This window comes from Panthera tigris, chromosome B3 (genome assembly GCF_018350195.1).
Source record: "Panthera tigris isolate Pti1 chromosome B3, P.tigris_Pti1_mat1.1, whole genome shotgun sequence".
Taxonomy (NCBI): Eukaryota; Metazoa; Chordata; class Mammalia; order Carnivora; family Felidae; genus Panthera; species Panthera tigris.
Window position 1 is genome coordinate 142195274 of NC_056665.1, and position 140246 is coordinate 142335519.

At 40.6% G+C, this 140246-nt stretch overlaps 6 long non-coding RNA genes, 49 other non-coding genes and 5 pseudogenes across 55 annotated transcripts; all 60 read left to right on the forward strand.

The window, feature by feature from the left end:
* Positions 1-7139: 7139 nt before the first annotated feature.
* On the forward strand, positions 7140-7211 carry LOC122239949. Its single transcript, XR_006219337.1, has one exon. It is a non-coding gene; the product is annotated as a small nucleolar RNA SNORD113/SNORD114 family (small nucleolar RNA).
* A 1530-nt stretch (positions 7212-8741) lies between these two features.
* On the forward strand, positions 8742-17879 carry LOC122239707. Its single transcript, XR_006219090.1, has 3 exons — positions 8742-9035; positions 14484-14580; positions 17325-17879. It is a non-coding gene; the product is annotated as an uncharacterized LOC122239707 (long non-coding RNA).
* Positions 10340-10411, forward strand: LOC122239946. Its single transcript, XR_006219334.1, has one exon. It is a non-coding gene; the product is annotated as a small nucleolar RNA SNORD113/SNORD114 family (small nucleolar RNA).
* Positions 13051-13122, forward strand: LOC122239960. The gene has a single exon (XR_006219346.1). It is a non-coding gene; the product is annotated as a small nucleolar RNA SNORD113/SNORD114 family (small nucleolar RNA).
* Positions 17880-18079: 200 nt separating the features above from the next.
* Positions 18080-18151, forward strand: LOC122239957. The gene has a single exon (XR_006219344.1). It is a non-coding gene; the product is annotated as a small nucleolar RNA SNORD113/SNORD114 family (small nucleolar RNA).
* Positions 18152-19876: 1725 nt separating this feature from the next.
* On the forward strand, positions 19877-19948 carry LOC122239944. The gene has a single exon (XR_006219332.1). It is a non-coding gene; the product is annotated as a small nucleolar RNA SNORD113/SNORD114 family (small nucleolar RNA).
* An 8149-nt stretch (positions 19949-28097) lies between these two features.
* On the forward strand, positions 28098-28172 carry LOC122239945. Its single transcript, XR_006219333.1, has one exon. It is a non-coding gene; the product is annotated as a small nucleolar RNA SNORD113/SNORD114 family (small nucleolar RNA).
* Positions 28173-29669: 1497 nt separating this feature from the next.
* On the forward strand, positions 29670-42605 carry LOC107180868. The gene is made up of 4 exons (XR_001511616.2): positions 29670-29731; positions 40483-40522; positions 41608-41681; positions 42550-42605. It is a non-coding gene; the product is annotated as an uncharacterized LOC107180868 (long non-coding RNA).
* On the forward strand, positions 31575-31649 carry LOC122239941. Its single transcript, XR_006219329.1, has one exon. It is a non-coding gene; the product is annotated as a small nucleolar RNA SNORD113/SNORD114 family (small nucleolar RNA).
* LOC122239948 lies at positions 34577-34652 on the forward strand. Its single transcript, XR_006219336.1, has one exon. It is a non-coding gene; the product is annotated as a small nucleolar RNA SNORD113/SNORD114 family (small nucleolar RNA).
* On the forward strand, positions 36917-36990 carry LOC122239939. The gene has a single exon (XR_006219327.1). It is a non-coding gene; the product is annotated as a small nucleolar RNA SNORD113/SNORD114 family (small nucleolar RNA).
* LOC122239943 lies at positions 39107-39179 on the forward strand. The gene has a single exon (XR_006219331.1). It is a non-coding gene; the product is annotated as a small nucleolar RNA SNORD113/SNORD114 family (small nucleolar RNA).
* On the forward strand, positions 41053-41127 carry LOC122239922. Its single transcript, XR_006219311.1, has one exon. It is a non-coding gene; the product is annotated as a small nucleolar RNA SNORD113/SNORD114 family (small nucleolar RNA).
* LOC122239906 lies at positions 41979-42053 on the forward strand. The gene has a single exon (XR_006219292.1). It is a non-coding gene; the product is annotated as a small nucleolar RNA SNORD113/SNORD114 family (small nucleolar RNA).
* A 600-nt stretch (positions 42606-43205) lies between the features above and the next one.
* On the forward strand, positions 43206-43280 carry LOC122239931. Its single transcript, XR_006219320.1, has one exon. It is a non-coding gene; the product is annotated as a small nucleolar RNA SNORD113/SNORD114 family (small nucleolar RNA).
* Positions 43281-44423: 1143 nt separating this feature from the next.
* LOC122239905 lies at positions 44424-44498 on the forward strand. The gene has a single exon (XR_006219291.1). It is a non-coding gene; the product is annotated as a small nucleolar RNA SNORD113/SNORD114 family (small nucleolar RNA).
* Positions 44499-44879: 381 nt separating this feature from the next.
* Positions 44880-46725, forward strand: LOC122239316. The gene is made up of 3 exons (XR_006218284.1): positions 44880-44899; positions 45751-45806; positions 46642-46725. It is a non-coding gene; the product is annotated as an uncharacterized LOC122239316 (long non-coding RNA).
* Positions 45224-45295, forward strand: LOC122239923. Its single transcript, XR_006219312.1, has one exon. It is a non-coding gene; the product is annotated as a small nucleolar RNA SNORD113/SNORD114 family (small nucleolar RNA).
* On the forward strand, positions 46155-46229 carry LOC122239902. The gene has a single exon (XR_006219288.1). It is a non-coding gene; the product is annotated as a small nucleolar RNA SNORD113/SNORD114 family (small nucleolar RNA).
* A 345-nt stretch (positions 46726-47070) lies between the features above and the next one.
* Positions 47071-47145, forward strand: LOC122239904. The gene has a single exon (XR_006219290.1). It is a non-coding gene; the product is annotated as a small nucleolar RNA SNORD113/SNORD114 family (small nucleolar RNA).
* Positions 47146-48051: 906 nt separating this feature from the next.
* On the forward strand, positions 48052-48126 carry LOC122239916. Its single transcript, XR_006219304.1, has one exon. It is a non-coding gene; the product is annotated as a small nucleolar RNA SNORD113/SNORD114 family (small nucleolar RNA).
* A 2955-nt stretch (positions 48127-51081) lies between these two features.
* LOC107180867 lies at positions 51082-66111 on the forward strand. The gene is made up of 10 exons (XR_001511615.2): positions 51082-51117; positions 51626-51712; positions 52609-52693; positions 53625-53706; positions 55030-55112; positions 56912-56996; positions 63274-63414; positions 64056-64141; positions 65057-65144; positions 66038-66111. It is a non-coding gene; the product is annotated as an uncharacterized LOC107180867 (long non-coding RNA).
* LOC122239910 lies at positions 52054-52128 on the forward strand. Its single transcript, XR_006219297.1, has one exon. It is a non-coding gene; the product is annotated as a small nucleolar RNA SNORD113/SNORD114 family (small nucleolar RNA).
* LOC122239919 lies at positions 53042-53116 on the forward strand. The gene has a single exon (XR_006219308.1). It is a non-coding gene; the product is annotated as a small nucleolar RNA SNORD113/SNORD114 family (small nucleolar RNA).
* Positions 54258-54332, forward strand: LOC122239921. The gene has a single exon (XR_006219310.1). It is a non-coding gene; the product is annotated as a small nucleolar RNA SNORD113/SNORD114 family (small nucleolar RNA).
* On the forward strand, positions 55467-55538 carry LOC122239953. The gene has a single exon (XR_006219341.1). It is a non-coding gene; the product is annotated as a small nucleolar RNA SNORD113/SNORD114 family (small nucleolar RNA).
* On the forward strand, positions 56371-56438 carry LOC122239956 (annotated as a pseudogene).
* LOC122239915 lies at positions 57360-57431 on the forward strand. The gene has a single exon (XR_006219303.1). It is a non-coding gene; the product is annotated as a small nucleolar RNA SNORD113/SNORD114 family (small nucleolar RNA).
* On the forward strand, positions 64262-64339 carry LOC122239920. The gene has a single exon (XR_006219309.1). It is a non-coding gene; the product is annotated as a small nucleolar RNA SNORD113/SNORD114 family (small nucleolar RNA).
* On the forward strand, positions 65475-65552 carry LOC122239929. The gene has a single exon (XR_006219318.1). It is a non-coding gene; the product is annotated as a small nucleolar RNA SNORD113/SNORD114 family (small nucleolar RNA).
* Positions 66112-66880: 769 nt separating the features above from the next.
* Positions 66881-66955, forward strand: LOC122239952. The gene has a single exon (XR_006219340.1). It is a non-coding gene; the product is annotated as a small nucleolar RNA SNORD113/SNORD114 family (small nucleolar RNA).
* A 1681-nt stretch (positions 66956-68636) lies between these two features.
* On the forward strand, positions 68637-71620 carry LOC122239317. Its single transcript, XR_006218285.1, has 3 exons — positions 68637-68708; positions 69620-69705; positions 71549-71620. It is a non-coding gene; the product is annotated as an uncharacterized LOC122239317 (long non-coding RNA).
* Positions 69028-69099, forward strand: LOC122239907. The gene has a single exon (XR_006219293.1). It is a non-coding gene; the product is annotated as a small nucleolar RNA SNORD113/SNORD114 family (small nucleolar RNA).
* Positions 70053-70127, forward strand: LOC122239940. Its single transcript, XR_006219328.1, has one exon. It is a non-coding gene; the product is annotated as a small nucleolar RNA SNORD113/SNORD114 family (small nucleolar RNA).
* Positions 71009-71079, forward strand: LOC122239934 (annotated as a pseudogene).
* Positions 71621-71968: 348 nt separating the features above from the next.
* On the forward strand, positions 71969-72040 carry LOC122239911. Its single transcript, XR_006219298.1, has one exon. It is a non-coding gene; the product is annotated as a small nucleolar RNA SNORD113/SNORD114 family (small nucleolar RNA).
* A 907-nt stretch (positions 72041-72947) lies between these two features.
* LOC122239961 lies at positions 72948-73010 on the forward strand (annotated as a pseudogene).
* A 545-nt stretch (positions 73011-73555) lies between these two features.
* LOC122239959 lies at positions 73556-73619 on the forward strand (annotated as a pseudogene).
* A 901-nt stretch (positions 73620-74520) lies between these two features.
* LOC122239927 lies at positions 74521-74588 on the forward strand (annotated as a pseudogene).
* Positions 74589-75518: 930 nt separating this feature from the next.
* Positions 75519-75593, forward strand: LOC122239926. The gene has a single exon (XR_006219316.1). It is a non-coding gene; the product is annotated as a small nucleolar RNA SNORD113/SNORD114 family (small nucleolar RNA).
* A 1823-nt stretch (positions 75594-77416) lies between these two features.
* On the forward strand, positions 77417-77488 carry LOC122239908. Its single transcript, XR_006219294.1, has one exon. It is a non-coding gene; the product is annotated as a small nucleolar RNA SNORD113/SNORD114 family (small nucleolar RNA).
* An 892-nt stretch (positions 77489-78380) lies between these two features.
* On the forward strand, positions 78381-78452 carry LOC122239918. Its single transcript, XR_006219306.1, has one exon. It is a non-coding gene; the product is annotated as a small nucleolar RNA SNORD113/SNORD114 family (small nucleolar RNA).
* Positions 78453-79357: 905 nt separating this feature from the next.
* Positions 79358-79432, forward strand: LOC122239937. The gene has a single exon (XR_006219325.1). It is a non-coding gene; the product is annotated as a small nucleolar RNA SNORD113/SNORD114 family (small nucleolar RNA).
* Positions 79433-80735: 1303 nt separating this feature from the next.
* On the forward strand, positions 80736-80808 carry LOC122239933. Its single transcript, XR_006219322.1, has one exon. It is a non-coding gene; the product is annotated as a small nucleolar RNA SNORD113/SNORD114 family (small nucleolar RNA).
* A 1081-nt stretch (positions 80809-81889) lies between these two features.
* LOC122239955 lies at positions 81890-81964 on the forward strand. Its single transcript, XR_006219343.1, has one exon. It is a non-coding gene; the product is annotated as a small nucleolar RNA SNORD113/SNORD114 family (small nucleolar RNA).
* Positions 81965-82469: 505 nt separating this feature from the next.
* LOC107180838 lies at positions 82470-85958 on the forward strand. Its single transcript, XR_001511569.2, has 3 exons — positions 82470-82552; positions 84998-85060; positions 85879-85958. It is a non-coding gene; the product is annotated as an uncharacterized LOC107180838 (long non-coding RNA).
* Positions 83374-83450, forward strand: LOC122239935. The gene has a single exon (XR_006219323.1). It is a non-coding gene; the product is annotated as a small nucleolar RNA SNORD113/SNORD114 family (small nucleolar RNA).
* LOC122239930 lies at positions 85373-85447 on the forward strand. The gene has a single exon (XR_006219319.1). It is a non-coding gene; the product is annotated as a small nucleolar RNA SNORD113/SNORD114 family (small nucleolar RNA).
* A 634-nt stretch (positions 85959-86592) lies between the features above and the next one.
* On the forward strand, positions 86593-86665 carry LOC122239932. The gene has a single exon (XR_006219321.1). It is a non-coding gene; the product is annotated as a small nucleolar RNA SNORD113/SNORD114 family (small nucleolar RNA).
* A 1833-nt stretch (positions 86666-88498) lies between these two features.
* Positions 88499-88570, forward strand: LOC122239913. The gene has a single exon (XR_006219300.1). It is a non-coding gene; the product is annotated as a small nucleolar RNA SNORD113/SNORD114 family (small nucleolar RNA).
* A 917-nt stretch (positions 88571-89487) lies between these two features.
* On the forward strand, positions 89488-89562 carry LOC122239950. The gene has a single exon (XR_006219338.1). It is a non-coding gene; the product is annotated as a small nucleolar RNA SNORD113/SNORD114 family (small nucleolar RNA).
* Positions 89563-90043: 481 nt separating this feature from the next.
* LOC122239954 lies at positions 90044-90117 on the forward strand. The gene has a single exon (XR_006219342.1). It is a non-coding gene; the product is annotated as a small nucleolar RNA SNORD113/SNORD114 family (small nucleolar RNA).
* An 876-nt stretch (positions 90118-90993) lies between these two features.
* Positions 90994-91065, forward strand: LOC122239912. Its single transcript, XR_006219299.1, has one exon. It is a non-coding gene; the product is annotated as a small nucleolar RNA SNORD113/SNORD114 family (small nucleolar RNA).
* A 1352-nt stretch (positions 91066-92417) lies between these two features.
* On the forward strand, positions 92418-92492 carry LOC122239938. Its single transcript, XR_006219326.1, has one exon. It is a non-coding gene; the product is annotated as a small nucleolar RNA SNORD113/SNORD114 family (small nucleolar RNA).
* Positions 92493-93646: 1154 nt separating this feature from the next.
* LOC122239951 lies at positions 93647-93720 on the forward strand. The gene has a single exon (XR_006219339.1). It is a non-coding gene; the product is annotated as a small nucleolar RNA SNORD113/SNORD114 family (small nucleolar RNA).
* Positions 93721-94616: 896 nt separating this feature from the next.
* On the forward strand, positions 94617-94688 carry LOC122239917. Its single transcript, XR_006219305.1, has one exon. It is a non-coding gene; the product is annotated as a small nucleolar RNA SNORD113/SNORD114 family (small nucleolar RNA).
* Positions 94689-95403: 715 nt separating this feature from the next.
* LOC122239942 lies at positions 95404-95476 on the forward strand. The gene has a single exon (XR_006219330.1). It is a non-coding gene; the product is annotated as a small nucleolar RNA SNORD113/SNORD114 family (small nucleolar RNA).
* A 2023-nt stretch (positions 95477-97499) lies between these two features.
* On the forward strand, positions 97500-97572 carry LOC122239928. The gene has a single exon (XR_006219317.1). It is a non-coding gene; the product is annotated as a small nucleolar RNA SNORD113/SNORD114 family (small nucleolar RNA).
* A 959-nt stretch (positions 97573-98531) lies between these two features.
* On the forward strand, positions 98532-98605 carry LOC122239924. The gene has a single exon (XR_006219314.1). It is a non-coding gene; the product is annotated as a small nucleolar RNA SNORD113/SNORD114 family (small nucleolar RNA).
* Positions 98606-99501: 896 nt separating this feature from the next.
* On the forward strand, positions 99502-99577 carry LOC122239909. Its single transcript, XR_006219296.1, has one exon. It is a non-coding gene; the product is annotated as a small nucleolar RNA SNORD113/SNORD114 family (small nucleolar RNA).
* The last annotated feature ends 40669 nt before the right edge of the window (positions 99578-140246 follow it).

Consider the following 140246-nt stretch of genomic DNA (forward strand, 5'->3'; position numbering starts at 1 on the left):
GTTAACTCGTCTGATGTGGCCCAGCTTGTCCGGGGTTGAGGCTGGATTTGGAGGCAGGTAGCGTGATGTGGGCACGTATGCTCTCACCATTGGTAATGGGGCCTTATGACGGTGAGCACGTAGTCATGCGAATTAGAGATGGCACACAGCGTTCCAGGATCTGGGTTTGAGTCCTTTTACCATCCCCTGGCTGGTGTGCTCTTCAGGCAGTCGTATGGATTAATTGTCCCCCTTGACGGAGGCCTGCAGAGGCCCCGCCAGCCGCTGCCCCACGGAAAATATTTGTAAAGAATACATATATGTGATAAAATTTTATATACACGAAAGGGGGAGGGGAGGGCACTCAGGAGGCTTGGGAGTGACCATTGAAGGCAGAGGGCAGCAAGGGGCTAAGAGTGGGGGCATTGGAGGTGGGGGCCATGTGGTTGTTTATGGGTTTCAAGAATCAGTGAAATGAGAGGGGGACGAACCGCCCTGGGGCAATGGCCAGAAGCAACCCTGAACCAAGGATCGTGATTAATTCTCCACGACCGAGGGACGCAAAAAGAGATTGGAGTGGTTTGTGGTTATTAATTTTATTATTAAAATAATAAAAGAATAAATAACATAATGAAGACCTTGAATATGGCAATTGTGAGAATGTCAGACAAAAGATTATGATGAATCTAGGTCTGCTAACTTGACATTAACAAACAAGAAACGTCTAGGCTAGTTTCTTCCTTTGAATGGGGTTTTGTGTTCCATAGAATGGGCGCACTGGGATTTTTCACCAGAGAAGAAAGATCTTTGTGGGGAGGGAAACTGTGGATGGTTGTAGGTGGGGCTTAATGGGTTTTACTGAATAGTTAAAAATGAATGAACGCATAAATAAAATTAAAGAGGTCCAAGCATGGGCCAATGACGAGGATGTGTTTTTAAACAAGGGTTATGAGTAATCTGTTCTAGCCAATGGTAGTTATTAAAAAGCAAAACAAAACAAAACAAAACAGAGACAAAGCCCAGTAAATACAAAGGTGTTGGGATGGTGGTAGGAAGTGTATCAATCGTCCTATAGACCAGTCATTGGTCTTGAGCTAAATGGTGGATTCAAGTGTGTTTGTCGTATAGTTAAATATGAATTAGATGAGTAAATAAAAGAAATGACAGAATGAAAGAGGGCTGATAATGAACCACCAAAGATAATGTTTTATGAATTATGGATTCAGATGAATCCACTTAGGTATAATTGTGGACCACTTAAAACCATAAAACGAAAACAAAGTTCTTACCTCTGTGGATAAGAAGCATTGGTATATAAGTACTAACATAAGTACGGATCGCTGTTTTGGTTCTGCATTAGTGCTGACCTGATGTGTTTATTGTATTTTAAAAAATAACTAAAAACAGTAAAAGGGATAAGTAGGAAACAATGAAGCGATTATACCAGGAATCAAAGATTGTTATTACTTCAACTCTGCATATCTGAGTCCATTAGGAAGAAGATCTGGGCTGGTTTCCTTTGTGGGTAAGAGCATAGAGACAGATACTCGTAATGGGCGTCATTCTTTTTTTTTTTTTTTTTTTTTTTGATTAGGTCTTGCATGTGTCTTATAAAATTGTTAAATAAGAAGATGTGTACAATGAGAACTACGCTTAGGCCAATGGTGATCCTGTGTCATGAACCAAACTGTGATTTAGTCCTGTGCTGCTCACCTGACGACCATTAAAAAATACCTGGGTTGTTTCATCCTTTTTAATAACTGTCTTGTGTTCCACAGAACAGAGGCCCCAGAGTGGGTCTATTGACGCTCTGTTGATCGAGATCTTGGCTGTGACCTCTCTGGCAAGTGAACCATGGATCAACCGACATGAGTGATGGTTCGTGTTATTGTTGTAAGCTGGGTGGTTGGCTGATGGATGTGTCTGTATTATTAAACGTGAATAGGCACAAATAAAATCCAAGATGGCCAAGCATGGACCAACGGGGAGACTGTCATGAACCAACGTGATGGGTCTCATTTGGCGTAAATCATTGCCGTCTGTAAAAAGAAACAGTTATATTCGTGTACATTAATTGTAGAGATGTGTATATGTGTACGGAACATGTATATCTCTTTATATAAATATAATTGTTGCCTTTTCTTATTAATCTTGGGTCGAGGGGTGAGTTCGTGTGTGTTTATTGATTTATTAAAAATAAATGAATGCATGCCTAAATAAAATAGGAAAGGATTAAGAGTGGACTAATGAAGACAAGATTTGTGATATGATTACATAATCATACAGATTTGAAGGACATTGAAACAAAAAAATCTATGCTATTTTACCTAATTTAATAGCATTTTACTATTAATGCATACATTATGGTTTATATAGACACTTCCGCCTGGATACATTTGGGGTGTTTACTCGGTGAAAGCGATGCTCGTAGAGGCATAGATATTTGTAGTTTTCTATTTGTTGGGTAAGATTCATAAGTATTGTTTTGTGATTTTTTAAAGGCTTAAATTAAAAAGGGCCAAGTGTAGATGAATGAGGATAATGTTTCATAAACTAAGGCTGATTATTTTAATTCTATACAGGTGAAAGCCATTGAAAATGAGCCAGGGTGTTCATTTTTTAAACGGTTGCTTTCTCTTGCACGAAATGGGCATGCCATAGTTCATTTAATCATGCAATATTTATGAGAATTTTGAATCTTATTTGGATGGATAAGGTACAATAAGAAACGTAAGTAACAGTTGATGTTCTTAAATCTTTGGCTGGAAAGTTTTTGAGGGTGTTCATAAATAAGTAAATGAATGGATGAACAGATTAAGGAATAAAACCAGAGATGGAAAACATGGACCTATGACAATAATATCTCATTATCCCAGAATTAAGATTATTCAGATTCTGTGCAGTCGGTGCTTCAGTTCAAAGTCCAGACCATCATGATTCACTTCTGGTTTGGATGTGACTCTCCTCATGCGGAAACTTCTAGAGATGGGATCTCTGTCCTCATGGGGTAAACAGGTTGTGTTGGAAACACCTCCATACTTCCCTGTTGGAAAGGAAGAGAATAGGAGACAGAGAAGTGTGGAACCCTACCGGGGAAATGATGTGAGGTCTCCCTACCTGTGGCCGTCACTTTATAGGAAAAAAAGAATAAAGACAGATGTTGGTAATAGCCATCATTCTTTTTTTTTTTTTCCTTCTTTTTTTGTCCATCAAATTTGGAAGTAGTGGGGTTTTTTGTTTATTTATTTATTTTTGGTCATGGTCATCACTCTTATTTTAGGTGATCAATTCTATGGTATTCCCCAGAATAACAATTGAGAACCATTAATTGGTCAAGTCAATTAAAAATAGAGTGCTGTTTTTGGGTCAATAATGAGAAGGAGGGCCAAGCATGGACCAATACTGAGAATGTGGTACAAGCCATGGATTGTAGCTAATCTGGGATTTCACAATTAACATTAGTTTACGAAGTTTTAAATCTAATACCTTTCATTTTTTTTAATACTTGGTTTCTGTTCTACAGAAAGAATGCACTAGAGCTGATCCGTCATCTGGAATGATACACAGCTCGCCTCTGTGGGTAAGGAGCCTGGAGGCTGATGTAAGTGACAGTTCTTGCTCTTGGTTGGAATGGTTTGCTCATGGATGTTGACTGTATTACTTAAAAGAAACAGATAATTTCATATGTTGGTAATACGGGAGGCCATGCGTGAACCAATGATAAGTGTGCTATGAACCAAAGATCACGGGAAATCCAATTCAATACGACTTAATTCCGTTAAAAATATGCTAAAGCCTTTCCTTGTGTTATTGGTATTTTAATGTTTCGGGATTAAATATTGTACCACTGTTGATTTAAACATTCCCCTATTGATATAAAAACTCTATGCCATTAACTGGTTGAGAGGATGGCCCTGGAGAGATGGACAAATATTATCAGTTTTCTATTCTGAACGATGGTGGATTCATAATAGTTCATTGTGTTATCTTTGAAATACAAATGAATTAAAACAAAGAGGTATGAACAGGCCAGTAATGGGTATGTAGAAAGCATGTTGATAGACTCATCTGCTGTTGACCTTTATAGAGAGATATATAGCATATTATTTCTGTGGGAAATTAGCCTATGGACATGTGCCATCCAATAGAGTGGCCACTAGCTACAGGTGGCTCCCAAGCACCTAGAATGTGGATAGTCTGAATTGAGATGTTGATCTATTTTGAAAATACATACCAAATTTAGAAGATGCACTCCAAAAAACGTAAAACATGTCATTAAAATGTGTTTATATAGATTACACATTTTATTTTTAAATTTTTAAATCTTTTTTTGTTTTTGAGAGAGAGAACATGAACAGGGGAGGGGCAGAGAGAGAGAGGGAGACACAGAATCCGCAGCAGGCTCCAGGCTCTGAGCCGTCAGCACAGAGCCCGATGTGGGGCTCAAACTCACAAACTGTGAGATCATGACCTGAGTTGGAAGTCAGATACCCAACCAACTGAGCCACCCAGGCACCCATATAGATTACATGTTGAAATGATAGCATTTTAAGTTTAAATAAATTTGGGTTAAACATACAATTATAACTGATTTCATCTGTTTCTTTTTACTTTTAAAAATGTAAAAGATGTAGATTCTACTATTTTATTTTAATTTTTTTATTTGAGAGAGAGAGAGAGACAGAGAGACAGAGAGAGACAGAGAGAGATGGGGAAGGGCAGAGAGAGGGAGAGACGGAATCCCAAGTACGCTCTGTGCCTTTAGTGCACAGCCTGATGCGGTGCTCGAACTCATGAACTGTGAGATCGTGACCTGAGCCAAGATCAAGAGTTGGTCGCTTAACCAACTGAGCCACCCAGGCACCCCTAAAATATAGATTCTAGAAAACTGAAAGGTTTATGGGTGGCTTGCATTATGTTTTATTGGCCGGCACTACTATGCTCCAATGATAGCAATTGGAGTCAAGGATCTTTTCCTTTGTTTTTCTGATCCACAGATATTGATTTATTATTGGTCAGTTAATGGATCAGTGGAAAGTAAATTGACAAATGGGAAAAACAGGGAAAAGCACACACTTACTATTAATGTATTGAAGTGAACATTATTTTAAAATTTTTATGATGCACCGGAACTGTAAAAACAATGTGCAGGGGTTAATCCCTGTGGTTAATGAACATATGAATAGATGTGTGTACTAATCAGTGCTGTTGTATTGGGTTGTTGGTGTCCTGCTGTGTTTCGTTTTTGTTTTTAAGGAAAATGACCTGCAAGGAACAAGTAGCTGAGTAAATAACTAGATAGAAGAGACTGAAACATGGTAAGTGCTGAGTGAGCACAGCATTGTGAGCAAAGGTGTTGGTTAATGCAGATGGGCACCAATGGAATCCACTGCAATAAACGCCTGGTCTCAGTTTTGTGGGAAATGAGCCTGTCATCAGAGGTTAGAGAGATTGCAGGGTCTTAATCTTAGACTTTTGAGGCTTGCGGGTATTGATTATGTTATTATTGTGTAAGTGAGTCAATGAGTAAATCATTTAAATAAATGTATAAATGAATGAAAAGAGAGGCCAAGTATGGACCGATGATGAGTGTGTAACACGGACCAAGAATTATTATTAATATGTTTTTGAAATACTGAAGTCCATTAAGAAAAGAAAGCACTGATGTCTGTTTGTTAAAAAGGGATGTGAGAAATAAAGAAGAAATACAGAAGAGAAATACATAAGACAATTGAAGAAGACCGATGTTGAAATTATGTCACATGCTAAGAATTATGATTAATCCAGTTTATTTATTGAGTGCATTAAATGACAACAAAGGTCTGGTTGGTTGCCTCTGTAGGTAATGAACAAGTGGACAGATACTACTTTTATTGAGAGTTTTTGACCAGTTTCTTTAGATTCCAAGCTAGGGATTGTAAGGGAATGAATGAGTATGTTTATGACACGTTCGGTTAATTAAAAGGGGACAAATCATAGACCGGTGATGGACATAACTCATAAAGCGAGGGTTAGGATAAATACAGTCTTTGTTACCAGTGTCCATATAAAAAACAAAAAGTCTAGGCTCCAACCTATTTATTTCAGGTTGACAGATAGATTCATGTCATATTATTTCACTTTGGGCTGCAGGTAGATTTACTCTTGTTAATTATCTTCTCAAAGATAGATAAATCATGAGTTAATCCATAACTAATCAAATTAAATAATAAATAAGCAAATAGACAAATACGTAAAGAGGCTTAAGAATGAGCCCTTGTGAAATGTGCCATGAAACAAAATTTCATATTAATCTAACTTGGAACACACAAGGTCCTTTTTTGTTTGTTTGTTTATTATTTTTTAACTTAAATTTTCGTTTGTTAACATTGATGGGTATTAAGCAAGGTCCTTTTTAAAAAAAGGTGAAAGGAGGCACTTCATTCACTTTACATGTCTGTAATATTTCATTTTATATTCTGCCATTCCTGATTTACGCATTCCACCATTGATCAAGATTTGAGTTTCTTTTCTTTTTTTTTAAAGTTTATTTATTTTGAGAGAGAGAGAGAGCACACAGGCGTGTGTGTGTGAGCGGGGGAGGGACAGAGAGAGAAAGAGAGAGAGAGAAAGAGAGAGAGAGGAGAGAGAGAACCCCAAGCAGGCTCTGCACTGTCAGTGTAGAACCCGATGCTGGGCTCTATCTCACGACTGACTGTGAGATCATGACCTGAGCTGAACTCAAGAGTTGGACGCTCAGCCGAGTGAGCCACCCAGGTGCCCCAGAGATTTGGGTTTCTAACATGTTGAGAGAGATACACAAGTAAAGATGGAAAATTACTGGTAAAGTAAAATGAGATGGTCCTGGATTTTCTTTGTTATGTATTTTAAAATTTGAACAAATTAAAGAAAAGGAGGGCCACGCAGGGTTATGGTGAATGTGGGTTTGCAGAAAGAATGACTGATCTATATGTGTGACAGTAAGTCCACTGTAGAAAGAGATCTGGGGGATTAGCTCTGGGGGAAATTAGACAAAAGACAGACATTAGTAATATTCTTACATCTTATTCTTGCTTTGCTGTGATTTATGAATATGAACAAGTGATTTTTAGTCAATGAATGAATGAATGGATGGATGAATAAACAAATGTATAAATGAGTAAATGAAAAAGTCCCAAGCCTAGACCAATGATGAGTACCCTGGGGTGTCTGAACCAAGGATTTTGATTAAACCCTATAACTCTGAGGTCTATCATAAAAACAAACCTAATTTCTTTCCTTGGTGGGACATGAACCGGGGCAGAAATCAGGAACATAGGTGTCTTGCTTGTGGCTTTGTACACCTTGGGTAAGGGTCTTTTTATTAGTGACTCATTGTTTCAGTACGTAAAGAAATGTATCTATGAACAAAGACAACGAGGGCTAGGTCTTTACCAATTATGAGAGTATCTAATGAGAAATAAATTATTATTAAAAACATTTCTGAGGAGCTGAGTTCCAGTAGGTTAAGAGTCTAAGACTTTTTTTTTAACCACGTTTCATCAGGAATATGTAGGCAGGTATAAGTATTGCTTCTGGGTTGGTGGTTGTTAATTTTATTACAAATTTTATTAAGAAAAGGGGGGGGGAAGGGAAACATAATAAATGATTGATTACAGATGTACTTAAAGAAGATCGAGCATGGGCCAATGAGAGATAGGGTTAGATGAGTTATTCTCAATCAGTATCATTTTTTTTTAAATTTTTTTTAACGTTTTTATTTATTTTTGAGACAGAGAGAGACAGAGCATGAACAGGGGAGGGGCAGAGAGAGAGGGAGACACAGAATCGGAAGCAGGCTCCAGGCTCTGAGCCATCAGCCCAGAGCCCGACGCGGGGCTCGAACTCACGGACTGCGAGATCGTGACCTGAGCTGAAGTCGGACGCTTAACCGACTAAGCCACCCAGGCGCCCCTCAATCAGTATCATTTTTGAAAACGACCCATTTAATTGTTTTTCTGCGGGTATAGAGTTTATGGGAAGATGTTAGTATTATTTAGGTATGTCCAGGGATGTAGTTTCACAGAGTATCGAGGATACTGTTATGAGTGAGCCAAGGAAGAGATTATTTAAAAGAGGGCAAACATGTATCAGTGAGGATAATACGTTATTACAAGAAGATAATTATTACCTTTGTTCTACCCTTCAGTATCCATATAAGTAAAAGGGGTTTCTTTGAGGCTCTGCTCACTTTGGGTAAAGGGTGTAGAGCTGATTACTTTTCATATTTAGACCATTTTGCATTTTTTTGAAAAAAAAAAGAGAACAAATTTTTACATGAGTAAATAAATTAAAAAAAACAGAATAAATTTATAAAGTAAGGCCAGGCACGGATCATTGATGAAAATATGTCAAGAAATGAAGATATAAATTTATAAAATTCTTATCAAGGAAGAACCATAAAAAAAGACAGTTTAGACTAGGACCTATGCGATTGGGGTTTAACAGACAGAATATGGAACAGGTATAGTTCTGAATGTGGAACAGGTGTCGTTCTGAATTCTTCCACTAGGTTGTCGGTTTAGCAGTTGTCATTGTATTACATGCATTATAATTAAAGAGGTCAGTAAGGGGTGCCTGGGGGGCTCAGTCGGTTAAGCATCTGACTTAGGCTCAGGTCATGATCTCACAGTTCGTGGGTTCGAGCCCCGTGTTGGGCTCTGTGTTGACAGCTCAGAGCCTGGAGCTGCTTTGGATTCTGTCTCTCTCTCTCTCTCTCTCTTTGCTCCTCCCCTGTTCACACTTATGTGTGTGTCTCTCTCTCTCAAAAAATAAATAAACATTAAAAACTTAAAGAAGTCAGGAAGTAAGAGGGCCATTTGTGGGCTAATCGGAATATGGTAAAAAAGGGATTTATGATCCATCTACTACAGTAGGACTGAGAAGTCTTGAAAAAAATCTAAATCCATACTGCTTCTTCCATTTTCTAAAATCTGCTTGTTACTCTGCAGAGTCAGCATACCCAGTCTGATTTATCCACTATCCCGTGATGAAGATCTTGGCTGTCACTTTTATGGATAAGGAGCAAAGGGACTCATGTAAGTGACAGAGTTTGTGTTCTTGGTTTGGAGGGAATTCCTGTGGTCCATGGGATTGTTTCAGAGGAGCAATGGCCTGTGGACACATAAATGCAATCAAAGCACACCACACGTGGAACACGACTGGGAATGTGTATGAACCATGGATTAAGAGTAGCCTACTTCAGGGGCACCTGGGTGGCTCAGTCGGTTGAGCGTCCAACTTCGGCTCAGGTCATGATCTCACGGTTTGTGAGTTTGGGCCCCGCATCGGGCTCTGTGCTGACGGCTCAGAGCCTGGAGCCTGCTTTCGATTCTGTGTCTCCTCTCTCTCTGCCCCTCCCCCACACGTGCTCTCTCTCTCTCTCTCTCTGTCTCTCTCTCTGCCTCTCAAAATAAAGAAAACTAATGAAAGAAATGTAAAAAAAAAAAAAAAGATTAGCCCACTTCAGATGGAACTGGAGAGTGTTATGCTAAGTGAAATAAGTCATACAGAGAAAGACAGATACCATATGTTTTCACTCTTATGTGGATCCTGACAATCTTAAGACCATGGGGAAGGGAAGGAAAAAAAAAAAGGTTAGAGAGGGAGGGAGCCAAAACATAAGAGACTCTCAAAAACTGAGAATAAACTGAGGGTTGATGGGGGGTGGGAGGGAGGGGAGGGCGGGTGATGGGTATGGAGGAGGACACCTGTTGGGATGAGCACTGGGTGTTGCATGGAAAACAATATGACAATAAATTTCATGTTAAAGAAAAAAAAAAGATTAGCCCACTTCAGTATAATTGAGATCCACTGAAAACAAAGTTTGAGGGTTTTGCGTTGACTTTCACAGTGGCTTTAATATTCTGTTTTATTTTTGCACCCCGTTTTAAGAACATTCTCTATTGATAGCTATCTAGGTTGTTACGTCTTTGAGGAAGGAGCACCTGGGAAGCTAGAAAGTATGGTCCGCATTCTAGTTCTGGAGTCAAATGGTAGGCTCAGGGCACTAGTTTCAAAATACGAAGAGCGTAAGCGAAAGACGAGCAAGCAGAGAGTAGTGAAATGCGTGGGATGGATGGCAAGTTTATTGATTAATCCATATGTGCAGCACTGAGGTCCAATTAAAAAGGGATCTTGTTTAGTAGCTCTGTGGGAAATAAGCTTGTACACAGCTCTCTGCGATATTCAAAGATCTTGTCCCTGGGTTTCTGTGATTCATAGGAAGTAATTTTTTTTTTTTTAAATCAGTGAGGCCAGGAAGGAAATAATCAGTAAGTAATGCATACACAGTCAATACACAATATATACATAAATAAATGAAGAAAAAGAAGGTTAAGCTTGGATCAATGATGAGTAGTTCTGGGGTATATGAATCAAGAATTTTGATTAAACCCTAAACTCTGAGGTCCATAGAACACTGTGTATTAACTGTAGAGGAACTAGAATTTACAAAAGAAAGAAAGAAAGAAAGAAAGAAAGAAAGAAAGAAAGAGAAAGGAAGAAAAGAAAGAAAAAGAAAGAAAGAGAAAGAAAGAAAGAAAGAAAGAAAAGAAAGAAAAAGAAAGAAAGAAAGAAAGAAAGAAAGAAAGAAAGAAAGGGAAAGAAAAGAGACCTAGTCATTCTCTCTAAGGGAATAGAGTCCAGGGCAGAAGTTCAAGCCCATGGGGGATCCGGTTCTTGGGTCTTAGTGATTTTTGGGTATGGATTGTATTGGTGTAAGTGAATCAGTGAATGCACGAATAAATAAATGTGTCATTGAATGAAGACAAACATGATCACACGTGATTGTCATGAAACAAGTATTACTCGTGATATGTTTGTTTAACACCATGTTTCAATAGAATACATAGGTAAGACCTGTTGTCCTCTTCAGAACACGCGGGAGGTCCAGAGGCGTAAGAGTGCACACAACTATATGTACATGGGCATGTAAGTCTGGATTGCTGGGAGTTTGCTGGTGGTTGGTTTCATTAAGAGGAAGGAAGGGTCACCTGGGTGGCTCAGTTGGTTAAGCGTCCACCTCTTGGCTTCGGCTCAGGTCATGATCTCATAGTTTGTGAGTTCGAGCCCCGTGTCGGGCTCTGTGCTCACAACGTGGACCCTGCTTGGGATTCTCTCTCTCTCTCTCTCTCTCTCTCTCTGCCATGTAAAAGTTATAAGCCTTATTCTTTTTCTTTCTTTTTTTTTTATAAGAAAGATTTTCTTTTCTTCTTTTAATTTTTTGTTTTATTTTTTAAGTTTATTTATTTTGAGAGAGAGAGAGAGAGAGCGAGCAAGCAAGAGGGAGCGTGAGCGTGTGAACACAGTTGGGGAGGGGCAGACAGAGACGGAAAGAGAGAATCCCAAGCAGGCTCAGTGCTGTCAGTGCAGAGCCCCGAAGAAGGGCTGGAACTCATGAACTGTGAGATCATGACCTGAGCTGAGACCAAGAGTCAGATGCTTAACTGACTGAGCCACCCAGGTGCCTCAATTTCCTTTCCTTTCCTTTCCTTTCCTTTCCTTTCCTTTCCTTTCCTTTCCTTTCCTTTCCTTTCCTTTCCTTTCCTTTCACATTTATTTATTTTCAAGAGACAGAGTGCAAGTGGGGGAGGGGCAGAGAGAGAGGGAGATACAGAATTGGAAGCATGCTCCAGGCTCTGAGCTGTCAGCACAGAGCCTGACGTGGGGCTTGAACCCACCAACAGGGAGATCATGACCTGAGCTGAAGTTGGATGCCTAACCAACTGAGCCATCGAGGTGCCCCTCAACTTTCTTTTTTTAATATTTATTTATTTTATTGGGGAGAGTGGCAGAGGGAGGGAGGGAGGGAGAGAGAGAGAGAGAGAGAGAGAGAGAGAGAGAATCCCAAGCAGGCTCCATGTCTAGCCGTGATGTGGGGCTCGATCCCACGACTGTGAGATCATGACCTGAGCCAAAATCAAGAGTTGGGCGCTTAACTGACTGAGTCACCCAGGCTTTATTCTTGAGTTGAGTCTTAGATTCAATGATATTTACTACATTGCTAAAGAATGAAAATAAAATAAGCTGATAAAATAGAAGGGAGTTGAGTCTTTGCACCAGTAATGAGAATGTGATATGATCCAGCTTTGTTATTAATTTGGCAGTGTGAAACTCATGTCCACTTCAAAACATCTCATAGAGACTGTTTAGAATTGGCTTTTAATTTACAGCATGAACGCACCACAGCCAACTGAATAATTCTCTAATGGGGAAGATCTTAGTTGTTGCCTCTGTGGGTAAAGAGCATAGAGACCAACATAAATGTTACAGTCCTTGGTCTCTGGTGAGTTTGTTCATGAATTTTCCAAGGACTTATTTTACAAAATTTAAAATAGCATATTAATAATAGCATAATAACAAATATATTACATATATAAAATATACTTATATGTAATAAGTATATATAAATACATATGTAATGAAATATATAAACATAAAATTGGTTACAAAATATGTAAATGTGTATTATTTATATATATAATATGTAAAATATAAAACATTTATATATATATAAAATTAAAGAACACCAAGCATTGGCCAAGGATATGAATATGTTATGAACTGTTCATGATTAGTCATTTTCAGGGCCACATGATAATATATATCATTTTAGTTCGGCACCAAAGTACATTTAGAAGTATATCCCTTCCTTGCTAAAGCTCGAGGTTATTTACTTGTTGAGGGAGGGGGATGTAGGACGATGGAGAAAATTACATGTTCTAGTGGTGAGGGAAGACGATGGTTCATAGCTGTTTATTTCACCCTCTTTACAATGAGGATACGTAAAGAGACGAGCAGAAACTTCTTATCAATATGATGTTGATGTGAAACAGCTGTCAATCCCTATGTGCGACCCAGAAGTGCACTAAGAAAGAGACATCAAGCGTATTAGCTTTGTGGGACAAATGCAAATAGACTTACCTTGGTAAAAACCATTCATCTTATTCTTGGCATTTGTGATGCAAGGCTATTGACCGTGTTATAATTTATGCATGTAAAAATGATCCAGAAAGGAAGATATGAATGAAGAAGGCAAAAAAATGCCAAGCTTGGATCAATGATGAGTACCCTGGGGTGTCTGGATTAAAGATTTTGATTAAGCTCTGTAGCTCTAATGTCATTACGAGAAGGAATGTAGCCATTCCCTCTATGGTGATAGTGTTTACAAAGCAAGAAGGGAAGAGTAGGGATCCTGTTGTTAGGTTTTGTGTTCCTAGGATGCGGGATATTGTTAATTACACATGAAATGATGCCTGGTCAGGAAAGAAATGAAGGAGTGAATGAGGACAAGGAAAGCCACACATTGTTTAATGATGAGACTGTGTTTTGAAACATTTCTGAAGTAATGAGGTCTAGGAAAGTAAGTAGACTTTACTCTGTTCAGCAGGGAGCAGATAGGAAAGTATGCCCAAGATTGAATGTTGTCATTATGAATTGATGGTAGGTTGCTGATTTATTTTATTAAGGGAAACTGGTTGGCATCGGTAAATAATTGAAGATCTAATTGAAAAAAAAAAGAAGATTATGGACCAGTCATGAGAATGTGGTCCCATGACAAGATGGTTTGCTCTGAGTATATGATCTCCTGTTAGTATTTAAAGCATTGTCCAGTGACTTATAATAATGACATATTATATGTTATTATAACCGAATGAATGGATTCATATTTTATTTAAAAGGTGAAAATCATACACCAGTGAGGAAGGACCCTGATTATCCTGTTTTATACTACTGCATCTATATTTATAAAAAGCCAGGCTTTTCCCAGTTTGTATAATGTACAGACAGATGCTTCCCATTTTAATTCACTTTTCTTTTTCTTTTTTTTTTTTTAAGTCAAAGTGCAGTTAACACACAATGTTACATTAGTTTCAGGTGCACAACATAGTGATTTGACATCTGTAGATGTTATACCGTGCTCACCATAAGTGAAGGTACTGTCTGTGCCTTTATATAATGAACAACAGGTGAAATTATTCCATGAGTAATTGAATGAGTGAATGAATGAATGGATGAACAAGTTAAGTAGAGCCAACCATGGACCACTGTTAAAAATATGCCGTGAAACAAGGATTTAAATTTATCCAATCGGTTTAAGAAAGATCCATGGAGAAGGGTAATGTAGATTTTAGCTAGGTAAAGTACCTGGACATGTTTGTAAGAGTCATAGTTATTAGTTGTGATTGGAGCGATGGATTCAGTAGTGTTCATTTTATTGTTGAAAATTAAAATTAGGGGTGCCTGGCTGGCTCATTCGGCAGAACATGCGTCTCTTGATCTCAGGATTGTGAGTTCGAGCCCTAGGTGGGTAGAGAGATGACTTAAAAATAAAATCTTAAAAATCTTAAAATGAATGGAGTAGGTAAACAGTAGTGATATTCTTGAGCCAACGAAAAGAAGCAAGTTTTATGTTTAACCGAGAACTCTACGATTAGTGTCTTTCACACATACCTAAATGTGTGTTTTTTTCATTATTTCCAAAGCCTGATTTTTACCTCAGAATGAAGGCACCACGGTTGATTTAATCCTATCTAATGGTGAAGACTGTGGCTCTGTGGGTAAGGAGCATTAAATTCTGAGGTGAGTCACAGTCAAAGTCTATGTACTTGGTTAGGGGAACTTGTTCATGGCTGTCCACTGAAGTATTTCAAGTAATAAAAAGCTATGTAGGAGTGTAAAGTTAAAGAATGCTGTACATTACCAATGACAGGAATAGATTATGAACCAGGGATAATGAGGGGTAATTCAATTCTGCGCAACTGATGACTCCTTTAAAAAGGTGGCAGATGTTTCATACGTTTTCGGGGATACTTACACGACTGTGGATTTTAACATTCATCCCTTCACAAGAGTCAGTGAGAGGGAGCACATGGCCTACGCTGAAGGCCACTGCAAAAAGAGACGTAATGTATTAGCTCCATGGGAAATGAGCTTATCAATAGATCTTAGTGATATTTAAGGATCTTATTTTCGAGCTTTAGTGATTTCTGTGCATTGATTCTATTGTGGGAACAGTGAGCATATCAATAAACCTAAAGGATAAAGGACTGAAGGAAAAGAGTGCAAAGCTTAGGACAATGAGGAGTCCTGGGGTGGGGGTTGAGTCTGAGTCCAGAATTGTGTGGGATGTGGGGAGAGGGAGACCCTCCTGCACTGCTGGTGGGAATGCACACTGGTGCAGCCGCTCTGGAGAACAGCACGGAGGGTCCTCGGAAAGTTAAAAATAGAACTACCCTACGACCCAGCCATTGCACTACTAGGTACTTACCCAAAGGATACGAAAATACAGATTTGAAGGAGGACAGGCACTCTGATGTTTATAGCAGCTCTATCTATGATAGACAAATTATGGAAGCAGCCCAAGTGTCCATTGACTGATGAATAGATAAAGAAGATGTGATATAGATCTGCAATGGAATATTACTCAGCCATCAAAATGAATGAAATCTTGCCGTTTGCAAGGACAGGGGTGGAGGTAGAGTGTACTATGCTAAGCGAAATGGGTCAGAGAAAAACAAATGCCATAGGGTTTCACTCATGTGTGGAACTTAAGAAACAAAAATGAGCATAGGGGGAAAAAAAAGAGTGAGAGTGACAAAACAATAATTAACTATAGAGAGCAAACTGATGATTACCAGAGGGGAGGCAGGGACGGGTAGGGGAAATAGGTGATGAGGATTAAGGAGGGCACTTGTTGTGATGAGCGCTGGGTATTGTATGGCAGTGTTGAATTCACTATATTGTACACCTGAAACTAATATTACACTGTATGTTAACTATACAGGAATTTAAATAAAAACTTAAGAAATTAAAAAAAAAATAGAAAAAACAAGTAAATGGAATTGTGTTAATCCCCATCTAGAAATCTGTGGACTATTGCAGAAAAATAAAAATAAAATCAAAGAGAGAGAGAGAGAGAGGGATAAAATAAACTTGTAGGGAAGTGAATTCATGAATGAATAAGGAAATGTGTAAATGAATGAAGATAAGGAGGGCCATGTGTGGACGAGCTATGAAGTTATGTAATAAAGCAGAAATGATTATTAGTGTATATTTGTTTTTTTTTTATTATTTTTTTTATTTTATTATTATTATTTTTTTAATATATGAAATTTACTGTCAAATTGGTTTCCATACAACACCCAGTGCTCATCCCAAAAGGTGCCCTCCTCAATACCCATCACCCACCCTGCCCTCCCTCCCACCCCCCATCAACCCTCAGTTTGTTCTCAGTTTTTAACAGTATTAGTGTATATTTGAAACATCAGGTTCTATAGGTAAATCAAAGCTCTGAGCCCTTCCATAAGGACAGTATGGACAGATGTACCCAAGAGTTCGTGTTGCTGCCTTGATTCTTTGTTTGGTGGTTTTAATTAAGAAGGACAAAAAAAAATGTTTACATAAATAAACAATTGCTTAAATATTGTCTTATTGAGAGAGGGCCAAATGTGAACCCATACTGAGGATATGTCATGTGACCAGAGTTACAATTAATATAACTGTATTCGCTAGTTTAATTAAAAAAATTCAAAAGATGATTTAGTAATCATTTATGTCTATCGGCCATGAGCATGTAGACTGGATACTTAATATTCCTGTTCCGTGCCTTGGTTTTCATTGGTACTGACATCTTGTCATAAGGGAATGAAGGAGTGCATTTCCCTGCAGATTAATTATTCAAAAGAAGGCTGAGCAAGGGCCAACGAGGAATGTGTTTTATGAACCAAAGATAATGATTACTCCCGTTATCCGCAAAAGTTGTCCAGATAAAGAAATAGAACTCTAAATTCCTTCCATTTTGGACAAAGTACACACAGAAATGTTTTTTTAAATTCCAGTTAGTTAACATACAGTGTAATGTTAGTTTCAGGTGTACATAGAAATTTGCATGAAGAAATTCTTTAGAAAAATGGGAAGATAATTGATTTATTTTATGCCTAATTATATACACGAATAAGTAAATGAATCAGTAGACATAAATCAGAAAAATGTGTGCTTCATTGGTGAGGATATGCCATAAAACAAAGATTTACATTCATCCAATTTTGTACAAGTGAGGTCCATTAAAAGTAATCACTGAGTTGTTAAATTTATGGATAGGGAGTATGTAGACAGATATTTATGATAGATAATGGTTCCTATGTTGGTGTTCATTGTACTGCTTAAAAAGAAAAGTTAAATAAGTCAATAAATAAGAGTGCGATTCATCGGCAATGATGACATTCTTTCTGAAATGACCCGTGTTTATGATTGATCTAATACTGCAAGTCTAGCCTCCATTTAAAAAAAAAATCTAACTATGGACTCTTTCTTTCTCTTGAAAGTCTGCATTTTCACTAAGCGAACACACCACAGATGAAGTAATCATTCTCTAATGCTAAAGATCTTGGCTTTAGCAAACTGTGGGGGTAAGGACAGAAGAAATTGATGTAAGTAGCAGAGTTTATATTCTTGGGTTGGGAGGGTGGTTTGTGAGTGTTGCTTGGATTTTTCAAAGTAATCAATGAGCATATTAAAAAATAAAGCCAAATGAGCCCAGCACAGACCCGAATTGAGATTTATGATGAATCAGATGCAGGACTAGTAAAACCCAATTAAAAAGATGCTGGACGTTTCATTCAGTTTTAGGATTGCTTCGCATTGTGTTTTATTTTTGCGTTGCAATGCATTTAAGTACTTCTCCGTTGATAAAGATTTAAGCTATGAATTCCTTGAGGGAGAAACACACAAGAAGATGGACAAAATTGTTGTCTCTCTAGATGTGGAGAAAGATTAAAGTTCCCATGGTTACTCACTGCATCATCTTTAAATGGAAAAGGGCCAGGCGTGGACCATTGAAGCTGATACGGAGCGAGAATGTTGGTTAATTTATATATGCAAACAGCATACGTATATATTGCAAAGAATACCCTTGTTTATTAGCACTGTGGGAAATGGGTGTACAGCCGGTTCTTAGTGATATTCAAGGATGTCGTTTTTGGGCTTTTTGATTCATGAGAATAGATTATATTGTTATGAGTGAGTCCATGAATGAAGGAACAAGGAATGTGTAAATAAAGGAAGAACAAGATGTTCGGTGTAGATTAATGATGAGGATTCTGAGATGTATGAATCAAAGATTTTAATTAAACTCTGTACCTTTGAGGTCCACTGAGAAAAGAAATCTAGCTATTTCTTCCGTGAGAGAGGGGCTTACGGCACAAGTTAGGACGAGTTAAGATCCGGTTCCTGAGCTTTGAGTTCTTAATGTCTGTGAAATGTATCATTATATTATTTCCCCAGACATTGAATTTCGTAATCTAAATCGATCAAGTCTATCTTACATTTGTCCTTAAAGGATAGATATCCTATTCCATGAGAGTCCCTGTTGTTTCAGATTGGTGGTAGCTAGCTGGTTGTTGGTTCTATTTAGAAAAGGAGCAAATCCGGGGCACCTGGGTGGCTCAGTCGGCTAAGCGTCCGACCTCAGCTCAGGTCATGATCTGACAGTTCGTGAGTTCGAGTCCCGCGTCGGGCTCTGTGCTGACAGCTCGGAGCCTGGAGCTGCTTTAGATTTTGTGTCTCCCTCTTTCTCTGCCCCTCCCCTGTTCATGCTCTCTCTGTCTCAAAAATAAATAAATATTTAAAAAAATTAAAAAAAAAAAGAAAAGGAGCAAATCCTCGACATTACCAACAATTGCTTACATAAGTGCTTAATGGAAAGAAAGCCAAGCAAGGATTAATACTGAGAATATGATATTATTTAAAAAAATAAAGAAGACTCTAACAGGTTATATCTGTGGACAGTGACGTAGGGACAGATACTAGTATTAGTCAATGTTCTTATCCAGCGTCTTGGCTTGCATTCACTTTGAATGCATCGTTAAAAGTCGATGAACAAATGAGTTCTATATTGGTCAGTTATTTACTTATTTTTTATTTTTTTATGAAAAAAATTTTTTTTAATGTTTATTTATTTTTGAAAGAGACAGAGACAGAATGCGAGTGGGTTGGGACAGAGAGAAGAGGGAGACACAGAATCTGAAACAGGCTCCAGGCTCTGGGCTGTCTGCACAGAGCCCGACGCGGGGCTCGAACTCACGAGCTGCGAGATCATGACCTGAGCTGAAGTCGGACGCTCAACCGACTGAGCCACCCAGGCGCCCCAGTTTGGTCAGTTATTTAAAAGAAGGCAGAGGAGGAGGTGTCATGAAACAATATAATGACTAAACCATTTTAGATGAAGAGGAAGAAATCTAGACTTAATCCCACTTTGGACGAGTGGATATCAGCAATGGCATGACATGGTGTTTCAGTTCTGGAGTACTGGTGGGTTTTACTCTTTTTCTTTTAAAAAAATGAGTAGATGATCAAATTATGCTTTGAGTAATTAACTAAGAGTGGATCAGTGAATGTATAAAGTAGGGTAAATCTTAGACCAATGCTTCATGGGATATTCTTAGCCATGTGTGAATATGGAACCTTAAAAAAGAATAATGAGGCTGCGAATCATGTGGTTAGGGAGTATACAGGTGGACAGTAAATAAGTCAGTAAATAAAAAATAGTGTCCTTTTTGAGTCAATAATGAGAATGTGATAGCAACTAAAGTTTATGATTAATCGAGTACCTTATGACTCCAGCCCATTAAAAAAAGGTGTCTATGCTGGTTCGTTCTTTACGAAAAGTGTATTTTAATATCTACAGGACAAAATGCTATAGCTGATTGAATTATTCGACAGTAATGAGAATTTTAGTTTTTACCTTTGTGGGTAAGGAGCCTAGAGACTGTCGTAGGTTATAGTCAAAATTCACGTCCTTGCCTTTGTTATTATTAGTGACTTAATGAGGGAATCAATAAACAAAGGTATTAATGAATGGAGGAAATGTTGCCAAGTTTGGACCAATGATGAGTATCCTGGGGTGTCTGAATCAATGATTTTGATTAAACCCTGTAACTCTGAGGTCAGAGACCTAGTTAATGCCTATATGATAAATCAGCTTACAGTAGAGGTTAGTAATATTCGGGAGTTTGCTCTTAGGTTATGAAGGTTCATAGGTCTGGATTGTGTTGGTAGAAGTGAATTGATAAACGAATAAATAAATTTATAAATAAAGACAAGGAGAGCCACATGTGGCTTAATTATGAGAATGTATAATATTATTATTAATATTTTCTGAAGCACTCAGTTCCAACATAAATTGACTACATCTGATACCTATGTGGGTCAGGAACATAGAGAGATAAGTACCGGAAAGCAGCGTTGTGTTGTTCTGCGTTGTCTTCAAGGTGGTGTTTGCAAGAAAATAGGATCTGGCTGGTTATATCTGGGAGTAATGAGCATATGAACAGCTGTTAATTCCATACAAGTTTCTAATCCAGTTTGCATGTTCGTAGCTATTGATGATATTGTGAGTGAATGTATATTGCATTCATGTCTCAACCAGTTATTTTGAAGAGGGTGCAGCAGGATTTTCTCAGCCCTTCATGACTGACGTTTTGGGCTGGATAATTCATTGTTGGGAAGGCGGTCCCGTATGTAGTAGAATGTGGAGTAACCTCATGGGCTGTGTTAGACGTCAGTATTAACCCCTCCCTCCCAGTTGTGGCAATCAAAAATGTCTCCGGACACTGGCAAATGTCCTCTGGTAGCAGAGTTTTTGTTTTTGTTTTAGTCGTGTGTGTGTGTGTGTGTGCGCGCGCGCGTGTGTGTGCGTGCACACGTGTTGCCTCCTTTTTTAAAAGACTATTTTTTTTTCAATATATGAAATTTATTGTCAGATTGGTTTCCATACAACACCCAGTGCTCATCCCAAAAGGTGCCCTCCTCAATACCCATCACCCACCCACCCCTCCCTCCCACCCCCCATCAATCCTCAGTTTGTTCTCAGTTTTTAAGAGTCTCTTATGCTTTGGCTCTCTCCCACTCTAACCTCTTTTTTCCCCCCTCCCCCATGGGTTTCTGTTAAGTTTCTCAGGATCCACATAAGAGTGAAAACATATGGTATCTGTCTTTCTCTGTATGGCTTATTTCACTCAGCATAACACTCTCCAGTTCCATCCACGTGGCTCCAAAGGGCCATATTTCGTTCTTTCTCATTGCCACGTAGTACTCCATTGTGTATATAAACCACAATTTCTTTCTCCATTCATCAGTTGATGGACATTTAGGCCCTTTCCATAATTTGGCTATTGTTGAGAGTGCTGCTATAAACATTGGGGTACAAGTGGCCCTATGCATCAGTACTCCTGTATCCCTTGGGTAAATTCCTAGCAGTGCTACTGCTGGGTTTAAAAGACTATTTTTCAGAGCAGTTTCAAGGTTCACGACAAAATTGGATGGAACATACAGAGATTTCCCATAATCCCCAACCCCCCGCACGTGCATAACCTTCCCACCATCTACTGACATCCCCCACCACGGTGGTACATTTGTTACAATTGATGAACCTACACTGATGCATCATTATCACCCAAAGTCCATAGTTTGAACTAGAATTCACTCTTGGTTGTAATTTCAGTGGCTTTGGACAAATGTGCAGTGACATATATCCAACATGAAGGTATCACGCAGACTATTTCACTAAAAATCTCCTGGGCTCTGCCTGTTCACCCCTCTGTCCTCTCTCACCCCTGGCAACCTCTGATCTTTCTACTGTCTCCATAGTTTTGCCTTTTCCAGAATGTCGTGTGATTAGAATCACTACTATGTAGCCTTTTCATATTGTCTTCTCTCACTTTAGAATATACCCTTAAGATTCCTCCGTGTCTTTTCATTTCTCATTTCTTTTTAGCACTGGATAATCTTCTAGCAGAAGATTATAGCAGTTTATTTATCCATTACCCACGGGAGGCCATTTTGGGTGGTTCCAAATTTGGGCAATTATGAATAAGGCTGCTGTAAACATTCATGTGCAGTTTTTTGTGCAGATATTAGTTTTCAGCCCCTTTGGGTAGATACCAAGGAGTGTGATTGCTGGATCACGTGGTAAGAACATGTCTAGTTTTGAAAGAATCTGCCAAACACCTATTGTAATAGGTAGGTAGTGGTATCTCATTGTTGTTTTAATTTGCATTTCCCTGATGACATATGATGTGGAGAATCTTTTCATATGTATCTTCTTTAGTGAGGTGTTTGTTACATTCTTCGACTCATTTTTTTCTTTTTTTTGATGGTTTAATTAACATATATTGTGAAATGATTATAGTAGGTTTAGCTAACAATCATCTTCTCATAGAAATACTATTTAAAAAAAGGAAAGGAAAAGAAATTTGTTCTTATGAAGAGAATTCTTAGCATTTAGTCTTAACAATTTCCCTACATATTACACAACAGCATTAGGTATAGTCCTTGAATTGTACACTGTAACCCTAATAGTTATAACTGGAATCTTGTATCTTTTTGTTTTCTTCTTTTAAGTTTTTGTTTTTTGTTTTTTTAAAATTTACAGCCAAATTAGTTAGCATACAGTGAAACAGTGATTTCAGGAGTAGATTCCTTAATGCCCCTTAGCCATTTAGCCCATCCCTCCTCCCACAACTCCTCCTGTAACCCTAAGTTTGTTCTCCATATTTATGAATCTCTTCTGTTTTGGCCCCCTCCCTGTTTTTATATTATTTTTGTTTCCCTTGCCTTATGTTCATCAGTTTTGTCTCTTAAAGTCCTCATATGAGTGAAGTCATATGAGTTTTGTCTTTCTCTGACCGACTAATTTCACTTGGCATAATACCCTCCAGTTCCATCCACATAGTTGCAAATGGCCAGATGTCATTCTTTTTGATTGCCAAGTAATACTCCATTGTGCGTGTATACCACATCTTCTTTATCCATTCATCTGCTGATGGACATTTGGGCTCTTTCCAGACTTTGGCTATTGTCGATAGGGCTGCTATAAACATGGGGGTGCGTGTGTCCCTTTGAAACAGCACACCTGTATCCCTTGGATAAATGCCTAGTAGTGCAATTGCTGGGTCATAGGGTAGTTTTATTTTTATTTTTTTTGAGGAATCTCCGTACTGTTTTCCAGAGTGGCTGCACCAGCTTGCATTCCCATTCTTTGACTCATTTTTAAATCAGGTTGTTTCTTTTTTTTTTTTTTTTTTAACATTTATTCATTTTTTTGAGAGATGGAGAGAGAGCAAGTGGGGTAGGGGCAGAGAGGGAGAGACACACACACAGAATCCGAAGCAGGCTCCAGGCTCCGAGCTGTCAGCACAGAGCCCGACGCGGGGCTCGAACTCACAGACCGCGAGATCATGACCTGAGCCGAAGTTGGCTGCTTAACCGACTGAGCCTCTCTTTTCTGAGGCGCCCCTCTTTTTTTTTTAAGGGTTCTTTGTGTGTTTTAGATAAAAGTCATTTATCAGATATATCTTTTATAAATATTTTTTCTCTGTCTGCTGTTTGCATTTTGTTATCTTGACAGTTTATTTGCAGAACAGAAACTCTTAATTTTAACGAAGTCAAGCTCATCAATTCTTTCTTTCCTGTATTGTGTCTTTGGTGAAAAGTCATCACCAAACCTGAGGTCATCTAGATTTTCTCCTGTTAACTTTTAGGAGTTTTATTGTTTTAGATTGGGATTGTTTTGAATCTATAAATTGCATTGGAAAGAACTGACATCTCAATAATACTGAATCTTCCTATCCATGAACATGGAATACCTGTCCATTTATTTAGTTACTCTTTGATTACTTTCATCAGAGTTTTGCAATTTTCCTTCATATGTTTTGTTGGGTTTATAACTGCATATTTAATTTTATTGGTACTATTGTAAATAGTATTGTATTTTTTTATTTTTTATTTTATTAAATTTATTTTATTTTATTTTATTAATTTTTATTTATTTATTTTTATTTTTTATTGTCAAATTGGTTTCCACACAACACCCAGTGCTCATCCCAACAGGTGCCCTCCTCAGTGCCCATCACCCACTTTCCCCCTATGCATCGTATTGTATTTTTAATTTCAAATCCTGCTTGTTCTTTGGTGGTATCTAAGAAAATGATAGACTTATATATATATATTTTCTACATTGAAGACCATGTAATCTGTCAATAAACACAGTTTCATTTCTTCCTTCACTAATAATATACCTTTTATTTATTTCTCTTACTCTTATTCTTATATAGTATATCTCTTATTTCTTTATTCTTATTCTTGTACTGCAAGTTACAACTTCCAGTACAATGTTGTAAAGTAGTGTTGAGAGGGAACATCTTTGCTTTACATCTCAGTGGGAAGCCTTCTAATTTCTTACCATTAAGTATGTTAGCTGTAGGTTATTTGTAGATATTGTTTGTCAAGTTGAGGAAATTACTTTCTATTCCTAGTTTGCTGAGAGGTTTCTTTTAAATCATGAATGCGTGTCATAGTTTGTCAAATGTGCTTTTTCTCATCTATTGATGTGATGAGATGACAAAAACATCTTTTGAGGGAAAAAAATCTTTTGTTTTTCTGACTTGCCGCTTGGCATTTTACAGTATGATAATCCTGCTCACACCCAGAGTTTGAGCATTTGCGGGGAGGGAGGGGCAGAGAGAGAGAGAGAGAGAGAGAGAGACAGAGAGAGAGAATCCCAAGCAGGCTCTGGATGGTCAGCGCAGAGCCCGATGCGGGGCTTTAACTCATGAACCGTGAGATCATGACCTGAGTTGAAATCAAGAGTTAAGATGCTTAACCGACCGAGTCACCCAGGAGCCTCAGAGTTTGGTTTAGATAAGAACTTGAGTTTAGGATGTTTGCCCTGAGTTCCTGCTTTACTTTTCCCAGACACCATTAGAGTGTCTGGGAAAAACCACTTAGAGTTAAGCCCACAAAAAGTTAGTGATTTCTGCCCCAAACATCTTTTAAGTAGTAGGTGCTTGTCACCATGTTCTCTATCTTGTGCTTGCTGGTCACCTGGGAAGAAGGACTGCCCTTCTCCCTGCTCAGTTGTGTCCCCTCTTTCTCTTACACTCGCTTTTGTTTTCTTTCTTTCTCTCTCTTTCTTTCTTTCTTTCTTCCCTTCCTTCCTTCCTTCCTCCCTCCCTCTTTCTTTCTTTCTTTCTTTCTTTCTTTCTTTCTTTCTTTCTCTTTCCTTTTGGTGTGGCTAGAGGCTTATTAATTTTATTGGTCTCTTCAAAGAACAATTTTTTTTGATTCATTGATTTTCTCTGTTAATTTCCTATTTCCTATTCCTATTTCCTATTTCTGCTCTAAGTATTGTTATTTCTTTTCTTCTTTGTATTCGATTTGTCCTTTTTCTAGTTTTTTTTTAAGTATAAACTTAGATTGCTGATTTTAAATCTTTCTTCTTTTCTTTAAATAAAAATTGTAGGGGTGTCTGGGGAGCTCAGTAGGTTGAGCATCTGACTGTGGATTTTGGTTCATGTCATGATCCCAGGGTTGTGGGATCGAGCTCTACATTGGGCTCCGTGCTGAGCATGGAGACTGCTTCAGATTCTGTCTCTCTCTCTCTCTCTCTCTCTCTCTCTTTCTCTTTCTCTTCCCTCCCTTTGCCCCTCTCCTCCACTTGCATGCTCTCTCTCAGTAAAATAAAAAAAAAGAAATAATGTATATTTGAGTTGGACAATATGATGTTTTGATATTGATATACATGTACATAGTGAAATAGTTACTACCGTCAAGCTAACACATGCATCTCCTCACATAGTTATTCTTTTTTTACTTTTTTATTTTCGTGATAAAAGCACCTGAAATCTACTCTCTCAGCAGATTTGTCAGCACACCATACGATGTTATCAGCTATAGTCATGATGCAGTACATTCAATCTCTAGAGCTTTTTCATCTTACGTGATAGCAACTTTGTACCCTTGACCAGCATCTCCCTTTCCTCCCCCTCCCCACTCCTGGTAACTGCCAGTCTGCTTTCGGCTTCTGTGAATTCAACTTTTTTAGATTCCTCATAGAAGTGAAATCACGCAACAGTTTTCTTTCTTTTTCTGGCTTATTTCACCTAGCATAACGCCTTTGAGGTGCTCATTTTTGTTGCAAATGACAGGATCTCCCTTTCAAAGGCTGCATAATATTCCATTGTACTTATATTCCATAGTTTCTTTATCCATTCATCCACCAACACACACTTAGGTCTTCATTTGTGACATATGCATTCAATGTTATAAATTTCCCTCCGAGCACTGCTCTGGCTGTCATTTTCGTTTGTTTGTTTTTTAGGAAACAGGAAAGATTAACATAAGTGGATAATCGATTAAGTATATATCTCATCGAATAAGAAGCAGTTATGGACACATGTCGACAATGTGTCATATGAGAAGCATTAGGATTGATCTGATTGTGTTCACTAAATTTTATTAAAACTCAAAATGATCTTGTCAATTACCTTTGTGACTACCAAGCAGATAGATGGATGTTAGTATCACTCAGGATTTGTTTCTAAGTCTTTGCATTCACAAATTTTGATCTGTCGTTATAACTGCGTAAGTGAATAAAATCCTATCTTAATTATTTAAAAGAAGAGACAGCACAGATCAATGAGGAGCGTGTTTTATGAGACAATAACAATGATTGGTTTGGGTTTTCACTACTGATGTTTGTAGAAAGAAAAAAAATTCCTGTTCTGCTCCCATCTTTGGTAAGGGACACGTATATCGTTGCACTGAATAGTATTTCTGTTCTGGATTATTTCTGTTCTGGTTTACCATTTTGACTTCCTTTATATAACGAGTGTATGGTTAAATCATCCCATAAGTAAGTAAATAAATGATTAAGTGAATAAATAAGTGAGCATATAAAATGCGATCAGGCAGGAGTCATCCCACATAATGTAAAATAAAGATTTAAACGCAACCAGTTCTGCAAAGGCAACATCCATGAAAGTCATCTTGTATTCTCTTAAAACTATTACGATATAAAGATACTTTCGATACGCTTATTCCTGTGTCGTGTAGTTGACAGTGGCTAGTACATTCTTTAAAAGTGAAAGTAAAATGCTAGACTAATGAAGAAGTGCCCAAGTTTATTCTAGTTCCACATAATTCACATGCATTAAAAATCTAGATTAATTGTACTTTTTCCTTCACAGAATGACCATGAGACAGCAGATGTATTCATTAAAAAAAAAATTTTTTTTAACATTTATTTATTTTTGAGACAGAGAGAGAGAGAGAGAGAGAGAGAGAGAGCATGAACAGGGGAGGGTCAGAGAAAGAGGGAGACACAGAATCTGAAACAGGCTCCAGGCTCTGAGCTGTCCGCACAGAGCCCGACGCGGGGCTCGAACTCACGGACCGCGAGATCATGACCTGAGCCGAAGTCGGGCGCTCAACTGACTGAGCCACACAGGCGCCCCTGTATTCGTTTTCTAAGAAACAAAATATTGGCCGTCAGCTCTGTATGTAGGAGCTAGACAGATGTAGAGACAAGTGTAAGTAACACTCACAGTTCCCATCCTTGGTTGGGATGCTTTGGTTGATGAGTGTTTAGTGGGATAGCAAAAGAATCGATGTCTATAAAAGTAATAAAAATCTCCAAATCTGGGCCGGTGATGGGAATATGTCAGGAATCAAAAGCTATGTTTAATCTAATTTGGCACCAACGAAGTGATTAAAAAAACCGTCATTTCATTCATTTTCAGAAGTATTTAATATTGCAGTTTATTTCCCTCCCCAGAGGACTTAACCATTTCCGTATTGGGATAGTCCCGGCTGATAACTGTTTTGCGTTGCAACCTGTAAGCAAGTAGAATGCTTTGTTTTGAGATGTGAATAAGGATGGTGTGGTGTCATCACTTTTCACTGAGCCATCTTCATGGGGAAATTAGGGGCATTCGCTTTCAAGTGTCCCCTCTCTGAAAGACAGCTTTCATACTGTTCTTCCTTTCCGATCTTCTACTCTAATAAACATCTGCCTGCTGCTCAATTCAATAGAAGAAAGCCACAGAAGGACCAGTGGTGAATGTGGATTTGGTATGAAGCATGGATATTAATTGACGACACATATTCTCCGAGGTCCATTGTAAAAAGAGATTTAGTCTATTTGCTTTACGGGGAAAGAGCCATTAATGCGAAGATCTTATCCTGGAACTTTATGATAGCGTTGTATTCATGGATCAATCAATCAACCAATCAGTGAAGATATAAAGGAAGAAAAACGTGCCTGGACCAATGATGAGTACCATGGGGTATCTGAAACAGGAGTTTTGATTAAACCCATATGCAACTCTGAGGTCCATTACAAAGAGACACGTAGTTATTTCCCCTCTGCGGGAAAGGAGCACATGTTACCTTTTGTGGTTCTTGGAGATGGATTGTATTTTATTATTATTATTATTATTTAAAAAAAATTTTAACATTTATTTACTTTTGAGAGAGAGAGAGAGAGAAACAGAGTGCAAGTGGGGAGGGGCAGAGAGAGAGGGAGACACAGAATCCTAAGCAGCCTCCAGGCTCCGAGCTGTCAGCAGAGAGCCCGACGCAGGGCTCAAACCCACAAACCGTGAGATCATGACGTGAGCTGAAGTTGGACACTTAACCGACAGAGCCCCCCGGGCGCCCTGGATTGTATTTTTTTTTTTTTTTATAGAATCGATTCACAAATAAATAAAATGTATCAATGAATGAAAAAAAGAGGACAATTTATACGCTTATTAAGGGAAGTCATGCAACATGGAGTAGTAATATGAAAATTTGAAACTCCGACTTCCAAGAAATGGTCATGAAAGGAGTATATGGTCACTTGTACCTAATACTCAACAATGTTTGCTGGTTGCTCAAGGGTTGCCGAGGGATTCTTTTATTAAGGAAATGGCAACACACTGACTATAATAGTTGGTTACATAACCACACAATTGAGAGCCAAGCAGAGGCCAGTGATGAGAATGATTTATATGACAACACTCATCATTACTCTTTTTTCAACTGATTTTCATGAAAACAATAAAAAAGAAGCAAGTATGTTATTGACAGTAGTGACTGTGGACAGACATAAATTTGGCTCAGTCTTCTTGTCCAGTGGATCTGATCACAGATTCCAGTGATTTTGTGTCAGAGGAAGAAGGTATACTTTTATGTCTCGATCTATTTTTTAAAAGTCAGCAGACTATGGACCAATTAGGAACATGTGTTTTAATACGAGGATACCGATTCATCTTACTTTGCTAATGACAAATATTCTAGGAACAATTTTAGGCTCTTCCACTTTTTGAAAGGTGCATCTGGACCTTTCCAAGTTGTGGTAATTTGGTTCCGGGCTGGTGTTTGACCATTCTGAGTTTCCGTTAGAAAAATGATATTATTATTCCCTGAATAATAAAATAAACCAGTGAGTGAGTGAATCCATGAATCCATAAGTGCATGTAGTGGAGGACTGGGAGATTGTGCCAGGAAGCAAATATGTTCAATTCTACGCAGCCAAGTCCAATAAAAAGATGATCGTGGCTTTCCCTATGTAGGTAGCAAGGAAAGTCAGATGTCTCTGATTGTTAATAGCTTTTATTTTGTGTTGAGCGATGAATTCAATAGTTTTCCTGTCAACTAGTAGAAACTTAACTCAGTAAGAGTACCACCCTTGAGAAATTCGTAAGAATGTGATATGAAATAGGGCTTCTGATTAACGGTTCCTCTTGACACATTTCAACTTAAAAAAGCGCACTCTGTCTTCATTGTTTTTACAAATTGGCTTCCCTCCCCCCTTTTTCCTTTGTTCATAGAATGAACACACAGCTGATTTAATCGTTCTATGATCGTGAAGACATGGCTGTGAATTCTGGGACTGAGAAACATAAAGACCGAGGTAAGTAAATATCAGTGTTTGCGTTTAAGGCTTAGATGGGGTTTATTTATGGGAGCCCACTAAATTATTTCAATAAAATAAATAGTTAAACAATGTAGGAAATTCAGGCATGCCAGTCATGAGCCCCAAGTCTAGAATGTGTCACAAGCTAAAATTTATGATTACTTTGACTCATCCCAACTGAGAGCCGTTGCTGAAGTGATGGGGGGCGTCTCACATATTCTCAAAGCAGTCTGCCTTCTCAACTCACGCTCTTGTCCCATTTGCCTAAAACATACCTTCACTGAGGAAGATGTTAGCTGTTAACTCTGAGGCTGGAGCACCCCGAAAGATCGCAGATGTCAGTTTTGTCAGTTGTGGGTTAAGATGACAGGTCTCTGGGTGTTGATGACACTAGCTTTCCTGTAGGGGCAAGTCAAGGGAGAAAGGAGAAGGTGGTCACCGGTCCCTAAGTAAGGGACTGATATGAAGGGAGCGTCCTGATTAATCCCTGTGTGCAAAACAGAGGTTCACTATGAAAAGCGAGTGACCGTTCGCTTTCCATGAATGGGGGCGGTGAGCAGATCTCGGTTGTATGGAAGGCTTTTGTTCTCAGTTTTGTGTCATTAAAGGGTATTGAGTGTATAATTCGGATTCATGAATCTATGAATGAAGCCTTGCAAGAAGGCATAAGTGAACGAAGAACTCGAAAGCTGTGCCCAGATCAATGATGAGTATCAGTGGAGTTACCTGAATCAACACCTTTGATGAAGTCCTCTGTGTAGCTTTGAGGTCCGTTACAGGAAAAGAACCAGTCAATCTTCTCTGTAGAAATTAGCTAATAGTGGAAGTTAGGAAAATTCAATAAGCTTGCCCCAGGCTTTTGTGGTTCATGGCTACGATTATGTTATTTCAAGCGAATCCATGCATGAGTAAAGAAAGAAATGAATACATGAGACGCTAAAATCCTCCTCATGGAACGATTAGCAGAGTGCAGCAAACGCTGTTAATATCGATACAATTCTGAGGGAAAACGGAAAGGCTCACTCTGTAATCCTCTTTTATATGGAACATACTAGTATCTGCAGTTCAGACCCAGTGTCTTGAGTGTCTGTAGTTTGCTGGGGAGTTTTTAAGCTAAGAGAAAGGGAAGTGTTTGCATCAGTCAATAATCTATGAGATAACCATCTCTTTAATAGGCGTTGATACAGGTGGAGATTTGTAATCGTTATAGCTCTTAATCTTGGGCTAGGTGATAGTGTTTATTGTATTATTTATAAGAATTCCATACGGGTTTAATAAAGAATAGGATGCTGGAGCCAAAGTTCATTGGTATCTAGCTCTGCCTGATGAACAGCCATTAAAAATTTTTTTGAACGTAGCCTTAGTCTGCTTTTTCTTACCCAGAGTGAACAACAGCATAGCTGACTCAGTCATTTAGTAAGGAGTTATTGTAGTGAACCAGGAGCATGAAGAATCATTTAAGTAAGTCCCTTAGTTTACATTCTTTGTTTGGATGGGTTGCTCACGGGTGTCACCCGAAGAGTTTCGAAGCAAATAATTGTGCACCACGCACACACAAATAAATAAAACACTCGCAAGTATGGATCAATGATGGGAATGTATTATAGACCCCAAATTATGTGTAATCTAAATCAGCACCGCAGAGGTAATTTTAGAAGAAAATATAATGTTATTTAATTTGTTTTCAGAGCAGTTTCACATTATTTCTTTCTTTACGTTTATTAGCTCTGCAGGAGAAAAGCCTAAAATTCACGGATCTTGTTTTTTGGGATTTTGTGATTGTGTTATTATTATTTGTGAATCAGAAAATGAATCAATAAACCAAAAAATTTTCCTAGCATGGACCAGTGATGAATGTCATGGGGTTTCTGAAACAAGAATTTTGATTAAACCCATCTGCAACTCTGAGGTCCATCACAAAGGAACACCTTATTATTCTCTTCGTGGGAAATAAAAGCCTTCAGCATCTCATTCGTGGGCTTTTGTGGTTTGGGGTATGAATTGCATTATTATAATACAATTAGCCCATGAATAAAGAAATACATCAATGAATAAAGAATAAGAAGGATATGCATGCACTACTTTTAGGGCATGCAATGAAACAGGGATCATTATTCCAACAATTTTGAGATTCTTAGCCCTAATAAATTAGCAGTTAAGGCTTTTATCACTTTGGTGAGGGGCATATGGTCAACTGTGCCTAAGAGTCAATGGTTTGTTCTGTGATGAGGCACATTGCCAATTGATCATTCTATTAAGGAGAGGAAAATACATTTACATAAATAGTTGATTGAATAAACTATCTAATTGAGAGAGAAAGAGCATGGTGTTACTGTTTCATACGGCCACACTCATGATTAATGCAGTCTTCTTAGGCAGTTTTGTGTAAGCAAACAAACACTAAAGAATCAGTTCGGTATTCTTCCGGGTAATGACATAAGGACAAATGTAAATATTATTCAAGGTACTTCTCCAGTGTGGGTGGGCTGACACATATTGAAGTATAATTATAAGTGAAAAATGCATATGCATTTATATCTCAGTGTTTTTTTTAAGTCAGCCAACAATACATTAAAGGAAAGCATGCAGTTGAATTTAAAGGTCATGATGTATCATGTTTTACCCAACTCATATCCATAGGAAGGAAAAGAGTTCTAAGCCTTTCTGCTGGTGCATGTAGACATTTGTAAATAGCATTTTGTTTCTGTTTTGATGGTTGTTTAATTTTGGGGATTCTTTTAGAAAAATGAAGGGATGATCTTACTATCCCATGAGTAATTAAATAGAATAATTAGTGAGTGAATTAATAAATATATTAAGTAGGGTCAGATTTGGATCACTGGTGAGATTGTGCCCTGAATGGAATCTCCCAGGTATCCAGTGCTGCACAAATAAATTTCTTTCTTTTTTTTTTCTGGAATAAAGTTTTTAAATATGCAATTTATTGTCAAATTGGTTTCCATACAACACCCAGTGCTCATCCCAACAGGTGCCCTCCTCAATGCCCATCACCCACTTTCCTCTCCCTCCACCCCCCCCCCCCCATCAACCCTCAGTTTGTTCTCAGTTTTTAAGAGTCTCTTATGGTTTGGCTCCCTCCCTCTCTAACTTTTTTTTTTCCTTCCCCATCCCCCATGGTCTTCTGTTAAGTTTCTCAGGATCCACATAAGAGTGAAAACATATGGTATCTGTCTTTCTCTGTATGGCTTATTTCACTTAGCATAACACTCTCCAGTTCCATCCACGTTGCGACAAAGGCCATATTTCATTCTTTCTCATTGCCAAGTAGTATTCCATTGTGTATATCAACCACATCTTGTTTATCCATTCATCAGTTGATGGACATTTAGGCTCTTTCCATAATTTGGCTATTGTTGAGAGTGCTGCTATAAACATTGGGGTACAAGTGCCCCTATGCATCAGCACTCCTGTATCCCTAGGGTAAATTCCTAGCAGTGCTATTGCTGAGTCATAAGGTAGATCTATTTTTAATTTTTTGAGGAACCTCCACACTGTTTTCCAGAGCGGCTGCCCCAGTTTGCATTCCCACCAACAGTGCAAGAGGGTTCCCGTTTCTCCACATCCTCTCCAGCATCTATGGTCTCCTGATTTGTTCATTGTAGCCACTCTGACTGGCATGAGGTGATACCTCAGTGTAGTTTTGATTTGTATTTCCATGATGAGGAGTGACATTGAGCATCTTTGCATGTGCCCGTTGGCCATCTGGGTGTCTTCTTTAGAGAAGTGTCTGCTCGTGTGTTCTGCCCATTTCTTCACTGGATTATTTATAAATTTCAACAAAAAAGATGATCTTGGCTCTTACCTACATGGGTGGCAAGTACAGACAGATATTCCTGATAATTTTTTTTCTGTTTACTGCTAGGTTCAGTGGTGGTCATTGTATTATTTAAAATAAAAAAAAAATTCCACAAATTAGTAAATATTAAGTAGAGCTCTGTCTTTCCAATGTTTAGGAAAGTAGGCAAACTCAGGTTTATGGTTACTGGATTTTTGATCATTTAGGATAGTTAAATGTAGACTGATTCTTTTTAAAGTTTGCTTTTTACTCCTCAGAATGAACACACTCTACCAGATTTGATTATTGATCAAGTCAAATCAAAAGATCTTGCCTTTTACCTCTTTGGGAAAGACAGAAGAGATAAGTGTAAGCAATAATCAATGTTCATGTATTGCTTGCGGGGCTTAGTTATGGGTATTCATTGAGATGTTTGGAAAGAGTAAGTGGCCATATACATGGACAATTCAAAGGTGATCTTGCATTGATCGAAGACGAAAAGGTGTTTATGAATTCAGAATTACGATTAATCCATTCCAGCCATTACTGAATTCATTAGGACAAAGGATGAAAGGCATGTTAGCAATTTTCAAAACATTTTAATATTCCATTTCATTTTTGTTCCACGGTGGATTCAAACACTTCTCCACTGGTTGATATTATTATAGACTGTGGACCCGGCAAGGGCGGGGAACCATAGGAAAATGGAAAATGTTGCCTTTTCCTTAGTTGTGGTACAGAATGGCAGTTCACTGCACCATCTTTGAAGTATGGATGTTAAATGAAAGAGGCCCCAGCAGGGACCAATGACTAATGGAATTAGGATGATGCCAAGAGTTGGATTGATTCATATTGGCAATGCTGCGGTGCATGGCACAAGGAGAACTAGTCCTGTAGCTCTGTAGGAAGTAAACTTTCATGGACTTCATCTCTTCAAGGATGTTGGTCTTATTTTCCTAACTCTTGCACGTTGACCATATTATTAATGAGTCAAGGAATAATAAGTCAAGAACAATATATTAAGTGAAGGCACAGAATACCAAGTCTGGATCAATGATGAGTGTGCGTGGGGCATCTGAATAAAAGTTTTGATTAAACCCAGTCTGTAACTCTGAGGTCCATTGCATCTATGGGAAATGTGCTTATAGAGGAAGTTAGAAATAGTCAAGAATCGTGTTCTTGATTTTTTTTGTTGTTGTTCACAAATAGGGATTGTATTATTATAAGTTAATCGATGCACGAATGAGTAAAGTATAAGTGAAGAGATGGGTTGTACCTTATTTAATTATGAGAGGAGCTAATGAACCAAGGATTACTGTTAATATAGCTTTTTGGAATTTGGAGTTAAAATAAAATGGTATAAGGCTGCTCCTCCTTTGGGAATGTATAGATAGATATTTGTGGACATCAGTGTTGTTGTTCTGAAGTGGCAGTGAGTTGGTGGCCTATCTCATTTTAAAAAGGGACAAAAAACTCATATGATTACATAGCAATCAGCAATACGTAATATAATACATGTATTCCACTGTAATAGAGCAAATCATGATAAACCCATTAGTGTAAAATTAGTTTTAATAAGCAATAATTTAATACAATCAATAATAAAAAATAAAAGACATTATTAAATAACTGTTGAAACTTAGAAAAGGTCTAAGCATGAACACCAAGAAAGTGAATATGATAATTGTGTTCATTGATTTTTATTTAAAAAAAAGTAAATGTGTTTTGTTGATGATTTCTGTGAGTGAAAAGCCAATGGATACATTTAGTATCACTCAGCCTTCTTGGGAAGTATCCTTAGGGCTCACCATTATCGGTGCCATTATTATTAGTGAGTAAAAGAATGATTTTACGTCACCATCTATTATCTAAAAGAACATAAATCATAGGTCAGTGAGGAGCATATATAATGTATAAAGGAGCATGACTGACTCTGTTTTACCCTCTTCAAGTCCACGGGCCCCTCCTTCTTTGGGGAAGGATCATATAAACCCACTCTCTAAAGTACATCTTGCTGTTAACACTTAAATCCAAATGAATGAAAAATAAAAACTCAGTTCCTCAGCAACGCTAGTCACATTGCAAGCCCTGTGTGGCCAGTGGCTACCACACTGAGTACTGCTAATAGAGAATGTTTCCATCACTGTAGCAAGTTCTACCAGTGCAGACAGTGCTGAGATAGAAAGTTGTATGTAGTAGTATTTAGTTTTGGGTGGTTGATGGCTCTACCACTTTGTGTTTTTTGTAGGAAAAAAAAAGAGGATCTAATTAAATTATCCTTAGAGTTATGTAAAAAGTGAGTACATAGATTAATCGAAAAACATAAGAATTAAAGTACAGTACGGCTCATTGGTCAGATCGTTTCATGAAAGAAGAATTTAAATTCAACCCATTTTGCTAACGTTTTCTCACTGAATGACTCTGTGGACTTTTTACTATTTGGTAGGTTATATAGACAGATATCCATAATAGTTATAGTTCTTTTAGTGTTGGGCAGAAGATTATAAAAGGTCTTCAGTGTATTAATTCCTACTAAAAATTGAATAAGTCAGTAGGGGCAAAGGATGATCCTGTTGTATTGATGAAAATGTGGCACAAACCAATATTTATGATTAATCTACTAATGCAGAACCAATTTCTATTTAAAATCTAAATGTATACTTTTTATTCTTTAAAAAAATCTATCTTATCCTCCTGAACGAATACTCCACATTGGATTCAGCCATTGTCCAATGAAGATGCTCTTGACTGTTACCTCTGTGGGTAAGGGGCAAATAACAATCAAAGTTTGTGCTTGGTTTGTATGGTTTGTTCATGTGTGGTCACTAAGGTAGTTGAATAGAACAAAAGGCTATATACACGAAAATAAAATCTGAGAACACCAAGTAAGGACCAATGGTGGGAATGTGTTCTGGGCCAAGGAGTAGAAGTAACCCATTTCAGCACAACTGAGATGCATTTTTTGTTTTTAAAGATGGAAGGCATGTACTTGATTTTTGGAACTGTTTGCTATTCCGTATTGTTTCTAAACACAGTTGATTTAAGCGTTACCATTTTGAGAGAGATCCAGGCTATATTAACTGTTTAGAAGAAGGAAGCTCTCAGAAGGTGGAGCATATTGTGTGTGTTCTAGAAAAACCATTGTGGTTTTTTGTTGTTAATTACACAGCGCTTAAAGTTGGACAAATTAAAACATGGCCCAATCCTGGGGCATTTTTAATGATGGTATTGATACAAAGCAAGGTTCACACTAAGATCTAGGCTAAAAGCTCTGTGGGAAATTGGTCTAGAGACTGATCATAGTACTATCAAGTATCTTGTTCCAGGAGTTGGTAATTCCTGGGAAAATGAAGATAGAAATGAATGAAGAAAAAGAGTGCCAAGTCTGGACCAATGATGAGATTGGAGGGTGTCTGAATCAAAAACTTTGATTAAAGCCATCTGTGACTCTGAGGTCCGTTATTTAAAAGTGGCCTCATATTTTCCTCTATGGAAATGAGCTTAGAGCAGAATTTCTGAATGTTCAAATACCTTGATCATGGGTATACACACTTTATAGGAATAGCTTGAATTCTTGTAAGTAAATCATGAGTGAATACATGAAGAAATATATAAATGAGTAAATATAAAGAAACCTGGGTATAGGCCAATTATGAGAGTAGGTAATGAAACTGGGATTATTACACGTTTCTGAGGCATTGAATTCCAGTGAAATCTATTTGTAAGGGCTGTTGCCCCTTTTTTGGAAGGAGTGGGTAGACAGATGCATGTAAGATTCAGCATCTTTGTTTGATTTAGGTGGTTGCTTGCTGGTTGGTTGTATTTGAAAAGGAAAAATTGCATACATAAATAATTCATTAAATGTTTAATTGGAAAAAGAATGAGCATAGTTCATATTAGAATGTGCCTTATGAACAGAGTTATTATTAATGTACCTCTGTTCATTGAGTTTTATTAAAAACAAGGAAAACGATCTCACGTTTAAAGTTCTGTGGCTAATGTAGTAGACACGTGGAGACAAAACAATGCTGTTCAAGTTTCCTGTCTAATATTAGTTAATTTCCAGATATTGATGAATTGCTACATTTGAGTAGATTAAATGCTAATCACAGTTTTTAAAAGGGGTCAAAATGTGGCCCAGTAAGAAGCAAAAATAATCCTTACCTGTACTTCTGATCCTCTCTTCCTAACTTGGTTATGGGCGTGTAGACACTTGTACATGAAGAGCATTTCTATTCTGGGTTGTTCATGGATTTACCATTTTGTTTGTGTGTGTGTGTGTGTGTATAGGTGTGTGTGTTAGTATACTTGAATGTATGATCAACTATTCCACAAGGCATTCCATAAATGAATAAATAGAACAATGAACAATTGAATTAACATGAGTAGGGTGAAAGCATAGATCTTGGTGACAATATGCCATGAGTCACAAATTTAATGTCATCTATTTCTACACAAATTGAGTTCTTCAAAAAAAGGATTGTCTAGGCTCTTGCCTATATGGATAAGGGGTGTGTAGACAGATATGTGCAATAGTTTTTATTTTTATGTGATGAACTCAACAGTGTTCATTGTATTATTTAAAATTTATAGTTAAATCAGCAAATTAAAAAGGAGTGATGTTCTTGGATCAGTGATGACAGTGAGAAGTGAATCAGCTTCCCGATTAATTTTGTACCACACAACTGTTGTCCTTTAAATCAATCTAAATCTGGACTGTTCATTCTTTCGAATATTGACACTTGACTCCAGAATGGAGACCATGGCTGATTTAACCAGTCTCTACTGATGAAGATCTTGGCTGTTATCTTTCTGGGTAAGGAACCTAATGACTAAAGTAAAGAAGAGGCAAAGGATCTTGTCAATTGGGGTGAATTTTTCATTAGTGTTCACTGAATTATTTAAATGAAGTCATAGAGAAATCAGTGATATGAATGTGCTACGAAGCGAAGATTATGATTAATCTGATTCAGTACAATTGGGGTTAAAAATAAGACAGGAGACATTTTATTCATTTTCAAAGTAGATTCATAATCCATCTTATTTTTGCACTGCATCTGGCTTCAACTTGTATCCGGTACTAAAATCTAAGACTGCACTGTTGAACGTGGTTGTCCCGAGCCACATGTGGCGATTTAAATCTAAAATAATTAAAGTCCAGTGAATTTTAAATTCAGCTCTTCAGTTGCACTAGCCCCATTTCAAGTACTCAGTAGCTACATGTGGCTTATAATGACCATATTAGAGAATGCAACATAGCACATTCGTATTCTGATGCAAAGTGCTATTGGGTAGCTCCTTGGTGAAGGAGTACACAGAAAGATGGCAGACGGTTGGAATAGGACGCAAGGATGTTAACTGATCCATACATACCTCACTGAGGGCCACTACTAAGGATATTTTTAGTTTATGGGAGAAGAGTCTGTAAATAGACCTTGGTCATATCCAAGGATCTTGTTCTTGTTTTTTTTGTTTTTTTTTTAAAGTCATGGACATTGATTTTATTACTGTCGATGAATCAATGTTGATGGATCAATGAATGGATCAATAAACGAAGGTATAAATGAAGAAAAAAATGGATCAATGATGAGTACCCTGGGGTGTCTGAAATCAAGGATTTTGATTAAACCCTATAACTCTGAGGTCCATTACAAGAAGATTCCTCTCTTTGGTCTCTATGGGAAATGAGTTTATTCTAGGAGTTAAAAATACTCAGGAGTTTGCTCTTGGGCTTTTAAGTATTGTATTTTCAGTAAATCAATGCATGAATAAATCAAGAAACAAATAAATGAATAAAGACAAAATGGGTTATTTCTGGTCCAAATATGAGAGTATGTAATGTAATATATATAATATAAAAATCAATGTTAATAAATTTCTGAAGCACTGCGTTCCAGTAAAATAAATGGATTAAAGCTGACCCTTTTGGGTAAAGAGAATTTAGATAAATGGATGTAAGAACCCATGTTGTTTTGCTGGGTTGGCTTGTTGTTTTTTGTTTTACTAAGAGAAGAGCAAAACATTTACTTAAAATTAATTATCAATTAAATAACTACGTAATTGAAAGAGGGCTTACACATGGACTTTTGTTGAGAGTGTGTCACATGGCCAGTTACAATTAATCCAACGATCTTCACTGTGTTTTTAATTAAAAAAAAAAAACAGGAAAAAAATCATCTGATCTTTTTTCTGTGCCTAAGGAGCATATGGACAGGCATTAATATTGTCTTGTTTCTGTGGATTCACAAATATTAATGATATTATTAAAAATGAATAAAAGAACAAGTAAATATATTCATCAATTATTTGAAAGAAGACAAAGCATGGACCATGAGTAGCATGTGTTCTGGAACAAGGAGAGTGATTAATCCAGTTCTACCAAACTGCTCTCCAGATAAAGAAAATAAGACTTATGCTCTTAAGTTTTGGGAATGGTGAATATGCTTAGATTGATTTTCTTTTTGTGGCTTGGTGCAATTTCTTTAAAACAGCACAAGATAAGTGACTCCATATGTGACTATGTTAATACATACCTATAGAAAGGTGGGACAAGCGTGGGCAATTGCTGAGAATGTGCCTGAATCTAGGATTCAGATTAATATAGTTCTTTCCAAGCAAGATTCATTTAGAAGAAAGATATAGCTCTTGCCTAGCTGAGTAGGGGGCGTAGAAGCAGATAGGAGTGGTTGTCGTGGTTCTTATTATTTTTAACGGGTGTTGGTTTCCAAGGCATTCATTATATCAGTTAAATTTAATGCTTGAATCAATCAAGCAATAAATATGCAATTCAGAGTTTTAATACATAATGAGCACTAAGGTTTATTTCTAATCATTTATTGTTGACTTGAACTCAATTAAAATATTGGAATCTAGACTGTTCTGTATCTATCGGTCCACCTATCATCTACATAATTGAACCTTTTTATTTTCATATTTGCTTTATACTCTACAGAATGGATGAACGATGAATCGATTATGGAGTATAGAAACATGTAAGTAACAGTCAAGGTAATTGCTTTTGGTTTGGTGGTTTGTCATGGGTGTTAACTCCGTTATTGAAAGGGAATAAATGGCTACATATACTAATAAAATGAATGAAGGTCATGTGTGGGCCAGTTCAGCACATCTGTGGTCAATTGAGAAGAAAGCAAAACGATTTTATTCATTTTCACAGTTAATTATTCAATTAATGAATGGAAAACATATTATTCAATTTGAATTTTGAGTCACAGTTGATTTAAAACTCCCTTTATTTACAGAGGCATAGTTTGGTCACAGTGAAATAGTAAAATGGGGTTAATATGATGTATCATATTAATCTATACAGGAAACATTGTGGACAACTAGTGAAAGATATATATCAGGGAGGTCGGGGGGATGTAATTCTATACAGAAATGTTAGAGATATTCAAGGATCTTGTCTCAAGTTTACATGACCTTTAGGCATTTTATTATTACTAGGGAATTGATGAATTAATCATTTAGACATGTACATATGACTGAACATAGTGAAGGCCAATCCTGGACCAATGATGATGATTGGTGGAGTATGAGTCCTGGATGATGGGTACTATGTAACTGGAACTCTGAGGTCCAGCACGATACGAAATCTGGTCTATACCTTCTATTGGAAATGATCCAATGGACAGATGTTAAGAATATTTAACGTTCTTGTTCTTTGTGTGTTCATGGAATTTGATTCTATTATTGTGAAGGGATCAACAAAAAGAATCAAACGAGTCTATAAATAAAGCAAGAAAGTGAAGCCTTGTCCAGTTATGAAAATATATGGCAACATCAGAAATAATATTTATATATTGAAAACACTGAATTCCATTAAGAAATAAATGCCCTAAAGGTATTATCTCTTTGGCTAAGGTTAATATATGCACGGTGTAAATAATAGCCCATTTTCTTGTTTGGTCAGGGCCTTGTTCAACGTTGTTCGTTACCTCAAGAAAGAAAGCATCACAGTTTAATACATATCTAAATGACAAGTTAAATGCAAGGAGGCATATAAGGATAATGGATGGAGAGAATATTTCAGTCTTTTTATCATCTGTTTTTGTACTCTCAGAATGGATGTGCCAGGCCAGTTGAAGCATCTCCATGGTCATGAGCTGTTTGTTGCCTAGGAGCATAGAGACCAGTGTGAGTATCGTCAAAGTCTTGGTCTTGGTCTGAGAGGCTTTTAAAGATCTAAGAAGGCCAACCATGGACTAGTGTAAATACGGCATTGCCACGAGCAGTGTGTTGACGATGGCAAAATTCAGAATGATTAATGAGAGATATCATCAATGTGGTAAATGATCCTGTAGGTAGATATTCCAGATACTTAAGACTATTATTCTTAAGGTTTTGCGATTCAGAGTTATTTACTTATTAATGAAATGAGGAATTAATCAATAAGCAAATGTGGAAACGAGTGGAGAAGAAGAGGGCCAGTTCTGGACCAATGATGACCACTGGTGGCGTATGAATCACGGATGATGAATATTACGTGTCTGAAACTCTGAGGTCCGACCAATAAGAAATATAGTGTGTTCCTTCCATTGGAAATACTTCCGTGGACAGATGTAAGGAGTACACAGGATTTCGTTCTTTTCCTACATGTACATAGTTTTGATTTCATATTTATAAATGGATCAATGATAGAACCATAAAGAAATATATAAATCAGTAAATATAAAAAGAAGAAGCATTGTTAAACTCCAGAAAAAAATGTGGTGAGGCAAGAAATACTATGAATATGAATTGAAATCACAGAAGTCCATTAAGAATTAATGGACCAACTGGGTTATCTCTGTGCAGGGATCATACAGGCACTGATTAATCACGGTCACTTTTGTTGTTACAGACCAGTCTCATGGGTGAGGTTGTTCATTTTGTTAAGGGGAGAATGTGTAAATATGATGAAAAAATAATAATCAAACGAATGAGTGAATGAAGTGTGAAACAAGGCTGAATGGAGAGACTGTCTCAATTTTTAAAATCATTTCTCCTGCTTTGTACTCCTCAGAATGGATGCAGTTAAGCTGATTCTCTGTGGCTGCCTCCATTGTCAGGAACACAGACACTAATGTGAGTAATGGTTACAGGGGTTTTAGTTTGAATGGTTACTTTTTAAAAAGTGCCTTAATAAGATGTATTTTGTATGAGCAGAGAAAGCCAACTGAGGCCCCATGATATTGGGTATATATATGCTATTATATGAGACATTGTGTTGATAAACCATGTACGACACATTGAAGATAATTAATATAAGAAATATACTGACGTGGTAAGTGACTGTATAGGCGGATGGAAGGACAGTTGATTGTATAGGGCGGATGGAAGGGACATTTAGTTCTTTTTATTTATTTTTTTAATTCAACGTTTTTTATTTATTTTTGGGACAGAGAGAGACAGAGCATGAATGGGGGAGGGGCAGAGAGAGAGGGAGACACAGAATCGGAAACAGGCTCCAGGCTCCGAGCCATCAGCCCAGAGCCTGACGCGGGGCTCGAACTCACAGACCGCGAGATCGTGACCTGAGCTGAAGTCGGACGCTTAACCGACTGCGCCACCCAGGCGCCCCTATTTTTTTAATTCATAGGTATCTGTTTTATTATCACCAGGGAATTGGTAAATTAGTTAATAAATGTTGATGGCGATGAAGAAAAAGAGGCCCAAGCTTGGATCGAATGATGAGGCTGGTGCCGTATGAATCACGCATGATGAATGATACGTGTCTGGAACTCTGAGGTCCAACGCAGAGGGAAATCGAGTCTACTGCCTCTTTTGGAAATGATCCTATAGGCAGATGTTAAGAATATACAAGGATCATGTTCTTGGCCTCTGTGCACACGGATTCTGGTTCTGTTATTATTATGGGCTATATTAAAATTATAACTAGCCAATAAACAAATAGAAATAAATACGAATAAGTAAAACATTGGCGAATTATGAAGATGTGTCATGAAGTAAGAGAATCTATTAATATATGTTGAAAACACTGAGCTGCTTAAGAAGACATGGTTCAAAGGTGTTACTTCTTCGGCTAATGATTATACAGGAAGTACAAATAACCATCATTGTTCCTGTTCTGGCTCAGTGGCAAATTTGACGTTCGCCTTTTTTTTTTTTTTAAATGTTTATTTATTTTTGAGAGACAGAGTGTGAGTGGGGAGGGGCAGAGAGACAGGGAGACACAGGATCCGGAGCAGGATCCAGGCTCTGAGCCGTCAGAGCCCACGCGGAGCTTGAACTCACGAGTGTGAGATCGTGACCCGAGCCGAAGTCGGCCGCCCAACTGACTGAGCCACCCAGGCACCCCCGATATTCACTTTCTTAAGAGAAATATTAATACATATTACCACCAAATAATTAATACCTAAATTACTCAGTAAATAAGAGGTTAAATGCAAGGATTGCATAGAGAGGTGGAGAGATTGTGTCTCAGTTGTTTTTTTTTTGGTTTGTTTTTCTGTTCTGTCTGCTTTGTACTTCTCAGAGTGGGCACACCAAGGTGATGAAAGCCATCTGCCATGGTTACAGGCTCTATATGTAGGAGATGGAGACCAGTGTGAGTACAAAGTTCTTATCTTATTTTTGCTGATTTGTTTAGCATGTTGACTGTAATATTAAAAATATTTAAATATATAAAAAAGGCCAGCCCCATGATAAATATGAAATTGACATGAGACATTATATTGATTAACCAGTGTTTGCAACAGGGTAGATGATTGATAAAATATATATTCAAGGAGGTGGTAGTGATTCTATGGACAGATGTTAGGGATACTTGGGGGTCTTATTTTCAAGTGTTTTTGATTCATAGATATTTTATACTTATTGATTTATTGATAATCACTGATAAATGTAGAAGCGAGTGAAGAAAAAGAGGGCCAGTTCTGGACCAATGATGACCACTGGTGGCGTAGGAGTCATGGATGATGAATACTACGTGTCGGGAACTCTGAGGTCCAAAAAAATAAGAAATCTAGTCTCTTTTCTCTGTTGCAAGTGACCATATTGACAGGTGTTAGTAACAGACAAGGATCATGTTCTTGTTCTTTGTATTCGTGGATTTTTAATTCTTTTAGTATAGAGAAGTGAAAGAATCAATAATCAAATACAAATAAACATGAATAAGGAAAGGGTTGTAAAATATGTAAGTTAAGAAATACCTATGTGGTTGAGTAAATGAAACGTGGAATGCAAAGCCAAAGAAAATAAGGTCTAAGGTTTTTTTGTTTGTTTGTTTGTTTGTTTTTTATATCACCTTCTGTGCTTTGCACTTCTCAGAGTGGATGCCCTGGAGCTAATTTAAGGATTCTTCCATGGTCGCAAGGCGTCTGCTTGTCTCTGTGTGTTTGGTGTATAGAAATGTGAGTTTTTATGGGTATATACTTTGTATTTGAAAGTTATGAAATATAATGAAATAAAGCCACCCATGGTCCATTGATAAATATGGAATTGATATTGCATTGCATTATATTGATTAATCCCCATATGAAACTTTGAGGGTGATTAATCAAGAACATATATTGATATAGTAAATGATTGTATGGACAGATGTAGGACTATTCAAGGCCTGTAGTCTAGGGGTTTTTTCTTCTTTTTTTTACTTATAGGTATTTATTTTATTATTTATTATTTGATGAATTAATTAATAAACAAAGGTAGATAAAATTGGAAAAAAAGGCCAAGGGTGGACCAATGATGATGGCTGGTGGCGTATGACTCACAGTTGATGATTACGTGTCTGGAACTCTGAGGTCCAGCGTAAAACGAAATCTAGTTGATTATCCCTGTTGGAAATGATCCTATAGACAATTTTAGGATTTCACAAAGATCTCGTTTGGGGGTCCTTATGTTCATGAATTTTGATTCTATTGTAGTAAGTGAATCAACAAAAAGATCAATATACAAATATATATAAAAGCAGATGAAGGGGTGAAGCATTGTACAGTTATGAAAAATGTCGTAAGGCAAGAATCAGAGAGAAATAGTTCAAGGTGTTACCTCTAGATAACAATGTTATAGATAATATAAACAATGGCCAATATTCTTGTTCTGGGTTAATGGAAAGCTCAATGTTTTTCTCGATAAAAAGTAAAATGCATATTACCCCAAATTAATATACAGCTTAATTACCGGGTAATGAAATGTAGACACAAGGATCAATAGAGAAAATGTATCAATCATGTTATTATCTACTCTGCTTTCTACTTTTTAGAATGAATACATCCAAGGTGGTTTAAATAGTATGGCTGTAGGAACATGGAAACCAACGTGAGTAATAGTCAATGTTTTCATCTCACTTTGGGTGGTTTCTTTAGGGGATTCTCTGTAATATTTAAAAACAAGTATTCAATATAAGAGAAAAGACCAGTCATGACCCAGTCATGAAATTGGAAGTTTATGAAACATGATGTTGATTAATCTACTTGTACAACAATGAGGATGATTAATGGGAGGCATTTTAACGAGGCAATGATTCTACAGAAAAATGATAGGGATACCGAAGGCCCTTGTCCTTGGGCTTTTGTGATTCATAGTTAGTTACTTAATTACCGTAGTGAACTGATGAGTTAATTTTTAAAAAATGTATATGCGAATAAAGAAGAAGGGATCCAAGCGTGGACCAATGATGACAGCTGGTGGCGTATGAGTCATATACGATGACTGCTACGTGTCTGGAAGTCTGAGGTCCAACACGATTGATGTTAGGAATATACAAGGTTATTGCTCTAGTAATCACGGATCTGTGAATTTCTGTATTATTAATATAAATGAATGGATCAATGATAGAACCAATAAATAAATCTATAACTAAATAAAACCATGGAAGAAGTCTTATCAACCATGGATATATATGTAGTGAGGCAGGAACTACTATTAATGTAAACTGAAGAAACGGATAGAGGTTAAGAGATAAACGGATCAAGGGTGTTACCCCTTTTTCTAAGGATCATAACATTACATTTATATTTATGTTTGTTGTATGTGTATAAATTAGGAAAAGTAAGAAATACCTTTATGAATGAGTAAATGAAATGAGGAAACCAGGACCGTTTAGAGAAGTCCTCAATTTCCTTTATCATCTTCTTTGCTCTGTACTCCTCAGAATAGGTACATGCATGAAGTTGGGTTGAAGCGTCTTTCATGGTCACGAGCTCTGTGGGTGCCTTGTCTAATGAGCGTAGAGGCCAACGTGAGTAAGAGTTACAGTTCATGTCTTTGAGAATTTATTTTCAGGCACTCACTGTATTATTAAAAGTGTGAAATATAATAAGAAATGCCAGCCATCATGCATGATAAATATGGGGTTTATCTGCTGCGTGATAAGTATTAGTCCGCATATGGAACTTTGATGATCATTCGCGAAATAGATATATCAATGTGGCAGATGACCCTACAGGCAGCTATAGAATATTCATTGCTCTTATCCTTGGGTGTTTGTGAATCATGGCGTTTTAAGAGCTAATATTAGTGAATTCATGAATTGGTCAGTTACCTTATGCAGATGAGAATGAGGAGGAAGGAGGCCCAGATCTGGACCAATGATGATAGTTGGTGGCGTATGAGTCATGGATGATGAATATTACGTGTCTGAAACTCTGAGGTCCAATAAAAAGAAAGATCATCTCTTGCCTCTTTTTGCCATGATATCATAGACAAATATTAGGAAAAGAAAAGAATAATTTTCTTGTTTTGTGTTTATGAGTTTTGATTTTGCTGTACAAAATAGCCCAAAGAGGTAATCAGTATACAAGTATAAATAAGTTGAAATGAAGAGAGTGAAGCAAGTTTGCTCTTAATATACATGGTGGGGCGATAAAAGCCATTAACATATACAGAAAACACTGCAGTTCATTGAGAAAATGTAAGTGGTTCGTATGTCTTACTCTTTGGCTAAGAATGATACAGAGACCACAAAGAACAGCCAAAGTTCCTATTCTGTGTTAGTGTTAGACTTGATATTGTTCATTTTTTAAGAGAAAAATAACAAATACGATCCCAATTCACTGTATTCCTAAAGGACTCACTGAATGTAGATAGGATGTGTGGGTCGATAGAGAGTATCTCAGTCTCGTTGTTTTCTGTTCTGCTTTGTATTATTCCTCGGCGTGGATGCACTTGAACTCACTCAGGTGTTTGGCCGTGATCGGATGCTCCATGGATGCCCCTTGCGTGTAAGAGGATGGAGACCAATGTGAGTGACAGTCAGATTCTCCTCCCGGTTTAGGTGGTTTGTACAGGATATTCAGTGTCATATTAAAAATTTGAGGAAGTCCAAACACAGCTCAATGGCAAATATGGCATTGTCATGAAACATGTTAACTAATCAATATTGTCCACAATGAAGATCATTAGTGAAATAACTGTAAAGATTCAATAGGCAGATGCTAGGGATACTTAAGGATCTTGTCCTTGAGTTTTGTGATTCCCAGATACTCGTTTTATTATTACTAATGGCTTAATAAATTGACATCAAGCAAATGCAAACGAGAATGAAGAAAAGGAGACCTGAGTGTGGACCCATGATGACAGCTGGTGGCGTATGAGTCACATACGATGACTGCTACGTGTCTGGAAGTCTGAGGTCCATCCAACACAAAAATATCTAGTCAGTTTCCTCTGCTCAAAGTGTTCTTATAGACAGATGTCAGGGATATACAACAACCTTGTTCTTATTCATGAGTTTCTAGAAATATTACAAAATATAAATTTTATAATAAATAAACATTTTATACAAATGTATATATGAATGAATAAAGATGAAGAAGGTTAAGTATTGTTCATTATTAAAACAAGTTGTGGCCGGGTCGCCTGGGTGGCTCAGTCGGTTAAGCGTCTGACTTCGGCTCAGGTCACGATCTCACGGTATGTGAGTTCGAGTCCCACGTCGGGCTCTGGGCTGATGCTCAGAGCCTGGAGCCTGTTTCAGATTCTGTGTCTCCCTCTCTCTCTGACCCTCCCCCGTTCATGCTCTGTCTCTCTCTGTCTCAAAAATAAATAAATGTTAAAAAAAAAAAATAAAAAAAAAAATAGAAAAAAAAACAAGTTGTGGGAGAAATAGTAGTTTTTCTTCAAATCTTTCTTTCTTTCTTTCTTTCTTTCTTTCTTTCTTTCTTTCTGTTTATTTATTTTGAGAGAGGGAGAGAGAGAGAGAGGAAGAGAGGGGGAGAGAAAGAGCACGCATGAGTGAGCAGGGGAGGGACAGAGAGAGAATCCCAGGCAGGTGGAGCCTGATGCAGGGCTTGAACTCATGAATCATGAGATCATGACCTTAGCCGAATTCAAAAGTCAGATGCCCAACCGACTGAGCCACCCAGGTGGCCCTCAAATTTTTATTTAAATTCTAGCTAGTTAACATATAGTGTAATATGTTTCAGGAGTAGAATTTAGTGATAGAAATAATACTACTGTAAGTTAGAATGGATAATAAATGGATTCAGTGTATTTAATTAATTAATTAATTAATTTAGAGAAAGAGAGAGAGAAAGAGAGAGAAAGCACGAGTTGGGGAGGGGCAGAGAGAGAGGGAGAGAGCGAATCCCAAGCAGGCTCCACCATTGTCAGTGCAGAGCCCGACTCTGGGGCTCGATCTCAGGAATCGTGAGTTCATGACCTGAGCTGAAATCGAGAATCGGATGCTTCACCGACTGAGCCACGCGGGCGCCCCTATTTTATATTTCTGACTAAGGATGACGTAGACAGTGATCAGTGATAGTTAATTATGGAGTCATGGGAATAAAAGGAATATAGTCGATGATACCGTAGTAGTTTTGTGTGGTAGCTACACTTGGGGTGAGCACAGCGTGAGGTAGAAAGAAATTGGATCACGTGTTCTGCCCCTGAAACGAATGTAAAGTTGCGTGTCAACTATACTCAAATAAAAAACAATTTCAATGCCGTGATGCAGATATACCTTGAAAACATTACGCTAAGTGATAGAAGGCAGACAGAGAGGGTCACGTCGTGCACGACTCCACTTATATGAAATATCCCAAACACATGAATCCACAGGGAGAGAATAAGGATTGGTGGTTGCCAGGGGCTGGGACCCAGGGGAGTAGGGAGAGACTGCTTAACGCATATGGTATTTTATTTTGGAGTCATGAAAGTATTTTGAAACTAGGTAGAGGTGGTTGGTGGTTGCACGATATTGTGAAAATACTAAGTGCTGCTGTTTTGTTAACTTTATTTTTTATTATTATTATTATCATTTTTAAAGATTATTTATTTTGGGAGAAAAAGAGAGCGTGAGCAAGGGAAGGGCAGAGAGAGGGAGAGAGAGAATCCCGAGCAGGTTCCATGCCGATGGCATGGGGCTCAATCTCATGAACTGTGAGATCTTGACCTGAGCCAAAATCAAGAGTCAGATGCTTAACCACTGAGCCACCCAGGTGCCTCATGGTTTGGTAACTTTCAATAGCTAATTTTACCTAAATTAAGAAGCGAGACCTTTATAAGAAAAGTCGATTATTAAACTGAGAAACTTAGACATTTGATGTTTATTTTATAGAAGGAAAAAGAGGGGCCTGGGTGACTCGGTCGGTTGAGCAGCCGACTTCGGCTCAGGTCATGATCTCGCGGTCCGTGAGTTCAAGCCCCGCGTCGGGCTCTGTGCTGACAGCTCAGAGCCTGGAGCCCGTTTCAGATTCTGTGTCTCCCTCTCTCTGACCCTCCCCCGTTCATGCTCTGTCTCTCTCTGTCTCAAAAATAAATAAACGTTAAAAAAAAAAAAAGAAGGGAAAAGAAATGTTACCATACGTTGATAAATAACTAAATGACTACCTATATGAATGGTGGAAGTATGGATCAATGGAAAGAATGTCTTAATCTTGTTATCGCCTTTTCTACTTGGTACTATTCAGAATGGAACCCCAGGCTGATTTTAGCTTCTGCTCTGATCAAGATCGACATGTTGCTTCAGTGTTGGAGAGAGACCAAGGTGCGTACCGGTCAAAGAAGTCATCTTAGATTGGGCCATTTGTTAAAAGGTATACATTGAATTATTAAAAAGTATGGAACATAATTTGAAGAAGTTAACTGTGTCCCAGTGAGAAATATGATACAAAACATGATATTGATTCATCAGTGAAGTGCAACATAGAGGCCCGTTAATGAAATTAATGAAATAGAATCAGTCTATGTGGGAAATGACTCTACAGAGAGATTTTATTTTATTTTTAAAAATTTTTAATGTTTTACTTATTTTTGAGAAAGAGAGAGAGAGAGAGTGAGCACGTGTGCAAGGGAGGGAGGGCAGAGAGCGGAAGACACAGAATCCGAAGCCAGCTCCAGGCTCTGAGCTGTCAGCACAGAGCCCGATGCGGGGCTCAAACTCACAAACTGTGAGATCGTGACTTGAGCCAAAGTCAGATGCTTAACCGACGGAGCCACCCAGGCGCCCCGGTGCTATGGAGAGATTTTAGACATTGGGAAGGATCTTCTTGGATTTTGGGAATCACGTGTTTATTTTATTATTATTAACGGCTTAATGATTTATTTGATAGCAATGCAGACGTGAATGAAGAAAAAGACATCCAAACCAGAGCCACTGATGGCAACTGGTGGCACGTGCATATGGATGGTAAATAATATGTGCCTGGAGTACTAAGGTCCAACACAAGACATAATTAGTCAGATCCCCCTTTTGGACGTGCTCCTGTAGACACGTACTAGAAATATACAAAGATCATGTTCTTTCTCTGGTCTTTATCAATTTAGATTTATTATTATAAGTGGATCAATAATAGAACCACTAGTGAAATATAAACAAATAGATAAAGAAAAAGAGAGTGAAGCATTGTCCAGCTGTAAATGTATGTGGTAAGGCAAGAATTGTTACTACAGATTGAAAACACTGATGCCCCTTAAGGAATAAACGTATCAACAGTGTCACCTCTTTGACCAAGGGTCATAAAAACTCGTACGTAAGAGTTTGAGTTTTTAGGTCAGTCTCGAATCTGAGGTTGTTCCTTTGGTTAACAGAAAGAAAATTAATAAATATCTAAATGATAGGATGAATGAAATGCGGAAAAGAAGAATCGTTTCAGATCAGGTCTCATATTTCACATACTCTGTTTTGTATTCCCCAGGATGGACATACGCAAGCTGGTCGAAGAATTCTTCCATGGTCACAGTCCCTGTGGTTGCACCTGTGTTCCAGGTGTGCATAGCCCAACGTGAGTAGTCGAGTTCATGTTTTCATGTGACAGGCTTTAAAAATGGGGGTATTTACTGTATTGTTGATAGAATGAATAGAATTCAAAAGGCTAGCCATGGCCGATGATGAATATGGAAGTATTACCAAGTATTATGTTTATGAACCCATTTATGATAGACTAAGACTAATGAATGAGAGAGAGAGATATCAATATGATAGATGAATCTATGGGCAGATATGGAATATTCAAGGTCCCTTATTCATTTTTGTGGTGAATCTTAGGGTTTTAAAAATTAATATTAGTGAATTCAGCCATTAATGAAATAACATCCAGAAAATGAAGAGGAAGAGACTGAGATATGGACCAGTGATGACGGCTGGTGGCGTAGGAGTCATGGACGATGAATACTACGTGTCTGGAACTCTGAGGTCCAACAGGAAAGGAAATACAGTCTCTTACCTCCGCTTGACATTCTTCTATGGACTGATGTTAGGAATATAAAGGGACTGTTTTCTTAGACTGTTTTCTTGAATTTTGATTGTTTTACTATCAATGGATCAATTCAAGAATCAAGGTACAAATATTAATAAGCCAAAATGAGGAGCGTGGAACATATGCACTCAGTATACGGGGTGAGGCAATAGAAACTATTCAAATGTATTGAATATACTGAATCCCATTAAGGAGAATGAATGGTTCACGTGCCTCACCTCTTTAGTGAACAGTGATAGAGAAGTTCTCATTCTGGGTCTATAGCAAGTAGGAGGTTACTCACTTTTTTAATAAAAAAATAATAAACATTATTCTAAATTAGTGTATTTCCAAATGATTGACTCGATGTAAAGTGGAATGTGCAGAACGGCGGACATCATGTTTCAGTCTTGTTTATACCTACTTTGCTTTGTGCTTCTCAGAAAGAAAACACCTGCGCCGATTTAAGCGTCCATCATGTTTTAGGCACTCCAGGGTAGCCTCTTGTGTGGGAGCATGAAGTCCAACGTGCGTAATCATCAAATTTCTTGTCTTGGTTTGGAGGGTTTGTTCAGGGTGTCACTGGAATTATTTACAAAGTCTTTAATGTAAGAGAAAAGGTCAACTATGGCCCAGTGACAAAGTCGAAGCTGTATGAGACATTATGTTGATCAACCCACCATTACCGCAATGAGGGTGGTTAATGAAGAAGAAGTGTATTTAATTAGGCACTGATTCTCAAGAAAAATGATAGAAATACTGAAGGCTTTTGTCCTCGCTCTTTGAGATTCATAGATACTTACTTAGTTACTATGAATAGATTGGTGAAGTAACATAGGAACAAATGGAGGTGAAAAGGACAAAGTGGACCAGTCCCGGACCGATGATGACAGCTGGTGGCGTAGGAGTCCTACACGATGAATGCTACGTGTCTGGAAGTCTGAGGTCCAACACAAAGGGAAATCTAGCCTATTTCCTCTTTTTTCAGATGATCCTACGGTTCGATGTTAGGAATATGCAAAGAAATGGTTCTTGTCATTTTGGATTCATGGGTTTCTACATTATTAACCTAAATGGATCAGTGACAGAACCAATAAAAAAAATCTGTAAATAAATAGAGGACAAAGACTTACCCCCTGTGAATATATTTGGTGAGGCAAGGAATTCTGTTAATACAAACCAAGGAACCTGATGCAGGCCGAGAAATAAACGGACCAAAGGTGTTAGCTCTTAGATGTTAGCATGTAGATGCTGATACTGAGAAGCAATGTTCAAGTTTGTAAGCCTGGGTCATTCTCAGGTTGCGGGTGTTAATTTTGTGATATATATGCTTATAATTTCATATGTGTACATGTCGTTAAAAAATAATACCCAGGCAGCTGGAAAGATGAAATGAGGAAAATAAGACTAGTAGAGAAGTTTCAGTTTTTAATTGTCCGCTCTGGGTTACACTCCTCAGAATCAACACATTCCAGCTGATTCAGATTTTCTACGGTCAAAAGGTCTGTGATTTCCTGTGTGTTTGGGCCATGGGGATGAATGTGAGTAAAGGTTACAGTTCTTGTATTTGTTTAAGCAGTTTTTAATTTCTATTTATTTATTAAAAAAATTTTTTTTTAAATATTTACTATTTTTGAGAGAGAGACAGAGCACGAGTGGGGGAGGGGCAGAGAGAGAGGGAGACAGAATCCGAAGCAGGCTCCAGGCTCCGAGCCGTCAGCACAGAGCCCAACATGGGGCTCGAACCCATGAACTGTGAGATCAGGACCTGAGCCGAAGTTAGTTGCTCAATGGACTGAGCCACCCAGGCGCCCCAAGCAGTTTTTTTTCTTTAAAAAAGGTATTCACTGTATTGTTAAAAGTGTGAAATATCATTTAAAACACTAAACACGGGAACTGATAAATATGGGCGCTAACATTTGCTAATGCATATGTGAAGTGTTGATGATGATGATCCTATAGGCAGACGTAGACTATTCACTGCTTTTATTATTGGGTTTTTGTGAATCCCAGGGTTTTAAAAATTATCATTAATAGATTAAGGAATTAGTGAAGTTACATACCTGAGAATGAAGAAAAAGAAGCCTAGATCTGGACCAGTGATGATAGTTGGTGGCGTATGAGTCATGGATGATGAATATGATGTGTCTGAAACTCTGAGGCCCAATTAAAAAACCAAATCGGGGCGCCTGGGTGGCGCAGTCGGTTGGGCGTCCGACTTCAGCCAGGTCACGATCTCGCGGTCCGTGAGTTCGAGCCCCGCGTCAGGCTCTGGGCTGATGGCTCGGAGCCTGGAGCCTGTTTCCGATTCTGTGTCTCCCTCTCTCTGTGACCTTCCCCCATTCATGCTCTGTCTCTCTCTGTCTCAAAAATAAATAAACGTTTAAAAAAAAAAAAAAAAAAAAAAAAAACCAAATAAAGTCTCTTCTGTGTGAAGCGGTCTTATGTACCGATGTTGGGGGGGGGGAGGGCCCTTTTATTGGTTTATTTTCATGACTTTTGATTCTACTGTAATAAATGGCTAAAAGTAGAATCAATCTGCAAGTGTAAATGAGATTAAGAGGGCGAAGCATGTCTATTCTTTGTAAAAATTATTAACGTTTATTGAGAATATTGAAGTTTATTAAGAAATGTGTTTCCAGTGTCTTACCTCTTTGGCTAAGAATGATAGAGACAGTAAATCACAGTCAACATTCTCATTCTTAGTCTGTGTCAGGTTTGATACTGCCTCGTTTGTTTAGAGAAAATAATAAATATGACCCTAACGTACTATATTCCTAAGTGACAGACTAAGTGAAGTTAAAATAGTCACATCCACAGAGCGTCTCTCAATCTTGTTATGTGCTCTGCTTTTTATTCCTCAGGTGCACACACGTGAACTGATTAAGCACTTGGCTGTCAACAGGGGCTCCACTGGTGGTCCTTATGTTGGTGCATGTAGACCAAGGTGAGGACTAGTCAAATCTATCTCTTGGTTTGGGTTGTTCGTTTAGAGTGTTCATTGTAACATTGTGAAATGGTATTAAGTATATTCAAAGAGGCCTAGCCAGTGCTTTGAGGATAAATATGGACTTGATATGAAATGTTCTGTTGATTAACAGGTATTTGTATCAGTGAAGATATTTAATGAAGGAGGCATATTCAGTGAGGCGAATGATCCTATAGATAGACATTAGGGACATTAAGGCTCTTGTCCTTGAGTATTTGTGATAGATAGATATTTATTTTATTGTTATCAGTGAATTGATGAATCGAGGAATAAACAAATAAAGACAGAAGGAAGGAAAGGGAAAGTCAAGGCTGGACCACTGATGACCACTGGTGGCGAATGAGTCATATCTGATGTCCATTCCTTCTGTTTGACGTGGTTCAATAGACACTTGTCAAGATTATACAAAGATCTTGTTCTTGGTCTTTGGGTTCGTGAATTTCACAAAATCTTATTATGAAGGAATAAATAAATGTATAAGTTAAAATAAGGAGGAAGAGACTCAAGTAGTGTTTATTCTTAAAATGCATAGTATGGGAAATAATACTAATATGAATTGAAATTGATATTAAATGGATTAAGTGTACTACATCTTTGACTAAGGCTGATATAGACTATGATAAGTAATCATTACTTCTCTGAGTCAGAACTCTGATGTGTAATTTGTTAAGATGAAAATAACCTAAATGTTACCATTAATAAATAAATACCCAAATGACCACGTATATGACGGCTAGAAATAATGAATCAGTGGAGAGAATGTCTCAGTCTTTTTATCATTTTCTCTGCTGGCTACTCTTCAGAACAGATGCCCCAAGGAGATTTCAGCTTCTGTCATGGTAAAGATTGTCAAGAGACCAAGGTGACCAATGGTCAAAGTTCTAGTCTTCGTTTGGGTCATTTGTTTAAAGGTATTTATGGTAGTATTAAAATGGAATAAATATAATAAAAATTTAATGATGTCCACATGTAAATATATATGAAATATTATATTAATTCTTCAATAATGGAATATGTTAACCAATCAACCTTAAAGTTGATTACTCAAAGAGATATAGTTAGTCCATGTGGGAAATGATTCTATGGACTATGATCAGAATATTCAAATATCTTCTTGTTGGGTTTGGAAATCATATATTCATTATATTATTATCAATGAATTAATAGCCTATTCAATATAAATGTAGAAATGAATGAAGAAAAAGACATTCCAATATAGACCAGTGATCACAACTGGTAGCATGTTAATTAGGAACGATGAATGTCTGGAGCTCCAAGGTCCAACACAAAACATAGTTAGCTGAGTTCCTCTCTTGGAAATGATACTATAGACAGGTATCAGAAATATACAAAAATCATGTTTTTATTTGGGTTCATAGATTTGGATTTTATTATTACTGGTGGATCAATGATGGGACCATTAAACAAATAAAAAATAGAGAAAGAAGAAGAATATTACACATTGCCCAACATGGGTGACGCAAGAAATATTACCAATAACAATGAAAAAAGACACTGATGCCTCCCAAGAAATGAATGAATCTTTGCCTAAGGATCATATAAACTCTGATAAGTAAGAGTCAGTTGTATTTCCTGGGTTAGTCTCGAGTTTGTTTCCTCTGTTAAGAGAACAAAAGTCTACATCACGAACATTTTACAGGTACCTGAATGACTAAGTAAATGAAATGTGGTTCGCAAGAGGCAATGGGATAAGGTCCCAGTGTCCTTCATCGTCTGCTCTGCTCTGTACTCTTCAGAATGGACACACTCACGCTGATTCAGGCGCTTCCATGGTTACGTGCTTTCTGATTGCGTACGTGTGTTTGGAGCATAGAGACCAATGTGAGTAGTGGTTGAAGTGTTTGTCTTTCTAGTGTCCCTTTTTTTTTTTTAAGATGTTAACTATATGTCGTTAAAAGGTACAAATTGTAATCAAGCAGGGGCAACTATGGAATTGATTCTATCGATTAAAAGGGGTTGATTGTATTGATTAATGCATACACGAAAAACGCTAATTAATGAGAGCCATACATCGATCCTTTTTGTCTCCTATATGAGAGTGAAAATGATCTTACAGACGGATTAGAGATATGAAGCCTCTTTTTGTGTTTTTGTGAATAAGAGGGTCTTAAAATTATTATTAGTGAATTAATGAATTAGTCGATAAATAACGTACAACTGAATGAAGGAAAAGAGGGACAATAATGGATCGATGATGACCACTGGTGGCGTATGAGTCCTATACGATGAATACATGTCTGGAACTCTGAGGTCCCAATGAAAGGCAATCTAGTCCAGTGCCCTTTGTGAAGCGATACCATTAGACAGATACCATGAATTTAAAGGGATCATGTTTTGGGTTTATGTTCATGCATTCTCTATTTTTAAGGAGATAATCAATAATGTACAAACAAGCAAAGATTAAGGTCATGAAGCATTGTCCAATTACAAAAATATGTAGTGAGACAAGAAATGCTATTAATATATATTGAAAACACACTCCCATCCACCAATAGTAAATGATACAGAGGTGTTGCCTCTCGGGCTAAGGATTGTATAGCTGTAGTGTTAAATAGTAATTGGCAATGTTCATAATCCATGTCAGCGGCAAGGTCATTATTGTTCTTTTATTAGGAGAAATTAAATAAACATTCCTCCCAACTGCAGATTCCCGAAATGACCCACTAAATGAAAGATGGGATGCAAAGACCAGTGGAAATTAGGTGTCTAGCTTTTTGTTATCATCCGCTCTGTTCTCTGCAGAGTGGATGCACTCAAGTTGACTTAAGCATCTTCCATGATCACAAGTTCTATGGCTGCATCTATGTGTTAGAGAGTGGAAATCAAGAGAAGTAAGAGTCAGTGTTCTCTCAGTTTGGGAGGCTTGTTTAAGGGTATTCGCTGTGGTATTAAAAATGTGAAATATAATCAGCGAATGCCAACCATTGCCCCCAAATGCCATTAACGTGAAGCGTTGTGTTTATTAATCCATATACAACACATTGAGGTCAGTTAATGAAAGAAATGAATTGCTCGGGGAAATAATTCTATAGACAGATGTTACAGATTAGTTCCTGCCAACCGTGCACTAATGATAAAGAGTTTGAAATGAGCATGTTGGCTAATCCATACTCAATACTGAGGTCAGTTAGCAAAGCAGATCTAGACTATTTTCCCTGTAGAAAATGATTTTATGTACCGAAGTTAGGGGTATTAAAGCTATTTTTAAAAATCTCGTGGGTATTTTTTATTAGTGAATTAGTGAATTAATCTCTAACAAAATTATAATTCAGTGAAGAAAAAGAGTGATATCTGGACCAATACTGAGGGCCAGTAGCATATGAGGCAAGGTTGAAGAAGGCTGATCTACAACTTTGTGATTCAATGCAAATCCAGTCCAAAAAGAAATCTAGTCCATTGCTTCTGTGATAAATGGTCCTGTAAGCAGTAGTTAGAGATATTCAAGAATATTATTCTTGGGCTTTTGAGTTTCACAAATATTGACTGCTTATTAAAAATTAATCAATGCAATAATAACTAAAAATGTATGAATGAAGGAAGGGAAAATAGGGCCAAATGTGGAATAGCTATAGCATATGTAATGAAACTAACATCATTACCAATCCATTTCTAAGGAACAGAAGTCCATTAAAAATTTATGAAGGCGTTTACACCTCATCAGAAGGGATGTGTGGACAGAGGTGTGTAATTGTTGATGTTCACGTTCTGTGCTGTCTTTGGCTTGCAAGTGTTTTTGTTTTCATTTTTTTAATTGAGAAATAGGGGGAAAGTTTATATAATATAATCAACTAACTATATTAAGGAGGCTCAAGCATGAACCAGTGACAAAATTGAGTCATATAACAAGTTATGATCAATCCAACTGGCTTCACTGTGTTCCATTGGTAATCATTCCACAGTGTATATGTAAATCAAAAGCCACATGGTACACTTCAAATAGATACAACTATATTTATCAATAATTTCTCAGTAAAATTGGAAAAAAAGTATGTAGTCCTTTGTCATTTATGAGAGTGAGCAGCTGGAAACAGTTATTATTAATTAGTGTTATCCCAAGTTTGTATACAACAGTACACATTTTATCATTATAGATTAATAAATAAGTTAATAACTTAATAATATAAAAGGGAACAAAGCACATGGCCAGTGATAAGCATGCGGTGATGCATGGTCCATCAGTTCTATTCACGTTTTGTCCCTCGTAAGAAACAAATCTCAGCTCTCTCCAGGTTGAGTCAGGGGAACTGCACAGGTAACACACAACAGCATTTTTAGTCTGGGTTTCATTAAACAGTTTTCATTATGGTTTAAAGTGAATAGTTTTGTCAATGTGTTTATGAATTAAAGAATGAATGAATGAATATTAAATCTATCGATACAGTTTTTTTTTAAGGTTTGAAGATTTTACATTCATTTTCATAAATATTTATAATTCCTTCTTGGGTTTGTACCACAGTGTATAAACATTCTTCTGTGGTAGAGATCTAAGTTGTTAATTCAATGAAGCAACTCATAGAAAGATGTAAGGTGTAGTTTTTGTATGTGCAGTGGATAGTGGGTTCATGGTTGTGCTTATATCTTTAAAGAATGTACAAGTTAAATGAAAAAGTAGGAAAGTTCTCCAAAAAATTAACCATCCTACGATCTATAGTTCTAGTTATAGAACTATCCTATGATCCAGCGGTTGTACTACTAGGTATTTACCCAAAGGATGCAAGAATACTGATTCAAAGAGGCACATGTACCTGATGTTTAAAGCAGCATTATGGGGGACATGATGCATGGGGGACAAGAACAAAGAGGCAAACTATAAAACATACTCTTAACTCTAGAGAACAAACTGAGGGTTGCTGGAGGGGAGGTGGGTGGGGAGATAGGCTAAATGGGTGATGGGTATTAAGGAGGGCACCTGATGGGATGAGCATTGGGTGTTCTATGTAAGTGATGAATCACTAAACTCTACTCCTGAAACTAATACTACACTATATGTTAACTAATTGGAATTTGTATAAAAACATGAAAAAAAAAAAGAGCCAAGCAAGGGCCAGTGATGTGAATGGAATGCATTCTGAATGTGTCTTGTGGTTAAGTCACTTCTGTACTATTGAAGTTCATTTCAAAAGGAGATTTGGTATATTACATCCGCGAGAATAAATCTATAGCTAGACAGTAATTTGGAAGAATCTGATGATGGAATCCTGGGAATTTATTGCATTATTCTAAGAGAATAAATGAACAAAACCAGTAGATGACAGATAGGTAGGTAGATAGGTAATAGATGAAGAGAGTAATTAATGCTGGATTAATTTGGAAAAATGTTGCAAGGTTGACATTTTTGTTTATACAATTGGGAAACATTGCAGTATATTAAGAAATCAGTAGGTTAAAGGTTAACCCCTCTGGGTTGGCGTACTACAACTCACTTGAGTGAGCACCAAAATCACCTGCAAGAGTGGTTAAACTATAGATTTCCAGTCCCACCCTCAGCATTTCTGCTTTGGGAGGATTCAAGGTCGGGGGTGGGGGGGTGGTGGGGATCCAAGGATCTGCATTGCAAATATGTTCGCACAGTGATAATGCGTCATTTAGAAACAACGGTTTGAGAATCACTGCTTTAAGTCAGATGTATGTAATAGTTAATGCCCTTGCTTTGGATCAGTGGTAAGTACCAGGTTGTTTATTTTATTAAGACAAAAAAGAGAGGAAAACTAAGAAACAGACTCTTAACTACAGAGAACACACTGGTGGTTACCAGGGAGGAGGTGGTGGGGGGGGGGGGTAAAATAGGTGATGGGGATTAAGGAGTGCTCCTGCTATGAGCACCCAGTGTTGTAGGGAGGTGTTGAATCACTCAACTCCACACTTGAAACTAAGTAATAATAATAATAATAATAATAATAATGAAAAACAAGGAGCAAGGTAATAGATACATTAATTAATAAATATCTGAAACTTCAAACAAATGAAAGGAGAAAGCATGATTCAATGGAGAAAATAGCTCATTCTTTTAATAACATCATCTTTATGCTCTGCAAACGGATGCACCTGAACTGATTACACATTCTGTGTAGACTCCAATGATGAGGAACCAACGTTTATGATTAATTTTTAAATAATGTTTACTTATTTATTTTGAGAGAGAGAGAGGGAGAACGAGTGGGGGAGGGGCAGAGAGAGAGGAAGAGAGAATCCCAAGCAGGCTCCATGCTGTCAGCACAGAACCCAATGCAGGACTCGATCTCATGAACCATGAGATCATAACCTGATCTGAAATCAAGAATCAGATGGTTAACCAACTAAGCCACCCAGGTTCTCCTAAAGTTTATGATTACTTTGATGTAGTATTACTTGGGATGATTTTATTTTATTTTTTAAGTTTTTATTTAAATTCCAGCTAGTTAACGTACAGTGTAGGATTAGCTTCAGGGGTACAGCATAGTGATTCAGTACCTCCATATGTCATCCTGGGCTCATCACAACACGAGCCCTCCTTAATCCCCATCACCTCTTTCTCCCATCCCCCACCCACCTCCCCTACTTGGGATGATTTTAAAAATAGATCAAATCCATGTCACTCCTTTTTATAACTCTTTAAATTTCTATTTCAGTGTCTCCCTAAACACTCCTTAACTGATAAAGTCGTAAACTATTTTTGTTATGAGGACGAAGCACATAGGAGATGGAACTAGTAGTCAGTGTCTTAGTTCTGATGGGAGTGGTCTAGATATATAAATATGCAAATTACACGAGAAAGGCAAACCATGGACCAATGATGCGAATGGAATGCATTCTGATCTATTATACCTTATGATCAAAACATCTATGATGTACTGAGGTCCCGTGCAAAAAGGGATTGAAGTGTTTATACCTGTGGGAGTGAGCCTATATAGAGATTACAGTAATAGTCAAGGATCATGTTCTTAGTCTTTGGTGCTTTGTGGATTTTGCTTTTATTTCTTTTTGTAATTAAACTTTTTAAAATATTTATTTATTTTTGAGAGAGAGAGAGAGAGAGAGAGAGAGAGAGCAGGGGAGGGGCGGAGAGGGACAGAGTCACAGAATCCAGAACAGGCTCCAGGCTCTGAGCTCTCGGCACAGAGCCTGATGCGGGGCTTGAACTCACGAGTGGTGAGATCATGACCTGAGCCTAAGTCAGGCACTCGACCAACTGAGCCACCCAGGTGCCGCCATTTTGCTTTTATTTTACTCAATAAATGAGAGGAACAAATATGTCGGTGCATAAAGGTGAAAAGAGTGAGGCATATCCAACTATGAAAATACGTGGTGAGGCAAGAATTACTATGAATATAGCTTGGAACCACTGGACTTCATTAATAAAGAGATCAAGGGGGTTACATTTTGGGTAGGGAGAATACAGATGATGATATGTAATAGTATGTTCTTGCTTTGAGTTAGTGGTGAGTTCAAGTGGTTCATTTACCAAGAGAAAAAGAAGGAAGTACCACTATAAAATAATAAATACCCAAGTGACTAAGAAAACGAATCAGAAAAGTAGGTATTAATGGGAATATTGTCTCAGCATTTTATTATCTGCAGTGATAAGTAGAGGTTACTGAGTCGCATATAAGTTTTATGTTTGATTAATATTAATTAAGAGAAAAGTAAATAAATGTTATTATAAGTTAATAAGTACCTAAATGACTTTGTATATGAATGGTGGAAAGTCTGATCAATAGAGAGGATGTCTCAATCTTTCTAGCACCTTCTTTGCTTCATCCTCTTCAGAAGGGAGGCTGGAGCTGATTTCTGTTTACGCGCGATCAAGATTATCACATAGCCTCTGTGTCAGAGAAGAGACTAAAGTCAGTACCAGCCAAGATCTCGTTTTCATTCAGATCATTTGTTTAAGGGCTTGTACAGTATTATTAAAAATTATTACATTAGTAAAAAAGTTGACTATTGTCCAATAACGAATAGGATATAAAACATGTTGATTGATAATGTGCAACATTGAGATTGATTAACAGAAGAAACATAGTCCATGTGGGAAATGGGTGTATAGGCAGATGCTAGGGACATTCAAGCATCTTGCCCTTGAGGTTGTTTTGTAAGTCATCTAATTTTTTATTATTGTCAGACAACTAATGATGCAATGGATAACAAATATAGACACAAATTAAGAGAAAAAAAAAAAGAAAAGAAACCCAAACATGGACCAGGGATGATGGCTGGTGGTATACAAGTCATGGACGGGATACAGGGATACAAGTCATGGACGGTAAGTGGATCAATGTTAGAACCATTTAAGAAATATAAATAGAGAGAGAATGAAGGACTGTCCAATTATGAACGTATGTGGTGAGGCAGGACATACTATTAATAAAAATTAAAAACGTTGATGCCCATTAAGAAATAAATGGATTGTGGGGCACCTGGGTGGCTCAGTCGGTTAAGTGTCCGACTTCAGCTCAGGTCATGATCTTGCAGTTCGTGAGTTCGAGCCCCGTGTCAGGCTCTGTGCTGACAGCTCAGAGCCTGGAGCCTGCTTGGATTCTCTTTCTCTCTCTCTTTCTCTCCTGCTCCTCTCCCTTGCTCGTGAGCATACTCTCTCTCTTCAAGATAAAAAATTGAAAAAAAAAAGGAAGAAAATGATCAAGGGTATTACTTCTTTGGCTAAGAATTACGCAGACACAGGTAATTAAAAATCAATTTTTAAATTCTGGATCAGTTACAAGTTCAAGGTTGTTCCCTTTGTTAGTAGAAAAAAAAACATATATATGTATGTATATATATATCTATATATATAAATGAAAAATTAACATACTCATAAAAATTGAGTAAATGAAATGTGGAAAGGAAAGGTAAGTGTAGATAAGGGCTTACGTTTCTTTATCAACTTCTCTGCTTTGTACTCCTCAGAATGGATGCACTTGGGGTGATGTGAGCATCGTCCATGGCCACGAGCTCTCTGGTTGCATGTATGCATTAGGAGCGTGCAGACCCATGTGAGTAATAGTCAAAGTTCTTGTGTGGCTTTGGGTGATTTGCTTAAGAATATCCACTGTATGTGAATGAATGACTTAAGAAACAGTTTAGAAGTGAACGGAGAGAAAGCCCGCCAATCCTGGACCGATGATGACGGCTGGTGGCGTATGAGTCATGGATGATGGTGAATAATGTGTGTCTGAAACTCTGAGGTCCAACTGGGCATTCTCTTTGTTTGACAGGATGCTGCAGGCAGAAGTCAGGACTATGCGAAGATCTTGTTTTTGGCCTCTGTGTTTGTTCATGCATTTTCATTCCGTTATTATAATTGGAGGAATGAAAATAAGCAACAAATAGACAAAGATCCATACGGCAAAGCATGCTCTAATTATAAAAATATGTGGTGAGGCAAGACATAGTATTCATAAATTTGAAAAGATTGAAGTCCGACAAGGAATAAATGGTTACAAGACTGTTAAGTCTTTGGCTAAGGGTCATCTAGACAAAATAAATAATAGTCAGTGTTCATTTTCTGGGTCAGGGGCAACGTCTAAGTTGTTCATTTTCTTTCTTTTTTTTTTTAATGTTTATTTCAGAGACAGAGAGAGACAGACCATGAGCGGGGGAGGGGCAGAGAGGGAGGGAGACCCAGAATCCGAAGCAGGCTCCAGGCTCTGAGATGTCAGCACGGAGCCTGATGCGGGGCTTGAACTCACGAACCGTGAGATCATGACCTGGGCCGCAGTTGGTTGCTCAACCGACCGAGCCACCCAGGCGGCCCTACGTTGTTCATTTTCTTAAGAGAAAATGAAATATGTACGGGAGACTCTTCATGAGGGCTTGCCTAGGTCACTGAGAAGTGAAATGCAGAAGCAAAGGATCAATGACGAGGAGGCCGTAATGTGTTATCGTCCTCTCTGCTCTGTACTCCTCAGGATGGATGCACTCAAGGTCATTCACGCGTCTTCAGATTTATAGCAGCTGTGTGCTTTGCATCTGCGTCTTGGGAGCCTGGACGACAATGTGAGTCGTAGTCAATGTGCTTCTCTTAGATTGAATGTTTTGGCTTTTTCAAATTACTGTATTATTAAAAAGTGTTTAAGGTAATCAAGAAGCCCAAACATACCCATATCGCATTATCACCGATGTGAACCAATATGATGTTAACCGATATGGTAAACACTGAGTTCAGTTAATGAAAGAGTTCATTCTCAGTGGAAATGATCTTATTGATAGATGTTAAGGCGATTCAAGGATTTTGTGATTTTTATTGTGGCGACTTGTGTTTATTTCTATATTAGGTAGTTAATCAATAAACATACCAATCAACAGATAGAAAAAAGAAGCCAGTCCTGGACCAATGATGATGACTGATGATGGCATAGGAGTCATGTGTGATGAATGCTATGTGTCTGGAACTCTGAGGTCCAACAAAAACAGATCTGTTCCACGTTGTTGAAATGGGCCTGTACGGATGTCAGAATATACGAGGGTCTTGTTTTTGGTCTTGGCTTTTATTCGTTCTTATTCTACAAATATAATCAGATCAGTGAAAATAGCAATAAACATATTACAAATAAATAAAGGTGATGGGAGTAAAGCATGGTCTGATTATAAAAATATGTGGTGAGATATGAAGTGCAATGAATGTATTTTGCAAACATTGATGGTAAATGAAAATAAATGGTACAGGATGTTTCCCCTTTTTCTGAGTATGAGTAGCGGTCCATGTTCATACTCTTTGTCAGCAGCAATATTGATGTTATTTGGTCACTTAAGAGAACGTAAGATAGATATGATCACAACTTACTAATTGACCCCATGGCTGAATAAACAAAGGTGGAATTAAGGACCAAGGGAGAGGATGTCTTCATCTTTTTGTTGTTGTTGTTCTTCTGCTCTTTTGTACTCCACAGAATGGATGTGTTCCAGCTGATAGAAGATCATCCCTGGTCGGGTGCACCATGTTTTGGGGAGCATGGAGACCAGTGTGAGTAACGTTCTGTGTTCTTCTTGGCTAGACTATTGTTTTAGAAGAGATTTTCACTGTATTATTAAAAAGCATTAAATATAATCATACAAAATGAATGAAATCTTACCATTTGGATTGACATTGATGGGGCTAGAGAGTGTTATGCTAAGCGAAATGTCAGTCCGAGAAAAACAGTTACCATATGATCTCAATCATATGTGGAATTTAAGAAACAAAACAAACATGGAAAGGGGGTGAGAGAGAGAGAGAGAGAGAGAGAGAGAGAGAGACAGAGGCATACCAAGAAACAGACTCTTAAGTGTAGAGAACAAACTGATGGTTAGCAGAGGAGAGGTGGGCGGGGGTTGGGTGAAATAGTGGATGGGGATTAAGGAGGGCACCCGTGATGAGCACCGGGTCTTGTATGGAAGTGTTGAATCACTATATTGTACACCTGAAACTGAATGTTACATTCAGTTACACTGAATGTTAACTAAGTGGAATTGAAATAAATACTTGAAAAAGTTATTTAATGAAATCAAAGAAGGTGAGACATACCAGTGTTAAATATCAGATTAATATGAAACACTGTTGATTAGCGCATATATGAAACACTAAACTGAGTCAATGAGAGGAATTAGGTCTCAGTGGAAATGATTGTGTAGATGGATGTTAGAGATACTAAAGAATATTATTCTTGTTTCTTCGTGTGATTTATTTATATTTCTTTATTAATGAATTAAACTATGAATGAATGTAGGTGGTCATGGAGAAAGAAAGCCAGTCCTGGACCCACCAGTGACAATGGGTGATATATATGAGTCGTATATTATGGAGATGTGTCTGGAACTCTGAGGTCCAACACAAATGGAATCTGGTCCAGCCTCCTTTATGAAGGGAACCTATAGATGGATGTCAGGAATGTACAAGGATTTTGTTCTTGGTCTTGAGTTCATGAAGCTTTAAAATATTATTATGAAAGTGTCAATGGAAGAATAAATAAACATATATAAATGACTAAAGATGGGAACAATGAACCTTTTTTCATAAGCAAAATAAAATATATCCTAAGGAAAATACATATTAGTGTAAGGAATGGATAAAAAAAGGACTGTGTATATTATGTATTTGACTAAGGGTGATTTAGACAGTGATAGGTAATAATCAGTATGTCTGTCAGTCAGGTATTAGTTTGAAGTTTATTTTATTAAGGAGAAAAAGAAATAAATATTACCAAAAACTAATACATGCTCAAATGACTATGTAAATGAATGGTGGAAACTATGGAGACAATAACTCAATCTTTTATCACATTGTCTGCTTGTCTCATATTTAATCATATCTTCAGAGCGAATTCATTGAGCTGGTTTTAGTATCCATGGTGATTAAGACTGTTATGTTACCTTTGTGTTAGAAAAGACACCAAGGTGAATAACTGTCAAAGATCTTCCCTTGGTGTGGGTGATTTAAGAGCACTCACAGTATTATCAAAAAGTAATAAATACCATCAAAAAATTAACTATGGCCCAATGACAAATGTGATATGAAATATTAATGTTCGTTCATTGATAACGTGCAACTCTGAGGTTGATTAGCGAAAGATATAATCTATGTGTTATATGATTCTACAGATAGAAGTTAGTTAGGTTTATTCAAGGGTCTTTTTCTGTGATTTTATGAATTGCGTATTTATATGTATTATCGAAGTATTAGCAATTCAATCATTACAAGTGTAGAGACAGATGAAGAGAAAAAGGTCCAAACACAGGCCAGTGGTGATGACTGGCGGGGTAGGAATTGTACACGTGAGTGTTACCTGTGTAACTCTGAGTCCACATAAAGTAAGATGTAGCCTATTTTCTGTCGTAAACGATCCCATGGGTCAATGTCGAAATATGCAAAGCTCACATGCTTTTTTTTAGAGATTATTTTATTTATTTTGAGAGAGAGAGAGAGTGCAGGGGATGGGGGCAGAGAGAGAGGGAGAATCCCAAGCAGGCTGGAGCCTGCTGTCAGCACAGAGCCCAACATGGGGCTCGACCCCATGAACTGTGAGATCATGACCTGAGCCGAAGTCGGACGCTTAACCGACTGAGCCACCCAGTCGTTCCACCAAGCGCATCTTCTTATTTTAGATTCATATGTTCAAATTGATTCTTATAAATAAACCAGCAACCAAACCAGTAAAAATGTAAAATACAGATAAATAAGGTGAAACACTGTCCAGCTAGGAATATATGTGGTGACACGGAAGTCTTGCTAATAAAATTGAAAACATTCCTGCTCATTAAGCACTAAAAGGAATAAGCATTTTTGCCTTTTTTACTTAAGAATTATATAGGCACTGACAAATAAGAGGCATTTGTATTGTTCTTGGTCAGTGTCAAGCTGAAGCTTTTCTTTAGCTAAAACAAATACCTCATTACGAAAAATTAACGAGCGTCCCAATGAATAAATGAAATGCGTTACAGAAGAATCAATGGAGATAGGACCTGAAATTTTTTGTTTTCTGCTCTACTTTGCACTCCTTAGAATGGGACCCGTCGAGATTTAAGGATTCTTCCACGGTCACGTGATCTCGGGTTGCATTCATGTGTTAGGAACATGGAGACCATGTGAGTAATAGTCAAAGTTTCAGTCTTTGTTTCAGGGTGTTCAGTGAATTATTGAAAACTGCAGAGTATAACTGATGAAATCCGAATAGCCCACTGAGAGAAATGGGATTAGTATGAAGCATTATATTGATTAATGAATATAATAAAAATTGAGGATAATTAATGAAAGTGATATTGACATGAGAATGATTCTAAATAGATCCTAGGGATTTCTAGGCTCTTTGTGGGTTTCTGCGAATATTTTTAAAATTGTGATTACTGAATTATGAATTTATCAATAAATAATCTAGAAACAAATGGTGACAAACAGGGACAATATTGGATCGATGATGACCACTGGTGGCGTATGAGTCGTATACGATGAATACGTGTCTGGAACTCTGAGGTCCAAAACAGATGAAATCTAGTTCATTGTCCCCATTTGATGTTGTCTAGAGGCAAAGATCAGGAATATATAAAGATCGTGGTTTTGGTCATTATGTCCTATTTTTATCCTTGGATAAAATCCTATTTTTATCATTGGATCAATGAAATGATTAATACGCAAATGTGTAAACAGATTTAAATGAAGAATATGAAGCCTTGTCCAGTTATGAAAATATGTGGTGAGGCAAAAATTACTATAATATAGTAATATATTAATTATATTACAAAAACTGGTATCCATTAGGAAAGAGATGGTTATGAGGGTGTTACCTCTTTGGCTAAAGTGGATGGCCAGTGTTAAGTGATAGTGTTTATTTTCTTTGGCATGGGCAAGATCGATATGGTTTGTTTACTTACTAGAAAATGAAATATATGTTGTCCCAAACCACTACCTACCTAAATGACTGACTGAAAGTTGGAACACAGGGATGAATGAACCCAAGGTCTCAATCTTTTTATCATCCGCTCTGTCTTGTACCCCTTAGAATGGTCGCACTTGGCTGAATTAGACTTTCCACCATAGTCATGAGCCCTATGTTTGCCTCTATGTGGTAAGAGCATGGATCACAATGTGAGTAATAGTCAAAATTCTTTTCTTGGTTTTGTGGTTTTTCAAAAAGGTTTTCCCCGCCTTATTAAAAAGTTATGAAATATAATTTATGATTGCCGGCATTGGCAAATAATTAGAATGAGGTTACTATGAAGCATTATGTTAATTAATCTATGTAGGAAACATTGGGGTCAATTAATGAATGGTATACATTGTCAGCGAGAATTCTGTAGACGATATTTGAGATATTCAAGGGACCTATATCGTTTTTGCGACCCCTCCCTAGGTATTGTTTGATTATTATTAGTGAACTGATGAAATAATCAATAAACTATGTGCACATGATTGAAGATAATCAGGGACATACCTGGATAAATGACAGCAGGTGTTGACATATGAGTCTTTGATGATGAACCCTACGGGTCTGGAACTCTGAGGTCCAGCACAGAAGAAATCCAGTCCTTCCCCCACCCCACCCCCGCCCCCCCTGCCCCATTTGCAGTGATCCTTTAGAGAGATGTCAGGCATAAGTGAGTTCATGTTCTTGGCCTTTGTGTACATGAACGTTTAAACGTACCATTATAAAAAATAAATAGGATTAATAACATATAAACGAATAAATATGAAGAGGGCGAAGCATTGCCCCTTGCCAAAATATATAATAGGTAAAATGTTAATGTAAGTCAGAATGGAAAATAAAAGATTCACGTGTCTATGTCTGAGTAAGAAGGAGGTGGATAATGGAAAATAATAGTTACTGAGTCAGTTATGGCTTCAGCAGTTGATTTATTAAGGGAAAAATCACAATAATGTCATCAATGCCGAAATGGTACGAGCAAGGAGTTGGGGATATATGAATCAATGGAGAGAATATCTCGATATTTTTGTCATCTTGTCTGCTTGTCACTCTTCAGAACAGATGCTTGAACTGATTTCAGCTTCTGCTGTGATCAAGGTTGTCATGCTTCCTTTGAGTATGGAAAGAGGTGAAGGCCAACCTGGTCAAAGTGGCTATCTTGGAATGGGACATTTGTTTAAGGGTAATCAGGGTATCATGGAAGAGTACTAAATTAATAAAAAATTATCCATGGCCTCATGATGAATGTGGTAGGAAACACCGTGTTAATCAATAAAAAATGTACAGGATGGAGGTTGATTGAGACAAGAGTAACAGTCCATTTGGATAATGATTCTGTAAACTGATGTTAGGGATATTCAAGGATCTTATTTTTGGCTTTTTGTGAACCATGTATTATTTTTATAATTATCAATGAATTAATTATTTAATTTGTAAAAAGTGGAAATGAAGTAAGCGACTCAGTCGTGGACCAATGATGGCCAGTGGCGTAGGAGTCATGGACAATGAAACTATATGTCTGAAACTCTGAGGTCCAACACAGAACATAATCATTTGGTCTGTTCCTTCTGTTGAAATTGTTCTCCACAGAGAGATGCCAGGAATAAAATCTTATTCCTGTAATTTTTCATAGCTACAGATTTGTTATTATTAATGGATCAATGATAGAAACCATCAAGCAGATATAAATAAACATATAAGGAAGAGTAGGGTGAGGAATTGTCCAAAGACAAACACATGTGGCAAGGCAGATGATATTATTACTAAAAGTTGAAAACACTGTTGCCCATTAAATAAATAGATAAAAAGGTCATCTCTTTGCACACGGTTATATAGACATGCCTAAGTGAGAGTTGCTTTAGTGATTGAGTTTTTATAAGATGAAAATATTTAGAAAGAAAAAATAATAAATACTTAAATACTGGGTAAATGAAATATAGAAAGCAAGGATCAATCCAGATTATGTTTCAGTTTTCCTTATCATCTGCTTTGTTCTGCACTCCTCAGAATGAACTGCCTAGAGATGATGCTCCATGGGCATACGTTTGCCTCTGTGTAATAGGGAGGATGGAGATTAATGTAAGTAATAGTTGAAGTTTTTTTCTCAGTTTAAGTGGGTTTAAGGTTATTCACTGCATTATTAAAAAGTGTAAAATATAATTAAGGAAGGCAGCTGTATCTCAGTGTTAAATATGGGATGTGTGAAACACATTGATTAATGCACATAGGAAAAGCTGAGGATATTAATGAGAGAGCTATATTGAGGTGAGATTAATTCTGTATTTAGATTTGAGACTTCAAGTCTCTTTTTTAAAATTGTCCTGCTTAGAAATTATTAGTGAATTCATGAATTCACTAATTAGTGAGTTAGTGAATGATTTGATCAATAAACAAATACGAATCTATGTAGGAAAAGAGGGGCCATATTGGATCGATGATGACCACTGGTGGCGTATGAGTCGTTCGCGATGAATACGTGTCTGGAACTCTGAGGTCCAACAGAAAATTGGTCTAGGCCATTCCTGTTGTTTGAAGGCATCCTATGGACAGATTTCAGGAATAAATAAAGGGTTTATTTTTGGTCTTGGTATTCATGTATTTTTGTTTTATTATTATAATTGGATAAATGTGAGAATCAATAAATACATAAATAAACAAATATGAATAGCGTGAAGCATTGTCCAATTATAAAAATATGTGGTGAGGCAAGGAATACTATTAATATTTTATGGAAACCTCGAAGTTTCATTAGAAATAAATGGTATTTGACTGTTACCTCTTAGGTTAAGGATGATGTAGACAGTGTAAGTTATATAGACAGTGTTCGTATTCTGTCTTAGTGGTAAGATCCAAGTCGTTTGTTTTCTTAGCAGACTAAATATATACACTAAATTGATGATTGCCTAAATAACTATGTGAATGTTGAAGCAGAGCTCCATGGAGAGAATGTCTCAAGCATTTTATCACCTGCTTTGCTTTGTACTCCTTAGAAGAGACACACGGAACCTGATTTAAAGATTCTTCCTTGATCTTGAACTGCAGGGTTGCATCACCTGTTTTAAGAGACTGGAGACCAGTGTAAGCATAAACAAATTTCTCTGTGTTGATTTGGGTTGTTTGTTTAAGGGTATTTACTCTAGTCATGAAATTGTTGAAATATAATCAGAGAAGGCTATCTTGATCCTTACTGATAAATAAGAGATTTATGGGAAATATGATATAGATTAATGCATGTATGAAAAACTGATACGTGACTGAGATATAATGCTGTGAAAATGGCTCTAGAAGCATATTAGGGATATCAAAGCCTTCGGCGTTTGTCAATAATAGAGTTTAAAAATTATAATTAGCAAATTAATAAATTAATAAACAAGATAGAAATAAATGAAGAGAAAGTGGTCTTTTCTGGATCAATGATGGTAACTGCCGGTGTATGAGTCCCAGGTGACGAGTAATCCGTGTGGTCCAATACAAGAACAATGTGGTCTTTCTCTTCATTCATTTTCACTTCTTATTATAATTGAACCATGAAAGAAGCAATAAACAAATATATGGATCAATTGAGAGAAAGTCTCAATTTTTTTTATCACTTCTGTTCGGTACTTTTCAGAATAGAAGCTCAAGGTGATTTCAGCCTCTCTTGTGATCAAGGTCACCATGTTTCCCTTCTCTAGGAAAGAGCCCAAGGCAAGTAATAGTCAAAGTTCTTTTCTTGGTGTGGGTCATGTGTTTAAGGGCTTTCGTGGTGTTACTCAAACATAATAATTACAGTGAAAAATTAACCATGACTCAATGATAAATATGATATGAGACATTACGTTGATTAATCGATAACATGTAACATTGCTACTTATTAATGAAAGAGGTGTCTATTTTGGCAATAATTCTATAGGGAGAAGTTAGGGATATTCAAGTATCATGTTCTTTGGTTTTTATTAATCATGGATGTATTTTATTATTCCCAGTGGAGGTATGACTTAATTGATACAGATATAAAAATGAATAAACTCTAAGGGAACCAGTGGTGATGACGGGTCATGGACGGTGGATAGTAGGTGTCTGGAACCCTGAGGTTCAATACAATAAATATTCTGTTTTCTCTATTTACTTGATCGTATGGGTAGATGTCAGGAAGTATAAAGATCATGTTCTTATTTTGGATGAATACGTTTAGATGTGTTGTTATGAATGGACCAATGATAGAACCACTAAAGGAAATATAAATAATGGAGTAAGAAGAAAAGGCAAATTATTGTCTAATTAGGAACGTAACATGGTGAAGCAAGAAATCCTAACAAAATTTGCAAACACTGATGCCCATTATGAAATAGATGTTTCCAGGGTGTCTCTTCTTTTGCCAAGGATTATATAGATATGAATAATTAAGAGTCAGTTTTATTATTCTGGATCAGTGTCAGGTTTGAAGGCTTCCTTTTTGTTAAGAGAAAAAATCTACATTATGAAAGATTTATAAATTCCTAAATGAGTAAGTTCAATGTGGAAAGCAAGAATCAGTGGGAATAAAAATGTCATCATTTTTTTCTGTCATTACTGTGGTTTGTACTTCTCAGAATGGACACATTCAAGCTAATCAGGCATTCCTCCCTGGTCGGTGAGCTTGGTGACAGCATCTGTGTGTCAGAAGCACAGAGATGGATGTGAGTAATGGGCAAATTTCTTGTCTCTGTTTCAGTGATTTCTTTTTCAGCACATTCAGTGTATTATTCGAAAATTCCATATAGAATCACAGAAGGCCGATTGTGGCTCTGTGATAAATACTGAATTTTATAAAACAATATATTGATTAATGCACGTATGGAAAACTGATGATGAAAGAAAAGTGAGACTAAGTCTGTGTTCAGTTTAAGGACACAAAGGCTCCTTTCGGTTTTTGTGAATAATAGGATTTTAAGTTATTAGCAAACCAATGATTTAATCAAAATACAAAGAGAGTATCACAAAGAGAAGAGGGACAATATTGGATCGATGATGACCACTGGTGGCGTATGAGTCGCATACGATGAATACGTGGAACTCTGAGGTCCAAGAGAAAATTAATCTAGTACATTCCCGTTATTTGAAGGCATCCAATAGACAGGTGTCAGGAATATACTAAGATCTTGTTTTTGGTCTTGGTGTTTGTGCGTTTATATGTATTGCTATAATTCGATACATGGATTCTATAAATATTCTAGAAATATCTAAATAAAAATGATGAATGAAGTGAAGCATCGTCTAATTATAAAAATATGTGATTAAAAATAAAAATATGTGGTTAGGCAAGAAATACTATTATCAGACTCTGAAAACCCTGAAGTTCGATTAGAAGCAAGTTGTACAAGACTGTTACCTATAGAGCTAAGGGTGATACAGACAGGAGGAGTTACAGACAATGCTCATGTCTGGGTCAGTGGGTTTGTTTTCTTAAAGGAAAAAATATATATCCACCAAATTAATGATTGCCCAAATGTCTGACTACGTGTGAGGGAAAGGCCAAGACCAATGGAAATAATGTCTCAACCTTTCTTATGATTTGCTCTGCCTTGAACTCCTCAGAAACAGGCATGCTGCACCTGATGTAAGGATCCTTCCCTGATCAGGAGCTCTAGGATTGTTCTGGAAGGAGTAGGAAGATCAGTGTGAGTAGAATCAAAGTTCTTGTCTCGTTTGGCTGGTGTGTCTAAGGGTATTCACGGGAGTAATGAAAAAATATGAACTATACTCAAAGACCATGAACTGTGTTCTGGTGGCAAATATGGGGTTAAAATGAAGTATTATACTGATTTAAAGCATTTATGAAAAACTGATAATAAATATGACAGATATAATAATGTGGGAATGGTTCCAGATACATTATTAGGGCAATAATAGGGAAAAGACTGTTTGGAGTTTTGGTGAATCAAACAGGTTTAAAACGATAATGAATGACTTGATCAATAAGCAGTATAGAAATGAATGAAGAGAAAGTGGTCTTTTCTGGATCAGTGATGATAACTGCCAGCGTATGAGTCGTGGATGATGAAGGATACGTGTCTGGAACTCTGAGGTCCAAGGGATGTGGTCTTTCTCTTCATGAATTTTCACTATTATTATGGGATCGATGAAATATCAATGAGGAAATATATAGAAAATAACATAAGTTGTAGTAACCTTGCCCTATTTTAAAAATACGTGGGGAGGCAAGAATTACTATTGGTATAATTTGAAAACGCTGAAGTCCAAAAGAAATAAACAGTATGTGACTGTCACCTTTTTGGCTAGGATGATACAGACAGGACAAACAATAGACAACGTTTACATGGTAGGTCAGTGGGAAGTTCGAAGTGGTTTGCTTTTATGAAAGATAACGAAATAAATATGCTCCAAGAATGATTTCACAAGTGGCCGACTAAATGAACATCGTAGAGCAAGGATCAGTGGAAGAATGTCTCATTTTTTATCATGTTCTCTGTTCAGTCCTCTTCAGAACGGATGCTCTAGCTGATTTCAGCTTCTGCCCTGATGAAGAAAGATTGTTGTGTGGCCTGGGTCTTAGGAGGGTAAGCCAAGGTGAGTAGCAAGAGATTTTGTCTTGGTGTGGGTCATTTCCCTTAGGGTATTCACAGTGTTATTAACAATTCATAAATACCGTCAAAAAGTAAGGTGTTGCCCAATGGTAAATACAGATAGGAAACATACCGATTAAGTGATAATACGTAACGTGGAGATCGACTGATGAGAGAGATATAATCTATGTTGGCATTTATTCTATAGATAGAAGTTAGGGAATTCAACCTGCTGATTCTTCAGTTTTTGTTAGTTATGTATTTTACTATAATCGATGAGTTAATGATGTAACTGGTATAAATGTCGAAATGAATGAAGAAAAAGTGGGTCTTTTATGTACCTGTGATAATGACTGGTGGCAGATGAGTTAGGGACGCTGAATGAGGTCCAGGTCAATACGTAGTCTTTCTCTCTGTTTATTTGATCCTAAGGACAGATTTTTGGATAGTACAAAGAATGTTTTTACTGGGTTCATAGATTTAGATGTATTATTAGAAATAGATCAGTAATAGAACCGTTGAAGATATATAAACAGCAGATAAATACAAAAACGTGAGGCATTGTCCAACTTTGAAGACCTGTTTTTAGGCAAGAAATATTAATAAAAATTGTGAACACTGACACCCATTAAGAATTAAATGGATCGAGAGTGTCACTTCTTTGGCCAAGGGTCATTTAGACATGAGCAGTTTAGAGTCCATTTTATTGTTCTTGATCCATCTCAAGTTTGAGGATCTTTGGTGCTGTTGTTGTTAAAAGAAAAAAAAAACAATGTTATGAAATATTCATAAATATCTGAATGACTGAGTAAATGAAATGTGGAAAGCAAGCATCAATGTAAGTAAATGTTTTGTTTTATTTTATTTTTTATCACCAACTCTGCTTTTCATTTCTGAAAATGGACACACCGCGAGCTGATTTAAGCAATATTCCGTGGCGGTGAGCTCTGTGGTTGCATGTCTGTGTTAGAAGCACAGAGAACCATGTGAGTAATATCAGATTTCGTGTCTTAGTTTCAGTGATTTTTTTTTCCAGTGTGTTCAGTGCATTATTTGAAAGTTCTATGTAGTAGAATCACAGAAAGCCAACTATAGGTCAGTGACAAATACTGAATTTTATGAAAACATTATATTGATTAATGCATGAATGACTAACAGCCTAATTTTAAAAAGATATATATATTGATGTGAGGATGATTCTATTTACAGATTAAGGATATCATGATTTTCTTGGGCTTTTGTGAATGAGGGTTTTAAAGTTATTAGTAGTGAATTAATGAATTAGCCGATAAACAATATAGAACTGAATGAAAGGAAAGAGGGGCACTACTGGATCGATGATGACCACTGGTGGCGTATGAGTCGTTTACGATGAATACGTGTCTGGAACTCTGAGGTCCAACAGAAATGGAATCTGGTTTATTGTCCTGTTGGAGGTGATTGAATAGATAGATATTAAGAACATACCAGGGTCTTGTTTTGGGTTCTTATGTTCGTGCATTTTGTTTCAATTTTTATAATTGGATCAATGAAATAATCTATAAACGAACGCATAAATAAATAAAGATGAAAGCAGTGAAATCTTGTCCAATTATAAAAATATGGGGTTAGGTAAGGAATCGTATTCATGTATATTTAAAACGCTGATGTCTATAAGGGAATGTATGGTGCAAGAGTTGTTATTGGAGGACGCTACAGTTATTGATAAGTCATAGTCCACGTTCATATTCTTTATTAGTAGCTAGATCAATATTGTTCATTGGCTTATAAGACAATAAAATTCACTGCTTAGTAATTGACTAAATTCAAGATGGAATACGAGGACCAATGAACATAGTATCTCCTTCCTTTTTATCTCTTGTTCTGCTCGGTACTTTTCAGAATGGACACACTTGAGCTGATTTAACGTCTTCCACGATTATGGAGCTCTATGGTTGCCTCTATATAATGGGAGGATGGGGATTAATGTGAGTAACAGTCGAAATGATTTTCTTGGCATATGTGTTGTTTTTCTTTTAAGGCGATTCATTGTATTATTGAAAACTCTAAGATATAATGAAAGGAGGCACTGTATCCCAGTGATGAATGCGGGGTATGCAAGCTGTTATAATGGTTAATCCATGTGTAGAAGACTGAGGATAACTAGTTAAAGAGATATTGATGTGAGAATTATCAAAGTAGAGCTCAGGGAGGTATACGTTCTTCTGTGAATTATAGAATTTAAAATTATTAGCGATTTAATGATTTACTCGATAAAAAAATTAGAACCGAATGAAGGAAAAGAGGAACAATATTGGATCGATGATGACCGCTGGTGGCGTATGAGTCGTTCGCGATGAATACGTGTCTGGAACTCTGAGGTCCAACGGAAGAGAAAACCTAGTTTATTCCCGTTGTTTGCAGAGATCCTGTGTGGACAGATGTCAGGAATATATGAGGATCTTGTTTTTGGTCATGGTCTTCATTCATTTCCTTTCAACTTTTGTAATCGGACCAATGACATAATCAATAAACAAACATAAATAAAGATGAAAGTGATGAAGCATTGTCCAATTATAAAAATCTGTGATTCTGCAAGAAATACTATTAACATACTCTGAAGTTCAATTAGAAGTAAGCGGTACACGATTCTTCCTACATGTATGGCCAAGGATGCCATGGACAGTAGAAGTCACAGGCAAATGTTCAGCTTCTGGCTCGGTGGTAAAATCAAAGTTGTTCATTTTCTTACGAGAAAACTATTTAGACCAAATTAATAACTGAACGATAACTGGTTAAATCAGAGATTAAAAGCAAGAGAGAGAGAACGTCTTGACTCGTTTTATTATATGCTCTACTTTATATGCCTCAGGACAGACCATTGGACCTGCTTTAAGGATTCTCACCTGATCAAGAGCCCTTGGGTTGCATTTCTGTACTGGGGAGACAGGAGACCCACGTGAGTAATACTCAGAGTTCTCATCTTGTTTCTGGTATTTTGTTTAAGGGTGATCATTGTATTAATACAAAGTATGAAATATCATCAAAGAAAGCCACCTGTGTCTCAGTGACAACTATAGGATTGAAACGAAGCAATACATTGATTAAAGTGTTTATGAAAAACAAGACACTTGATGAGAGAGATATTGATGTGTGCATGATTGTATGCATATCGTGCGTAAGAGTTCCATCTTGGAGTTTTGTGAATCATATAGTTTTAAATGGTAATTAGTGAATTAATGAATTAATCAATAGACAACGTAGAAATGGATGAAGAGAAAGTAGTCTTCTCTGGATCAGTGATGATAACTGCCAGTGTATGAGTCACGGGTGATAAACGGTACGTGTCTGGAGCTCTGAGGTCCAACACAAAAGAGACGTGGTGTCTCTCTTCATGAATTTCCATTCTTTATTATAATTAGGTCAATGAAATATCAATGAGGAAATATATAAAGAATAAAGTGAATTGTAAAAACACTGTCCAATTTTCAAAATATGTAAGGAGACAGGAAATACCATTAATATAATTTGAAGGCACTGAAGTTTAAACAGAAGTGAATTGTATATGACTGTCACCTCTTTGGATAGGATGATATAGACAGAACAAATTATAGACAGTTGTTGTTTTTTTTTTTTATTTTTTAATGTTTATTTATTTTTGAGGGAGAGAGAGAGACAGAGCATGAGCAGGGGAGGGGCAGAGAGAGACGGAGACACAGAATCCAAAGCAGGCTCCAGGCTCTGAGCTGTCAGCACAGAGCCGGATGCGGGCCTCGAACCCACACACCACAAGATCATGATCAAGCTGAAGTCAGACGCTGAATTAACTGAGCCACCCAGGTGCCCATAGACAGTTTTTATATTCTGGGTCAGTGGGAAGTTTGAGGCAGTTCATTTTTATAAAAGACAATGAAATAAATACACTGTAATAATGATTTCCTAAATGCCTATGTGAGAGATGTAGAGCAAAGAGCAGTGGAAGAATGTCTCTTTTTTTATCGTCTGCTCTGCTCCGTACCCCCCCAGAATGGACACACTCAGGCTGATTGTAACGTCCTTCCAAGGTCATGAACCCTTAGGTTGTGTCTATGTTGTAGAAGCATACAGACCAATGTGAGTAAGACTCAAAGCTTTTGTCTTGGTTTGCTTAAGGCTATTCAGTATATTATTTATAAGTATTAAACATCATCAAAGAAGGCAAAAATAACAATTAATTGCTTACTTAATGTTAACGTTTATTTATCTTTGAGTGAGACAGAGCACAAGGGGAATGTAGGGGCAGAGAGAGAGGGAGACACGGAATCTGAAGCAGGCTCTAGGCTCTGAGCTGTCAGCACAGAGTCTGACGCGGGCGGGGCTCGAACCCATGAACTGTAAGATCATGACCTCAGTGGAAGTCAAATGCTTGACCAACTAAGACACTCAGGTGCCCCAGGAATTTATTTATTAATTAATGAAGTTACTATCAGATTGATAAGAAGCATTTTGTTTCCTAATCCATAAATGTAACACTGAGGTCAGTTAATGAGAGTTAGTCTCTGTAATACTGTAGAGATAGATGTTAGGAATGTTGAAGGAATATATTCTTATATTTTTAATTCATGTGCATTTTTTGCTTAATGGCTTAATGAATAAATGTCTATGAGAATGGAAAGAAAGAGGGCCAGCCTTAGATCAACGATGACAGCTGGTGGCATATGAGTCATATCTGATGACTGCTCTGTGTTTGGAACTCAGATCTGATAGAAAAGTAATCTGGTCTGTTTCTCATGCGTATAAGGATCCTATATACAGATGTCGGGAATATATAAGGATTTTGTTGTCAGTCTTTGTGTTCATGAATTTTAATAATTAATAAAGTTATTAATGGTAGAATAAACAAATGAATAAATGAATAAAGGTGAAGAGGTTGAAGTATTGTTCTTTGGTAGATATATAGCAAGGGAGGGGCCCCTGGGTGGCTCAGTCGGTTAAGTGTCCAACTTCAACTCAGGTCATGATCTCATAGTTCATGGGTTCGAGCCCTGCATCAGGCTCTGTGCTGACAGCTCAGAGCCTGGAGCCTGCTTTGGATTCTGTGTCTCCCTCTCTTTCTCTCTCTCTCTGTCCCTACCCTGCTCACACTGTCGCTTTCAAAAATAAATAAACATTAATATAGGGAAAAGTATTAATATACATTAGAATACATATAAAAGGACCGAGTGTATTATGTCTTTGACTACGGTTGATATAAACAATAAAATGCAGTAGTCAGTTATTGTCTGAATTAGTTCCAGATTTGAAGTTTATTTTTAAGGTAAAAGTAAGTAAATATTTCCATAAGTTAATAAATACTTAAATGATTATGTGAGTGAGTGTTGGGGTCAGTGGAGAGAAAGTCTAAGCCTTTTCATCACCTTCTCTGGTTGTCTTCAGAATAGATGCTTGAGCTGATTCATTGTCCACTGCGGTCAAGATTATCACGTGACGTTGCTCTTGTGTTAGGAACAAGGAGAGTAATGGTCAAAAATTTCGTTTTGGTTTGGGTCATTTGTTTGTGTTTGTGGTATTATTCAAACATGATAAATATAATAAAAAAGCTCACCGTGGCTAACTGATAAATACGATATAAAACATGGTGTTCATTAATTTAATACGTAGCATTGAGATTGATTAATGAGAGAAATATGACCTATGTTGGCAACAATCCCATATTAGGATTTAAGGGTGTTCCAGCATCTTATGCTTCAGTTTTTGCAAATTATACCCATTTCAATATTTTCAAAGAATTAATGATTTAATCACTGCCAATGTAGAAAGGAAGGAAGCAAAAGTGGGCCTCTGACGGGCCAGTGATGGTGACTGGCAGTGGATGAGTGATGGGCGATGAGAAATATGTATCTGGATATCTGAGGGCCAACGTAAGAAATCATCCACTCCTTCTGTTCTATTGGATCCTGTAGGTAGATGTTAGGAACATACGAAGATCATGTTCTTATTTTGAGTTTGTAGATTTGGGTTTGTCATTATTGGTAGATTCATGATAGAGACATTACCGAAATATACATAATAGGTAAAAGAGAGAGAGAGAGAGAAGGATTATTCAACTATGAACTATGTATATATGGTGAGGCAAGAAGTATTAATAAAATTGGAAATACATATGTTCATTAAGAAGTAAGTGGAAAAACGGTGTTATCTCCTTAGCTCAGAGTTACATAGACAAGTAAGGGTCTAGTCTTTCTGAGCCGGTGTCAAGTTTGAGGTTGTTCCTTTTATTAAGAGAAAAATCTATTCATGGCATGAAATATTTATAAAGACCTAAATGAGTGAGTAAATGAGATGTGAGACACGGGGGTCAATGGAGAGACAAGGTCTTAAGTTTCTTTTTTTTAACCATTAACTGTGCTTTGTACTTCTCAGAATGGACACACCTGAGCTGACTAAGCATTGTTTCGTGGTGGCGAGCTCGTGATTGCGTCTGTGTGTTAGAAGCACAGAGACCAATGTGAGTCAAGTTCTTGTCTCAGTTTCAGCTATGTTTTTTTTTTAATATATGAAATTTATTGTCAAATTGGTTTCCATACAACACCCAGTGCTCATCCCAAAAGGTGCCCTCCTCAATACCCATCACCCGCCCTCCCCTCCCTCCCACCCCCCATCAACCCTCAGTTTGTTCTCAGTTTTTAACAGTCTCTTATGCTTTGGCTCTCTCCCACTCTAACCTCTTTTTTTTTTTTTTTTTCCCCTCCCCCATGGGTTTCTGTTAAGTTTCTCAGGATCCACATAAGAGTGAAACCATATGGTATCTGTCTTTCTCTGTATGGCTTATTTCACTTAGCATCACACTCTCCAGTTCCATCCTCGTTGCTACAAAAGGCCATATTTCATTTTTTCTCATTGCCACATAGTATTCCATTGTGTATATAAACCACAATTTCTTTATCCATTCATCAGTTGATGGACATTTAGGCTCTTTCCTTAATTTGGCTATTGTTGAGAGTGCTGCTATAAACATTGGGGTACGAGTGCCCCTATGAGTTTTTTTTTTTTTAAAGGCTGGTCAGTGTGCCATATAGAGTCAAAAGTAGCGAACCATACCCTAGTGATAATATTGAATTCATATGAAGCATTATGTTAACGATTACATGCAGGAAATTTAAGGTAATTAATGAAAGATATATTGATGAGAGAATGATTCTATATACAAATGAGGAGTATTGTCACTCATGAGTTTTCTGACTAATAGGATTTTAAATTATTGTTAATGAATTTGTGAGTTGGTCCATGAACAATGTAGAGCTGAATGAAGGAAAAAAGGGACAAGATTGGATCGATGATGGCCACTGGTGGCGTATGTTATGAGTCGTTTGCGATGAATACGTTTCTGGAACTCTGACGTCCAACACAATAGAAATGTAGTCTGTTCCCATTGTTTGATGGGATCTTCTACACAGATGTCAGAAATATATGAGGATCTTGTTTTTAGTTGTGTTCATGCATTTTTATACTACTACTATATTTGGATAAATGATTTATAAGTAAATCTCATCTATAATCCTGTTTTTGGTCTTTTATGTTCATACATTCTATTTTTTAATTGGGCCAATGACATAATAAATAAATAAATGAATAAACAAACAAATAAATAAATAAGAAGTGGGTGAAATATCATCTAATTACAAAAATACGTGGTTAAATAAGAAAGGCTATCAGTATATTTTGAAAACAAATGCCTATTAGGGAATATATGGCATAGTGGTGTCATTCTTTGAGTAGCAGTCAGTGTTCATGCTATCAGCTGCAAGATTGATATGGTTTATTTTCCTAAGAAAAATAAAATATACATTATCCCAACTTAATGCTTATTAATGACTGAGTGAATGAAATGTGGAACGCAGGGGGACCAGTGATCATAAATTCTCAATGTTTTTATCATCTGCTCTGTCTTGTACTCCTTAGAATGGTCTCACTTGGCTGGTTTAGCCATTCCACCATAGTCATGAGCTCTGTGCTTGCATCTATGTGTTAAGAGCACAGAGAACAATGGAATAGTCAAAATTCTTTGCTTGGTTTTGTGGTCTTTTAAAAAAGGTTTTCATTGCATGATTAGACGTGTGATATAAAGTCAGTGCTCACAACCGTAGTCAGATAGTAAATTTGAGGCTTATGTGAAGCATTATATTAATTAGTCTATAAAGGAAACATTTGGGTTAATTAGTGAAAGATATCGTCAGTAGGAAATAATTCTAAAGGCAAAAGTTAGAGATATTTAAGGATCTTGTTTCAAGTTTTTGTGGTCTCTAAGCGATTATTTTCTTGTTATTAGTTAACAAGATATATAATAAAAGATATATAAAAAAGATATATAATTTGATGAATTAATCAATAAAAACATGTCGACAGCGATGATGAGGACCAAGTATGAGGCAATGGTGATGCCTGCTCATGTATGAGCCTGGAACTCTGGGGCGAACGTGAAAATTAATTAGTCTGTTTTTCCTTTTGGAATCCCTTCGGTGAAGGAATGTCTGGAATGTACAAAGATCGTATTCTCATATAGTTATTTTGTGGGCATAGATTTGTCGTTAGTAACAGAATAATGGCGGAACTATTGAAAAGCAACTATGTAAGGACAGAAGAGGGTGAAGCCTTCTCTACCTATTAAAGTTTGTGGTGAGGCAGGAGATGTTAGTAGTCACCACTGAAAACAGCGACGCCCGTTAAGAGGTACATAGACAAAGGTCCCACCTCTTTGAGGCCACATATACTCTGATAAGGAAGAGTGAATTTTATTCTTTTTGGTAGTGAAATTGAGTGTTTCCTTGTGTAAGATAAGAATATATACATATTGAAAAAAACAAATGCTGAATATATGAAATGTGGAGCGCAAGGATCAATGGCAGTTAGGTCTCAATTTTTTCTGTCACTTGCTCTGCTTTGTGGTCCTCAGAATGGATATCCCCGAGCTGATTAAAGCATCTTCCATGGCCATGATCTCCTGGTTGCCTCTAACGTGAGTAATAGTTAAAATTCTTTTCTCATTTCCCGGTGTTTTTGTAAAGGTGATTCACTTTATTGTTAAGATGTGTGAAAGACAATTTAAAACGGCAGCCGTATCTCAGTGATAAATATGGAACATATGAAACATTGATTAATCCATGTGTAGAAAACTGAGGGTAATCAATAAAAGAGATACATTGATGTGGGTTAGGGGATACAGAGCCTCTCCTATCGTATTGGTTATCATAGCATTTAGAAACTACTAAAGAGGTCATGTTTTGATCAGTCAATAAAAGAAATGGATGAAGAAAAAGAGGGACAACATTGGATCGATGATGACCACTGGTGGCGTATGAGCCTTATGCGATGAATACCTGTCTGGAGGAACTCTGAGGTCCAACACAAGAGATGTGGTCCTTCTCTTCATGCATTTTCATTGTTTGCATTGGATGATCGAAATGCAATTACAATGACAATTGGATGATCGAAACATCCGTGTGGAAATACATATTTCAAAAAGCTGAATTGTAGAAGGCTTGTTCAATTTAAAAAATATGTGGGAGGCAAGAAATACTATTAATATATTTTGAAACACTGAGGTCCAAAGAGAAATAAATGGTACATGAATGTAAGCTCTTTGGAGAACAAATTATAACAATGTTTATGTTCTGGGTCAGTGGGAAGTTCAAAGTAGTTCGTTTTCTTAAGAGGAAAATGAAATAGACTCCAAATAATGATTGCCTAAATGCCTGCCTAAATGAAAGATGTAAATCAAGGGTAAATGGAAGAATGTCTCATTTTTCATCATCTGCTCTGCTCCGTACTCCTCAGAATGGATGCACTCAAGCTGATCGTAACATTCCCCCAAGGTCGTGAGCCCTCAGGTTGCATCTATGTTGTAGGAGCGTGGAGACCACGTGAGTAATAGAGTTCTTGCCTTGGGTCTGAGTGGCTCGTTTAAGGTTATTTACTGTATTCTTCAAAATATCCAAAAGTGTTATTGAAAAATTTATCAAAGAAGATAAAATATGCCAATGTTTTATATATATATATATATATATACACACACACACACACACACACACACACACACACATACACACACATATGTGTGTGTATATATATATATATAACATTAGGTTATATATATATGTATATTAGTCTCTGTAGAATACACACACACACACACACACACACACACACACACACACATATTACCACAGAGACTAATCTGTTTTATTAGCTGACCTTAGTGTTACATTTATAGATTGGTCAACATAACGCTTCATATCAACCTAATGTTTATATATATATATATATATATATATATATATATATATATATAAAAGATTACATTGACTAATGCATAAATTTAATTTAGGATTATTAATGAAACAGGCATATTGATGCGAAAATGACTCTAGATACATATTCGGGATATCAATGCCTTCTTGGGGTTTTGTGAATCACAGTTTTAAAATTATAGTGAGTGAATTCATTAGTCAATAAACAATGGAGAAATAAAGAAGAGGGGAGGTACAGTATTGGATCCCTGATGACTACTGGTGGCGCATGAGTCCTACATGGTGAATGCGTGTCTACAACTCTGAAGGTCCAGCAGAAAGAGGATTTGCTTCATTGCCCCTGTTGGAAATGATCCTGTAGACAGGTGTCAGGAATGTTCAAGGATCTCGGTTTTGTTTTCATGTTCATGCGTTTTTGTTTCTATTTTTATAATTGGATCGATGAAATAATAAATATGAAAGTAAATATAAAGGGGGTGAAATATTGTCCAATTATAAAAAATACGGGTTTAGGCAAGAAATGCTATTGATTTTATAGACAAATGGTTTCTATAGAAGGAGGCCGAGGTCAATACAAATCATTACAAAGATCCTACTTCGGAATTGATTTCATAGATGTAGATGTGTTATTAATGGAATGACGATAGAAGCGTTAAGTAAGTATAAATAAAAATTAAAGAAAAATAGGGTGAAACCTTGCCTAACTGGACATATGTGGTGAGGTAAAAAATATTAATAAACCCGCAGACATTGATGCCCATGAAAAATAAGTAGATCACGGTGTATCACCTCTTTGTTTAAGAATCCTACAGGCATTGATTTGTAAGAGTCAGTTGTGTTGTTCTGGGTCAGTCTTAAGGTTAAGTTTTCATTATGTTGGGATAGATATATGATACATAATAAAATATAAATCTTATATATAAAACAATGAAATGTATTGTCAGTCTCAAGGTTAAGTTTTTCATTACGTTAGGACAGATATATAATATATGCTATATGATATATAATATATAATAAAATATAGATCTTATACATAAAAATAAAATGTATTTAGTTTTTATAAATACGTAAATACATAAAACACAAAATATGTAAAAATATATTTTATTTTTTCATATATTTTATTTTATGTATTTATATATTTATATTATACCTTATATATGTAACATATATAACCATATTGAAAATATTTTTAACCATATTTGAAAATATTTAACAATTTATGCATTCTATATATTTATATAGTTATGTATGTTATTATTTATATACATCTTAGTATATATTTATGTATAATATAGAAAATTTTATTTACATTTAAAATATATATTTTATTCATTTACTTATTTATTTTTAAATGTTGATTTTTGAGAGAGAGCACACTTGTGTGGAGGACACACGCGCGCACACACACACACACACACACACACACAAGCGGAGGAAGGGCAGAGAGAGAGAGAGGGAGACACAGAATCCAAAGCAGGCTCCAAGCTCTGAGCTGTCAGCACAGAGCCCGACATGGCGCTTGAACTCATGAACTGTGAGATCATGACCTGAGCTGAAGTTGGATGCTTAACCAATTGAGCCACCCAGGAGCCCCTAAAATATATATTTTATATATAATGATAAAAATTAAATATCTAAATCCTGAGTCTAGGAAATTAATAGCAAGTATCAATGGCAGTTCAATCTCAATTTTTTTCATCACTTGCTCTGCTCTGTTCTCGGAATGGGTGCATTTGGGCTAATTTCATATCTTCATGGGCACAAGCTCTGTGGTTGCCTCTGTATAGTTGGGGGATGCAGAGTCATGTGAGTTACAGTTGAAGTTATTTTCTTGGTTACGTGGGTTTTTTTTCAAAGGTAATTCACTGTCCTGTTTAAAAGGACAAAATATAATTAAAGAAGGCAGTGTATTTCAGTGATAAGTATGGGCTATATGAAAATTATATTAATTAACCCACCTGTGGAAAACTGAGGATAATTAATGAAAGAGATACACTGATGTGGGAATAATCTATGTACAGATTAGGAATATAATAATTCTCTTTGGGGTTTGGTGAATCACAGTGTTTAAAAATTGTTAGTAGTGAATGAATAATTTAATCATTAGGCAAATAGAAATGATTGAAGGCAATGAGGGAGAATATTGGATCGATGATGACCACTGGTGGCATATGAGTCATTCATGATAAATGCGTGTCTGGAACTCTGAGGTCCAACAGAAGAAATTTAGTCCATTCCCGTATTTTGAAGGGGTCCTCTAGACACATGTCAGGAATATACAAGGATCTCATTTTTGGTCTTACCGTTCATGCATTTTCATGCTATTATTATAATTGGATAAATGAGAGAATCTATAAATAAATCTATCAATTAATATGAATGGAGTGATGCGTTGTCCAATTATAAAAATATGTGATTATGCAAGAAATACTATTAATGCACCGTGAAAACCCTGGGGCTCATTTGAAGTAAATGGTACATGACCTTTCTCGGAATGACTAATGATGCCATAGATAGCAGAAGTCATAGACAATGTTCAGATTCTGGGTCAGTGGTAAAATCACACTTGTTTGTTTTCTGAAGAGAAAAAAGTATTTATACCAAATTAATGCTGGCCTAAGTGCTTTACTAAATGAAAAGTGAAAAGCAACAATCACTGGAGAAAATGTCTCACATGTTTTTATCCTCTGCCCTGCCCCGTACTCCTCAGAACAGACACATTGTGCCAGATTTAAGGATTCTTCCCTGATCACGAGCTCTATCTAGGGTTGCAGCTCTGTTACGGGAGTCTGGAGACCAATGTGAATAATCATCAAAGTTCTTATCTTTGTTCCTCGGTTTTGTTTGAGGATATTCATTGTATTGGTAAAATGTATGAAATATAATCAAAGCATGTGAACTGTATCCTAGTAACGATTACGGGATTAGTATGAAGCATTACTTTGATTAATACAGACGTGAGAAGCTGATGATAGTTAATGACAGAGATCTTTTGTTGTGAGAATGATTCTAGTCACATAAGAGGGATAGCAAGGCCTTGTTTTTAATACTACAGTTTCAAAATTATAATTAGTGAATTACTGAATTAATCAATAAACAATATAGCACTAAATGGAGAGACAGTGGTGTTCCTTGGATCGGTGATGATAACTGCCAGGGTAGGAGTCACGCGTGATGAAAGATGTGTGTGTGGAACCCCGAGGTCCAACAGAAAAGAAATGTGAGTGTTTTCCGTGCAAAGGGTTCCTCGCTTTATTGTTATCTGCTCTGATCTGTACTCGTCAGAATGGACCCACTTGAGCCGATGTAAGCCTCTTCCGAGGCATGCGGTCTCCAGTTGCATCCTTGTTGTTAGGAACATTGGAGACCAGTGTGAGTAATGTCAATGCTTGAGCTTAGGTGGTTTCTTTAAGGGTATTCCCTGTGTTATTCCAAATATTAAATACAGTCAAAGAAGGCAAAATCCACCAGTGTTAAATACCAGATTGATATGGCACATCAAGTTGATGAATCCACTAATGTAAATCTTGAGGTCAGCTTTTGAAACAAAGAGTTAGTCTCTGGAAAAGTTTGGAGAGATAAAGGCTGTTAAGGGATCTTGTATTTATGTGTTTTTAATTCTGTGTACTTATGAATTTTGTGAAGCCGTAAGCAAATGTTTATGAGAATAACAAGAAAGAGGCCTAATCGTGAACAGTGATGGTGAATGGTGGTGGATGAGTCACGGACAATGAATACTACATGTCTGGATTCCGAGGTCCAGCATAATACGTAGTGTGTTCTGTTTATTTAATCCTATAGACAGATGTTAGGTTTATGTCCAATATAGGAACTTGGCTGATAGCCTTTGATTTATTATTGTTAATGGACAAATTGTAGGACTATGAAAGAAATACAAATAAGAAAGGGTGAAGCATTGTTCAACTATGAACATATGTGGGCAGGCATGAGATATTATTAACACAATTGAAAACACTGAAACTCATTAAGGAATAGATGGATTAGGAGTGTCACCTGTTTGACCAAGGATCATGTTGACACAGGTAGTTAAGAGTCAGTTTTTTGTTGTGGATCTATTTCAAGTTCGCTGCTGTTTATTTTGTTAAGATGAAAGTATTTACACAAGGAATCATTATAAATTCCTGAGTGAGTGGGTAAAAAAATGTGGAAATATAGGATCAATGGGAATAAAAATGTAACTTTTTTTTTTTTAATCAGTTATGCTTTGTTCTTCTCAGAACGGACACACTTGACCTGATTCAAGTAGCACGACCCGGTGGCAGAGGGACCGTTGTGCGTAAGAGTCGGAGTTCTTGTCTGGCTTTCAGTGATTTTTTTTTTTTTTGCAGGGTGTTCACTGTGTTTTTGAAAAGTGCCATATTGAATAAAGATGGTCAGCTGTAGCCCTGCTATATATATATATATATATATATATATATATATATATATAAACGTTGAAATGATATGAAATGTAAAAACATAGGATATTTAAAGAAAGCGATATATAGACATGGAAAAATTTCTATGTACAGAATAGGGACTTCAGGGCTGTCTTTGGTGATAACTGGGTTTCAAAATAATTAGTGAATTAATGAATTAGCCAATAAACACTGTAGAAATGAACAAATAGGGACAACACTGGATCAATGATGACCACTGATGGCATATGAGTCATCCATGATGAATATGTGTCTGGAACTCTGAGGTCCCACACAGATGGATTCTGGTCCATTGCCCCTGTTTCGAGTGATCCTATAGACACATGTCAGGAATACACAAGCAACTTCTCTTGGCCTTTACATTCATGCACTTCTATTTTTTTTTAATATATTTTTTTAAATTCTTTTTAACATTTATTTTATTTTTGAGACAGAGCATGAATGGGGGGGAGGGGCAGAGAGAGAGGGAGACACAGAATCGGAAGCAGGCTCCAGGCTCTGAGCCATCAGCCCAGAGCCCGACGCGGGGCTCGAACTCACGGACCGTGAGATCGTGACCTGAGCTGAAGTCGGACGCTTAACCGACTGAGCCACCCAGGCGCCCCCATGCACTTCTATTTTTATAATTAGTTCAATTAAATCATCAATGAGCATATATATAAATAACGATGAAGGTAGTGGAACTTTGCCCAATTAATGAAATGTGTGGCTTGGCGAGAAATGCTATTACTACATATTGAAAACAAAGATCTTTTATGAAAGGTACATACACATCTATTTTGTGACAATTATATATTTGTATGTAATAGTTTCCTGTCAGGGACAAGATCAATATTGTTCATTCACTTCAGAAAAAATATAAAATATACATTATCCCAAATCACTACCTGCCTACATGACTGAATGAAAGATGGACACGGGGAGGAATGAACACAAGGTCTCCATCTTTTATCATCATCTGCTTTGTCTTGTCCACCTTAGAATGGTCCCACTCGGCTGATTTAGACATTCCTCCATAGTCACGAGTCCTATGGATGCATCTGTGTGTGAAGAGCACAGAACAAAACGTGAGTAATCGTCAGAATTCTTTTCTTGGTTTTGTGGTTTAAAAAAAAATGTCTTCGCATTATTAAAAAGTGTGAAATATGATCAGTGATTTCCAAACCTGTTAAAAAGAAAAATGATATTAATAGGAAGCAGTATATAATTTGGAAATTTTGAGGGCATTGAGGAAATATATGTCTGCGTGAAGCAATTCTATACACAGATATTAGAGATATTCAAGGGTCTAGTTTCAAATTTTTGACCTCCTAGGTACTCATTATTATTATTATTATTATTATTTTAATGTTTAGTTTATTTTTGAGAGAGAGAGAGACAGAGCACGAGCAGGGGAGGGGCAGAGAGAGAGGGACACACAGAATCCGAAGCAGGCTCCAGGCTGTGAGCCGTTGGCAAAGAGCCTGATGTGGGGCTCAAACCCACGAGCCGTGAGATCATGACCTGAGCTGAAGTCGGAGGCTCAACCGACTGAGCCACCCAGGCGCCCCCTTATTTTATTATTAATAGTGAATTGAATTAATAAAAACACGTAGACATGATTGAAGATAATCAGGGATATACCTGGATAAATGATAACAAGTGGAGGCATAGGAGTCTTGGGTGATGAACCCTCCACGTCCGGAACTCTGAGGTCCAGCACAGAAGCAATCTAGTCCTTTCTCCCCATTTGAAGTGATCCTCTAGAGAGATGTCAGGCATATGCGAGGATCATGTTCCTGGCCTTTGTGTACATGAATATTTAAAAGTATTATTATAAAAAATAAATGGTGGAAATATAGAGACCATACTGGTGGATGCCAGAGGGGAGGGGGCCAAGGGAACGGGTTGAGGGTAAAGGGGAGAGGGAGGTACAGGCTTCCAGTTATGGAATGAGTGAGTCCCAGGAGGTACGGTGTAGGGAACACAGGCAACGTACACAGTATTGTAATAGCATTGGATGGTGACTGGTGGTATCTCCCATTGTGGTGAGCACAGTGTTACATATATAGAGTTGTAGAGAGTTATCGAATCACTACATTGTATACTTGAAACTAAAGTAACATTGCGTGCCAACTGTACTTCAGTAGAAAAAAAAATCGATAGTAGGATAAATGAAAATGTAAATGAGCAAATATAAAGAGGGTTGAATACGATTTACGGTTAAAATATATAATAAGGAAATATGACTGGAATGGAAAATAAAATGATCAAATATGTATACGTCTTGAGCGAGAACGACAAGACAGTGTTAATAGTTAGAGTGAGTTAGAACTTTGAGATTGAATTTATTAAGAGAAAAATAAATATTACCACAAATTAATACATGCCCAAGGGACTATGCAAACAAATCGTGGAACCTATGAATCAATGGAGAGAAAGTCTCGACATTTTAGTCTGCTTGGACTGGATGCTGGAAGTGATTTCAGCATGTGCAGTCATCAAAATAGTCATGGTGCCTCTGTGTAAGGAAAGAGACCAAAGTGAGCAATGGCCAACGTTGTCATCTTGGATTTGGTCATTTGTTTAAGGGTCTTTATGGTATTATTAAAAATTATTAAATTAATTTAAAAGTTTACGATGACCTATGATAAATAAGATATCAAACATTATGTTGATTTATGACGTACAGGAATGAGGTCTATTAATGAAAGAAGTATAGTCTGTGGGAAATGATTCTGTAAACTGATGTTAGGGACATTCAAGAATCTGTTCTTGTGTTTTTATGCCAGGTATTATTTTTATTATCATAAACAAATTCATAATTTAATTGATCCAAATGTAGACATGAACAGAGAAAAATAGACTCAGGCAGGGATCAGTGAGGATGGCTGGAAGCATAGGAGTCAAGGATGATGAAAATATGTGTCTGGAACCCTGAGGTCTCACGTGGGACATAATCACTCTCCTTCTTCTGCTGAAATTGGGTCTATGAAGAGATGTCAGGAATACACAAAGATTGTATTCTTGTACTGATTTCATAGACTTAGATTCGTTATTATTAATGGAATAATGATAGAACTATTAAAGAATATAAGTGGAGAAAGTGAAGCCCAGTCCAGTTATGAATATATGTGGTGAGACAAAAGATATCATTAATCATTTTAAAACCACTGATAATCATTAAGAAATTAATGGACCAAATGGCTAAAGATCCTATAGACACTGATGAGGAAGAGTGAGTTTTGTTTTTCTGGGTCAATATTTAGATTGAGTTTCTCCTTTGTAAAGATAAAAATACACATTAAGAAGAAGTAATAAATACCTAATTAATAAAACTCAGAAAGCAAGGATCAATGGTGATTAGGTCTCATTTTTTTTTTTTTTTTTACCATTACTCTGTTCTGTATTCCTCAGAACGACGCACTTGAGCTGAGTTAGCATCTTCCATGGCCAAGAGCTCTATGGTTGCCTCTCTATAATAGGACAGAAATTAATGTGAGTGATGGTTGAGGTTATTTTCTTGGTTTCAGTATTCTACTTTAAGGTTATTTGTATAAAGGTGCAAAGAATTTTTAAAGAACGCAAGTATACAATTGCGTAAGTATGGGATACAGTTACAGTAATAAATATGGGATATAGTTAACATTATTTTGATAGATGTATATAAGAAAAACAGGTAATAATGAGAAACATGGATGTGAGAATAGTTCTATATATAGACTACGGACACAAAGACTCTTCTTGGGTTTTTATGAATGATAGCATTTAAAATTGTTATTAGTGAAATAATTCTATAATCAATAAACCCGTAGAAATGAATGAAGAAAATAAGGGACAATATTGGATCGATGATGACCAGTGATGGCGTATGAGTCATATATGATGAATACGTGTCTGGAACTCTGAGGTCCCATATGAAAGAAATCTAGTTCAGTACCTCTATTTGAATTGACCCTTCAAACTGGACATCAGGAATGTACAAAGAAAAATCGCATCATTATGATTTGGAATTGACAGCCAATGGACCGTTTTGTCAAGTGTGTTTTGTCTCTGATGCAAAGGTGGTAATAGAACATTATAAGTTACAGCCAGTTGTTGTGTGAGTCACTTCCACATTTGACATTTGATTTATTAAGAAGAAATATATTAACATAGTAAATACCTGAACGACTACATAAATGAATGGTATAATCTATGAATCAATGGATAAACATCTTGATTTTTTGTCATCTGCTCTGCTCTTTGCTCTCAGAATGGACACACTTGAGCTGATTTAAGGATTAACCCACAGTCATCATGTTTATGTTGGCATCTCCCTGTTAGGAGCATGGAGATCAATGTGAATCATAGTCAAAATTCTTCTCTTGGTTTAAGCGGTACAGAGAAGGCCAACCATGCCAATGTGCAGTATTGGATTGATATGAAACATTAAAATGGTTAATCCCTAAAGAAACAAACACTAAGTTCAGTTAATCAAAAGGATTTAGTCTATTTATATATGATATTATTGAGAAATGTTAGGGATATTGAAGGATCTTCTTTTTTGGTGTGATTTATGCATATTTCTTTATTAATGAATTAGTCAGTAAAGAAGCGCAGATGAGAGTGGACAGAAAGACAGCCAATCATGGACCAGTGATGATGACTGCTGGTGTCTGACTCGTGGAAGATGAATAATGAGTGTGGAACACTGAGGGCCAACCCAAAAGGAACCTAGTCTATTCCCCGTATTTCCAGTCATACTATAGGCAGAGGTCTAGAGGCAGGACTATAATCTTTTTCTTGGTCTTTGTGTTCATGAATTATAAAACTATAACTACGAAAGAATCAATGGCAGAATAAATTAGCAAATGTATAAATGAATAAAGGTGAAGAGGATGAAGCATTGTTCTTTACTAAAATATATAGTCAGGGAAATGAATATTAATATTCACTGGAATGGATAATAAATGGGCCAAGTGTATTACATATTTGAGTACTTGTGACATGGATGGTGATAGGTAGTAGGGTATCACCCCGAGTCAGTTGTGAGTTTGAGGTTTGTTGTATTGAGAGGAAAATAAATATTACCACAAATTAATAAACGCTTAAATGACTAAGGACATGAAAGATGAAAATTGTGGGTCAGTGGGGACAGCGTCTCATTTTGTAAAAATCATTGTGTCTTCTTGGTACTCTTCAGAATGGACGCACTGATCTGATTTTAGCTTCTGCTGTGCTTAAAATTGTGTTGTCTCTGTCAGGAGAGAGAACAAAGTGAGTAATAGTCAAAGATCTTAGCTTGGTTTTAATCATTTGTTTAAGAATGTTTCCGGCATTGTTAAAAAGCATTAAACATCATAAAAAAGTTATCCAAGGCACAATAATAGATTTAATAGGAAACATTCTTACTGTTGATTAATCAAAGAAATGGAAAAAATATGGTGTATATGGGAAAGGATTCTATAGAACAGCGTTAAGGATATTCAAGGATTTCGTGCTCATGTTTTCTTGAATAATGTCTCTGAATTAATGATTTAATTGAGGACAAATGTAAAACAAATGAAGAGAGTGAGGATCTAGAATGGACCAGTAATGATGACTGGTGGTGTACCTCATCTGTTTCCTGTTTGAAATGATCCATTGGACAGATGTCAAGAATATACAGATACCAGGTTCTTATTTTAGATTCACAAATTTCGATTTACTATTACTAATGAATCAATGGTAGAACCATTAAACAAATATAAATATATAAGTAAAGAAGAGGATGAAGTGATTTTCAATTATAAACATATGTAATGAGGCAAAAAATATTATTAATAAAAATTGAAAACACTGATGTTCATAAAGAAATAGATGGATTAAGAACGTTGTCTCTCATTTAAGATCATGTTGGGGCGCCTGGGTGGCTCAGTCGGTTGAGCAACCGACTTCGGCTCAGGTCATGATCTCACGGTTTGTGAGTTCGAGCCCCGCGTCGGGCCCTGTGCTGAAAGCTCAGAGCCTGGAGCCTGCTTCGGATTCTGTATCCCCCTCTCTCTCTGCCCCTCCCGCACTCATGCTCTGTCTCTCTCTGTCTCGGAGATAAATAAACATAAAAAATAATTTAAAAAAAAAGATCATGTAGACACTGTTTAGTAGGAGTCAATTTTCTTGTTCTCGATCATATCCAAGGTTGAGATGATTCCTCTTGTTAAGAGAAAAAACATATTTATGAAAAATTAATAAATGTACCAATGAGTAACTGAAATGCAGAACTCAAGGGTCAGTAGAGATAAGATCTGTTTTGGTTTTTGTTCTTTTGTTGTTAACTAATCACCTGTTCTGCTCTGTACTCCTCAGAATGGACACACCTGAGCTGATTTAACATCTTTCATGGTCACGAGCTCTATGGTTGCATATGTGTGTTAGGAGCATGGAGACCAGTGTGAGTAGTAGTCAAAGTTTCTTGGTTTGGGTGGTTTGTTTAAGAGTAGTCACCATATTATTAAGAAAACTGTATAGTAGACTGTAGAGTAGTCGTAAGTGTGACATTGAGGTGGTGCCTTATATTGATTGTTGCACGTACATAAAACTGAGGTTAATTACTGAAAGAGATTGATGCAAGAATGATTTTCTATACAGCGTTGGGACATAAAAACCCTTCTTGGGTTTGTGTGAATCGTAATGATTAGAAACTATTATTAGTGAAGTAATGACTAGTGAATAAATAGAAATAAATGAAGAAAAAGAGGGGCAATAACGGATCGATGATGACCACTGGTGGCGTATGAGTCATATGTGAGTGAATACGTGTCTGGAACTCTGAGGTCCAATAGAAGAGACATCTAGTCCGTTCCCTTTGTTGAAAAGGATTCTACACGCAGATGTCAGGAATACACAAAGATTTTTTTTTTTTTTTGGCGGGGGGGGGGTCTCTGTGCTCATGGTTTTTCATTCCATTATTTTAATTGGATAAGTGAGTTGAAAAAAAAAAGAGAGAAAGAAAGAAAGAAGTAAAGAAAGATAAATGAAGTGAAGCAGTGTCTAATTATAAAACTACGTGATCAAACAAGAAATGCTTATTAATATATCTTGAAAACCCTGAAGTCCAATGAGAAATGAGGTGCCTATGACTGTTACCTCTTGGGTAGGGATAATATAGACAGTACAAGTTATAGACAATGTTTATGTTCTGGGTCTGTGGCGAGCTCAAAAGTGGTTTCTTAAGAGAAAATGAAAGAAATATACTTTGAATTAATGATCACATAAATGACCGTCTGAACTAAAGATGAAAAGCAAACATCAATGGAGAGAAGGTATAATTTTTGTATCACCTGTTCTGATCTGTACTCCTCAGAATGGACTCGCTTGAACTGGTGGAAGCATCTTCCATGGTCCTGAGCTCCTGGTTGCATCTATTTATTAGGAGCATAGAGACCAGTGTGAGTAATAAAGTTCTTGTCTTGGTTTGGGTTTTTTGTTTGTTTGTTTGTTTGTTGAAGAGTGTTCACTGTGTAACAAAGTTGGAAATAAAATCAGATAAGGCCACCTGTAGCCTAGTGATAAACCCAGGATAGATGGGAAGCATTATATCGATGGGTGCATATATGAAAAACTGAAGATATTAATGAAAGACATATACTGATATATGAGAATGATTCTATATACAGATTAAGGATACTAGAGCTCTTTCTCAGTGTTTTGGGAGTCATGGTGTTTAAAAGTACAATCAGTGAGTTAATGAATTCATCAATAATTATTGTAGAAATGAAAAGAGGACGTGGGCTAATCTTGGATCGATGATGACGACCAGTGGCATATGAGTCATATACATGAATATTACGTGTCTGGAACTCTGAGGTCCAACACAAAAGAAATATGGTCCATTTTCTCTTTTTGAAATAATTCTATAAACAGATGTCAGGAGTATGCAAGGATTTTGTCTTGATCTTTGTGTTCATGCATTTGCAAACTATTATCATAACCGGACCAAAAGAAAACACATAAAAAATGTATACAGATGAATAAGGTTAAGCATTATCCAATTATAAAAAAATGTATGGTAAGGCAAGAAATATTGTTGATATATGTTCAAAACACTGATATTCACTAGGAAATAAATGGCATAAGGGTGTTACATTTTAAGGGTGGTACAGGTGCTGTTACTGATAGTCAGGGTTCTGTGTCAGTGACAAGACTGATATTGTTTGCTTAAGGGAAGGTAAAATGTTATCCCAAATAACTTCCCAAATGATTGGCTAAATAAAAATTCAAGAACCAACGCAGATAATGTCTCAACCTATTTTATTACCGCCCCTGCTCTGCACTCCTTAGAATGAATACCCTCAAGCTGATGTAAACATCTTCCACGGCCATGAACTCCATAGTTACATCTCTGCATTACAAGCATGGAGATCAATGTAAGTCGTAGTCAAGGTTGTTGTCTTGGTTTCAGTCTTTTTTTTTTTTAAGGCATTCAGGCATTCACTGTATGATTTTAAAAATACGAAGTATAATTTTGGAAGATTAACCATGACCCCGATATAAATAGGGGGTTGCTATGAAGCATTGTTTTGGTTAATCCTTCTATGCAACACTGAAATAAACCAATGAAAGAGATGTATTTCCGTGAGTAATAATTCTATAGACAGATATTTAAGGATCGTACTGTCATGTTTTATGACTTCAGGTATTTATTATTATTAGTGGCTTGATGAATTAATAAAATTCGTGTAGACACAAATTACAATGAGGGCCAAGTCTGGATCAATGATGACTACTGGTGGCGGTATGAGTCATGGATGATGACTATTCCATGTCTGGAACTCTGAGGTCCAACACTAATACAACAGAAATCTAGTTTATACTATTCTATACTATGTGAGAGATATGTAAGGATCTTTTGCTTCTAATTTTATGGCTCATGGATTATGATTATATCAATATAAAAGAGTCCATGGAGGGCTCCATCAAGATGTTTAAATGATTAACCATGAAAGAGTGAGGCGTATTCCAAAGTATGAGAAGACGTAGTAAGGAAAGCAATACTATCAATATAGTCTGGAATGGATAATAAAGAGAAGAGTAAGCAAAAACACCGTAAATGAGGAAATATGAAATGCCTGAGGGAATGAAAGCAGAATACAAAGGACCAATGGATAGAAGATCTCAAACTTGATTTTCTACTTGCTCTTACACTCCTCAGAATGGGCACGGCCATGCCAATTTTGGCATTCTGTCATGGCCCCGAACTCGGTGGTGTCTTTGGAGAACGGAGACCCTTGTGTGTGAGTAACAGTCGAACTTTTTGTCTTGGTGTGGGCAATTTTTAAGAGTGGTCAATGCATTTTTAAGAAGTAGGAGATAGAATCAAAGGCCAAACATGACCCGGTAATAAACATGGGACTGGTACAAAACATTATGTTGAGATGTCCACATGTGAAACACAGAGACCGATTTCAGAAACAGATCTAACGTCTGTGGGAAATGATTTCATAGATAGCTATTAGGGATATCAAGGCTCTTATTCTGGGTTTTTTGGATTCATGTATATTTCTTCATGAGTAAGTAGTGAATTGATGAATAAGTCAATAGACAAAATATAAAGGAAAAGAATTCACAAGCTTGGGCCATTGATGGTTCCTGGTGGCGTAAGAGTCAAGGATGACAAATGATACATGTCTGGACCCCTGTATGGAAGGTGTTGAATCAATACATTGTACACCTGAAACTAATATTACACTATATGTTCATTAATCAGAATTGAGATAAAAACTTAAAAAATAAAATAGTTCATATTCATTTCCCCCTTTTTTTCCATCTACTTTCTACTTTACGGAATGGATACACTCAAGCCGATAATCATTCTGTAATGATCAGGACCTTGATGGTTCAATGTGAGTAATACTCCAAATTCAATGGGGGTTGTCTGTATAGGGTATTCAGAGTTGTCTGCGTGATTGAAAAGTATGGAATATAACTTGTGGGGATGAGCCCTGGGTGTTATATGTAGGGGAAGATCGCTGAAATTTACTCCTGAAATCATTATTGCCCTATACGCTAACTAACATGGATGTAAATAAATAAATAAATAAATAAATAAATAGTATGGAATATAATCAAAGAAAGCCACATGAGGACCAGCGATGAGATTGTGTCACAAACCAAGGTTCATGATATATCTGATTTAGCACAACACATCCTTTTAAAAAAGGAGTTCTAATCTTTTAGTTCTGAAGGTATGGGACCCAGAGTAAACTGCCTGCCACTCCTAGTTGTTTTTCTTTTTTTAGTTTACTTATTTATTTTGAGAGAGAGAGAGAGAGAGTCAGAGAGACAGAATCCCAAACAGGCTCTGCACTGACAGGACATGGGGTTTGAACTCACAAGCCGTGAGATCATGACCTGAGCAGAATATCAAGAGTCGGAAGCTTAACCAACTGAGCCACCCAGGTGGCCCAAAATAAATGTAAATAACTTCTAGAAAGTCGTGCGTAGGCCAGTAATGTGAATATGTTATGAACCACAGTTTGGATAATTAATCCAAATTAGCGCAAATGAAGGACAAGTAAAAAACTTTGCTTTTTTCATTCATTTCAAAACTCAAAGTCTCATTTTATGTTTGTTCCACTGATTTTTTTTAATTTATTTAGTCCCACTGATGATTTAAACATTTCCCTCTTGATAAAGATCTAGGCTGATACTCATTTTGAGAGTCAATATTCTAGTTGTTGCGCAGGATGTTGGGTTCATGGTTGGCCTCTGTAACGCCTAACAATGATTCCGTGTAATCTCTAAAAGTTAAATGCTGAAGGATTGCACCTGCACCAAGGATGTGAATGGAATGCATCTGAATAAAAATTATGATCAATCATTTTTTGAACCACTGAGGTCCACTCACAAAGCGAACTCGTGTAGGACTTTTGGGGAGTGGTCTCAGGAAAGGTCAAGAATCTAGTTGAGAAAGGTTCATGGATTTGACTTTATATTGTTAGTGAATAAATGAATGTATCAATAAGCAAATATACTCAAAGGTAAAGAAAACTAGGTCAAAACATGGACCAATTTAGAGGATATGTTATAAAACGGGAAATATTCTGTATTCAGTTCTGAAACACTTTGGTCAAGTAAGAAAAAAAAAATCATAGATTAAGGTTGTTACCACTTTGTGTAAGAAGCCGCTAGGTAGAGGGAGTTTATGAGTCGATGTTCTGCTGTCTATTTGCAGTGGGTTTCTATGTGTTTGTTTCATGAAGGAAAAAAAAGTTGAAATTAAAGAAATGGCTAACTGAATGAGTGAGTGCCAAGAATGAACCAATGATGACTATATTTTATTCTTTATTACATCTGCTTTGTGCCGAGAATGGCCACACATTGGCTGCTTTTGTCATTACACTTAATGGTGAGGATCCTGACTGTTACTGATGTGGGCAAAGAAAGCATAGATTAGGGTAAGTAGCAGATTAAGTTTTTATTCTTGGCTTGGTCATTTTGTTCATGGATGATGACATATTATTTTCAAAAAGAATAAATGGCTTCATGCAACCATAACATGAAATCAAAGAAGACCTTGTATGGACTGATAATAAGAATTTGTCCTGAAAGGTCGTGCTTTATTCATTTTGCAAAAATCAAAAAACAAAAACAAAAACAGATTTCCATTCAAAAAACAGATTGCTCCCTCTCAGCTTAAGAAGATTATAGACACCTTCTAGTCATAGTCAAAGGTCTTGTCCTTGGATTGGTTGTGTTTTCCTTGTTTATTTTATTTTATTTTATTTCATTTTATTTTATTTTATTTTATTTCATTTTATTTATTGTATTGTATTGTATTGTATTGTATTGTATTGTATTGTATTGTATTGTATTAAAATAACCCATGATTGAGCAAATTAAATGTAAATATGCTAGTGAAATTACAACGGTCACTCTTGACGAATGATGTGAGGATTCCCAACACAAAGATTTGTTTCACTTGGGTCGGTTATTTCAGCACTCTGCTTTAGGAGCACATAGAGAGACTTACTTGTAAAAAATTCCCCCTATTGTTTGGAAATAAATTCTGTGTTGTTGACTTTACCTTTGAAAAGGAATAACTGACTAAACTAATAAACAAGGAAAAATCCATATGTAAAGAAAATTAGAGTGGCAAAGCATGTCCCATTGCTAAAATTTTATGAAACAAGAATTAGGATCAACCCCATTTTGCTTCTCTGAGACCTATGTAATGGAAAAGATTTAATCTTCCCCTCTGTGTATAATGAGGACAGATACAGTTGTTAAAATATTCATTATTTTCATTCTGGTACTTTGGTGGGTCCCTGGATGTTAGTGTTATTGTTGTTGCTGCTGTAGTTGTTTAGTACATTGGTGTTTGAAAATCTGAATTGAAGGAGGCAGAATCCTGGACCAGTGATGGAAATGTGATTTGAAAGAAGGATTAAGGTCATTGCAGTTTTGCACCACTGACATTTATGAAATAAAGCATTTACCTTTTTTATCGTTGTTTTAGTAGCGTGTAGTATGAGGTACTAACTCTGCCTGTTGTACTGAAATAATTGAGATATTTTTTCTACTTACCTAGATTATTTCTTTTCTCTATCTCACAAATACTCATCACCTCATATATGTGGAGGTGGCGGCGGGAATTTCTATTCTATTAAAAAAATTTTTTTAACACTTATTTATTTTTGAGAGAGAGACAGAGAACGAGGTGGGGAGGGGCAGAGAGAGAGGGAGACACGGAATCCAAAGCAGGCTCCAGGCTCGGAGCTGTCAGCACAGGGCCTGACTCGGGGTTCAAACCCACAAACCGTGAGATCCTGACCTGAGCCGAAGTCGAAGTCGGACTCCTAACCGACTGAGCCACCCAGGCGCCCCAAGAATTCCCTATTCTAAAATGTTTTGGCACTTAGTGTCTAAGACAGTGCTAAAATAACTCATGAGGTGTTCATTTCAGCTCAACATTGACCCAGATCCATGTGAGTCTGTGTGTTGGTCGTGGCATTTGTGTCTGAATCCAGTCTAGTTCCAGCTGTCACGTAGCTCTTTGGGACTAGGTAGAGACCAACTTATAAATGCAACAATTCGATATAATGGGCAAGGACTTTCCAGAAGCACGGAAGGCGGGCCCTTGGCTCAATCTTCAGTATCAGATGCTTTACAAAGGAGATGACGCTTGAGCCAATGAAAATCTCGCTAGGCTGTAAGCTCCATGAAGTTAGGGGTCGTAACCCCCTTGTCCTCTGCACTGCCCATTATGCCTAGCTCACAGAGCACGAGTAATAGACCTTTGTGGAATGACAAATTGCATAGATGGTGAATGACTGGATGAAGCAGTGAGCTCGTGAATGAAGGAGGCTTTGAGTAAACAAAGGAAAACATATTGATGAAAATGTTGAGTATGCACGTGTGTTAACAAATTGATAATGAGTTGACACGTCCACTTAACCAAATGCATACGTGCGTACATGTATGATGAATTAATTATCGAATCAATGAGTGGATGAGATGATGTGTAAGGAAGAATGTCAAAAGGAGAATGAGTGATGAATAAATAAGTCAGTGGGTGAATGAATGAAAGACTAGTAGCTCAAGGAGTCAACAAGTGAAAGATGGGTGCACAAATAGACGAAAGAATAAGTGAGTCCCTGCATGAGTTTGCGAATTGAGTTTCAATGAGAACTGAAAGTGAATTAGTGATGAGGGAATGAATGAACCAGCGAGTCACTGAGTGAATGAGGAGCCAAATGCATTAATTGATTAATAAGCCAAAAACTGAGTGAGTGAAGAAATGAACAAATTGATGAAAGAAGGAAAAAGTGGGAGAATTTAACAAACTAGTAGAGAAATAAGTCCATGAGTGAGGCAAGTTAATGAGCAGACGAATAAGCCAGTGGATGGAGGGATGCATATAGTAGAGTGAGTGAATAAAATAACGAATTAGTGAGTGAGTAAACGAGTCAATGGATGGGAGTGCAGTCCAAGAACAGCTTAACTGCCCTGAATGAAGGAGCGAATAAACAAATGGGTCAGTAAATGGGTGAGTGAGTCAGTGATCCGTGTGTGAGGCAATGAGTGACTGAAGTCACACTGGGATCCCTTCCCTGACCACTCGGGAGAGAGCTAGCCACACCCCAACCTCACGCCACTTTGTAAATAGCTCTACCGGAGCGCCCATTCTACTCTATCACGGGTATTTGTTTACGTGTTATCGCTAAGCCCATGTGCCCTGCGAGAGCCAGGAACCGGGTCAGATTCCACTCTGCATCCCAGCGCCCGGCCAGACCCGAGCCTGGGAGGCGCCCAGTCAACTATTGCCGAACGAATTAATGAATAACTAAAAATACATGTGCTTTTGTGGAACCAGGCTGGCCCTTCTCAGAACGGTCTGGGAACCGTCCCGCGGGGAGGTGTGCTGTGTCAGATGGCCTGCGGCGTTCTCCGACGCAGGTCCAGATTCTCCCTTGAGGCCAGCTTCTAGTGTTCGGTGCCAGACAGACAGGATACTGGCAGTTCTGCCTGCCCTGGACACTGGCCCATCCTTGGGCAACGCTGGCTTGGCATGGTGGAGTGGAAGCCCTGGGTCTTCCCGAAAGTTGCCCTTGCCTCTGCCAAGACAGGAGGTCAAAAATAACCTGGTCTTGTTTTTATGCCTCCAGCAAGTGGCCTGCTCTTTGCCTTTGCAAGGAAACCGAGTTCCTCTTGTGGTTGTTGTGGGTTAGAGGTGAAGGGCCTCTGGACCTCGAGCCTCAGCTCCATGTCTTCCACGAAGATAAGGATTGTTACGGGAATTAACCTTGTCTAGCAAGAGCGTGTTAGAAGGCCCATACTGTGGGACCTGGGAGGGAATAAATGCTTCGAAACTTACCCGAAGTAGCTGTAATTGATGGTTTCAACTGCACTTCTTTAGAAAGTTCCCAAATGACACCCACGTAATACGCAGATTCCCCTGTCCAAGAAGAATGGCGAGTTCGACGAAGTTCTAGAACAATGCCAGTTTGGATGGGATGGGTCCAGACTATGCACCTTTAAGACAGCATAACATGCCGTTCTGCCAGGGACAGATGACGAGAAAAGTAAGTTGGCAACATCTTTGCCCTCTGTGGGTATTTGCCCAAGACCGCCCCCCCTCCACTGCCCCCTCCCTGTATTGCATCATTCCTCCCTCCTGCAATTACGTGTTATAATTTTATACCCACTCTATGGCTGACGCTGACCACTCCCCCTCCTCTCCTGTCTTGCCTGTTCCTGACCCTGGATTCCATCTCTCACTCCTGGTTTCGTGTCCTTCCTTTGGACTTGGCGATGTAACGGTCATTTGGCTTGGAATATAGCCTTCTCCTTCCTGAAGACTGGATTTCAGCTCAAATCATTGGCCTTTCTACTTCGGACTGAATCAGGTAGACCCCCGTCTCCCTTCTTAATAGTGGACATCTGGGACCCTAATTTTGAGTCTTCTGGGTTGGCTGTCTTCCATCTGGGCAACCTCCAGTACCTCCGGGCCCCCTGAATGCCGAGGGCGGGCGGCAGGATGAGCATCAGTGGCCTTCGTCTAGAATCTAATGTGTGACTGGAAAGTGTATGGACGCAGGACGTGGGACTTAGGTTCTCACATTCCCCAGGATTGTTGGGTAAATGAGGTGCTTGGACCTCATAGCGTTCAACAGCTTCTAGTTGATTCTAATCTGTGCTTTCCGTGGTTGCTCAGCTTTGTGCCATGCCCAACACATCTGTCACCTGCCTTGCACTCACATAGCCCGTTGTCTTCCTTCCTGGCTCCTCACCTCCCGTGGTCCAGATTCGTCCTGTCGTGCTCACGTATCCATCCTCCACACCCCCGACAGAGCCCTTGTTATGGTGTTAGTTATGACCTACTGGTTTCTCCCAAAGGGAATGAACTCCTTGGTGTCAGGTAACCCACCAGAAGGTCTAGGCTTCAGTGAATGTTTGGTGAACTAATCGTCCATTCTTTCATTTATTCAGAAAAAGATTGGGCTCTTTCTGTGGCACCAGAGGTTGGGTATAAGCAGCAAGAGGCAGGCCATATCCTATCTCTGCCCTCATGGAGCTTCAAGTCTTGAGTGGGAGATAGATTTCGAACAAATTTTCACTGTGGAATTTCTTAATCACCCTCGTGACGAGCTCCATGAAGCCCGGGTGCCGTGGGCTTTGCTGACCTGCCACCTGGGCTGGTCTGGCCCTTATGACAAGCTCCCTCTGCTTTGGGGGGGACACTCTGGAAGGACAAGGCCATGGCCACGGTCAGAGCTGGCAGATGGCTGTGGGTCCCTGCGGGCAGGTCCTCGGACATCATTGGAGGAAAGAGGGATGGGTGGATTTTGGGGTTTGTGCAGCGGCCCTTTGGTTATTACTTGGGCAGAAGCGACCAGCCAAACATTGTAGTCACGCGGGCCGCGTGCTTGTTAAGGAAGGCTCTGCTGAGGCTCAGGGTTTGAGCCACCCCGTCAACTTCCAGGTGGTTCTTCTTGATGTACTGCCAGATGACAAACTGAGGGTACACTGGAACATGTGTTGACCTTGTCTCCCTCCACCACATTCCATTCTGAGTGTCTTCAAACGGCTGCCCGAGAAACCACCGTGGGGGTAGCATCACTGTGATGTTCTGCAGCGAACCTTGCAGTCCACACGCCTTGTTCCAGTCACCTTCACCGATGCCACCCTCCCTCGGCCTCCAGCTTTGGTCCTGTCCCTTCCTCTGTCTCCAGAGAACCCAGGAGGCTACCTCTCTCATGCCCGGCACCACGGAAGTCCAGACTTCCCTCATGTTGGCCTGGGTCAGCCTCTGGATTGGTCTTTTTGCCCTTCCTTCAGTTTGTTCTCCATGCTGCAGTCAATACAATCTTTCTAGATTTTTCTAGAATGCATGAGAAGAGTCCCATGCTCCCTAAAGCCCTTTTGTGAGTTTCGGAAGCCCCGGGGGAAGCCCAAGCTCCTTGCTTCTCACTCACGGTCTTTGCGACTTGGCCTCTTGCCCTGGCTCCCACCTTGGCCTGGCCCTATGTGTCACCCGGCAGACACTCCCAGACTCTGTGTCTGCGTCTCTGTGCCTTTACACGTGCTCCTGTTCTGACCCTGTCCTCACTGCTCAATAGCTGGACAGCCTGCCTCCCCCTGGTGGGTTGAGTCACCCCACATTTGGAACTGTTGCATGACCATGAACTTGACCTCCATTCAGAAACGTCTCCTGTGCTTGATTTAGGTGTCTGCCTTTCCAGCCCGGCTGTGCTCGGTCTGGGGTGTCTCGGACCACCCCCCACCCCCATAGAACCTGTGCAGAGTGGTGGGTCCATCCGTCAGAAAGCTGGTTGAATGAGACACTGAATGAACACACAAAAGAATGATTGGGAGGTCATTCTGGGGGGCAGATCCTGTCCCCGGAAGAGAACCGGGGTCCTTGGCACTGGGGAGTAACACCTCCTCATGACTGAGGCCTGTACCCCTCCTCCAGCCAATTCCATTTTCCTTTTCGCCTGCGACTCATTAGGAGATATGTAACCTTAATCCTTGAAATTGCCTGGGACGGAGCGTGTTTTCACTCAAGGACATGAACATGGGGATTTTATTCCTTCTTAAATAAATCTCACTCCCCCAGGAAGTTTGGACAGGATGTGGGCAATCAGACCAGGGCTTGAAACTGAACCTTTTGCAAAAGACCCGTTTCAAAATTTGAAACCCTGTGGCCACTGGCCAGAGCTGAGTCTGGTTGGCGGGGGTCGCTGGGGCCTCCTCGCAAAGAAGGGAAGCAGAGATTGAAAACAAACCTTCAGCTGTCACTGAGCAGGCTGATGGTTTTGCAAGGCAGAATTCTGCGGTTCGGTTTTGCTTCTCTGTGAAACGAGTGAGCTCGATCACCCCCATCAGCCTTCCTCCAAGCTCTGTGCGGAGGCCTCAGACCCTCCCGGAGCCAGCGTGGAGTCTGACTTCATCCCGAGATGGATAGGACAAGCGTGTAGCACTAGCTGGGGCTGCATGCTTAGGGGTGGGCCCAGCTTAGGGCTCGCCCTTCCCCTGGGGGGTGCCCCCGGAGCCTGGGGAGAAAGAGTAATAACATTGCATTATGCCTGTCGTCACCAGGCACGGCCGAAAGTTTCCCCGTTTCATCCAGAGACGGGTGACACTGATTCCTCATTGTGGCGACAAAGAAACTGAGGCCTGGGGAGGGCAGGCCCCCGTGCGTGACTCCTCCCAGGCTTCTCCTGAGTGGGCTCCCGCCTCCCAGAGTGGTGGCTGAGGCTGGTGCCCCAGGGTCACAGGTGTGGCAGGATTGATCTTGGGGGGCGGAGGAACACATAGCCCCAGAGAGCAGTCCGCAGTGTTTGAGCCCTTGGGACTGGCTGTCCCGCCGTCCCCGCTGAGCTGTGAGTGAACCCAGGCCCCGGACTGGTCCCTTGGACAGGGAGATTCGTGGTCTCTCATTCTCTTTTGACTTTTTATCTTTTTTTTTTTTTTTCTTGCCAGGAAAGAGCAGTGTGTGCCTCGAAGTCACCAGAACGTTCCAGGCTTTGGGCTCCTCATCTGTGAGAGGGAAGTGAGTTTCATTCTTTTATCCTGCAGAAATCTTGCTGCGGGCTGTGCCCGGCGGGTGTGCTGCACGTGGCCTGGCAGGCAGACCCAGCAGGGAGCCACGGGAGCTGCCACTGGAGCCGGGCTTCAGAGTGGCTGGCCTCCTCCGCACCCCCAAACCTGTGGACGCTGCCCACTCCCCTTCCGCCAGCACCCCCTCTGTGTTCTCTGGGCCTCAGCAGCCACCGAGGACCGTCAGGAAGGGTGACGTTTCCCTCTTCCCTACATCTGAGACTCGAGTCGGAGCCAACGGCTGCCCAGCCTCAGTGTCCCCATCTGTAACCACGGGAGAAGGATGATGGCAGGGCTCTCCGCCGTTCCCATTTTGCCTGTCGTGGGGAAGGAATGGATAGCTCTCCCTTGGACTCGGGTCCCAGCCCCCCTTCCCTCTGTCCTCCAGGCCCTTGATCTTCACTGGTCTCTTTGGGGCTGATTTGTTATATTTTCTTTTCCCTCAGATCAGCAGGATAAAATAAAAGACCGTCCTGCCAGCTTGGCAGGGGCCCGACCCTGTCCCCGGCAGATGTTCCCGGGGACAGCAGGAGCTGGTGACCCCCGCCAGCAGGGGCTGCTGGCAGCTGCCCAGAGGGGACAAGGGCAGGCCTGGGCACATGTGTCCCTGCCGTGGCTTCTCTTTCCTCAGCTGGCCCCTCCCCTCCACTGTCCCCGGGCACCGCAGGGATTCTGGCCTCATTTTCTGATGGGCCCCCTCCGTGGGGTTCTCTGGGGAGCCCCCCCCCCCGGGCCAGAGTTCAGACTTCTAAAAGGGCTACTCGTCCAATCCCCTGCGCCCCTGGGGTCACTTGCTGCTTCCCTGCGACTCTGGGCCCCTGGCCTTCCTGTTCTTGTCAGTCCTCTCTATACATACCCTTTGCCCTGTCCCTCCTCCCGCCAGCGCCCCCCACCCCATGGCTCCACAGGTCACCTATCCAAATATTTAGTACCCTGGTGAGTCGTGGGCCCACATTCCTCGGTTTGGCTGTTTATGCAGCTGGTGGGCGCTCCTCGGCCTTGGAAAAGCCATACTTGAAGTGTGGGGGGGTCACCTAAGGTGGGTAGCATTTCCTTCGAGCGGCCCGGGACCCTCTGGCCTGAGTCCTTCACTTTGTGGGTCTCCTGGTTTCTTCGCCAGCACACCCCTTCTCAGGGACTGCACCCTGTGCAGGCTTGGATCCCTACTGGGAAGAAGAACGAGGCAGAGTGGTGGATGGGAGGGGCTGGCGTTGGCCAGAGGCGGAGGCCTCGATGCAGGGTGGCCATTCTCTGGGGTGCAGCGGGGCACAAAGGAAAGGGGTTTTGTGAGCTAGAAAGCGCTGGGCAGCTATTGGAGAAAGAAGGGAGGGAGAAGGGCCCTACAGGGCCCCCCAGCCTGCCTCTGCATAGCCCCCAGGGGGGCCGCTCCTCTCTTAAGGTCTCCCCTCTCCCCCAGCACTGGCTCGAGTTGATAGATCCTGCAGAGGTCCTGTAGAGGCTCAGATGAGAACAGTGAGCGCCACTCAGTGCCCAAGTCCAGGGCGTGTCCCATACCCCTGCAGCAGCTGTCACACTGGATTCCTCCCTGGGATGCACAGGACGGAGGGGTGCAGCAGAGAGATGCCCTGAGCACAGAGTCCGGATGCCTGTCATTCCCATCTGGGAGGCTGCTGGCCCCGTTCTTCGTGCGAAGGGGCTCGGGCCCTGAGGGTGTGGCAGCACATGTCTGTGGTTTGCTCATCAAGACTAAAGAACGTAACAAACTTTTATGGCTAAGTCTACCAATTCTGTGACATTTTGTAAAAGCCCTGTAAGGAAACATCTGGAAAACTCCCTTCCTGCTCCTGACAATTGTTGCAAACAGCACGTTTCAAAATACTCAGAACGTCCGGGCTGCAAAGCCCAGAGCTGACTCCTGGCCTGGCCTGACCGGCTAGGGGACGGGGTGGGTGCAGGGCCACCCTCGGCCCACCTGCGCTTGCCCCCTTCCCCAGAGCCCTCTGGGTGCCCGCTTGCCCTCTGCTGTGATCTCAGGGAGAACCTCAGTTTGGGAGGGTGTCCATCTGTCCTTGAGACCAGCCCATTTCTGTCCCAGCAGGGAGAGTGGCTAGGAATGGCCCAAGCAGGGCTCCAAATCCAGACGTAGTCAGGGGTGGGTCTCAGCCTGTGAGGTCAGGGCTGGCGGGGCCGCTGCGTGACCATGGGGCTCTAGGAGCGTCCACCCAGCATGGTGGGGGAGGGGGGGGGTGGATAAGTCACTTAGTGTCTGGCTCTGGGTTGGAGCTAGGCAGGGTTTATGGATGGGCATTAAATCCTTCAAAGGCCGAATAACGGTAACAGAAGAGCCATTCATGGATCTTCGGTCACTGGTGTCATGGAATCAAGACTGTAATCAGTTTAGTCCCAGGGGTACAGAGGATGATAGTGTATTACTTAATATGTAAGTATTTAATTAAATATTTAGTATTTAAGGGCTGCAGTAACTCCCGGAGTCTGAAAGCGCTGACCCGCCAGGCCAGGCCCAAGACGCCCAGTGCTCCTCGTCCCCCTCCTCCCTCTCCTCCACCCTGCTCCAGCCTGAGTTTCTTGTGATGCCGGTTCACCCTTCCCTTCAGCTCTGTCACTGTGGGAGGGTCTCCCCACCTGGAGGTGCTCGGGACCTGCCGCTTGGAACTCCCGTGTGTGATTCCATGGCTGGCCACTTCCCGTGGAATTCTGAGTATCCGGAGGGCAGCCGCTGGCTCCTTGCAGCTCCACGTACCCCGTGCTGGCCTTGCCATTCTCAGAGTGCTCCCCAGGGAGTGTCTGCGAGGGACCCATGTGAGTCAGACACGCTCACGCAGGCTGGATTTGGTCTTGTGACTTGGCCCTCTTGCCTTCGTAGGTCATTCTGCATGGAGCCGTGGAGGTGTGGTTTCCTGAGCACGAGTTTTCCCGAGGACGCTTCTGATGCGGGGAGCCCCTGCTTCACTGGGTGAGTTGTGCTTTTTTTGGTTGCCCTTTAAAAGGCATATGTGCCTGTGACTAAGGGCCACACACGGTCTAGATAATACAAAGACTATAGGTGATCAAAGATGGCTGGAACAGGTACGCAGGGCCTCGGGGGGCCCCGAATGCATGCACTACCCACCCAGAGCTGCTTCTCTGCGTGGAGGGCAGGCTGGCCGGATGAGCCACATGGGAAGTTGCCCATGGCAACCCTAGGGAGAGTGCACACAAGGAGGCTTGGCCCCAGACAGCTCTCCCTCGTCCCCGGTCCTATCCGAGCAGTAGGGACCGTGCTCACTTCACAGCTGACTGGGCACCAGAGTCATTTTTGGCAGCTTGACTTGGGACTTGAGTTTTTACCTTCACCCTCCTGGCAGCAATGAGTCTTTTAAAAATTATGCATAGAATTGCATTTTGTTAACTCATTACTGTGATGGAAATTGCAATAAGCAATGGGAGCCGTGCGAGTTTTTCCCATAAAAGACACTAAGCTAATAACTAACATTTATTGTACTGAACGATTCCAAAAACTAGTGTTTTTCTCCTCATTGAAAACGAAATACATGTTTATTGTAAAAGCTTGTGAAATACTGAAAACAAATAAAATGAAGAATAGGACGCCCCCTCATCCCAGCCACTCAAAGATGAACATAAATTGCATAAATGTGTGTGCGTGTGTGCGCGCGCACGTTTTTGTACACATACGTTATGCGTGTATATTTTTAACTGGGCTCCTTATTGTCATCCTAATTTTTTCACCTAACTGTATATCCTGAATATCTTCTCGTGCCATTAAGTAATTTTCTAGCTTGTGATTTTTTAGCGGTTATGTAGTATCCTAAGAACTGCTACCTCAAGACCGATGTAATAGCTGCTCTCTTGTCAGATGTCTAGATAATTTTAAAATCTGGATTGTGTATAAGTTGGGGTGAGCACCTTTGTTCATCCCACGTACATACCTGACGTATTCCCTGAAGTTCGTTCTAAAAGCAGAGTGGTCATCTCAGAAGGTGCAAGCATTTGATGGCCACATTGCCCTCCTTAAACTTTGTGCCAATTTACAATCTCAGAATTAGTTGAACAAGTGACTTTTTCTATGGGGATTATCAAGGTTTCGATATTTTCCAATTTGTTACACACGTTATTGTCGATTTTATTACCTGGGATCACAGCATCGCCCCCGTATCTTTATTGGGTCTTAGTATTTGAATTGCCAGTTCAGGTTCCTTGCATTTTGCATCTTTCCCTTGGTTTAATTTTTGTTGAAGTCCTGCACATGCTTCATTTAAGAATCAGGTAGTTCTAGAAGCCTGTTGTACAGGTATCAGTGCCCACCCGCCCTCTGGTCTCCCTACTCCACCCCGTGTCCTGCTCCACAGAACCAATGGCTGTTGCCTCTTTTAACTCATTCTCTTGACATTTACATCCATGTTTCTAAGTAACATTCTTATTTTTCTACTTGTCAATCTTTTTTTTTTAAGCTTGAGCGTTATCTTGATTTTTCAACCATCAAGCATATGTCCTTGGCCTCCCCATCCACAAGCATACCTCTGTGCCCCACCCCATTCCCTTATATATATTTGGTTCATAGTTTTGGTTTGGTCAGGATTCAGTGTTTACATTCTTATAACCACGTAAACATTCTTAGGAGCTGAACAGCAGCATTATGATTATTTACCCCTTCTTCACAACTTTTTGTTTTCTTTGGAATTAATAGTTATCTGGGTTTTGTTTGTTTGCATTTTTTGTTTAGTTTTTAATGAATTTATCATAGATCTATTCTCAGCCTCTCAATACATTCAAACCCATTCAAACAATTTTTAAAATGCGTTTTATCTTTTTGAAGAAATCTCTTCCTGGAGCCTTCTTGTTTCTTCTGTTTTGGATTGGTTGATCTTTGGGATTCCTGTCCTCATCTACCCTCATTCTCTTCCCAGGGATTCCCCTGATCCTATCTTCTTGGTTGGATCTCTGATTTCATAAATCCTGGGTTATCTTTTTTTGTTTACTCTCTGTGTTGCTAGAGTGCACCCTCTAGCAGTTATCTCAGAAAGGGCTCATGGAAGGTATATTTTTGAAGACTTTCCACATCTGAAAAGGAGAATGTCTAGTTCACAATTGACATGGATAGTTTGGCTGGGTATAGAATTCCGGTTGGTCATCTTTCTTCCCCACAGATTTTGAAAGCATAAATAATTGTCTTCTAACTTCTAGTGCTGTTGCTGAGAGGCCTGAAACCTTTGTGATTCCTCATCCCTTGTGTGTGATCTTTTTTTCTCCCTTTCTGGAATGTGCAGGATTTTCCTATTGTGTTCTAGTGTTTTAAATGTCATGTATACACATCTTGATGTGGATCTACATTCATCCATTTTGCTAGGCCCTTTTGATCTGAAATCTGTTGTAGACAGTTTTTTTTTTTTTTTGAACAATCCTTAGATAATTTCCTTCCATCTGTTTTTCTAGAACTTTTATTTTTTGCATGTTGGATCTCTGACTGGTTCTCTAATATTCCCAAATTTTTTTCTCTGATTTTCAAACTTTAATTTCTTTGTTCTCCAAGAAATTTCTGTCTTTATTTTTAACCTATTTTCATTGCTGCAATCTCTTATTTTCAAGATTTTTTTATTATACTCTATTATAAAATTTTGTTTCATGGATGCGATTGCTTTGGTAGTCCTGATAACGTTTGATATCCCTGAAAATATTTATGATATTTTTTCTGAAATTTTCTGTTTCCTACAGTCTCCAAACTTTTTTCCCATCCAGTTGTATGTGTCTCTGACTTCCATGTTATATGCTTTCTTCAACTCTACAGATATATGTATAGGTAAACACACACACACACACACACACACACACACACACACAAATACACTAATGAGCTGTTTGAAAGCTCTTGGCATTCAAACTGATGATCCAGTTGGGATTTGTAGCTGTGGGCTTTACTGTAGAGTGAGCTAGTTGGTGTTTCTATTGGGTAACCCCATGTTTAGCATTTTAAAGCCTTCTTTCTTTTGGACTGCTCAGATGCTCCAAAGGTCTTTTAGTTTCTGGCCTAGAGTATGTCTGGCTGCCACTGCTCTGAGAGGCTTGAGGAGGAAAATGGCAGAGGCAAGTGGTTCTCAGCATCCGGCTTGTAATATTTTGCTTTCTTCCTCTTCTTAATTTAGAGCTTTTACTCTCAGCTGTGTCTGCTGTTTCTGTATCAGTCACCTCTGCTTTACTTTCTCTGTGCAATACATTTTCAGTCTTTTCTCAAGATCAGGGAAGGCTCTGAAGTCTTGGTGAGGATTTGGGGAGATGTCTTCTTAAACAGACTTTCAGCCAATTCATCCTAGTTAGGCTCAGATTTTCCTGCCACATTGAGGCACCTGGTGCTGTGAATGCCTGAGACTTTTGTGGGTTCCATGGAATACATCAGCCTTTATTTCAGCCTTCCTTACAGTCAGCTTAAGATTCGGTTTTCCCAGTTCTGAATCAGTTTTCACTCTTGTCTTGTCTGTGTCCTTGTGTGCTTACCTCAGAATGAAAATCTCTTCGCCCTCATTTAGTGCAGTTTCAAGGGGGCAGGCAGGTGAACATCTGTATTGAATTCACTATATTGAACTGGAAGTCATTTACCCATTTTTCCCTGTTGGTGTGTTCCTCTTTGATTTTTTTTATCTCATAAGACATTTTTAATAAGAACAGTAGCTTTTTCTATCGCGTATTTTCAATGTCCCCCCACCTGACTTTTTCATTGGCCATCCCATTTGACTCAGGGGGCTTTTCATTTTTTAATTTCAAACATTTTTATGTTCTAAAAAAATCTATCTCTAATTTTTCCTCATACTTTGTTTTTCTGTAGAAAAACCTTTCCCACCCTGAGCTTATCTAGGCATTTTTGTTTTTTTCTAGTTCTTTTATGATTTCATCTTTTATATTTGAATCTTTAATCATTTGTTTATTGTGAGAGATAACTATATGTTCTTTTTCCACGTGTACCACATGCTAGATACTTTCATAGTTTTTGTTTCTTGCTGTGGCTTTCTATGATTCAATTAATCTGTTTATTCTTATACTAGTATTGCTTTGTTTTAATACACTATTGTTGTAATATGTGTTATTATTTGTTAGTAATAGTCTTTCATTCTCATATTGCAATATTTTCTTCATTGGTCTCATTTGTTTATTTTTCTGGATGAAGTTTGATGATGTCAGGAAGTTAAAGACATAGATTTTCTGTGGAATTTTATTAAATTGAAAATTAAAGAGAATTGATATTATTTGATACTTGGCTTTGTATAATCTTTCACCATAATATATATATAATATATATAATATATATGTTATATATATTATATATATTATATATATATAATATATGTATATTTTATATATATATTCACAATTTGTCAAATTTGACAAATTCACAATTCATCATTAAGTTCGTTTTAAGGAAGTAAATATTGCTTACATATTTCTATTGTGAATTTGTTCCTTTCTATTTTCTAAACTGGTTACTACTAGCATGTAGGAAAGAGATTGCATATTTATTGTTATTGGCTGTCTACTTGAATTCTTTCATTTTTTTCCTACAAGTTTTTATTTGAATGTTTTGGAACTTCTAGGTAACAAGTCCTGCATTTCTATATAATATATATTTTGCCTTTTTTTTTTCAGTATTTCATCTCTTCTATTTCTCTTGATTGTCTGATAGCATTGGCTAGATCTTCCAAAACATTAAATTGTGGAAAATAGAAATCTTTATCTTGTTTCTGGTTCACTGTTAAGTGTGATAACAAATAATTTTTTGAGGTATATGTTTTTTTATAATGTTAATGAGATACTTATTTTTAGTTCATATGACCTTAAAATCAGGAATGGGTCTGGAAAAATGCTTTTTTGATGAATATATAGAGATGTTTGTGTTGTTTTGTCTGTTGACTTGTTGATGAAATGAATTATAATAATGTTTCATAACTTTGAAACATTTTTTGGATCAAATTCTACCTTGTTATAGAGTATTGTTCTTTTAATTTACCACATGATTGTTTTGCTAGGATTTCACTTAGGCCTTTTCAAATTTATTTTTTGTTGGTTTTGGTATCCAAGTTATGTTGGCTTTGTAAACTGAATTAGGGAACATTTCATCTTTTCTCTGTATTCTGTACCATATATACATCATTTGAATGATCTATTCCATGAACGCTTGAAAGAACTCGCCCATGTAACTCTCCTGGGATAATTCTTTGGCAACTTTTCGTATTTCTTCTGTATTCATTGGATTCTTATGATTTTTTTGCATCTGTAGAATATTTGCTTCTTTTTCTGATGTAGCTCAGCATTTAAATGTGCAAGTACTGGAATCAGACAACTTGGGTTCAAACTCTTACTCTGTCATTTCCCTTGTGACCTTGGGAAAACTGTGTCTCCTTCCTAATTCTTGGTTGCCTCAGTTGTTAAATAATTAAAATGAGAGCCTGTAGCTAAGAGTGCCACTGTGAGGATTAAAGAGATAAAGTAACTTGCACCTTGTCTGGCACATAGCGAGTGCTCGATGATTTTTCAAGACCTATTATTAATCCTAGAAAATAATAGACTTTTTTTTGAGATTTAAAAGCTTCTTAGCATAGAGTCCATAAATAGTATTTTTATAACATTCCAATCTGTTTCTATGATTATATCACTTTTGGCATTCTTAATTTTGTGTATGTGTACTTTATCTCTTTTTTTATTAGATGATCTTGAGGAGTGTCTGCTTTAGAAGTTTTTCAAAGAATCTGTTTTTGGAATAATTTATCAATTAAACTGTGTGCGTGTGTGTGTGTGTGTGTGTGCTCAAATTCAATAATATCTGCCTTTATCTTTATTGATTCCTTCCTTCTGCTTTTCCTGAAGTTTGTTTTGTGGATCTGTCCAAATATTCCTTATGTTATTCTTCTTAAATAATGAAAACATTTCATGGTATGAATTTGCCTCTGCTTGTGACTTTGACTGCACAAGTTTTAATATGTAGTTTTTAAAACATTTAAAAATATTTGTAAATATGCTTTTCATTTCTTCTTGTTCTTAGGAGAAATAATTATCTGAATTAAATGTGCAAAGTAGAGCTTATTTTAAAATCAATTTCTAATTGATTTGGCTTGTGTGTTGTTGCTTATGTTGTTTTACTCAATTGTGGTTATATTTCATTGTGGCTTGGAGAATATGGGCATGTAGATTCTACTTTGGAGAACTTATGGATGTGTCCTTTGTGCCTTATATAATCAATTCTGTAAACATTTCATGGACCTTCAAAAGTAAGGTGTACATCTTGTTTATAGGATATCGATTCTGATGTAAAGACATTTAGTTTTACTAGGTTTTCTGTTGATTCTTTTGGATTTTCTTAGTAAAGAAAGAAGTAATTGGTAAACATAACTTAATCTCATTCCAATACTTTGTAACATTTATCTATTTGCTTTATTATTACGTTGGCCATAGCTTTGGGGACAGTGTAACTTAATATTACTGAAGTAAGCACCTTTTATTTCTTATTTCCTGTTAAATATGATGTTGCTTGCCTCTGAATTTGGGGTATGTTTATCATTTACTTTTTTGCCCAATTGATGTCTTTATAACTGAGAGGGCGCTGGAAACTATTTCTATCTGTTTCCCTCATTTCCCTGGGATGCTATTTTATTCCTAATATAAATGTTTGTGAATGTTCTATCATTGCTGTGGATTGTACCTTCCACCTCTGAGAGGTGGCTTTTAGCGACCTATTTAATGATTTCACTCTTGAGTACTGGACATTGCAGAGGCACCTCTGCTTTATTTTCATTTGTGTTCCGGAGTTAGGCAGCCCTACTCTCCCACGTGAGTGTTTCTAGAAGTCTGTATTCAAGGCAAAGTGTTTGGAAGTTGAACCAGAGACTGTCATGTTCCCAAGTATTCTGCTCCTCAAGAGCTCAATATTCTGTATGTTTCCAGGCAATTTCTAGCATTCCACGGATGTTCTTTAATTTTGTTCTTTTCAAACACATAGTTGACTGCCTTAAATTCAATTCCTGGGGCTAGAGATGGGCTCCATTGGGTCTGCCTGATGATTTCTATCTTTGTCTTAATTTCTTAAGTATATATGAGATCTATGCTCTTACGACGGGTATCAGCAACTTTATTTTTCCATTTTTCATTTATTTTTACAAAGAAAAAAGAGCAAAGTGTAATTAAATACTGCTTCTCCAATGCAGCCACACCCTTTATTCAGACCAAATATTACCCAGAAGCCCAATAAGTAAAATGGATCGAATCAATGCTGCCCTACTTGGAGCTGGGGGGTGACCTCGAGCCATGGGTATCATTGCAACAGAGGCATGAGGGGACCCCAAGGGCACCTCGGAATACCCCGTGAAAGCCTCTGCAATGAGATAATTTAGGCAATTGCACAGATCGAACAACTTTCTGTACACGCAAAGGTGGGGGTGCCGTTGATTGATGGCAGTCAGCTGTTGTATGAATTTTGTGCGTTTTGAGATGTCAGTGCATGATGGTGTGGGCTTCCTGAAAACCAAATGCATGATCGTTGAGGCCTTCCTGTTTACCTGTGCCCATTCCTTGGATTTGAACTTTTTTGAGTTAATTATTTCAAGCGTGTCTCAAGTAGACGACAGATACTTTGGATTTGAGGCTTTGCCTTGACTCGAGAAACCTCCTTTTTAAGGTGTATGTAACCCACTGACATTTTAATTGTTTGATTGTCTTGTTTGGACTTAAAATAATTGCACTAATGCTTGTCTTATATGTCTCGTCCTTGCTTTCCTGATATCTTTTACTGTAGAGATCACAGTTTTCATTTTAAAAATGTTCTCTGGTGATTCCTAGAGCACTCAACCAGTTTTCAAGTGTGTTAGTGTTTACATCTCAGGGTTGTTGTTTTTTTTTAAAACCATACTTACATCTGTATTTGTCCACGGTAAAAAAAAAAAAAAAAAAAAAAAAAGAAATAGCCTTCTCTGACTTTGTGTAATTATTAAGGTGAGTGTGTATCTGGTTGTTTTTTCCCCCACTCCTCTTGTTCATATGCTTCAGATGATGAGGTCTGAGGGTCTCATCACTGTCTCCTGTTTGCCTCCCCACCCTGTGTGCCCCAGTCTTTGGGAGGAGAGAGTCGCCTCTCTTTGCTTTCTCTGGGCCTGGCCCCTTCTGCAGGAGCTGAAGCTCCTTGCTGTTTCCGGGGTATGGATTGTGTAAGCCTGAAACCCTAGCACTTTGTGCCCTGCCGTGATCTCCTGTCAACACGTGGGTCAAGTGACCGTCTCTTTCCCCCTGAGCCGGTGAGCTCTGGAGAGGCGGGACCACTGAGTCAGGGCAGCCTTGGCCTCCACACGGGGCGATGCCATGGGTGTGCTCATGGCCGAGTGTCTGCAAGGATGTGTGGACCATTGGTGCGTGGGAGAGCAGCTGAGGAGCAGACAAGCGCATGAGTGAACCTTTGAGGGGGATCAAGGAAGGCACACACGGGCAACAATTGAGAGAAGGGCCCAGCCAATGGACAGGTGGCGAGTGGGGCGTTGACTGGGGTCTGGGAGAGTGAGAAGGGCCTCCAGCCGCCGGCCATCTTGTTGGGGAACTGGGTGGGGAGGGTGAGCATGTCTGCTTCTCTAGAGCCCCAGGAGGGCAAGGATGCTTTCAGAGTTCATCCCTGCCGTTTGTAGCTGTTCATCCCTTCATTCTTCGCTATTCTTACTATTCGTTCTACAGAATGTCTGGTTCTGGTCACTGGGGATTCAAAGCAGAGGCCAGTGTGACCCCTTCCTGCCCAGAGGAGTTCCCATTCCAAGAGGAGACATGAGTGGCGTCCTCTCCAATCATGGACACAGAGAAAATAAAAGCCATCAAAAGGAACTCCCCACAGCGTCCCCCCATTAGCCTTGCCCCATTGCTTCTCTTTACCTGATGACCGGTGGAGGAAGCCACCTGCCGCTGGCCCATGGCACGCCGCCACCTGAGCACGGGCTCCACCCCTCCTTCCCCATCTCTGGAGCCTTCCACTGTCATGGCCGGCCTCTCCCCTCTCCCGGGCCCTTCCCGTTGGGTCTTAGCATGCCGTAGTGCCTTCAGTCTTTAAAAATTCCCGGGAAGCTGCCTCCTCCCTCTACGTGCTACCCTCTTGGTGCTTTCTCTGTATCTCACTTTCATCTGGCTTCCGCCTCTACTGCTCCACTGGGAGAGCTTTCATGAGGCTCACCAGGGGCCTCCGGCTGATGGCTCAGACTTCTCGCTGGCGCTTCAGACTTGGCACCCTTCTCGCCTACCTTCCATGCCAGACCTCTGCACGGGTTCTTTCTGACCTTTTCTTATGGCTCACTATTCGTCACCTGCATTCAGGGCATCACCGAATCTCTCGCGTCCTTCTTCCTGACTGTTCTCAAGCGTGCCCCCCTCCCCACATCCGTGACCCCTACCCTGCCCAGGGTGCAGCTCTCGATTTTGAACTCCTGTACTCTCTCCCTCTCCCGCTCTTGCCCCTAGAAGCACTGTCTTTTCATATCAGCAAGAGCTATCGTAGAAAAAGCACGAAGCTCCCATCTTTTATCAGCTAATAATGGCTTTCCTGTGCCTGAGTATAATAAAATCTGTAATCTTTAACCTTCATGATAAGCCTCTGAACGATCCAGCCTCCGCCTAGCTCCTCAGCCTTATTTCTGGCACGTCTCTGGCTCTCTGTGCCCCATTCGCAGGCCTGCTCGTTTGGTTACCAGGCTCCATCCAGACCATGCTTCCCCTGTCTGGTCCGTGCTCCACCTGGACCCTTCTCCACCCAGTCCTCCGCCCTCCACCCTGCATTTCCACTCCTGCCCCCTCTCTTCCTGTTTTCTTTTCCCGTCCTTCATCTTTTGCTTTAAACTGCTTCTGAGGAGCTCCCCCCGCCCCCACCCCACCTTGGTTGGATCTTCTTCCTAAATGTTCCCAGCTCATTCCCAACACTTTGGCCTCTTTTAATTTTGGAAGTAATGTCCTGCGATAATTATATCAATGCGGGTCTCCCCTGCTAAGCTAGAGGCTGCAGGGGAGGAAGAGACGATGTCTTATATTCACGGTTCCAGCACCTCGGGAGCGTTTAAAAAAACATGAACTTACTTCTCTGCCTGCTCCCATGGAAGATGGGCTGGTGCTGGAAGAGGGACACAGGCGGGGTGCTGCGGAGGGTCGGGGCACGCCTAGGGCTGAGTTGGCCGAGGTGGGGTCAGGACTCGGGGAGCAGGAAAAGGGTGGGGGTCTAGGCAGAAGCCTTGAGCGCCATTCTGAGGGCTTTGGTCTTCAGCAACGGGGTTGTGAGCAGGGGGCTGACATGCTCTGCACCGGGTGTCAAGACTTGGTGGGTTAGCTGTGTCCCCCCACCCTGCTGCCCGGGAGCCTGCTCTTGCCCCGTCTTTGGAGACCAACTGGTGTCATGGCTGTGTGTTCCATTTCTGCGGGGGGGGGGGGGATTGACAGTTGGACCTCGAGAGGGGATGGAGAGACTCAAGGGAAGCCTCTTGGAGGAGGTGGAGATGTGGAGCAGGTGCAGTAGCTAGAAGAACCCCCCCCCCCCGGCCCCCCCCCCACTCCCGCTCACTGGGGTGCGGGACTGGCGTATGCCAGGGTGGGGTGGTGGTTGTATGGCAAGGACCGTCCTAGCAGGGGTGAGCTCGGGCAGGTTGCCACCCCAGAAGTTGAGGGGCCCCCTGTCGCCTGTGAGCTCTGCCCTGGAGCGTCCCACGCTGCCACGCACAGCAGACCACTGCCCTTCACTTGGAGGAAGAGATAGTTGCCCACGTGGCCGAAGCACGGTCAACGTTGCGTGATGTGCCTCTCCGCAGGCTTTCCGAGCCGGCACGGCCTTCCCGGGAGAGATGCCACTTCAGGGTAGAGGCACTGCTCCCCCATTTACGGTCACCACGTGTCTGCTTCCCAGTGCCAAATCAGGCCTCAGAAAGCTTTCTGGAGGTGACGCCAACTTCAGGGACAAGCCCCGGTCTGGGGTCAGCACCACTCCATGGTTCCTGAAGAGAAGGTAGACTATGGAACGTAGGCTTTATGATTTTTGACCTATGTAACATGGTCCACTAACTCTCAGTATCCAATCCATCCTCGGAGGGCACCCCGGAGGTGTTGCCAACGTGAGGGAAGAGAACGCTGGGTTTAGCTCCCGCACCGCCCCGTGGTAATTCCCGGTGCCTCTGCCCGATGTCCGAATTGTGCGACAAGGCCTATTACTAACTGCACCCTCTGGGCGGTTGCTGGCGGGGGTGCAACTCGGGGGCAAAGACGCCGAGTCCAGCCTCAGCCGTGGTGCTTGAAGAGATGGTTTTCCATGTGGCGTATGCACGAGGAAGCCTTTGTGTGGCGTGGTCCCCCCACTTCCCGGAAGCCCCGCCAGCTTCGGGAGGGCTTCGTGGAGCCAGTGCCGCCTTCGGGGGGAGCCACCGGCCCGGCCTCCGTCTTGCCGTGTGGTTATTGAAGAGCTGTCGCCCCCGTGTCGAAGTTCCCGTGTCTGTGCCCATGCCCACCTCTGATCGATATTAAATTCACTCTCAGAGGGCTTTCTGGAGGCGGTGCCGAGATGGGGGAGGAAACGGAGGTTCTGACCTTAGGGAGCCAGTTGGCCAGAACGACATCCGCTTTGCTTACGAAGATGGCGTGGTGGTTACTGCTCAGATCCAGTCCGGCCTGAGAGGACCTCTGGGAAGTGCCCCTGACTTTGAGGCGGAGGTGGCCGTGAGCCTTTCCTCGTGGCGTACGTGTGTATTTTCTAACGCCCGGTGCCAGGGTTTACAGCCTGGGCTTCACGTGCCCTGGGACTACCTGCTTGGCCTGCTCAGGACGACTGGGCAGGCGTTCTTTCCGGTTGCACACGGGCCGTCCCAGAGCGGTCATTCGGCCCGCCGCTCCCCCACGCGGTCCCGTTGGCCAAGCGCCATGGCCGCCCACCCGTTCCCTCAGATCCGGCGCGGGGGCCCGGCACGTAGTGAGCACTTGATCGGTATTTCTGGAATCGTGAAATCGGTAACGTCGTCCGCTTCTGCTCGGTGGGACTTGCGGCCTTGGAGGGCTTCCTGGAGGAGCTGCCAGCTTTGGGGATAAGCCACCAGTTCCAGCGTCGGCACCGACTCCTGACGGTGGAGACAAGACTCCTAGCCTGTTGTGTGCTTGTCGCATGATGCATGTGTTGTGCTCGGCCTGCCTTCTGATTCCCCCAGCTCTGGAAGGCTTTCTGGACCTGCCCTCAACCTCCGCCCTCGGCGTCCCTGTGTGGTACTCGGAGAGATAGTAGACCGTATAGCGTACGCTTTATCTGTGACGTATGTAACACGGTCCACTAACCCTCAGTATCAAATCCATCCTCGAGGCTCCTGGAGACGACGCTGTCTTCGGGGAGGCGCCGCCGGACCCAGCCGCAGGCCTCTTCGTGGCCCTCGAAGACCTGGTTTTCTGTGTGGCATGTTCTTTTCTGCATGATGCAAAATGACATACTCTCGCTCTTCTTGTACCGAGTTCTGCCTCGGGAACTCTCGCCACCTCTGGGGAGGAGATCTTGATTCCCTCTGGGATCAGTGCTGGTCTGCGGCGTTCAGCGACGCGGCCGACTACGCAGCTCTTGTCTAGCGTGCGTCGTGGCCCGCCTCTTCTCAGCGTCAAGCGCCGCCTCGAAGAGGTCCCCGGGGGCGCCCGTGCGGACGCGAGCCTCCTCCCGGCCGTCGCTGGCACCGTGCGGTACTTGAAGAAATGGTTTACCGTCCCACATACATTTTGAATATGTATGTGGGACGGTAAACCGCTTCTTGGTATCTAGCCCAGCCATCCAAACCATCCCGGAGAGAGCCTGAAGTCAGAGAAGCAACGCTGGCCTCGCTCGGCATCCCCTCGGCTCCGCGGTGCTTGGCCGGACGGTAGACTGTTAGGTGTGTGCTTAACCTGTTAATGCTTGCAACACGGTCTTCTCCTCAGTGTCAGGGGCAGCCTCCGAGGGCCCCCCCGGGACAACGCCGCCCTCTAGGGAGGCGCCCCGCGTCCACGTTGGCACCCGCCGCCACCCGCGGACTCGAAGAAACGGTGGCCCGTGCCGCAAGCGCGCGCCAGGGAGGGACGTTGCGCGTTCTGCCGCTTGCCTTCCTCAAAGCCATCCGCAGCTGGCCTCAAGACCCGGCGCCCACGCGGAGGCAGGTGTGGGCGCTCGCGACGCGATGCCACTCCAGGTACCGGAAGGCACACTGACCCGTTCTTTTCACTGACGATGCGTGTGCAGTCTATCTTTTTCCCGTGTCGAGTCTAGTCATCCCGGGGGGGGGGGGGTGCCCCGGCTCCGGGCTCGGCACCCACGCTCCGCGAAGATCCGATCGGCCCTGCCGGGTGCGCTCACCGACGATGCCCGCTCCGTGGCTCGCTTCTTCCCTCTCTGCAGCCCGGCCTCAGAGTCGAGTTGGAGCGCCGGTTCTGATGGCGGCACCGACCTCACGGTACCTGGAAAGGGTTCGACCGCACTGCATGTACTTTATTAACAGCGTATGTAACATGGTCCGCTTCTGGTCAGTATCAAATTCAGCCTTTGAAGGTCTCCGGGGAGGTCACGCCGGCCTCTGGAGACGAGGGACCCGTGGCGGCACCGGCACCACTTTGGGAGACCCGGGAGGAGAAGTTGACCATGCTTCATACGTTTTCCTTAACAACGCATGTCACCTGGTCCACCTTCTCGTAACAGCAAGTGCACCCTGGGGGGCTTCCCGTAGGCGATACTAAGCATCGGGCGTAGCGCTCGTTCCGGCGTGTTCACCTCCACTCTGGGTCCTCGAGGGGTGTCTGCTGCGTGCACTGCATCTGTGGCACACATTGCATGGTGGCTTCTTCTCAACACTGCATCTGGCCTCAGAGGGCTTCCCGGAGGCGGTGCTAACGAGAGGAGAGAGACGCCCGTTGTGACATCAGCCCTTCCCACGGTACCTGAAAAGACGGTTGACCGTAGAACATGCGCTGTCTCTAGGTCGTATGTAATATGGTCCACGTCTTCTCAATATCAAATTCAGTCGCAGAGGGCTTCCCAGAGGCAAAGCCAACTTCGTGGGAGACGCACCGGCCTGGCCCCGGTACCGTCCCACAGCGCGTGGAGAGATGCCAGGTCGTAGAGCGTGCGTGTCGTTCACGACGTGTGTAGCACGGTCCGCTAAGTCTCAGCACCCGCCAGCCGTAGGGCCTTCCCGGGGGCCACGCTAGCTCGAGAGCGAGGCCCGCCCGTGTGGCAGGTGCTGCCCCGCGTAGATCGCCGGGCGGTCGGCTGCGGGCCGCGTGCTCTGTTCACGACGTCGGCCCCTCGGTCCCCCACCCGGTACTCAGCACCCGATCCCAGCCTTCCCGGGCGTCCTGGAGGCGGTGGTGGCGTTGGGCGTGGGTTTGTGGTCGTCGCCCCGTTTGCCGACCGGCGACAATTCAGGGCGCTCGTTGATGGCGGAGGGCTCCCGCCCAGTTAAGGGAGGAGAGGCGGGGTCAGCGTCACTTCATGGTATTTGAAGATGCGGTTGACCATGGTGTGTACGCTTTATTTGTGACGTAGGACACATGGTCTGCTTCTTCTCAATATCACATGTCGCCTTGGAAGACTTCCAGGAGGTGATATCAGCTTTGAGGAAGAGCCACTGTCCTGGTGTCAGGGCCGCTGCTGCTTGGTACTTGGAGAGAGGTGGTCCGTGGCGCGTTCGCTTTATTTATGGCGCACATTACACGGTCGACCTCTCTGCAGTATCTCATCCCGCCTCGCAAGCTTTCCTGGAGCTAACATCAACTGCGGGGTGGGGGGACTCGATGTGCGCTCACTGCAACTCCGCGGGGTCCGTGGTGCGCTCCTCTGTCTTGTGTGTGGTGCTGACTCCTGTGTGGCAGCCTTTCTCTCGGCAAACCGCTCTGGCTTGGCGGCTTCGAGGGCGGGGGTAACTGGCGGACGAGGAGAGCGGCATCCACGCGTGTCTGGGTACATGAGATGGTTGACCAGAGAGCACACGCTTTATTTGTGCCGTTTGTGACCTGGTCCACTAACCCTCAGTATCTGATCCCCTCTCGGAGAACTTCCGGAAATGCCAACTTGGGGGAAAGAGGCGAGAAACCGGGGCCGGCCGGCTCCTCTAGAGTCGGAAGAGAGAGCGTCTGTGGGGCGTCCGCCACACAAGGGCCCGATATGGCAAACGTGGACTTGTTTTCAGTAGGGTCTCATTCCTTGGAGGGCTTCCGGAAAGCGAGGCCGTCCGAATGCAGGCAAAGGAGCGTGCTGTCTGCACCACCCCAGGGTGCCCGAGAGTGATCGGCCGTGCGCTTTATTTACGACCAAGGTCACTTGGCCCACGGCACCTGTCATCCGGGGAGTCTTGGGAAGACCTTTTGGGGAGCCAGCCTTGGCTTTGGGGGCATCTGTGTCTCTCTCTGGTGACTGAGAATAGTTGGCCCCGGGGGTTACCCATAAACGTGACAGCTCTCGCAATCAGCCTCTCTGTGCTGGTCCCCATCGTCTGGCCGTGGTGCCAACCTCGGGAAGTTCAGGCTGTCGTTGGGGTGTGCTCCACTGGGGTGCTTGGCTAGATGGTTGACGGACAGTATGCATTCCACGGATGGTTCCCACCAGCAAACTGACTAAATGCACGGTGCCCGAGCCCATAGCGACAGGGCTTCCAGAACTGAGTGTCAAGTCCGGGGAAGAATCGGTGGTGTTCACGGCAGTGTTAATCAGTGATACCTGAAGAGAGGTTTTCCAGGTTTCTGTTTCTTTAATGAGGATGAAACACACCTGGTTAACCTCTTTTCCAGTATCAGATCCCATCTCGGAGACCTTCTGGTCCAGGCCCCAGCTTCAGGGAATGGGGGCTGTGGGACACGAACAAATGGTTGACCACAACGCCTGTCCCAGATCTCCGACTTTTGTCGCCTGTTTTACTAACCTTCAATATCTCATCCATTCTTAGGAGGATTCCCCAAGGTGACGCCACCCTAGAGGAAGACGGCGGTCCGGCGACAGCTCCATGCCCCAGAACGTGCAGGTGGGTCAGCAGGGGTCGCACTCCTCTTGCTTCTGAGGAGTCACACACAGTCAGCCTAGTTCAGTGTCCGGCCCCACTTTGGAGGGATGGCTGGTCTTGGTCGCCTTCGGGGATGGGCTTGGAGTTAGCCCAGCCCGTGTCAGGTGGATGCCTCTTGCACCGAGAGCGTGCCCCGGAGAGTCCATGTAGGTGGCCTGGACCGCTGCCCTCAGCCTTCAGTTCATTCTGGAAAGATGTCCCGGACGAAATGACATCTCTGGGAAGGAGAGATTATGCTCCGATCAAGACGAGGCCTTTGTGTGTGTACGTTGGGTCCCCGACGTTGGTCTGGGGTGGGACCCGTTTATTTCTAACAAGAATTCTGCTGTGGATTTATTTTAAGTCTGGAGGAATGTTGGCTGCTATGCCAGTTTAGGGGAAAGGCTTTTGTCCTCGTCCCCGGTCCGGGAGAAGCGAGCAGATAGCTAACCACAGGCCATGGGATTTACCAAGGACACACCTGGGCCGCTGACCATCGCATCCGAGCCACCCTCAGGAGGCGACGCTAACGTTAGGGAAGAAGCTAGGTTTCTGTGGACGGTTCTTCCATGTGGTCCTCGAAGAGAGGTTTCCTCTAGTGTGTCTGTTTCTTCTAGGGCAAGTCAGTCCCCCGACCTCTCTTCGGTATCCGGTGCCAGCTTGGGAGACTTCCTGCGCAAGACGAAAGTGGTCAGCCCCGGTCCTGGGCAAGCGGGCCAAGACTTAGGCTTCCCTCGCTCTGCACGTCGTGGCTGACCCCGGTGCTCCTTGCTGGTCGTTCTCAGGAAGACTTTGTGAAGGCAACGTCAACCTTTGGGAGAGGAAGTCCTTCTTGGCCAGCTCTAAAGCCAAGGCACAGAGGTAGATCGTTGGTGCTGCATGGGTTTTGATGGCGGCATGCCACGACTCTTGGCTCTGGGCTCTTTTGTGGCATCTGGGGAAGGGGCGCCGGGTTCTTAAGAGGACCCCACGTTGTTTGTTGAGAGCCGGAACACATGCGGGGGGCAACAGTGACTGGAACGACCCAATTTTTCACATTAGCTGATGCTCAAATGCCATTCCTTCCACCTGGAGAGAGCCCCAAGTGAGAGAAAGACAAGATGTGACAGAGGAAAGGTGACGTTGATTCTGATGCGTCCGCACAGGGAGCCGCCGAGTTCCCTCACTCTCGTAGTGGAGCAGGAGTCGAAAGGCAGATTGTGGGATCTAAGGGGGCAGCGTGGCTCGGTGACTGTCCTTGTCCTCCGCTCACCAGGCCAGCCCTGAGAGAAGGGAGGGCACAGCCCTACAACTTGGTAAGAGGAAGCCTAGCATCTGCTTTCCCTCGATGTGTGACTTCTCTCTCTCCAGTCCGAACTGAAATCTGGTTTCATTCCTCGATGGTACCAACGTAAATGGAAGGCGGTGGAGGGCACCGAATAGCGTCTCGTCTGGAGGGCAGGGGCCTGGCCCTGTTCCCCGCCTTCCTCCCCTACCTCGGCAAGAGGTTGCAGCGGGCGCTCACTTTTCTTCCCACTGACCCCGTGCTGGGCATCTGGTTTTAGCATCCCACCTCGGCCTGAAAGACTGTTTGGCCGGTGCCGTGCCGGGGCCTGGGTGTTAGTCCACCTACAGGCCCCATCGTCTGCCTCTTGACCGCAAAATGCGGGGTTTATCTGTGAACGACTCTCTCCCGATGCACCGACCTCACCCGGGGTGCCAGCTGTAGCTGGAGGCACTTGTGGTGGCCTGGGGACTTCTGGAAGGAGACCGTGGCGGCTTCCCGAGGAAGGCTTCGGTAACCGGAGGGAGGTCGTGCACTGAGTGTTCTCTGTATTGGAAAATGTTTCGCGCGTGACCTCTTTCAGCAGCAAGTTTTAAAGGGTTTCTTGGGCTGACATCCAGAAACCGCTCCAGGATGCTTGAATCAGACTCTCCGTTTGTATATGACACATGACATCGGGTCTACCGGGTGTGGCATAAACTCAGGAAAAGTTCCCAGAGGTCACAGCAGCGTCGGTGAAGATCCGGCAGTTTTGGTTTTGTGTTTTCCGTTTTTCTTTTCTTTTTTCTTTTTTTTCCCCGTTAGTCTTTTTTCTTTTTTCCCGTTTTTCTTTCTTTTTTTCTTTCTTTTCTTTTTTTCTTGTTTTCCCCATTTTTGTTTTTTTTTCCGTTTTTCTTTTCTTTTTTTCCCCAGTTTTTCTTTTTTCTTTTTTCTTTTTTTCCCATTTTTCTTTCTTTTTTTCTTTCTTTTCTTTTTTCTTTTTTCCATTTTTCTTTTCTTTTTTCTTTTTTCCCCGTTTTTCTTTTGTTTTCTTTTTTCCGTTTTCTTTTTTTTTCCGTTTTTCTTTTCTTTTTTCTTTTTTCCCCGTTTTTCTTCTGTTTTCTTTTTTCCGTTTTTCTTTTCTTTTTTCTTTTTTCCGTTTTTCTTTTCTTTTTTCTTTTTTCCTTTTTTCTTTTTTTCTTTTCTTTTTTCCGTTTTTCTTTTCTTTTTTCCGTTTTTCTTTTCTTTTTTCTTTTTTTCCATCTTTCTTTTCTCTTTTCTTTTTTTTCCATTTTTCTTTTTTCCATTTTTCTTTTCTTTTTTTTTCTGTTTTTCCTTTTTTTCTTTTTTTCCATTTTTCTTTTCTTTTTTCTTTTTTTTCTGTTTTTCTTTTCTTTTTCTTTTTTCCATCTTTCTTTTCTTTTTTTTTTGTTTTTCTTTACTTTCCTTTTCTTTTTTTTTCGATCAGTGCTCATCTTCAATACTCGAGGGAGAGGTTGTCCGCGTTGTCTTCTCTTTATTTATGATGAAACATACACGGAAACCTCTCTTTTAGTATCAAATCCCACCCTGGAGGCACTTACTGTTCCTGATGCGGCCTTCAGGGAAGGGACGTTACCGGCTCCACTCTGAGTAGGCTCAGGGAAAACGGACCGTGTGGAGGGTGATGTGATGTGGTGTGTGTGTGTGACCCTCAGGCTCCAGCCCTCCCGTGGACAGCTCCTTGGACGGGAAGCCAAGTTGGAAAAGGGCCCGTGTTTTGGTGCCGGAGGGAGGTGGCTCGTGGTGGCTTTCGTCCATTCCGTGACTCGTGGTGGGTGGTGGCTCTGCACGCGTGGGGTCTCGCTCGGGTGGCTTTCTGGACACGCCAGCAGAGTTGTTGATGGGACCGTAATGCCGGCTGCTCTCCAGAGGACGGTAGGCTGGTGACGTGCACTTCATTTATGATGTAGGTCACCCGTTTGACCATCCATCAGCGCCCAGCTCGTCTGTGAGATGCCAGCTTGGCGCATCTGGAAGCTTTGGGAAGATTTGGGGCCACCAGTGTGAATGCAGCATTCAAAGAGGGGTCTCCCTTTGGGTGTACCCGCCTTGCATCCCCTTAAAATAAAAACGAGCGGATTTCTTCTCTTTCGGTGTCAAATCCGGCCCCCGAGGACTGTCTGCCTGACTACGGGGACTGTCAGGGAAGAGGCCGCGCTCTCAGAGCCCCCACCGGGGCAAGGCCCACCCCACAGCATGTGCCGAGTGCAGGATGTGGGGATTACCCGGTTCAGGGCTCCGGGCTCTCCGTGGGAGGGTTTGGGCGAGGGTGTGTGTGTGCAGTAGAGCCCGTGTGGGGAGCGTCTGTGGCACCTGAACACAGCCAGTCTGATGAGCTGGCCGCGTACACGCTGAAGGTGACACGGCCCATCTCCTTCCAGTAGGAAATGCCACCCCGGAGGGGTTCCCGATCGTGAACCAGATCACAGGCACGGCCATTGGTGTGTGCACCACTGCGGGCGAAGCGGGGGGACCGAGGGGCTCCAAGTGTGGTTTGGATGAGCCCCTTCTGGGTCATTACCACTTACAGTCCAGCCCCTCTCTCGGTGGGTTTCCTATCCATGCTCATTACTTGGGGAAACAGGCTTTGTTGTCGTACTCAACTGTGTCTCCTGTGCAGCTTTGCTCGACCGGTGGGGACCCAAGCAGACCGGATGGTTTTCAGCGGCAGCATCTGCCTCGGCTGCGTTCTGGCCGTGACAGCGGCTTGAGGGAAGGGACCTCATCGGTGGAGGTATATGGGTGTGCGTGTTTCACCCAGGAGCGCACGTTCTGTTCGGCATTGTGTCTCCTGCTCCTCTAACTAGAGGGCTCCCCTCCTCACCTAGCACAGCTTCCGGAGGCGAGACCTACTCTGGGAGGCAAAGCCGGGAGTGGACATCTCTCCCCTCCTCTGGGGCTGGCCGGCACACGGTCCTCACAGCGACGGCGGGCGCACACGAGAGCAAGGGGCTACTTGAGGCTGCCGCCTGGGGCAGCACGTCTCTGCCCGTGTGCACTTGGCCGGAACAGGTCAGACGGCCAAGTGCGAAGACAAGGGTGAGAGAGCCCTGCACCTGCGAGGAGGTCATGGCGAGGCTGTGGATGTGGGGCCGATGGGCCGGTAGTCCTCACGGGCCCCTGGGAACTTGGGTTTCACCCATTACTCACAGCTCAGTAACCTCCGGTGTCCTGCCTGCAGTGGGAACACTGGATTGAGCTGGGGCCAATCAGCAATGGTGACCCTGGCGGGGCCCAGGCTCCTTCCGTCCCATTCCAGGCTGTGCTGTCCAGCAGCCATCCTCGGTGTTTTTGACAAACGTTAGACATCCACGGCACCCGTGGCGCGGAGGCGTGCTGCCTGGCACGCTGACGGGGCCCGTGGGCTCCCAGCAACTCTGCCGGAGCGACGCCGACCGCGGACGAGCAGCGTGGCCCGACGGCTCTGACATGCGGTACTTAATGAGAAGTTGCCCGTGTTTTTTTCGCTTTATTTGTGACGAAACATTCGCGGTGCACTTCTTTTTCAGTATCCAAATCTGCCTCGAGGACTTCTCGGTTCGGGCGCCAACTTGAGGGAAGGCACCTTTGCTCTCGTAGTGGACTTTGGTCACGACTTTGGCCACCCTGCATGTTCTCTCCCTTCCTCGGCATCCCCTGGTTTCCCTCCCGAAAGCTCCCCTCACCTTCCTGTCTTGTGGCTCGGGTTGGATCGAACCCCCGACCCCACCCCATCACCACCACACACCAGCCCAGGGTTAATTAAGAAAGTTGAGCTTTATCCCTCTCCGTTGGCTGTTGGGATTGAATCACAGATGCGCCCCTGACTCCGCTGAGCTATCGGATGCGAGATGTTTGCTGAGGCTTCTGGAATAGAAAATATCTCCCTCTCTCCTGTGAGACCTGCCAGAGGAGGCCCTCTGTGTTCCCTTCAACCATGTGCCACGGTGGCGAGCCTTGATGCTCCCGCGGCCATTGAATGAGTTAGGACATTCCAATTCCTAATTCATTGTGTGTGGCAGAGCTGTGCAGACCCAGAGAGGGAAATGTGTACCATACAAGGCCTATATGGGGGAGTTAGAGGAGAACCGAGAGACCTGGATGAAACCCTGCCTGAAGCTCGCCCTGCCTCTTCACTTTTAGCTACCAGCTTATATAAAGCCTGAAAATGTCTTTCCTGTTTAAGCCAGTTTGCGCTGGGTTTTATCTTACTTGGGATATAAGCAGACGATAGCCTCGTGTGGTTTTTTTCACCGACGTGTGCCTCTTGGTTCAGCTAGCCTCAGTATCCTATCTAAAGCAGGTTCTTGGCAAAGAGTGACTTTTTCTTGTGGACTTACTATGTACTTCAAGAGTGTTAATTTATGAATGGCAAATAATTCCGGATTAATGTGCTTTGTATCCAGGGCAGGGCCCCTGGCGTGGGCCCCTCTCCGGAAGACCTGAAAGATGGTGAATGCGAAAGCACCTCCCTTGACCTGTTCAACCTCCGACTCCCTCTCTCCTGGCCGTGCTGCTGACTTTGGGGAAGACGTTGCCGTTCCTCCTACCTGCTGCTTTTTGGCTGTCTGGGATGGGTTTGCCCTATTTATCACAAGTCATGGGGAGCTGCTCGTGTCTTGCAACAAAGCCTTGCCTTGAAGAAACAAGGAGATCCCTTAAGGAGGAGATGTCTTCAGAACCCTGCACGGCCCATGAGAGCTGATGCATTGGTGGCTCGTTTGCCTAATTCAATACCCTCGGTCTCCCATCCCTCAAGAGGAGGCTATGAGAGCCACTGACTCACGGAGGAAACTCTGCGTTGGGGCCCAGGACTCTGGGCGTCTCTGGAGTGATGCTCTCCACGAGCATTTGTGGAGTTACTGGTAAATACTCCGGAACCCGTCTGCCCTGCTGGTTGATTCCCGCCCTGGAGGACTCTCTGGGGTCCAGTGTGCTTTATGCACAGGGGCAACCACACACCCCGCCTCCGCTGGGTGTCAGCCTCGCCCGCGAGGGCGTCCTGGGCGTGCTGTCCCCCCCCAAGGTGAGCCAGCGCCCCATCTCTTTCAAGCACACATTTGCTGGATGGTGCTAGCCTGGCTCGCCACCACGCCCTGACCCTCAGCGTCCCTTCCCACCTAGGTGGACGGCGGCCGGAAGGAGTGAGTGCGAATGCGTGCCCGGCAGCACCAGCCTCTGGTGCCTGGAAAGAAGTTGCCCATGTTATTTTCGCTTGATATGTGCCGAAACAAACATGGTGCACTTCTTTCTCGGCGTCAAAATTCGCCTCGATGAGCCCCCCGGCCCCGACGGAACTTCGGAAAGCTTCCTGTCTCGGTGTGTATGTGGACTGTCTGCCCCTTCGCCTGTGTGTTGGTGGGTTCAGGGCCACTCGGCGTCTGGCCACCTGCCACTCAACCATGGGTAAGGTCCGCCTCTAAGAACAGGCATGGCTGGGGGGGCCTTGCCCCAGGGGGCGGGGAAGACATATTTGCAGGCTCTGTCGTGAGAAGTTGCCCCAGCATTTGAAAGGGGCCCTGGCGACAGCAGCCAAAACACGGTACGGCCATAAAGACAGACAGCCAGGGACGACCATGCACCAGCTCCCTCCAGAGATGTGAGTGGATGACCGCCGGGCGTGTGTAGTTTAGCTATGACGTGTCACCTTGTGGACCGTCACCCACACCCCACACATCCATGGTAGAACTGACTGGGGACACCAGCTGTGACAGAAGGCGGTGGTCCCTGTGGGTCTGGGAGAGGGGTTTTCCCAGGGCAGTCGTTTTTATCAGGACTAATGCCCGGGCCCCCGCCCCAACCTGGCTCTTTCCAGCTTCCAGTTTTCCTTCAGAGGGATGTGCGGCTTGATGTTGGCCGAGAAGGGATGTCGGCCCCCAGTCGGGACCAGAGAATGGATGTGACTGCAGAACATGGGCCTCGTGAAGGACGCCGCTGTCCGGGCGGGCCTCCCAGCCCCCGCGTTAATCCATCCTGAGGCCGTCTTCCCAGAAGAGGGGCCGTGGGGCTCCGCGGACGGCTCTATTCCGTGGTGCTTGAAGAGAGGTTTTCCCAAATGAATTCGTGTTATTCACAATGTGTCATCCTTGGCCAGCCACTTTTCAGTGTCAAAGCTGAGGGGCCGCAAAGGCCATTGGAGCTGCGACTCTTGGTGTCCACCGCTCTCTGGGGTAAGTGATGGGTCGTCGTCCAGAGAGCGCGTGTGTGGCAGTCACGGCGGCTTCGGCCACTCACCCTCCATATCCGTCTTCCACAGGAGTCCCTGGAGCCCTGCCAGCTGGGACGAGATGCCATGGCGTCGCCCTCGGGGCTGCCCTTTGGTTCTAGAAAAGAGGTTACCCGTGTTTCTTTGCTTTATTCATGACGAAAAATACGGGTGCACTTCTGTTTGAGTATCACACCCCCTCACTGAAGCCCAGCGCCGACTCCCGGGGGGAGATGTTGACGGCAGCCCTGTCTGTGGGTCACCCTGGCCTTGCTGGCCCCGGCAGATGCCTGCGTGATGGCGGCTCCCGTTCCACCCATCCTCCGGGGCCAGTCCTCCCTTCAGAGACCTTCCTGGAGGCGAAAACACCTTTGGAAGAGAAGCAGGTGTCTCCACACCAGGCTCGTCTGCAGCCCATCAAGAAAGGCAGTCCAAGATGGGGCACACAGTTAACCTGTTGGACCGGTTCGGGTCCCGTCCCTCTAGCCAATGAAGGGCCAGCTTTAGGGAAGGCACAGCCACGGAAGCACCTGCCCAGGGTTTCGGAACTGAAGAGAGGGCGGGCCCTGTACGCATCCTGTGTGTGACAGGTGCCACCTGGCCCATGGACCCTCGGGATCTCTTCAGCCCAGCGGGCCTCCGAGAGGGGATTCTGGTTCTGAGGCACCTGTTGAACGTGAAGAACGGTTGTCCCATGACGCCTTTGCTTTATGCCCGAGGCAACGTGAGAGGTACAGTACTCTTTGAGTTGATCATCATCTTCCGTGTTGGAGAGCTTCTGACCCCTGCTGCTAATGCCAGGGAGGGCCACTGTCCCTTGCACCAGCCCAGGTACGTCAGGGAGAGGCCTCGAGGGCTCGTCACCTGGTTGATGGCACCTGTTCTCTGTGCGTTAACCGCCCCCATCTATTTCCCTTGCAGGAGGACACCCTGATGGCTGGAGGAGAAGGAAGGTCCCAGAAGCTGGTCTGAGATGTTCGAAAGGAGGTTGTCCGTGATGTATTTGCTTTGTTTATGGCAGATATTGCACGGTTGATCTCTTTTCATCATCAAATGCCTTCTTGAAGGACCCGCGGCCCGTGGTGTCAGGTTCAGGAACGGGATGTGAGTGGTAGCCCCTCCCTCTCGGAGGGTATCACAACAGATGGTTGACCAGATGGCAAGTGTTTTCCTCCATTTATTTATTTTGAGATTTGAGAATTTATTGAAGGAATCACCATGGAGTCCTGTTTCCTAAGGTAAAGCTAGAGGTGCGAAAAATTAGGGTCCGCGACACCAATTTCTTGTAAAAATTGACAAAGAAATGTGAACAGAAAAATGTTTAACGTGGTTTTCAGTATTTTAGAAGAATCCCAAATTTAGCCTCTCCAGCCCCTTGGTTTCAAAAACATAACTTCTACAGAAAGAGATAAAACAGATATACGCTGAAAATTTTTAAATGCCAAATAGATGATTGTGGGGAGTTTTATAAATATATGGCAGGTATAGCCATGTTTTAGTATATAACTTAGTTTAATGTAACTTTATTTTAAAGATAACTTAAAAAATTTTTTTAATGTTTATTTTTTTTGCGAGAGAGAGAGAGAAAGAGAGAGAGACAGAGTGACACAGCATGAGCAGGGGAGGGACAGAGAGACAGAGAGGGAGACACAGAATCAGGGGGAGGGACAGAGAGAGAGAGAGAGAGAGAGAGAGAGACAGAATCTGAAGCAGGCTCCAGGCTCTGAGCTGTCAGCACAGAGCCCAATGCGGGGCTCGAACTCACAGACCACGAGATCTCATGACCTGAGCTGAAGTCGGACGCTCAACCGACTGAGTCACCCAGGCGCCCCAACATTTATTTATTTTTGGGAGAGACAGGACATGAGTGGGGAGGGGCAGAGAGAGAGGGAGACACAGAATCAGGGGGAGGGACAGAGAGAGAGAGAGAGAGGGAGACACAGAATCCGAAGCAGGCTCCAGGCTCTGAGCTGTCAGCACAGAGCCTGATGCGGGGCTCAAATTCACAAACCGCAAGATCATGACCTGATCCGAAGTCAGACGCTTAATGGACGGAGCCACCCAGGCGACCCCATAAAAACTTTTTTTTTTAAAGGTGCAAAACACCAGCTTGCTTGGGGAGGTTGCCAAATGGGTACCAGAAAGAGAGACTGTGACGGCTTTGTATTCCTCAACTGTCCCTGTCTCCAGTCTCACCTAATGGCCAGGGAGGCGAGGTGGGGGGTGGGGGGCGGTTCCCCAGGTCCCCGGGACGTAGGCTCTGACCTAATCTTTCTGTCATCTTCCCGGCGGCCATACTGCTACGATGAGCACATATTTTTTGCTTAAACTTGGCAGGGACTCCTTGGGGTTTGTGGGCAAGTGGTTTATTCAAGAAGCCCTCTAAGGAAGGCCATTCCAGGGGGAAACGGGGGTTTGGGAGGGGAGGGGATGAAACCATGCGATGAGCAGACATGACCACCAGCTCACTGACCTTGCGTACCCCAACCAACACAGTAGCCTTAGCAGGACACTCGGGGAGGGGTGCGGACTTCTCAGAAGGGACAACAGGTGGGTTGACATTGCTGTCCCACGATATCTGAAACAGATGCTCATTGGCTAGTCACGACACGTATCCCAGATCTTCCCTGGCTGCCTGGATTTCAACTAAGAAAAAAAAAAATGCCCAGCCAGTGATTCCTCCTCTGTGGCACTCCCTCCTCATCCAAGTCCCTGCTTGCAAGAACCACCCCGGGCGCATGTGTGAGCTTGACCACAGAGGCTACTGACTGTATTTGGGACTTAGACCGTCGGACCCCCTAACCAGCCACGTCTCTTTATTCCTGACAGGGCTTCACGGAGGTAGTGCCCACCTGGGGAGTGCGGCAGAGCTCCTGATGGTATGTGGACAGTACTTGGTCCTGTGTAAGAGGAATGCCTAACCCCACCCTTGTGACGGGCAGTGGCTTTCAACTACAAGACTTGGGGAAAAGGTTCCAACTTGCGGAAGGGCCGTGTTGGGGCTGGCACCCCTTTGTGGGATAGGAGTGGAGGGTTGACCACAGAGTGCAGGCTTTGTACTGAATCTGTTTTCAGGAGGACTTCCGGGAGGTGATGACAACCTTGCAGGCCAGGGACGGAGCCTGGGATCATCGGTGCTTTAGTTTTTGCTTTTAGAGGCAATGCTTTACCAGAGATTGGTAGCACCTACTTCGGTAAGTCTGTGTGTCCAATCCACCTGAAGAGTGACTTTTCCAGAAGCTGTGCGGTTTTCTTCCAGGGGGTGGTGGCATTGGCGGGAAAACGTCACGCCTTGCTGCGACTTGGTTGTATTTGAAGAGATCCTGTCTGTGATCTGTGTCTCTAATATCCTCCTAACAGCCTATCACGTTGCCTTGCTGAATCCTGGCTGTTGGGACCTTTTGGATACAAGACTCCCTTTCTGGAAGGTTCTTTGGTGCCCTCCTCCCTCTAATAAGGTATGTGAAAGGATGCTCGACTCTCAGCACACACTTTTACGTGACCTTTGCCATCCAGTGCCTTAGGTGGGTTTCACGGAGTTGAAGCTGACTTTAAGGACTTTGGAGAGCTTTTGGCTTCTGTCTGTGATGTTTCTGGAACTTTTAAAGGATGGTCATCCCTACTGTACTTGCTTTACTTATGGTGAATTTTTGAAGTACATCCACGTTTTCAGAACCAGACCCTGCTTTGGAAATACTCGTGGCCGTGGAATCCCCATCCGGGAAGAGACATTAGGGTGACCCCTCCCCAGGGTGAGTGACAGTGGGGCACACCCCTCATTGCGTGCCCGTTAACCAGTCTGTCATCTGGACGTGACCAGGGCTGACATTATAGTTCCTTCATGGAGCACGAACGGTCCTTGACTGCCCTGTGATGCTTTCGTTCTCGATGGATTGGGTTCAGGTTTGTTTTCCAGGGATGTTCAAGTTTTGGTATTCAGAAGGTGGATGTTCCTTCTATGTTTACGGGACTTACAGTTAATCATAGAGGAAAATCCACGTTTTTGCTCTCTCAAGTTGCTTTTAAAACATTTCTGAACGTGAGATCCCCAAGTCCCCCTCAGGGACAAGAGAGGAAGGTTAATGTGCCAGCCCCGTCCTGCCAACAGAGGGAGTGAGCGGAAGCCAGATCCCAAAACCTGCGCTGTCCTTAGTGATGGGACAGGTGCCGCGCTCAGAGCTGACCGCCACCCCGCCGCCCCAGCAGGTGCGCGCCCAGCGCGCCCGTCCTCTGCTACCTTTGTTTCCGATGGATTGTGCTTAGGCTCGGGCTTTACAGGACTAAATCCTTCTTTGGTATTTAAAAGGTGGATATTCCTTCTATGTTTATGGTATTTGTGGTTAAACATAGAGGAAATTCCACGTTTTCAGTATCAAATGCTGCTTGGAAACATTCCCGGACTGAAACCACCGTCAGGGAAGGCGGGGGGCACTGAGCCCCTCCAGGGTAAGT